Raw genomic sequence first — 143,613 nt, 5'->3', positions numbered from 1 at the left:
GGGGGGTGTCTTCATTTTATAAGGGCAAAGAAAATGGCAGTGACATTATTGCTATTTCAGTTCATGAAACATCTACCTGGAGAAACCCTATCTCAAAAACAAACAACAAATCAAAAAGCACAGGCGCTTTGGAAAGATACATTTAGATAGCACTGATTTGGAAAGATACATTTAGATAGCACTGATTTGGAAAGATACATTTAGATAGCACTGATACTAGCTGCCAAGATAAAATGAAAGACAAGGTGTAAGGGATGGTTTGTTATATTTCCTTCTGTTTCTTTCAGAATTAGATCGATTTGATCACACTACCTGCACCCAAATAAACAAGACTTTAAAATAAAAGTATTATATGGGACTTGGTGGACTGTGGGGAAGGCCCAATGAGAGTCACAGGCATTGATTGGAGAGCATCCCTCTGTGCTGGGAGTCAGAGTAAACTAGCCCAGTCCCTCTGTAGGTCTGGGCAGAGAACAAATACATAGAAAATGTGCCTTTGACCAAGTCAGTCAGGCCCACATGTTTGAGTTGGCAAAGCAAACTACTGCAGTCTTTCCACTGGTTTTCAGACTAGATGATTTCAGCCTAATTTTTCAAATGCACAATACATCCCTCCTCACAGGTCCCAATGGGGAAGCTCCTCTAGCCATATTAACTGTGCCAGGAGTCTGGGATCTCCAGTTGCAGACAGAGGCTTACCAGTAATGAGCTGCTCCAAACGAACTCGCTCATGGGCAGCGTGCTGATCCACCAAGACTAGCAGGTTTCCACCTATAAAACCATTCATGGTTACTGGCGTTTCCAATCTCAAGATTAAAGGAATCATAAAGTGTGGAGGGAGAAAAGGGTTTATTGGAGCCACCTAATGGCATAAACATAAGATACACTGAGTAGATACAATTGTACATTTTTATTTTTTGAGGCAGGGTCTTGCTGTATATATAGCCCTAACTGGCTTGGAACTTGCTGTGTAGACCAGGATGGCCTTGACTTCACAGAGATTCACCTGCCTCTGGCCTCCCAAGTGTTAGGACTAAAGGTGTGTGCCATCACACCCAACTCAATTACACTTTATATTTAAAAAAAAAAAAAACTTGAGATTATCAATAAATTAACAAATCCATCCCTGGTTTAAAAAACTCTTTAACTCATCAGTATTTCATTTAGAAAAGAATGTTACATTTTTAAATTTATTCAATACAGATTTAGCTTTATTAATTCAACTTTACTACAATGAGGAATTATTAGAAAATGCAATGTATACATTATAATCAGTAGATCTTGATTTGTAAGCCACTCTGAAACTCAAGAGCATACTTGTACACTTTAGATCAGAAGCCAGGGATTTTTTTTTTTTACAAAGAGGCAGAAAGAAAATATTTTATGCTTTTTAGGCCAGATGGATTCTGTCACAACTACTCAACTATTCATTTTGAGTCAAAGCAGCCACAATCTGTGCCACTATAGCTATGTTCCAATAAAACTTTATTTATGGACACTGAAGTAACTGCATATGATGTGGCTATGTCAAGAAGTCTTCTTTTGTTTTTTTCCTAACCATGTAAGGATGTAAAAGCCATTACTTCCCTGGCTGCAGAGAAACAGACCCTCACTGTGTCTACTCCCAGGCTGCAACTGTAGCTGCTTTAGGCTGGGGCTTCCCACACTATCCTGGGTGAGCCTGTCACCTGGGAACATACTCAGATGCAGAATCTAGTCAAGAGGTCAACAACGGGGCACACATGTCTGCAATTCTAACTCCCAGATGATCTTGCCTACAGGCCCAACTTTTTAAAAAAATTTTTGTTTTGTTTTAAAAAATTTTTTGTTTTGTTTTGTTTTTTGAGATAGGGTTTCTCTGTAACTTTGGAGTCTGTTCTGAAACTAAAAATTTTTTATGAGGGCCAAAGAGGTGGTTTATCAGTTAAGAACACTTGTTTCGGGGCTGGAGAGATGGCTCAGTGGTTAAGAGCATTGTCTGCTCTTCCAAAGGTCCTGAGTTCAATTCCCAGCAACCACATGGTGGTTCACAGACATCTGTAATGAGGTCTGGTGCCCTCTTCTGGGAGCTCACAACTGTCTATAACTCCAGTTCCAGATTTGAGGCCTTCTTCTTGATTTATGTTGTTGCATTTACCTTCTATTAAGCTGTGATGGGCTCAGGTAATGGAGACTTCTGATGCTAGTAGGACTGATGTATTGAGAAGAGGTACTTCTAGTGGGTTAAGAGATTCACATGTACTGCACACATACGATGCACATGTATACATGCATGGAAGACATGCAAATATATAAAAAGTTTCAAGTAAAATAAAATATAAATTTTAACTAAAGACATTTAAAATTATGTGTAGTTGTGTGTCTGTGTATGAGTGCGGGTGCTCACAGAGGCCACACGTGTCGCTTCCCTTGGCAGTGAGCCCCTGATGAGGGTGCTGGAGACAGAATTCTTTGTTGTTGTTGTTGTTTTATTTTATTAATGAAAGAAGAAATGCTTTTTACTGAAAATATACTTTTTTCATACAATATATTTGTATTATGGCTTCCCATCCCCCACACCTTTCATATCCTTCCCATTTACACCCACCCAAATCCACACCAACTCTTTCATTCTCTCATTACAATGAAAATAGGCATCTAAAACGAGGAGGAGGAGGAGGAAAATAAAGACAAACCAAACAGAATAAGCAAAAAAAAAAAAAAAAAAGAGTCAAAGAAAAATCACCAGAAACAAATATAGACGCTGAGACACATACATTCACACACATAGAAAACTCATAAAAACTAAAATCAGAAACCACAATATGTAGAATTCTTGAGGGGCTGTGTGGCTCAGTTAACCACTGAGCTGTCTCTCCACCCTCTACAGCCTCACTTTTAAGAGCAGGACTTTAGAATTTCAAGCACAAGCAAGGGAACAAAGAGTTTAGAAGTCAAACTTACAGGGAAACCACAGGGACAGGACAATTTTCTGTGACATTATTATACCTTTCAAAAGCTGCATTTGTATTATTTTGGACCAATAGATTGTAGCTTATTGTTATTAATCATATTGAAACAAAAGCTCTTCTCTTGAATTTGATCAAAATAGAAAATGTCTTTTTCTTATTTCTATTAAAAGATTAAACATTTTCCTATGATACTGTGACAGTCTTGATTGTCAGCTTGACACAATGTAAATCACAGAGAACTATCTAGAACAGGTTGACCTGTGGGCGTATGTAGAGGACGATTTTGATTAAGTTGCCTGGAAGTATAAGGCACCATGCCCTGGGTTTGTATCGCAAACTGAAAGAGCAGATAACGCAAGCCAAAAAGGTAGCAAGCCTGTGCAAATCTCTCTCCTCCTATGGGTGTGATGTGACTAGCTTCTTCAAATTCCTGTCTGGCTTCTTCTCAGTGATGGAATGTACTATGAAGTTGTGAGCTAAAATAAACTTTCTTCCCTACATTGCTTTATGTCAGGATATGTCGTCGTGGCTACAGAATGAAACTAGGGGAGATACTCTCAAATTCCCAGCAGGAAAGCCTAAGATTTCAAGTAAAAGGAAACAGACAATTTACATTTTATTTTTGAGACACGATTCATTGTATCCCAGGCTGGCTACTGACTACTATGTAGTTGAAGGTGACATTGAACCTCTGATCCTCCTGCCTGATATGTAAGCATTCTGCCAATTAAGCAACACCGCCATAAACACACCACAAACAGACCTTCTTTTTTCCCTGTTGTGTACAAGCTGAGGTCAATCTCAGGTGTTGTTCTACACCAATCATCTTTTCTGAGAGGCTCTCTCACTAGCTTGGAGACTATTGAGGACGAGCTCCGCTGGCCTGTGCAGCCCAGGGATCCACCTGGCTCTATGCCTCTCCAGTACTGGGATTATAAGTGCATGCCAGCAAACCCAGCTTTTGAAATTAATTTTTAAATTAATTAATTAATTATACTAATTATTTTTAGGTTAGAAAACAAAGGAAAGTATTTCATCATGGCATCTACACAAAAAGGTACTTGTTGCCAAGCCTGAAGACCTGAGTTCTATCTTCAGGATCCACCTGGTAGAAGGAGAGAGTCAACTCCTGGACCAAACCCTGAACAAAATCTGTTTTTTTCTAAATCTATAATCCACGATAAAGTTGAACTGATAAGTTACATACAGTAAGAAATTCACAATAATAAAAAAATAGAACAGGGCTGGGGGTGTGGCTCAGTGATAGAGTACTTATGTAGCACGCCCAGCACTGTAAAGATAAATAGATAATAGATAAATACACCTCTAACAGTGTGCCGGAATAAAACTGCTAACGTCATTTCTACTGTGGTTGGTACCATTATTAAATATAATAAGGTTTCTTTCAACATAAACAATGTAAACTGTACAGCTAATGAGGTATGTCTGCAGCTACAGAGTAATGTGCAGCTAGGACACACAGCACGGATACACGGGAGTCATTTGCAGCTTGGGTGGACCACAGTGAGACGATACGAGATGACGTCATGCTACTCACAGAACAACGTGAAACTTAAGACTTACCAGTTGCTTATTTCTGGAATTTTCCACATAATATTCTGACCTTGGTTGACTGTGGGTAACTGAGACTGAGCAACACGAGACCACAGACACAGGCAGACAACTCTAACTGTGCACAGAACTCAAATCAAAGACAGCCTCCTCACTCTCTGCTGGTCCCTCCCTCCCAGGTCTCAGATGTCTAGTCTTTCTTTACAGCCCTCATGAGCAGCAATGGCTTGTGCCCCAGCTCTCCCAGACGGCCCTTGGTGCCAATGTCTCCACTGTCACAAAACTGAACAGACCTCCCTTAGCAAACAACACAGCAGCAGACGGTATGAGGCCCTGGGCAAGACAACCTTCTGTTCTCTTCGTTTCTCTAGTTGTTCCTTCTCCTCTTCTGCTGGCTGCCTTTCGTCTCAGCTGTTACAGGTTTGACTTGTTCTAGATTCAGGGCTTCTCTCTACTCCACATTTCTAGGTGATAAAACTCAACCACCAATATCCGACCCTGCGCTGACAACTCAAATCTATATCACCAGGTCAGAACACTCCAGCCAAACACATTCCTGCGTCTCCTCGTGAACGTTTCAAAGGGAATTTAGATTAAACTGGTGATTTTCATCCTCCCAGCCTGCTCCACCTCTTGGTCTTGCAACATCATCCACTTGGCCATGGAGGTCAGAAAACTAGGAGTTATCTTTGATATATAACTCTCCCATAACCATCCATCACCAAGTCCTGCTGACTTTATCTCCTGCTTTCCTGACGCATCCACATTTTTCTGTTTTACTGGAGGTGAGGTCACACGTAGCCCAGGCTACACTATCTAGCCTGGCACCAGTCTCCCTGCCTTGTCTTCTGAGCACTGGGTCATACGCACAGGGCACCACATCGTCCTAATGTTTTTACTTCGCCTTAGTCTACCATGATCCTAGTAACCATTTTGGAGATGCTGCGATTATCTTCTCAGCTGTCTCTGTGGAGTTCCCGGAACTCCGCCCAAACTCAGTCCATTCTCCAAACTGTAACTAGAAGAGCCCTCCCAACACAGAACGGATGACAGGCAGCATTCCAGAGACAAAGACTAGGAAGCGTCCAACTGTTTCCAGCCAGTGCTGGGTGGGACAGAGCGAAGCCTGAAACACATTCGAGACCCGACTGCTGCCTCTTCCCAGCTCTATCGCCACACTTACTGTTCTGATGTCACCTAACAAGGAGGAAATTACAAGTTACTTGTTCACTGTCTTCCTTGACAGTTCATACTTCAGACTCATTTTACCAAGAACCGTCTGCTGACCTCCCTGACAAAATCAAATCTCTCAGTATCAGTTTTTACACCATCTTCCACTTCTCCATAAGAGCTACCTTAAAATTTTATGTGTTCGTATGATTATCTATTTTTCCTATCATTGTACCCGAGGGCCTGGTACAGTCCCTAGCAAACAAAAGGCATTCAAACAGTGTTTGTTGAATGATTTATGTAAGAACTATTGTTTGATTTAAGCAAATCACTACTTGATTCTGTATAATTTTTTTAAATTTTATGTATACGAGTGTTTGGCCTAACCATACATCTATGACCGCATGCATGCCTGGTGATTTAGGAGGCCAGGATCCCCTAACACTTGAGTTACAGACAGCTCTGTAAGCCACCATGTGATGCTGAGAGTCTAACCCAGGTCCTCTGGAAGAGAAGCAGTGCTCTTAACCTCTGAGCCAAACAGACCTTTGGCTTCCTGACTCTGTGTAACTCTTGACAAACCTAGCAGAACACACCATATAAACTTACATAAACTGATTACTTTTGATGAGAAGACTGTAAATGAGCGGTGTGTGTGTGTGTGTGTGTGTGTGTGTGTGTGTGGAATGGGTCAGCAGGTAAAGTACCCGCCTTACAGCACGAGGGCTTGAGTTAGATCCTTAGAATCCATGTAAAAAGGCCTGGTACAATGGTGCACACTTGCAATCTCAAAACTGGAGAGAAGACAAGAAGAGCCCTGGGGCTCAGTGGCCAGACAGTCTAGCCTAACTGCTGATCTCCAGATGAATTAGAAATCCTGTCTCAAAGGAGATGGACGGCATTCCTGAATGTGACGCCCAAGCTTACCCTTTAGCTTCCATGTGTATAGGTGAGCACCCGTGTGTGTACACACAGCCATTACAGAGGGAGGCTGGGGATAGGTGAGCACCCGTGTGTGTACACACAGCCATTACAGAGGGAGGCTGGGGATAGGTGAGCACCCGTGTGTGTACACAGCCATTACAGAGGGAGGCTGGGGATAGGTGAGCACCTCTGTGTACACACAGCCATTACAGAGGGAGGCTGGGGATAGGTGAGCACCTCTGTGTACACACAGCCATTACAGAGGGAGGCTGGGGATAGGTGAGCACCTGTGTGTGTACACACAGCCATTACAGAGGGAGGCTGGGGATAGGTGAGCACCCGTGTGTGTACACACAGCCATTACAGAGGGAGGCTGGGGATAGGTGAGCACCCGTGTACACACAGCCATTACAGAGGGAGGCTGGGGATAGGTGAGCACCCGTGTGTGTACACACAGCCATTACAGAGGGAGGCTGGGGATAGGTGAGCACCCTTGTGTGTACACACAGCCATTACAGAGGGAGGCTGGGGAGCTCAGCAGTAAAATAAATACTCGCTGTGCAAGTCTGAAGATGGAATTTGGATTCCGATCATCTGCTTAAAAGCCTGAGTGTGGCGAGCCACACCTGTAGCTAAAACAATGGGGAAGGCAGAGACAGGCAGATGAGGCAGGGGTGTTGCTGGACAGCCACTCCAGCAGAAACAGTAGGCCCCAGGTTTACAAGAAACCTTGTCTCAAAAGGTAGGGTGGGAGGTACTGGAGGAAGGCACCCGAAGTTACCCTTGGCCTCCACATACATGTCTGTCTGTCTGTCTGTCTCTCTCTCTCTCTCACACACACACACACATACGCAAGCACGCACACAAAAAAGTCACAACGTAAGACATTTCAAGGGAGTAGAAGATGAACTTCCCCTTTGCCCACCTCATGTTCATTCCCACAGTGACTACTATTAGCAGTTTAATGAACCGGTGTGCTGTGGTATAGACCTGCAATCTCAACACCAGGCTGAAGCATCAGGATACCATGAGTGTGAGGCAATCCTGGGCTACATCTCAAAAGACCAAAATCTTAATATGCCACTTATGTGTGTCAATAGACTTAAAGTTCATCTACTTTAAGACCTGTCTCTTACTTTAGGCCAGTTTCCCTTTATCTGTTTAAATCACTGAAATTACAACAATTGCAAGTTGTTGATCCCAAACAAGTTGTCATATCCCACAAGAGTACCCCTCAAGTACTGTAAAAGACAGTGACCAGAAAACCCCAGACAGCTTATTAACTGAAGCAAACCCCATGCTTACCTGCTTTGCCACTCTCCTCCATCTTCGTGCTCATTAGACAGGCAATAAACTTGTTATCCACCTGCTGGAGAACCTGCCATTCATTCAGATAAACAATGTGACAATAACAAACAATTAGCCAAGGCTTACCTGCATCAAGAGCTAAGCTAACACTTTACATGTTAACACCCACAGGGGAGCCCCAGGAGAGGAGCCGGCAGAAGGCCCCACAGGTGACCGTGCTCTTACCCGAATGAGAGAGCTGACTCCTGTGAGCTGCTCTCTGACACATATGTGAGCTCGCTCCCAAGAAACACAACAAAGACTTGTTCTGAAATACTGATTAAGGTGCTGATGATGGAGACAGTTCTGAGATGGGATGGAAGGATGGGTAAGGAGGCCAGGTTGGGACAGGAAGGAAACTAGCTGGCAAGGTCAGAATACTTCTGCAATGTTTCCAGCAGAGAGACTCTGAGGAACACATATGACCAGAGAATGCTAATGAACAGAACTAAATTTATTTCTCTTTTTAAAGACACTGTCTCAATGTGTACCCTGCCTGACTTGGAACTCTATGTAAGCCAGGCCGGCCTCCATCACAGAGATCCATCTGTCTCTGCCTCCCAAGTACTGGGATTAAAGGTGTGTGCCATCATGCATTGCATAAAATACAAATTTTCAAATGTGAAAAGCCAGGAAAGACATTTTGGGAGAGCTAGTCTAAGCGCAGTAGTAAAAGCCTGGTGTAGGAGGGTCTTCTTTCTATGTGTTGCTTTCATTGGTTGAATAAAGAAAACTGCCTTGGCCTTTTGATAGGGCAGCCCTTAGGTGGGTGGAGTAGACAGAACAGAATGCTGGGAAGATGAGAAATGTGGCAGATGCCATGACTCTCCAGCCTGAGATGGACGTAGGTTAGAATCTTGCCGGTAAGCCATAGTCATGTGGTGATACAAAGATTTAATAGAAATGGGTTAATCAAGATGTGAGAGTTAACCAAGAAGAGGTTAGATATAATGGGTCAGGCAGTGTTTAAATGAATACAGTTTCTGTGTAATTATTTCGGGGCTAAGCTAGCCAGGTGATGGGACACAGCCCACTGCTCCCCAGAGGTCTCATTCTGGGCAGAAAAGTAGAGGAGACAGTGGTGTCCCTTTTGTTAATGAACCTCCCACTCTACAGCTTCCTTAACCTTTGCAGCTTCACATAGAGAGGGTCATCCAAAAGTGAGGATTCTGCACAGTTAAGGACAATGTTGATTTATAAATAATTTGTTGGGATTTGTCATATAGTTATAAAATATAAGATCCAAATACAGAACTGCAGAACTGTTAAACGTCCTTGGCATAATTCATTCCCTGAAAACCTACTGGCATGCACTATTAAGGATATTCTTCTCTGCTATTGAAATGCTTTGCATTTTTTGTCCTGATGATAAAAATTCAAGGTTCTAGCAGTGCAGTGGCAGCACACGCCTTTAATCCCAGCACTCGGGAGGCAGAGGCAGGCAGATCTCTGTGAGTTTGAGGCCAGCCTGGTCTACAGAGCGAGTGCCAGGGCAACTAAGGCTACACAGAACCCCTGTCTCAAAAAAACTAAAACTAATAACTATTAATAATATTATTAACTATTATCATTATTATTACTTTAAGATTCCAGTCAGATTAAAAACAAACACACGAGTAATGGCTATTCTTGGTTTTCAACTTGACTACATCTAGAATTAACTAGAACCCAAGAGTCTGATATACCTCTGGGGGATTTTTTTTAATTAAATTATTTAAAGTGGGAGGACCCACTTTTAATTCAGACTTTTTGAGGTGAAAAGATACACCTTTAATCCAGATCTTTCGAGGTAGGAAGCTCCTCCTTTAGTCTGGGCCACACCTCCTGCTGGCAGCCTAATAAAGGTTACGACAGAAGGAAGCTGGCTCTCTGCTGCCCTCACTCTCAATGGTAAACCCACTCCTTCACTGGCAACAGAGCCTACTTCTTTGGGATTCCTGTGTAAACTGAAGATCAGCTGAGACATCCAGCCTTGTGGACTGAACAACTACTGGTTTCTTGGACCTTCAGATGGTAGGCAGACACTACTGGACTAGCTGGACCACAGCCTGTGAGCCACTCCAACCAAGCTGGACCACAGCCTGTGAGCCACTCCAATCAATCTATCAGTCTATCAGTTCCGTTCCTCTAGAGAAGCCCAATACAGCACGCCTTGACTAATACAGTCTCACTCATTAAAAACAAATTGAATTTCACAAAAGTTATTCTAGCTTAAACATTGCACGGATTTTGGTGCTGATTTACCTGCATTGAATGGATCATGTCTTTGGTGAAGCGATAGGGATACAGCACGTTGTGGATTTTAACCGCTAAGCTCTCAGCCTGGCCACTGCTGACATCAACAGCAACCTAGGAAGAGCCAGTAAAAACAGAATTTAATTTTTAATGTCTGTGGAACTGTTTTACCAATGATTTCAAAGTCCTTGAAAATACACATTTTTTCGGGGCTTGGAATATACAGGTCAGTGACAGAGTACTGCTTAGCATATGAAAGGCTCTAGTTTCAATTCCCAGCACTGCAAAAATTAAAACCAAAACCAAACAAGGATTTTCATATATCCTACTAAAAATAGGATGAACGTAGGAAACCTATAGATAAGTTTACAGATAAGAATAAGTTGTCTAATGAATTTTTATAAACACTGACAAAACCCATAATTATTTCAGAACAATTTGTCTATGTTCCATGATTAAATCCTTAAAAGCAGCTTAAGTGAAGAATCAGTAGTCCAGTGCTTGTCTACTAACCACACTCATTAGCACACTTAGTATAGGCTGTGACAACGCATCAAAGAGAGAACAGGGCCACGCCATACGGACCTGTCCCCGCAGAAGAAATGGCCCTGTAACACAGGGTACATAACTCACTCTTCACACTGAATATACATGCTTAATCCAAAATTCTTGACCTTCCAAAATGCTGGTTTGTTCTTTCTACATTAAGCACTAATTTATGAGTACATCATCTAGAAATCTGCCTACTTTCCATTCATAATTACAAATTCATATACTCATGCATGCCCATATCCAGCTTAAATGAAGTTCAAATTTATAAACAGGCAAAGAAAAAGTACAGACCCACCTCTGGGTGCCGGGCAAACACTGGGTTGTTCCAGTCTGAAAACAAGGACTGAAGTGATTCACGGACAACAGCAGCATCCACAGCATCTAGGGAAAAGGGGACAGCTGCCATCAAGAACTCAGAAGAGTGTCCTCTTCTGTTCAGCTACGGCCTCCAGACCAAGAGTAGACGCATTATCCCCACACTCCACAAACAGTCAGAGCCTCTACTGTGACACTATATTCGTTTTGATGTTACTTCACCATGTATCCCTGGCTGGCCTAGAACTCACTATGCAGACCAGGCTAGCCTCAAATTTACAAAGACTCACTTGCCTCTGCCTCCTGAGTGCTGAGATTAAAGGCATGCACCACCCTGGTACTACTTTTTTTTTAGATGTATTTATTTATTTTGAATATAGTATTTTGCCTGCATATATGCATGCAGGCCAGAGAGGGCGCCAGATCTCATTTCAGATGGTTGTTGAGCCACCATGTGGTTGCTGGGAATTGAACTCAGGACCTCTGGAACAGCAGCCAGTGCTCTTAACCTCTGAGCCATCTTTTCTGCCCCTGATATTACTTTTTAAACTAGTATTATGACTGCACCTTCTAAGGCAGATTTTCTGCAAGTTGTCTAGAAGAATGGTTCTCAACCTTCATAATGCTGTGACCCTTTAATACAGTTCCTCGTGGATCTCTTACTGTCCTCTCTTGGGGCATGCACATCTCTCTGCTTCCACCCTTCTCTGTCTCGTTCTCCTCCTCTCTCTCTCTGTTTCTCGCTCTGTCTTTCTCTCTGCCCCCCCTTTTCCTTTACCCTCCATAACCCCCTGAATAAATATTCAACCTCACTCTAAAAAAAAAAAAAAAAAAAAAACCAGTTCCTCGTGTGGTGGTGATCCCCAACCATAAAATTATTCCATTGCTACTTTATAACTATAATTTTGCTACTGTTATATATGTAATTTAAATACCTGATATGCAACCCAAGGGGTTGCAACCTATAGGCCAAAAACTGCTGGTCTATAACAATGTTCCAGGGACCTGGAAAGATGGCTCAGAGATGAAAAGGGCCTGCAGCTCTAGCAGAAGACCCAGGTTTGGTTCCTGGCACCCACACAGTGGCTCATAACCATCTGTAACTCTAGTTCAGAGAATCTGATGCCCTCCTCTTGCCAAGGGCATTGGATACACATGGTGCACAGATATGCATGCCAGCAAAACATCCATACACAAAATAAAACTAAGTAAGTCTTAAAACAAAAGAAGCATATTTCCAAGTGTGTGTACAGAAAAAACTGTAATTCCAATTTTCTTGTTGCCGTTTGATAAAAATATACTTAATCAATTTTAAGAAACAACAAAAACAAAGATAATAGGTTTCTTTAGGTTTTTTTTCCAAAGAATTGTACAGAGATCAAAGTACTGTAATATGGAGAAATTCAATCTTTAAAAATAAGAAACGTTTCCCCAGTCTCAGACACCACAGCCTACGCATAATCACCCAGCACTAACAGCCAGTCTGTTTCTGATCTACATGCATGCACCGAATCACTTAGCTCTGCTGTTCAACAGAGCCGTGGGGAATTCTGGCTCCCGAGGCACAGCTGGTGCCGACCATGCTCCAGTCTTCCACACTGAGTGGGACAGGGTGTGCCAGGTGTCTCCACACACAACCTCTGGCATTGCTCTCACCTCTCGCCTTTTGTCTCAGCATAATCCTCTCCTCCTGAGCTCTTGGAAGGAAAGGAAGAATAAGATCGCTTCTAAAAGGATGGCACCTGTACTGAAACCCTAAACGAAAAAAGAAAAACCTACAAATTTGAACTCAACATACAAACTATAAAAATTATGTAAAATCTTTCTCTACAAACTAAATGAAGACATAAGGCAGACTACTAAATACTACATGGAAAATCAGAATTTACATTATTCTTATTTACATTAACATATCATCTCTTTATCACAGATATGACTCTCAAGAGTGCAATGTGCAGGCTGCAGGGACACACTAGGCACTGTCTTCAGACATTTTCCACTGTCATATCCTGGGTAAATGATGCAGCTACTGGACTCCACAGATAAAGGTTGGGGCGCCGCTAAAGACCATATAAGGTCTAGTTATTCAGAGGTCTTGTCAGACACCGTTGTACTTCATGATCACCCACAACCTGCTGCCACCTTTAGAAATGCCCAACTTTTAAGTGTCTTACCCACCATCTGTGGCCCTACCATGACCACGACTGCACTGCATTACCTAGCTATGCCTAACAGACTGAAATGCTGAGAAGTCAGATGAGCGTCAGTGTGAGGGCACCTACCACGGTGTGACAGACAGCAAGCGCTGGGTGAACCTGTGCAGACAGAAACACCTGCAGCTGGCGACAGCTCAGCGGTTAAGAGCACTGCCTGCTCTTCCAAAGGTCCTGAGTTCAATTCCCAGCACCCACACGGTCGCTCACAACCACCTGTAATGAGATCTGATGCCCTTTTCTGGCCTGCAGGCATACACGCAGACAGAACACTCATAATATAAATAAATACATCTTTTAAAACAGATAAATGAGTGGATAAAAGGTACCTTATTCAAATACCTGTCTAAATGCTAACCATCTGGAGGAAGAGCAGATTTGAGTCTTAGACACAACTCTGAAGAGACAATTTTGAAAAGCCTGGAAAACTGGCTCAGTGGTTAAGAGTACCAGGGGCACTTCCAGAGGACCTGAGTTCAAGTCCCAGCACCCACACAGTGGCTCACGGCCATCTGTAACTCAAGTTCCATGGGGTTTTGATGCCCTCTCCTGCCTCCATGGGCACGAGGCATGAACAGGGTACACAGACTCTATAAAGGCAAAAACATTCAATACATAAAATAAAAATAAAATAAAAAGGAGGGGAGAAACACATAACCGAGCTATTAAAAATGACAAGCCTGTTGGACAAAAAATAAAAAAATAAGCAAGAGATTAGGTGAAGTAAAGTTGTATAATTCATAATAAAAGAGGCTAAGGGAGGCCTGGGCAGTGGTGGCACACGGGCCAGCCTGGTCTGCAAACCAAGTTCCAGGACAGCCAGGGCTACACAGAGAAATCCTGTCTCAAAAAACAAAATATCAAAACTAAAAAACAAGAGAGAGAGAAACTGGCTGCCTTCGGTTCTTATCTTACGGCCTCCACCTCCCAAGTGCTAAAATTAGCGGAGCTTTAACGTTTCTCGTAGTAATTCGTTACACGTCTACATTTTCATGTGTGCCAGTCATGCCCTAATGCCCCACTGTAAAGAGCCAATTCCACGTGAATGGAGGGTGTGAGGCGCCATTTTTTTCAATGAACCTGTCTTGATAGCAAAATTAATTTTCATTTGGAACTTGACTTAACGCGGCTCTCAAAAGTTCACAAGATACGGTAATCCAGATGGTGCGGTGCCCTGAAGTAGTTTCACATCTAAATCTGCTTAACAGGAGCAGATGTTTATGTTGAGTGTGGCAGCTAAGATCCCCCTCCTTTCTTTTGGCAACAACCACCCCACACTTGAACGTAATCCAGTTATTTTTTTGGCGCTGTATCAGAAGCAGTTCCATTTCAGGAAGATGAGGTGCCGGCACCTTAGATGTTCCTCTCTGATAAGCGTTCAGCACATACAAACCAGTACATATGACCTAGACTGGAAAGCACATAAAGATGCCTTATGAGCAACTGGATAGTCTCAAGAGCAATACTGAAAATAAAGAGTTTTCTCCTCCTATGAAATTCTCTAGATGTTACAACAGTGATTTTTTTTTCCCATAAGGAAAAAAATTGAAAAGCATTTAAAACTAAAGGATTTATTTAACATCAGAGCCTCCAACAAGAAATATTTATCCTAAGGAGACATTGTAATTTGCAATTATATTCATACAATTTACATTCTTTTACAGCATGCGAGACTTTTTCACAAGGATGCATATTTAATGTTTATCCTACTAGTGAAAGCCGAGATTACAGCCAGATGGAAATCAGCTTCACCGGCTCCCAACATCTGGCTCTCAACACACTGCCAAAACAATGTCACTTTTAATGTTGCCTGAAACCTGAGAACCCAGAGTCCTAGACCAGGCTCTGGTGTTGCTTTGTGGTGTGACCCGAAAACCATATTATTATCAACTTCTTGTATCAGAGATTAATCAAGTGGATTGGTAGATATATTATAATAAAGTACATTTGAAAAATATAGTTATGAAGGCACCTATCTAGCCTACATTTTGAAAAATGTTTGACTAACTCCTACTTTCCAGGGGAAGCTCACAAAAATCCCACTGCATTGACCTATATATTTTACTGGAAACTTACAATAAGATTTTCCCAACCTTAGGCTGGCAGCCACAGACAGAAGCAGTCATGTCTCTAAAGACAAATTTCTAGAAGTGTATTTGGGAAGAAAGGGAAAACAGGGTAGATAAGTACTGTCGGTCTTTTTAGCCACTAGCAGCACAATTTGATTAAAATGAAGTCCATCCGTCCCCTTGCACACACATATGTCTTAGACACATGTAGGTACCTTTACATTCTTTTATCAGTCATCACAAAATTCTCACATTTAAATATTGTTAAACCTCAAGAATCTCCATATGCCTTAAACACAGTATTGGTTTTAAAACTGGCCTTCAGAAGTCAGGTGTTGTGGTACATACTTTAAATTCTAGCATTTAGAAGCAGGACTGAGCATGAGTTCAAGACCAACCTGGCTACAAACAGAGTTTAAGGCCAGCCTGAGCTACATAGTAAGACCCTGTCTTAATATTCCCACCCCCCAAACAACAGAACAATACAACGTGGCTTTCCAAGGCTGTCTGCTGGCCACTTCTGTGAACAACTATATTGCTCTTTGGCCATTATCCTTCTTTGTGCTTACCATTCTCGAGTAGGACATCCACAGCCACAGTTGTCAGGTCTCTGGTGCAAGCAGTCTGAACGTCTTCCGTGGGAGCAACGAACGTGCTTAGTCCCGTTGTTCTGTTGATGTAAACCATTCTTCCCAGCGTTACATCAAAATGCTGCTGCCAACCCATAGGATATGAATTAGATTCTTCATTTTCGGAACAAGATCTTGCTTTTGACTCATCATTCTGGGAAGAAATTACATCTTGGCTGGCAGTGGTAACTTCTACCTGACTCGTGATCATTCTACTGGGAGAATCAGGAGTTGCTATATGTTGCTCTGAAGATTTGACGAGAACATCTGAATCTTTACTGGTTTTAGAATCGCTGCAGGGTAACGGCAAAGGAGTTTCTGGTTTCTCTGTGTCGTCCATTACGTTGTGAGAATGCATTGCACTGTTGTGGATGGAATTATCCTGGGTGGCAGAATCTGGTATTAGAGGCAAGCCACTCTTTATTTTTTCATGTTTATTTTTAAATAATTCACAAAAAGGTAAGTCTAACCTAGTGCCCTGGCCACTGTCTGTCCAGCTGGACTCCGAATCTGGAAGTTCATGAATATGGCCTGTCATCTCCATCGTTCGCAGCTCCTTTTCAGAACCTTTCCGTCTGGATAATTTTGAAGCAAGTGATTCGGTGGACTTCTCAACATCGGAAGGTTTTCTGTTAAAGGGAGAGAATTCTGCCAGAGTAATAGGACTTTCTCTCGAATGAGGCATCTGTTCTAAGCAAGCTTCTTTGGAAAATGGAGATTTTTCTGAGTGCAGGATGTGACTTACTGGTTGACAAGTGTCACAGTGCTCCACGGTAGTGATCTTACCACCATCAGACATATCTAAGTGGCTCTTGTCGTTTAGCAGAATACCATGGGTCCTGACTTCGGTGTTATTTTCCTCTTCTGTATCTAGAGAACTGTTAACCTTCCCATACTGCCTCTTAAATCTCTCTAAAGACCCTACTTGTGAACGCAAGCTTAGCTTCCTACGGCCTGTAGGTCTGGAGGGCTGCATTGTCTTCTCTGTTTTCTTAGTACCCTTTGAAGCATATCTGCACCCTGGGAAGGAGGGTGCGTCAGGCAAAAAGCAACCTGTGTGTGGTCCTGTACCACCTTCCTGAAAAAGAGCCAAGCTCTCATCCGCTGCTACTGGGTTGTTCTCTGGCCCATAACCTGTGTTTGTCCTGCACAATTTTTTGTGGAGCAGTTGAGCAGATTCTGTACTTAAAGTGCTTGTTAAATCGGTGTCTGGAGTCTCGAGTGCGTGGTGTGCTTTGTTTCCAAATGTCTGTTGGGCACTTACAGGACCGGGTCGGACATAATTTTTAAATGAATGCTCTGTTTCAGTTGATTTAGTGTGCACATTCTGTACCACATGAGTTATAAAGCCAGTGGAGCATAACTTAACCTCTCCATATCTAAAAACATTTACTCTTCCATGACTACTAGGCTCTTTTTCTCTTTTCTCCTTCTTTCTCTGTGTACCCTGGACTCTAAATGCTGTTGTCTCAAAAGGCAGAGGTTGGTACCTCACTTCAGTAGCATCTTTATGTTTCTCCAGTAGGCCCTGGATCCTACTATTTGGGGGAACGTTGGCAGCCATGACATTAACAACAGGGCTTATTTTCTGTATTTCTACATCTGCCTCACTCTCCTCAAAGAGATGATGTGCCCAAACAGGGCTTGAAACCATTTTGGGGCTAGTTCCATGTGGACTTTCTGAAGTCCTTTGTTCCAAGAAAGATTTCTGATGTTTCTCGTTTTCTCCCTCTTCTCCCAACACCCTTGATGCTAAGTGAGCGCTGTCTTTGCTGTGTGATGATGACTCTATCATTTCACTATGGCCCGGGCCATCTGTTTCACAACTGTGCAATGAGTCAGTTGTCTGTTTTCTGATGGCTTCGGAATCCCCAGAATTTCTACTTTCTACAGTAGCCGTTCTTTTCACAGCTTTCGACTGCAAATTCAACATTTCATAGGAATCTAGAATATTAGTGCACGCTTCCTGGAAACTGCTCTGGTCACAGTTCTCACGAGTGGATGCATGTGTCTCAAGAGTAACACCAAAGAAACTAAAATCGTTGTCTTCATTGAATCCCTTAATAGCGTCACCTGATAACTCTACAAACAGGTTTTCTCGCTTTAAAAACCTTTTCACTCCTTCTTGAATACAAACCAACAGGGTATCCCAGTTCTGAAACTCGATCAGAGTTTTGGCAGGCTCCATGCACACGTCATATTCACAGCCCGGGCACTGCACATTGATGACATATATCCCATGGAGTTCGGGGGCAGAACGGTGCCGAGGACTTGAATTCATTTGCCTATTGGCAGAGCCGTTCTTTGGCCTACATATAGTACTTTCTTTTCTTAATAAAAAGTCAATGAGTTTATGCAACTTTGTCCTTAAAACTAGTCTTCTGTTCACAAACAAAAACTGCATATTCTTATTGTAGTGCGCTTCAGAGCTAATGTAGCCACCAAACTCAAACTCCTCGTATTTAAAATGTATTTCTCTTAACTTTTGAGACTTGCCCAGTCCATAAATTTGACAAAACCGAGAACATATGTCTTTGGTTTTGGGGAGCTGGAGAACCATGGCACCAGAAACATCATTCCTCAAAGAGAAAGAGACAGAAGGGTGCACGAGGGAGATGGCTTCTACCCGTTGCCGAACCTTCTCAAACTCTAGTCTAGGATCCATGCTCTTCCTCCTCACGGGAAACTGGGAGAACAGGTTATACACAGTTACTGTGGTCCCCACGCTGGGTCTAGTCAGATCAGCTTCACAAGCATGTAGGGCTTTCCCGTTCTGAAACATCTTCACAAAGGTTTTCATGGCCATGCTTTTCTTGGATGAAATTTCCACAGCACTAGCCATGTCGGCTATACTTGCCAAGGCCTCTCCTCGGAAACCATGGAACTTTGGGTTCTCCAAGTCCTGTATCGAGCGGCATTTGCTAGTAAAATACCGGTTTCCCACCTTCTCTATATCATCACCCGCCATCCCAAATCCATTGTCTATCACTTGAACTTGGAAGGTTCCCATATTCACCCTGACGGCCACACATTTTGCTTCCGCGTCAATACTGTTGAGGATGAGTTCCTCGACACACTGGCCCAAGGAGATTATGGCCAAACCGGAACGCAATTTGGCTTGTACTTCATCTGACAAGCACTTGATCATGGCAGGGAGTCATGTGGAGAGAATGCCAGACACGGGCTTCCTTCTCTGACTGGAAATAACCACCTATGGAAATAAACAAAAACAAAGAACACACATGCCCTATCAAACCTCGGTTATATAGCATTACTGACTTCTCTCAAATATTATGAAGAACTACAGTTGGAGAAAAATAAAATATTAAACCAAAATATGGAACAGAAGTATACTTCTAATTTCTAGACAGCACATAAAACTCATGCCTGGTATAATGGACCTCGATTCCAAAGAAGCATTCATAATTTCATAATTTTCCCTGTTCCTAAAGTGAATGCCCTAAAGAGAAACCATAATTATACTTGATGTTGACCCGTAAAGACACTATTCAAAATTCTAAGCACTTCACTAAAAACAGATGCCTAAATTAAATTCAGCTAAGAAACGTTAGCTAGAAATTATTCATGAAAAAGATCCAAGTTTGTTTCATAACGTTATACATTACACAATATCCATGGCTTTTAGAAAGACTTTAGTGTGCTAAGACACTGTAAGAAAGTGAGACAACAGGACAGAATTAAAGTCAAACATATCAAGGAGAAGACAGGTAGTAAGCGATTACGATTGTCAAAATTACTTTCTAAGGAGAGGCGGGGAGAGGGTGGGGGTGGGAGTGGGAGTGGGGGAATAAAGCAGGGAAATTCCTTTGCCTGTAAGTTTTCTACCATTTGCTGTTTAAATCCTGCTGTTGCTTGATAGTTCGCTGAAAAGTCCTGATTACTAATATTCTTTTGTACTGATACGCTCGGTCCCTATATATCCCCAGAACACAACATGGCAATAATAATGATGGTATGGGGTTGTCTGAACTGATTTCAAGTTTTCTTGCAAGTACAAACAACCCCTAAGAGTCTAGGTCATTAAATGTCTCACTTCCTTCTTCATAAACGATAACAGTACAGCTGGTGGCAGGACTAGCTTTTTAAAGCCTGGGCAAACTGGGGCTACGACTGCTTTCTAAGACAATGAACTTAGCGGCCGTTGGCAAACGGGGTGAATGTTTAATAAGCATTCTGATTGCTACAGTCCCAGGGTCTAGACAGTCCGGCTTCCCGTGCAGGAAGCTCGCGCCTGCGCAGTCCACCCGCCCCGCCGCTCCCGAGGCCCCTCCTTCTGGGGGCCCCGTGCTCCTCCAGGCAAGCCCGCGGCCGTCACTAGAGCTCTTCTGGTGTTAGACGAACTCCCGGAACAATATTTCAACACGTGCTTTCCCCCTTCACCTCGAATCTCCTCCATCAACTCTCGGGGACCAACCGCTTCCGATGCCGGACGCGCGCTCTAGAGCATGCGCTTCTGAGACGCCGCGAGCCTGGGTCTGCACGACGTCTCGTGCGCAGGCGCCAAGGTGGCCCGGCTGAGAACTTGGCTCAGGTGAAGACCTGCTAGTTCTAATTAGTGCTCGCGCCTTATTCTCTTTTGGTATTGGGTGATAGGCTGTTTCCAGTAAGTTTTGGTTTGTTCCCTTTCTCGCTCTCTTCTTCTTTGCAGGTACTAATATTTCTTTCCACATGTATTTTACTTGTTTCCTTAGTCTTTGTTCGCTAGATTGTAAACTACGTGAAGGTGGCCTTTGGTTTTGTACACTGCCGCGACCTGGTGGCAAGTAGACATCAGAGAATGCACAATGTTCTTAGAATTAATGCTGAGAAGTCAGACCTCCTCTTCTCCCTCACCCTCTCCTTTGTTTCTCAAGGCAGGATTTCTCTGTGTAGCCCTGGCTGTCCTGAAACTATGTAGACCAAGCTGGCCTCGAATTCAGAGATCCACCTGCCTCTGCCTCCCACTACTTTCTTAATTTGCAAATTAGAATGCCAGGATTCCCTTCATTGTTTTTTCTTTTTTTTAATCTTCCCAATACCACCACTGCTTTTTCCTAACTGAAGGAGAACAGAGCTCTTAAAAGCACAGCGAGAATGTTTTGGGAATTATTAACCTATCCTCAGTTTTTTGCCTTCTGTCTCATATTCATTGAAACCTCTCCCCTGGGTCCTGCAACTTTTTTTTTTTTTAAAGAATTTTGTATGAGCACTGACTGCTCTTCCAGAGGACCTGGGTTCAATTCCCAGCACCCACATGGCAGCTCACAACTGTCTGAAAATCCAGTTCCAGGGGACCTGACACCTTCACACCACTGCACATAAAATAAAAAATAAATAAATCATAAAAAAATTTAAAAAAGAATGTATTTTACATATATGGATTTTGGTCTGCATGTACATCTACACACCAGAAGAGGGCATCCAATCCCATGGGACTACAGCTGCAGACAGTTGTGCACTGGGAATTGAACTCAGGACCTCTGGAAGAGCTAACAGTGTTCTTAACTGATAAATCACCTCTCCAGGCCACCCCTCCTCCCTTTAATGGAAGTTACGACAAACTTTAAAGTATGTATTTGTTTAGTTACTAATCAAACCAAATCAGACTTCTGAGGCCAGTGAAACAAGATTCTGATTATTGCTCAGTTTGCCAGGGCTCCATGACAAAAGGCCACAGGCTGGGTGCCTTAAGTAGCAGTTTCTTCCCCTGCCAGTTCTGGGAAGAGTCTGAGAGTAAGGTGTCAGCCAGGGTTTCCTCTGAAGCCTCTTCTTGGGTTGCAGCTGGCTGTCTTCACATCCTTTGTGCATACACACCAGTCAAGCAGGATTGGTACTTGGGTTAGGGTCTGAACATATAAATGAGGGGAGGGGGCACAATCCAGCCCATAACTACTTCATGTGATTTTCTAACCCATGGAAAAGCAATGACAGCAGATGTTCCAAGAACCTGAAAGCCAAAAGTAATTAGTCCAGCACATCATCTGAACACTTCCAGCCTGACCTGGTGGCTTTGTTCTTTCCACACATCTAATCTGAAGAAACTGAGTAACAATTCATAGAAATGACTCAGTCACTTCTTCCCCTTCAGGCCTCTTGAAACTATGACAAAGTCTTCCTCTCACAACACTGATTAAATACATCATGTTGCCCAAAAGTTCAATAAAGATTTAAGTACATTAAGCATAAGGTTCTAGTGTGTTTTTATTAATTAGGATTGCACACAATTGTACTCCATCATACATGTAATACACGGTAACTTTCAAATACGCAGCTAAAATAACTTACAAAATCTAATACTGAGCACAGAATAGTGCTTTATCAATAAAAAAAGGAGGGAGATAATTTTGAAAACATTAAAATTCAGGTCATTATTTTACAATTTGGAAATCTGAATAATCCAGCTTTGAGATGGCTTTCTCATTGTTGAAGTTCGCGCTGTCGATGTGGGATTTGGGACTTCCTCTCTTCTCCAGCCATTCCTGCATGCTCCGCACCTTGGAGATGGGGCCTTGCAGCTGTCCTTGCACGGTGCCCCGATCGGTGTTCTGGACCCAGCCTACCAAACCTAGCTTTTTGCCCTCAGCCTAAGCGGGGAGAGAAGAGAAAGAGCGATCCAGTGAGGTTGCACAAAACAGAGCAAGACTACACTCTGTGGCCAGAACCTTGGCCTGGAGTCAAACCACTGAGACTAATTTGACATTGTCCAGAAAAATCAAAGCAGACACCAAGGAGAATCCTGTGGCTGACTTTAACATCAAGAGTAGCTACTCGATTCCACTTCCCTTTTCATTCTACAAAACTTGGCGCTGAATTCTTGACAATTTCCATTATGCAGTAATGAGCACGGTTAGGACTAAAGAGTAAGGCCCCGAAAGATGCCCTTAAAATGCTTTCCTAAGGCTGACTCTTCAAGGCTCCTGGGCTTGCAGCTCATCCATTTCTTTTCTTTTCTTGAGACAGTTTCACTATGTAACACTGGCTGACCTAGATGGAACTCATCAGGTAGTCCTGCCTAGCCTATCTTCCAGCCATCCTCCTGCCTCTGCCCTCTGAGTGCTTAGATTAGAAGTGTGTACTATCCCGCCCAGCCAACTAAATCGAAGTGGGAAAGACCCTGAGTTTTAGTGAGGTTTTTTTGCCGTACAGGGGATTCACCTAGGACCTTATACATGCTACCTAGGCAAGTATAGCAGTTCTAAGATATAGCCCAACCCTCATTGTCTCGTCTCTTAATCAGCAATCTACTGGGTGCATTAAACAGAAAAAGCTTGAAGTTATTTGATCCTTCCCTTTGCCGTTAGCCAGGACCACACGTAAATGAATCCAGATGAAGTGATCCTTTGTATCTTTAAAGATCATTACACAGTATTTCACAATTCCCTGGGCAACACAACCGTTGTTTTTACTGCAGAGGTCTCTCTAACCCAACATGTTTACATTGCACCCGAAGCCCACTTTCTGTCATCTTCGGTAGAGAAGGAGAGCAGCTGAGATTGGGCTCTGACACTAAGGGGTTCACGAGGCCCCACGGCTGTCAGGCTTCCATCTGACTGGTTAGGTCATGGGCCTGGCCACTGACGACACTGGCTGCTCTAAGAGACCAAACAAGCAGCCTGGAGAAACCAGGCCATGTCCCTGCTGCAGCTCTCTCTGGACCCAGAATTTAAAAAGCTATGCTGTGTTATAGCCTCAGAGCTCACAGCCTCTAATATATGGTCCTATCCAGTATCTGCTTCCTCCATGTTCTTACTCCTGTAGACTGTCCTATACTAAATCCTAGAAATAACTAACTGACAAATTCTAATACTGAAAAGACATAAGAGTTAGATGTTTTCTTTTGTTTGGGGGATTTCATTAAGGTTCCATCTGTGATGGCTATCTCTATGTTTTTTTTAAAAATATTTTTAATTAGGCATATACAGAGAGGGTGCAGTATGTGAGTGTGTTGAGTGCTGGTCCCCATGGAGTCCAGAAGAGGGTGGTGCCAGGCTCCCTGGAGCTAGAATTAGAGGTGGTTATGAACCACCCTATGTGTGCTCTGGCAACTGAACCTGAGTCCTTTGGAAGAACAGTGCAGGTTGCTGAGCCATCTCCCAGGCTCCTAGGTTACCTTTCTTAACAATACTCCTCTCCATTACAAAAACGTACTTTTTAATTACATTTACTTATTTATTAGAGTGAGGCATGCATACCGTAGCACAAGTGTGGAGGTCAGAGGACTGCCTTCAGAGGCCTGCCCCTCCTTCCACCTCGTGGGTCCTGGGGACTGTTGAACTTGGTCCACCAGTCTTGGTGGCACGTGCTTTTACCCACTGGGTCACCTTACCAGAAAGCCTGTAAGCCCTGGCATGTTGCCTGATCCTGATCTGATGTACTGTCTGTCTCTCATACTGCTCTCCAATCTCAAGGCAAGGCCACAGACCCCCAGTCACAAGGCTCTCCCAGTAAAGCTCATGTCTAAAGGGAATCTCATGCCAATTCCCTTTCCAATCCTGCTGCTCCTTATCCTAATGGGTTTTTTTTTCTGTCCAATAAGTAATCACAAAGTCTTTAAAGCTGAACATGAGGGAGCTGGAGAGGTGGCTCAATGGCTAAGAGCACTGGCTGCTCTTCCAGAGGACCTGGGTGCAATTCCCAGCACCCACATGACAGCTCACAACCGTCCGTAACTCAAGTTGCAGGGGATCTGACATTCTCACACAGACATTTATGCAGGTAAAACACCAATACACAAAAAATTTAAAAATTATTTAATTAAAAAAATAAAGTTTCTGGGTAATGGGGGTGCACACCTTTAATCCCAGCACTCAGGAGGCAAAGGCAGATGGATCTCTGTGAGTTCAAGGCTGCCTGGTCTACAAAGTGAGTTCCAGGACAGCTATGGTTATTATGCAGGAAAACCCTATCTTAAAAAACCACAACCAATAATAATAATTAAGAAAGGTGGCTGGAGAGATGGCTCAGTGGTTAAGAGCATTGCCTGCTCTTCTAAAGGTCCTGAGTTCAATTCCCAGCAACCATATCTTGGCTCACAATCATCTGAAATGAGATCTGGTGCCCTCTCTGGCCCGCAGGCACACATGTAGGCAGATATTGTATGCATAATAAATGAATAAATATTTAAAAATAATAATAATAATAATTAAGAAAGAAAAAAGAAAACAAATGCTTACAAATCTACAGATAGAAAAAATCCTAAAAGCGAGGCAGTGGTGGAACACGACTTTAATCCCAGTATTCTGAAGACAGAAGCAGGAGGATCTCTTGAATTCGAGGCCAATTCCAGAACAGCCGCTAGAGCTACACAGAGAAACTCTGTCTTGGAAGAAAGGAAAGGAAAGGAAAGGAAAAAGGAAAGGAAAAAGGAAAGGAGAGTTCCCAAACAGCATTTTCATCATCAGTATTTGCTTTTCTGTATTCTAAACCGTCTCCAAATTTGGGGTGGAGGAGGGGCAGGTAGAGAAAGATGCCCTGTAATATGTGTTCCCTTTTCCTCAACAATGTAGATTCCTCTATGAGCATGTCACCACCATTTACGAAATCATAGGAACCTGCCCTGCATAACCAGTGGTAAAGCTAACTCAAACCTTGCTCAGACTTTCAGCATTTGACAGGTGCTTCACAAATGAACACAAAACAGAAAAGACGGGTTTGTAAATTAGTAGAGAGGTACTGACCACTGACTCCCTCTTCAAAGATTCAGGTCTGAGTTTTCAGCATCACAGTCCCAGCAGTGTGACACTTGGAGGAAAGTGCTGCGGACCAATATATATATTGAGACAGGGTTTCTCCGTAACTTTGGGGCTTGTCCTGGAACTAGCTCTGTAGACCAGGCTGGCCTCAAACTCACAGAGATCCGCCTGCCTCGGCCTCCCGAGTGCTGGGATTAAAGGTGCATGCCACCACCACCCGGCCAGACCTACATCTTACTCGGTAGGGTTGCACATGCTTTGGGTAGTCAACAGCCTGATCGTCCTCTGCTGAAGGCAGAAGGAAAATTTAAGATTGCCCTTGTGCATTGGTGAGATTAGTGATAGGGAAACAGAGGTAGAGGCTGTCAAGTTTGTTCATTGCCTCAAATACTCCCCATTACTATAAGGGGAATACCAGACTCACCTTTGATGTTAACACCTATGTTGGAATGGATAGAGTTTTGTGTTTATTTTTTGAGAGAAGGGTTCTCTATGTAGTCCTTAATGTAGTGAACTGAACTTGTTATGTAGACCAGGCTAGCCTCAAACTCACAGAGATCTACCTGCCTCTACCTTCTGAGTGCTGGGATTAAAGGCGTGTACCACCGCACCTAGCCTGATAAGGTATTTTAATCAGGAAAACTGACCTTAGAAAGGGTGAATGCCCTTGTTTTTGTTCAACGACCAGAAGAACAGAAAGGAATGAAGTGAGGGGCTGGGTAAGTAGCTTAGCTGGTAGCACTTGCTTAGCCTGCTCAGGTCCCTAGATTTGAGTCCAAGGGTGGAAAAAAAAGAAATTGAGGTCTTTAGAGGAAGCAGGAGGAATAAAATTGTGGTGGGTATGATGGTGATTACATAACTCCATCTTGACGGTAGCTTTCCTATAAAAGTGACTTGGCTTGGTGACAGTACATCGGGGTGCTTAGGGGTATTCTCCTTGAGAAGTGTCTATTTGCTCCCTTACCACTGCTTGAAAGAAACCAGTCGGGAGCCGCTTTCATTTGCTTCGTGTTTTACAGAGTGCAAAACAGTCTCAATCTCCAGCCGCAACTGTCTCCTTGAAGCCTCTCCGAATTCGCAGTTGTCAGAACAAGGCCTCGGGTCCATCACCTAGTACCGCGCCCCGACACCTCTTCAAGTCTATAGGTCACATACCTGAGTGTACTTGCGGAAAAATACTCCTTGAACCTTTCCAAAAATTTCATAGTCCACTGAGACCAAGGTGTCCCCTTCTGCCATGCTCAGACCTGTCAGAACCAGGAAAGCAGCAAGGTGAGGCACTATGCCAGGACGCCATCCTAAGAAGAGGCTGCATCCATACTCCATCACCCCTGGGGACCTCTCCGGAATCTCAGGGTCCCAGAACTGCAGGAGTAAGTGGGTGGGTGGGTGTTAACGCAAGGCCCAAGGGGTCGAGGGCCTTCACCTGCTCACCCCGCTACCCACGCAGCCCCGTGGTCGCCATCCATCCTCTCCCCACGCGGCCCGCAATCCCCTCCACTGACACTTGGATGATCCGAGCGGCGGACACTCAGGTTTCCCGGGCTTCCCCACCAGGCGCCCGAAACGCTCCAGAGACCTCCAGATCAACCGCCCGCGCTAAGATAACCGCCGCTCCCGGAAGTTTAGAGTGCGGCTCCTCCAATGCGGCCTGCACGCCCATCACCAAGGTCCAACCAATCATAGGTAGGTGGTCGGCCAAGAGCCCGCCCGAGGGCGGGGCTTCAGGACCGGTAAGCCTGGCTGTGGGGTGAGATTTGGATTGATTTTGCCAGCAGTCAGGCTTTCCGCTCACTGACCCAGCCTGCACCCATTTATGTCTCTAAACGTACCTCTCTTCTCATTTCTATGTGGGTATGGAAAAGCATAGACGAAACACTTAGAATATATCCACTCGGGGCTGGAGAGATGGCTCAGAGGTTAAGAGAACTGACTGCTGTTCCGGAGGTCCTGAGTTCAATTCCCAGCAACCACATGATGGCTCACACCCATCTATAATGAGATCTGGTACCCAGAACACTATATACATAATAAATAAATAAAAAGAATATGTCCACTCATAAACTAAACAGTAACATGACTGCCTACTACGTGCCAAGGGCTGTTGGCATATATCCGTTGACTGTAATAGCAGAATCCTGTGCTGGAGAAGCTTATCCATTCTTGAGATAGGAGACAGACAAAAAACATTAAGCATCATAAGTAAATCAATAGAATAGGATTCATACCCATTTTCTGGCCTGCTTTTTTTCTTCCTTCCAATTCTCTTCCAATTTTGGGTCATGCACAATTTGGACTTGGTAGGAAGGGACAGTAAATGCACAAGATATCATGATGAAGTTATTCTGTCTGGGTTTTTGGAAGCTGCCACCCTGACTAAGATTATGCATAAATAAAGTAATAAACAAATAATAAAGCACATGCAAGTAACTCATGGCTCCAGAATCTCAACTGAATCAAAAAATCCAGCAAAATAACCAAATTGCATGCATTTACTTTTAGAAAAAGAGAATTACAAAGGGGTTTTTAGGTGGGGACTGCTAAAATGAGAATTGTCGCATATACACTGGAATTCAGCTACCCTTAGGATTAAAAATGTGTATGAAACAAATTGTGTGTTGTGTTTATTGCTCCTTTTTGGTTGCTTGTATATATTAGATCATTTCCCAACACTGGGCCCCATTTGTTAATATATCAGGTTGGCCGACTGGGCAAGATGAGAGTTTGCTGGGGTAGCTATGGAAATCCACCATTGCAGTAGCTCCCCATTACAGAGTCATGAAGCCCTTCTTGCTGGGAGGTGAAGGGGCTGGACTGAACGGTGTCCTTGGCAATATTTGAAAACAACACTAAACAGTGTATTTGATTGATGTAATTTCTCTAAAACTCATTTAAAATAAGTTTCCCTATAGATTCCAAACCCATTAAGCATTCTATGGACAGAACACCATATGGTGTATGAAGATGAATGATATATCATCTTTGCCCCAAAGAGTTCTTTATCATAGACAAATGTGACACACAGAATGACAAGATAATGTGCAATGTGGTAATGCATTTCATAAACATTCTTGAGAGTTCACCACGAACCAGCCCTGCATTATAACAAGACAGAAAGCGTTATGAAGAAGCAGAGATTAATTCTGACTGGAAAGACTGAGAAAGGGCTTGTGGAGAAGACAGTATTTTTCCATAGTTACAGAGTCACAACCCAGAAAGTGATGTAGCCAGGACTTCGTTTCAGGCGGCCAGTCCAAAGTCCACTCCCAAAATACGGCCTTCTACCACTCCCCAGCTTGTGGGTAAGGTAGTGCCCATCGACAAGAAGGTAAAAGTGGTTGTGATGAAGCCGGGAGCACTCAACGCCATGTGCACATCAGGACCTCTGGGGAACCTTCTGAATATATATATATGCCCACATTTTATTCTCATTGCTTCTCACTGCACAACCATGGATATTCTACATCTAATGGGGGAGACAGAAAATGGCTTACATCATGCATCTCAGCTTTTCAAGAAGTCATTATGGAGCTGGGCGGTGGTGGCACACGCCTTTAATTCCAGCTCTCAGGAGGCAGAGGCAGGTAGATCTCTGTGAGTTCAAGGCCAGCCTACTCTACAAAGTGAGTTCCAGGACAGCCAAAGCTACACTGGGAAACCCTGTCTCAAAAAACCAAAAAAAAAAAATCACTATGGAAGAGAAACTATAGGATCAGAAGGCAGAATGATTTATTAGTTAGTTAAATTTAATCATTTTACAATGTACACTTGTATCAAAACATCACATTTTTATATATGTATATATAAGTATGTATATACGATTTGTGAATCTTCCTGTTGTTTATGTGTGTATGTGGACACACATGGGGAGGCCAGAGGACAGCCTGAAGTGTCGTTCTCCAGGTACTACCCATTTTTTTTTTTTTTACAGCAGCGTCTCTCACTGTCCTAGAACCTGCTGAGTAGGCTAGACTAACTGGCAGGGAGCCCAGGGAGTCACCTGTCTTTGCATTCTCAGAAGCAGGAATACAAATCTGTGCCACCAAGTCTGACTTTTTAAAATGTGGGTCCTGGCAATCGAGTCAGGTCTTGACTAAGCTATCTCCACAACTGCAATATGTACAAGTTTTAAAAGACATACTTTGTAAGTTTGTGCTGCTTCTTTTCTTTCCTTTTTGAGCCAGAGTTTCTGTGTAAACAGTCCTGGCTGTCCTAGAATTCGCTTTGTAGACCAGGCTGGCCTCAGACTCACAGAGATCCGCCTGCCTCTGCCTCCCGAGTGCTGGGATTAAAGGTGAGCACCACCACGGCTCAGTTTGGGTTTCATTCTTGAGCCAGAGCTGTGCTAATCTCAGTATCAATTTTCAGTGTACATGATTCCGAAGTACTATATATACTTTTTAATTTATAATCTCTCTCTCCCTCTATCCTTCCTTTCCTTCTCTCTCTCTCTCTCTCTCTCTCTCTCTCTCTCTCTCTCTCTGTGTGTGTGTGTGTGTGTGTGTGTGTGTTTGTGCTTTTGTTGCTTGGGAATGGAATCTAGGTTCTGTGCATTCTAAGTATACCGTCTACCACTGATTGTAAGCCCAGGCCTTGTTAATATCTCAAGAAAGCTAGGAAAGAAGGTTTTAGAATCCTCATTTGGAAAACAACAAGGACAGATTTGGGACGCAGGTACTGATGGTGAAGAGGGTAAAGCCATCCATCCCCACAAGAAACACGGGCAGAGCATGAGAGGATACAGCTTATTATGAGAAAAAAACTGCAGATGTAAACTCAGTAGAATTTGTCGGTCAGTTGGAAGAGATGGCTAGAGAGAGCTAGGAAGACGATGTATGCTTTGAGGGTGAGAGGACATGAGAGAATGTGGAGATCACCAGTGGTCTGTCCCATGGATTGGGGCTCCTGGGGGGCTGTCATGAGGAGGTGACAGGTGGGTAGTTAGAAATTTATAACTGAGAAGACTATCACTAAACAGGGGGTATTTTAAAAAACATTTATTTTTATTTCATTTGCATTGGTGGTTTTTCTGCATTTATGACTGTATGAGGGTGCTGGATGCCCAGGAACTGGAGTCACAGACAGTTGTGAACTACCATGTAGGGCTGGGAATTGAACTTAGGTCCTTTGGAAGAGCCACCAGGGCTCTTAACCACTGAGTCATCTTTCCAGCCCCCCAAGGACTATTTTAAACATAGACAAAATTCCAGATTTCAGCATCTGGTAGAAGTCATAAGGAAGAGAATGCCTCTAAGAGCATATACATGAAAGATAAGAGTGTTTGGGAGAACAGATAAACTTAGGAGGCCAATAGGGGGAAAGTATAAATGCCAGAAACCGTAAGTGGAAATAGACGGAGCAAGGCTGAGAAAGAAGAACGCAAGAGGACACAGGAGTAGTGAGTATAGCACGAACAAACAGAGACAGAGAGTGGGGTTCACCCTGAAAATCAGAAAAGCAAAGCAGCCAACCCGCTAGAGAGTTTTTAACCTCTAAGAAATACTCAGCCAGTCAGAGAGACGGCTCAGGGGGTAGAGCGCCGGACCACTCCGCCCGAGGACCAGAGTTCGATTCCAGGTCCAGCACCGCAAGTAGTTCCGTTACCGTCTGTCAGCGCCCCCCGCCGGCCTGCAGAACGAGCCACAATCTTCCACCGTCTACTGTAGATCCGCTACTCAGACTAAAAAGAAAGAGTTCTTGTCTCATCCTGGTTTATATTCCTCTCTAGTGCTGGGGTTAAAGGTGTGAGCCACTATCTGAACCTGTTTCTGTATTGGTCTTGTGTAGCCCAGGTTGGCCTTGAACTCATGGGGATCTATCTGCTTCTGTCTCCCAAATCCTGGGATTAAAGGTGTGGGCCACCACAGCCTGTTCTCTAATGGTTTAGTTTTGCCTTCTGGTCTTCAGGCAAGCTTTATTTAGAAGACATAAATGAAATCTCACTATAGGGAATTTAGTTTTAAGGCAATGAATTATCAACATCGTCCAGCAAATAGGCTGCAGAAACTGAAGCTTGCCTTCTTGCCTTTACTCGTGGGAAGAACATGAATAGCTGCGCAGTTAACTGGAGAGCAGAAGTCAGGCTGCAGGGGCCCGGACAAGGAGGAGGGATAAGGAAAAGCGTGTGTGTGTGTGTGCGCGCGCGCGCGTCCGCGCGCCTATATCCCAGCCTAGGGGACTCTGAGGCAAGCTGATTACATAGGCAGGAGGGCCAGGGGGCTGGACAGGAAGCCTGTCTCAAACCAAACACAAACAAAACAAAACAGAAGGAGAAACAAGTAGGAGGCAGGTCCAGCGAAGTGAAACTTTTTCCCACGAAGAAGTCACGCATATTTTACAACCAGAGATCAACACGGAGGGTACTGTAAAGTAGTTAAAAGGGATGAATGCATAGGGAAAAGCCAAAGAAGACTTCAGCAGGGGGAAGCTGAAATTTCCCCAGGCCCAAGTCAGTGGGAAAAGTCTGCAAAGTGGAGAGGCAAAAGGGACAACTGGGAATGAAAACAACGACTTATAATCTGCCCTAGAGAACCCACCAAGAAATTTCTTTATAGCACAGAAAAGCTGACATCTGATATGTTGAAGGATTAACGGGACTGCTGTCCACTTTATTTCCCACGTGCACGAATCTTCTGCTTAGTTACAGGAAAAACTGAGCTCTCTGTTCCAAAAAGCTTATCCAAATGAACTGAAGCACGAAGAAGACAAATAAACCCTCTTCTGATGTCGAAAAGTTACAGGGGATCATTTACTGTTGAAATCAAGCTATGCTCATTATTGTCGATGTGGTACTTAACTTTATTATCATTACATTTGGCTGAGTCATTCCCGGGCCCAAAGTAGAAACGGTCAGATTTACCTCGTAAGAGTAAAACATTATAATAGTAATATAATTAGATTGGCCTTAGAAACTACCCTGGGACGATAACAACACGTAACGAAATAAAAGTAAATCTAATCGCAAGCGCCAAAGCATTGCAAGGGGAGATCAGCCCGGGCGCATATAGTCTGGAGCTTTGCAGCCCTACCTGGGGCCTGGGAGCAGCAGCCAAGTGCGCTGAGAAGGGCAATCAGCATTCCCACTCCCGCTAGCCGGGCGGATCCCCGAATCTTGTGACAGGGTGACTCCGCAGCCCATCTAGGGCCTCCACCCTTCTCCCTAAGGTCTGGGAGCATCGTTCTCAGGGAAATGCAAGTTCTTCTTTGATGTAGCCCCAGAAAAGCTTCTCCTCCCCTAGCCCCAAGGGCAGCGCTGATCTGAGCTGCAGAGTTGGCTGCACCCTGCTTCAAGTGACCCGCCGGCACCCTTACCCCACTTTCCTCCACCCCTAACCCATCTGCGCTGCAGCTCCGGACCGCTTGTGGACTGAGCCTGCGCAGGTCTGGGGTTGGAAGGTCGCAACCGGAGGCGGCCCTCTGGTTTCTAGGCAACGGGAATAACAGAGGTGGACAAGAGAGCGCCTGCGCGGACGGCAGTTGGGTTTAGTCAGGTGTGGAAAAAGTGGGTCTTGGGGATTTTTCCCTCAGCAGGAGTGGCCCCCAAGCGCCTCAGGTATGCGAAAAGGAGGGGAGTCACGGAATCGATACCACCACCTCCCAAGGGACCAGAGAGTGAGAGTTTGTCTCTAGAGGCCGAATCCCCGTGAGGGTTACCGTTTGACCCTCTGGGACAGAGCATAACTTTCGGGTTCCGGATCTAAAGCGAACTGGGGCGGTGAGGAGTCACGCCCCGCGCCCCAACACACTGGTACCTCTTGCGGTTTGGGCCATAGAGTATCTTAGGATGAGGGTTTGACAGCCAAGCACCTGCTTCAAGCCGGGGCACACGGTGCTCTTTGTAGTTCCTAGCAGGGGGAAAGCCCAGGGAGAGCTCGGTGCCAGGCCCCGTCGCCAGGCCAACTGTTCTCACCCTGTAAAAATGTGGGGCCGGACTCGGAACAGACTTTGCAGTTTACAAGAACCGGGGCTAGTAAGAGCAGGTTGCCTGGTTTTGTTTTTGTTTTTCTGTTTTTTGTTTTGGTCACAGGTGACCTTCGTTCTAGGGCTCTTTCCACCCATTCCATAATAGTGTATGGCAGATCGGATACGGGTGTGGAGGAAAGCCAGTGGCAGAACACCTGTGTCCCGTTCACGATTTGGTCCTCGGGGCTTAACAATGTCTGGCACATAACCGGCACTTACTAAATAAATGCTAACTGAAGGAAGGTCCTGGCAGATTCCGCACTACGTTTAAAGGGAATGTGGGCAGGGCAAATGTACGAACAGTTTACTCTAGCAGCCTAGCAGCGGGGAGTGAAGCTCAGACTAATCCTTCCCACGTATCTGTTTTAAATCTTCCCCTAGGCTTCGGTCCAGGCCCTGAATGGCTGGTCTCCAGTTGGCTCCACATCTGCCTGTGGGCGTTATGTTCCCACATAATAAAACAGAAGCGCCAGGGCTCCACTCAGCTAAGCAGGACCCTTATGAACAAGGTGACTCTTCCCAGCGGTCCTCGATGGGACACTTGAGGAACAATTTCCAGCAGAAGCTTTGGAGCAGCACAGAGCTGGAGCAGGAGGAGGGTGCCTCCACTCACCCCAAAGGGAACATCTGCACAAAAACCCGGAGGCACTCCTGTCCCCAGAGTGCCAGGATCAGCCGGCAGAGCTCAGCAAGCCATCCCCAGAGCCAAGGAAAGGGCATGTTTTCCCTGTCAAGCCCTCAACCCCGGTATCCCAAAGCAAATGACCAGGACTTCATTCCCTTTAGGAAGAAACGAGTTGGAGTAGATCGGGCATACCCACTGAAACCCATGGCCCACCGGAAGTCTCATAGTACAGGTGAGGTAGGCACTGATGGGGACCAGAATGCCTATCCAAGACTCCCTGACTCAAGCGAGTTTTCAGACAGCAACTTTGGTTTGAAGAGCTGGTTGCATTCGTCTCTTTTTGCCTCTGTGCAGGCAGAGAAGGTCATGGCGGACCTTCATAGGACCGAGTGGACACAGATCCGAAGACTAGAAGCTGCAGGTGAGACTCTAGAGATGGAAATCCGCAGGAAAGAGAGCCTTCTGAGGGAGAAGCTGAAGAAGACAGAGGAGGGTCTCCGAAGGATTCAGAAGGAAAAGAAACGGGCCCAGGAGCATGAAGACAGAGAGCTACTAAGACCGACCCTACCTGCAGGGAGAGTTAGGGACAGTAACAGCAATGCCACACGGACCCCCAGCTTATCTCCCGAGTTCAGTTCCGAGGTATTCAGTAGAGACAGGGGAGAGGGTCAGCCTTGTGAATGGGCTCAGAAAACCTCTAGCCCACTCCAGTTCTCTGATTATGAAATCCAGAGGCTCAAAAGGGAGAGGCTGATGGCAAGCAACAACAAAGTCCGAGACTCAGGGCCTTCCGCAGACGAATTCCTGAAACCTTCCGAAGAGCTGGGCAGTGCATTGCAGCCATCAAGCCTGTCGGCATCACCAAGCTCCTTGGGGTCCGCTTCCTCCACAGAAGAGCCGGAGCTGGGCAAGTGCAGCCACTGTGGACGCACGTTTCTTTCTCTCCGGCTGCAGAGACACTCCACCGTCTGTGGGAGGATGCAAGGGTCCAAGAGAAAAGTGTTCGACTCCTCCAGGGCCCGGGCTAAGGGCACAGAACTGGAGCAGTACTTGAACTGGAAGGGGCCAGTCACCTCCAAGGTAATAAGAGCCTCCTAGGTTTAACTCTGTATGGGGGTGCGTGTAATGGCTTGCTGTGTCCTCGCTAGTTCCCGTTGGGATCCGGGACAATGTAGAATGGAGGGGAATCACAACTTCCCTTTGCTAGTCTCTGTGATCAGAGCTTTTTCTACAAGCCTCACAATTCTGTAAGAATCTTATTGTCTATCATTGTATCCATTCAAAATTCAAGGCTCAGACATCTAAACACACACACGTGTGCGCGCACACACACACACAAGGCTCAGACATCTAAACACATACACATCAGACCTACTCCCTCAACACACACACAAAGCTTGGACAGTTTAAGTAGATTTTTATCTTTTAGTGTTATCCTCAGGGCCCTGTACATACTAGATAAACGGTCTATTGCTGATCAATAGCCCCTGCTCTTGATCTTATTAGATTTAAATCTTACTAGAATTGACTCCAAAATCTAGATTTTTAAAATATAATGTCCTTTTGATTATTGTAAAAACGAATTCATGTTTGTTGCAGGGAAAAAAAATAACTCATAGAAACGAAATTTTAAAAACTTGCAATTTGTGTTAAAACAAACATAAGACATTTTTCTTTTTTTTTAAAGCTTTATTTATTTATTTATCGTGTATACAGTGTCTGCATGTATGCCACCAGACCAAAGAGGGCACCAGATCCCATTACAGATGGTTGTGAGCCACCATGTGGTTGCTGGGAATTGAACTCAGGACCTCTGGAAGAGCAGGCAGCGCTCCTAACCTCTGAGCCATCTCTCCAGCCCCTGAAGACATTTTTCTGACTTATGAGAATTCCTTGCTTTCTCTCATCTGTCACCATGCTCAGCTGTACCTACTCTTTAAAAGGGAGCTCAGTTTTGATGTATTCTTCGTAAATTCCAGAAACACGTGTACGTTTGGATCCCCCTCTCCAGTTAGAGTGTTAACACCACAGGGATAAAGTACGTATTTGAGGGCTCTTTTTCGTTTTCTTTTCTAAGTAGCTCTCCAAAACATCCCTCACTTTAGAAAAACCCAAATGGGAACCGTTAGGGATCCACGACACCTAACTGATATGGCTCAGGACTTTATGGGCTGATTTAGACCCACCTGGAGACCATTGCCCCATAACCAGCCTTCGAGAGTAAGCCACTTGGTTTGTAAAATAAGCTTCTGCACAGTGTTTATTTTAGAAAATCATATTCAGTCTGTGTTTTCTGTGGGGTCATGAGTTTAAAGAAAAGTACTAAAGAGTAAGATGAACAGGGTTGGGAAAACCCCATGTTAGAACTGGGTGGTGGTGGTGCATGCCTTTAATCCCATCACTCAGGAGGCAGAGGCAGGTGGATCTCTGTGAGTTCGAGGCTAGTCTGGGCCACAGGAGCTAGTTCCAGGACAGGCTCCAAAGCAACAGAGACATCTTGTCTCAAAAAAACAAAAACAAAACAAACAAACAAACAAAAACCCACACCAGATGATCTCAAAGGCCCCCATGTAACAGTATGGGGAAAAATAGAACATATTTTGGTTTCATTTCTTCCCAAAGCATGTGTGCCCTCATGGACTCTCTCTCCTCCTCTCCCCTTCCTGTCCCTCCCTCCCCCTCCTTGCAGGCTGGCCTAGAACTCACTATGTAGACCAGGCTGGTGGCCTCAGACTCACCTGTCTGCTTTCCAAGCGCTGGGATTAGAGATGTGGGTCACGGCACCCAGTTCCCAGTTCTCTCTTTTCAGGACTTTACAGTTTAAATGTCCTCTTGCTGGAGCCTTTAAAAACACCCACTGATGTGATGGATGTTCAAAGATAACTTAATAATTATAGTGTGTTTGCTCAGTACAATTTGAGAGATCACCACAAGAATGTCTCCCTCATGTTTAGAGATAATGTCCCTAACATCCAGCTTCCAACAAGAAGTCAGCATTTTGCAGACAGATAATGACAGGATGGCCAATTACTATTCTTTCCTCTTTGATCAGCCTGGTAATTCACTGGGGATTCCCTATGGCTACCATAACTTAGTTGGGGCCATCATCGAAAGGAATCTTGTGCTTCTTAAGTTCCTAAATATCGTAGCACTAAAGCTACACGGCCCAGTTCTGAGAAGACTGGGTTAAGGTCAGAGCAGCACAGGGACACAAGGCAGAAAGGATTTCTGCAGAGCTGCACTCTACCTAGGAGTGCCTCAAGTCCCACTCCAGAGCTCTGTGCCATCTTTGAGCTAAGTGGCTGCAACTCCTTGCCGCTTTTCCCATAGACTCTGAAATTCAGCTTTTTCTAAGTCACTTACTATTCACACGACATCCAAGAGACATACACCATGTCTACTAGACTGCCAGCACGTGAGGCAGGAACCCACACACGACTTTGTGCTTCTTGTGGTAAGGAACATCTCAGTACGACACAGAATGAAAACACAGCTACTGTACCCCCTAGATCCTTCTGGCTGAATTCTTTTAAGGTTCCTGGGGGCCATATTTTAACACCAGTTCCTTTGTCTTTTGTCTCAGTAAGATATACCTGATAGAGCATGCTTTGTCCTTTGATAGCATTCTTGTTATTACCTACTACTAAGAGATTTTGTCCTTTTTACTCTCTTAAAGATTAATATCTATAGCCGGGCTGTGGTGGCGCACGCCTTTAATCCCAGCACTTAGGAGGCAGAGGCAGGTGGATCTCTGTGAGTTTGAGGCCAGTCTGGTCTACAAGACCTAGTTCCAGGACAGCTAGGACTGTTACACAGACAGAGAAACCTTGTCTCAAAAGGCCAAAACAAAAATTTAGTATTTATTTATTTCGTGTATGTGAGTGTGCAAGCATGCCTGTTGAGATCAGAGGACTGTGGGAATTGGTTCTCTTCTTCTCCCACGTGGGGCCTGGCGATTAAACTCAGGTCATTGGGCTTGATGACAGGCACCCTCAGCCACTACGCCATCTTGCTGGGCCCACCTTTATTTTAAATAGTTAATTATACACATCTTAGACACCGTGTGGTGTCTATAGATCATGAACTGATCTATAATGCACTCTTACTTCATCCTTTTCAGGTTCCTTCTTGAGTCTCAGTTGTGTAATATGTCTTCTGGCATGCATTTCCAGGATTCTAAATAATACACTTATTTTCTTGATTTGCCTCTGCTGGCTGCTTATCCTCACAGGCAAAGCTCTGTCTCAATCCCTCTCCCCCTTGCCTTCTCCACTATTTCCCCTTTCCACTCTAGTTGGCCGTGGTTCTGATTTAAAACAGTGGGATTTTACATGACCATTATACCATCTCCGTCACTGATATCAGAGCAGATTCACTCCTGCCCACGTGGACTTGGGGTTAATCACTGACTAACTTTCCATCTCCTTCAATCACCCTGTACTTACAATTATAATTAGTCTGTACTTAAAACCTTCCCTAACTAACCTTCTGGATGCTAGGAATCTGTTACTGTCTTTTTCCAAGTGTCCAGATACCTTTTACGACAAATCAGTTTGAGGTGTGTTGGGGGTTTCTGTTCTGCCCGACCCCCCAGCTGTTTAGTTCCAGAGAAAAATCACACACAGATCTCTATAAGTTATAATGCTGATTGGGTCCATTAGGTCAGGCTACTTATTAGCTAGCTCTGACATCTTGATTAACCCATTTTTCTGATCTATGTTAGCTATGAGGCTCAGTACCTTTTTCAGTGAGGCAGCTCACATCCTGCTGCTTCGGTGATCTGGGCAGGAGTGGGAGGAATCAGCTTCCTCCTCCCCAGAATTCTCCTGCTCTCCTTGCATCATTTCCACTTCCTATCTGGTTTTCCCACCTATACCTCCTGCCTGGCCAATCAGCGTTTATTTAAAACATGACTGACAGAATACAGAGAATTTTCCCACACCACTTCCCCCTCTTTTTTTTAAAAAAAAACAAAGGAAAATATCCATAGTCCATTTTTTTGGGGGGAATGTGGGCTTAGTATTCCAGGCTACTTCCAGCTGGTTGGGGGCGCTGATAATCTTATGGGGACCTAAAGAAAATTTAGAGTTATGATCAAGTCCTGACTGAAGCATCCTGTGAGTCTTGATCATCTCTGTCAGCAGTCTTGAACCTGTTCTGGATAAAGAACTCAGACATCTGGGCCACTTGTTCCTACCAGAGATTTCTCAGGTGGTCTCCCTTGGTCAAAGATGATTTTTCTTAACTCTGAATAAATCCAGAGCCTCTCATTTTCTGTGGAAACAAAAGCAAAATCTCTTCTCCAAAGTAACATACCTTTTAACTTCAACTTTGAAGCCAAGGTATTTTCAAAATACCTTTCTTGGATTGATTCTGCAGCATTTATAAGCAAGTATCTTTTAGCAGCTGTTGCTCCTCCCTCAGCATTTAAACAATTTAAAGAGAGCATAATAGCAACTAGTATCAAGACTCTCTGTATATTTTCCATCTTTATGCAGCTTTATTTTAACCTCTATTTCTTTTATTTTTATTTTTAACTTTTGGCTTTTTGAGATAGGTTTTCTGCATATCTTTGTCCTGGAACTCCTTCTGTAGACCAGGCTATCTTTGAACTCCCAGAGATCCGTCTGTCTCTGCCTCCCCAGTGCTGGGATTAAAGGTGTGTTCCACCACACCCAACTACTCTCTTCCTTTCTTTTTTATTTTAAAGCTTTAAACACTTTTTTCAAGCCTGCATATATTTTTAACACACTGTAAACCATTTAGAGGTTTTTTTTACTCCTTGAATCTCTCTTTACTGTATATCTCTCTTTTTCTGACCACATGGGTCTTTAATTTGCTAAGGAATATGGAGAAGACAACATTCAAAAGCTCCTATGGCATTTCAAGGTCCTTGCCAGGAAGCAAGCTGCAACATTGTTTCCATAGTCCGGACTGCCTGCTTGAAAGAGTCAAGAATTTTCCCTGGCAGGACGGCCCAGAAAGCGGGCATTTTAAAACAGCGCAGCTTTTTTCCTGCTACAGCTGAAAACCAAAATGCTTTACTCTAGTCTTTCCCAAGCTTTCTCAGGCTTTCTGTGGATGCAGTTATCCAGGTGGGCGCCATTCTGTAACATGAAGGGGCCTGTATGTTGGGGGTTTCTGTTCTGCCCGACCCCCCAGCTGTTTAGTCCCAGAGAAAAATCACACACAGATCTCTATAAGTTATAATGCTGATTGGGTCCATTAGGTCAGGCTACTTATTAGCTAACTCTCACATCTTGATTAACCCATTTTTCTGATCTATGTTAGCCATGTGGCTCAGTACCTTTTTCAGTGGGGCAGCTAACATCCTGCTGCTTCGGTGATCTGGGCAGGAGTGGGAGGAATCAGCTTCCTCCTCCCCAGAATTCTCCTGCTCTCCTTGCATCATTTCCACTTCCTATCTGGTTTTCCCACCTACACCTCCTGCCTGGCCAATCAGCGTTTATTTAAAACATGATTGACAGAATACAGAGACTTCTCCTGCACCAGAGGTGCCCCTGTCCCATTCTGGAAACTTCCTGTTCTCCTCCTGCTCTATCTATCCTGGCCATTCTGTGGCTTTGGAACTTCCCTCAGCTTCTCTTTTGTGCCAGTCCTGTCTTTTTCTTGTTTTCCTGTTCATTGTTTTGCTGAAATTTACCAAGAGATATGCATAGATGGTATATTCTTATTCGTGGACTTAAAGAAAATATCCACATAAATGCTTCCTATTTGATGATTTGGCTGGGTATAGAAATCTAGGCAGGAAATGATTTTATCAGAACTTCGTTTTCGAGACATTGCCTCACTCTGTAACCCTGGCCGTCCTGAAACTCAGAGATCAGCCTGCCTCTGCCTCCATGCCTGGCCCTTTAGTAGAACTCTTTTTTTTTTTGTCAGAGAACAAATTTAATAAAAGTTGTAAAAAGAGAAAAGAGACATTTCATGATCCCTCACTTTATTACAGAACTTTTAAAACAGTATTTCTTTGTTGCTTTGACTACCCAGTGTTTATTGTTGAGAACTCTAATGTTTTGATTCCTGTTTCATTTTCTGAAACCTATTTTGTTTCATTTCCCAAGCCAACAGGGTTTTCTTTACTCTAAAATTCTAAGATTTTACAGTGTTCGCTTCGGAGCTTTGATGAGTCATTTCAGTTTCAAGACTTGTGATCTTTGAGTCTACAAGTACTAATTATATTATTTAATAACCTCCTTTCCTACTTTCTGTCCTTATTGGAACAAGTTTGCTCACATGTCGAATTTTCTGAACTGATTTTCCGATCGTATTTACTGTCCATCTGCTCTCTCTTTTTCCATTCTGAATGTTTTCCTTTATTATTTTCTAATGCTCCTATTTGAGTTTTGACTATCAGGCTTTTAATTTATAGTTATTGTTATTTTATTTCTCTGGTTGTTCATCTTTCATAATACACTCCTTTTATGGACAAAATCTTTCTTTTAAAAATATTTATTTTAAAAATATTTACATATATATATATATATATATATATATATATATATATATGGGTGTTTTGATTGTGCATATGGCTGCACCATGTGTATGCATTGCCAAAGGAGACCAAAGAAGGCATGGGATTCATGTGGGACTTGGGAATCAAACCTGAGTCCTCTGCAAGAACAGTCAGTGCTGTTAACTGCTGAGCTATCTCTATACTCTGGACACAATATCTTTTAATACTTCATTGATATTATATTTTTCTGTGAAGATGTTTCTGTGTGCACGTTTCAGTTTCCAGAGTTTTTGTTCTTGTGCTTTGGGGACCTTTTCTCTTTAGTTAAACGCTCATCTAGGATCTGACAATCCTTGCCTGTTCGTTTGGTGATTTTGTTTTTGATTTTGATTTGAGACAGTGTCTCATCATTTAGTACTGGTGGCTTTGAGTTCGCAGAGACTCCTGTCTCTGCCTTCTGAGTGCTGGGATTAAAAGCATGCATCACCACATCCTGCTGTTCATTTAAGCTTAGTAGATTCATTCACTAAAGGACTTCATAGTTATCAGTGAGCCCTGTAATGGTGACCCCCAAAGCCAGTGTTGGAAGGTTCATTTCTGGCTACTGGTTGAATCCATAGAACTATTGTCCTCCCAAGACAATGCTAGCTACTGGTGCTCTGGGAGCTGATCTTAAAGCAGTTTGACAGTTCCGTGGTTGCTGGGTGCTCTTGCTCAGGCTTCCCTACCAGCGCTGAAAGGAACCCTGTTCCTTATCCTGGCTGGATTTTCTGAACTGAAACCTATCTAGGAGTTGGAGAGCTGTCTCAGCAGTTAATGGTGCTTACTGTTTTTCCAGAGGATCTGAGATCAATTTCCAACACCCACGTCTGGTGGCTCACAACCACCTGTAACTCCAAGAGATCTGACACCCTCCCCAGGCCTTCCTTCCTGGCCTTTGTACACACATGGCACACACACAGACACAAACTGAAGTTTAAAAAAAATCTTTAAGTAGCTGGAAAGATGGCTTAGTGGTTAAGAACATCAATTGCTCTTCCAAAGGACCCAGGTTCAATTCCCAGTACCCACCTGACAGTTCACAACTGTCTGTTAACTCCAGTCCACAGGATCTAATGCTCTCATGCAGGCAAAACACCAATGCAAATAAAATAAAAGCAAACAAATAAATCTTTAAAACCTATCTAATTCAATTTTTCCAGAGAACAAATCTCTCTTCTCATGGGAGGATAGCGGGGGTGCTGGGCACGTGGGTACACAGGGCAGGAGAGGAGTTCTAAGTTCAGCTTGTTTTCTTCCCCACACCTTCCTACTTTCTACCTGAGCCAGCTCCCTCGGGACCTGGCAGGAAGATGCCTGGCCTGCAGGTAGGACCAATTCTTGGAGGCTCTTGGGGTGGGCCCCAGTGCTGGCAGGTCAGTTGTCACCCTTCCTCCTTTGTGGTTCTTTGATGTTGAGGACCTTTTCACACCCTATTTGCTGTCAGTGAGCCCTAAAAGGGAGAGATCCATGGCAGCTGGAGGCTCAATGTCCCTTTCCCGTTACAGACTGAACCTCCCCGGAAGAGCACCTGGAGACAGAAGCATGAGTCTTTTATCCGCACCCTCCGGCATGCTCGACAGGTCCAACAGGTCATCGCCAGAGGTGGGAATCCCTCAGACTTGCCTCCCATCCTGCCTGTGAAGAACCCAGACTATGTCCAGTGTCCTCACTGCAGCCGCCACTTTGCTCCCAAGGTGGCTGAACGACACATACCTAAGTGTAAGACCATCAAGAACCGCCCCCCACCCCCGAGGAGGCATGACAGCTGAGCAGACAGTGGCAGAACCCGCCTTGCTTAGTTCAGGAGGCTGTACTTCCCTGCAGCAGTAAACCAGAGCATGGGTGGCAGAAAGCAGGGAGAAACAGAACCTTTGCAGAACTCAGGCTCTACCTGCTGAGCAAACCCATCCAGGAGAGCCCGCTACCTGGCAGGAGGCAGGTGGAAACCCAGCTTCTCACTGGATCATAACCCCGGCTGTGTGTTTATGTTCTTGCCTGAAGGACTGGGGTGGGTGTGTGTGTGTGAGAGAGGACACTGGGTAGTGAAACTGCATTAAAGCGCTCTTCTCCTGAGCCCGACCATAGTTTGTGCTGACAAAGTGCCTGTATTCAATTGTGTTTTCCGACCATGGCATGTGTCCAGGGTTTCTGTTAGCCCTTCTTGCTTTTCAAAGTAGGGATATAAAGAGGAGTGAGCTGAGGTCAGAGGGTCATTGTCATACAGATGGTAACTCTTATAAAAGATAGAAGTTTGTGCCGTCAGGCATTATTGATGGAAATCTATCCTTGGCCTCCATGGCCCATGGTTCTGGCTGATAGCCAACGAAAGTATGTAACATTAGGGGACCAGTGTATCCTTAACCTTCCCCATGGTGTGCTGTATAATGAAACATCTTTTTGCACTTTACAGGGTAGGGATGGATAGAAAACAATTTTACTTCTCTATACTTGTTCTTTTTTAAACGCATCTCATATGTTGAAGAAGCCGCTAGGAGCCTTTCAAACTGTCTGGGTACCTTGAGGCAGCAGAGCCAGTCTAAGCAAGCATAGACAATGCTCATTTTCACGGCCCTGTGATGGGAGTGTAGTCAGACTTCTATTTTAAATTCTGAAAGGGATCAGCTCTTCTTAACGGTGAGAACACTGCTCACTTCAAGTTAGACCCTCAACTAGGGGGCTTGGGGAGCTTAGGAAGATGGATGCTTAAGCTTTTACAAATGCTGGATATTTAGCCTGACATGCTCCTAACTCCGGCAAGTTTATTAAGGAGTACACAGTTCCTTACATTAGGTTAAAAGGAACAGATAATAAGCCATGGCTAAAGAAGTCACAATGTTGTATCCCCATGGATGTTCAAAATTTTTAAAGATTATTTTATGAGTATTTTGACTGCACACCTGGTACCTGCAGAAGTCAGAAGAATGTTGGATCCCCTGGAACTGGAGTTACAGATGGTCGTAAGCCACCATGTATGTGCTAGGAACCCAGATTCTTTGTTTCTTTGTTTTGATACAGGGTTTCTTGTGTAGCTTGGTGGTCCTGAAACTCACCCTATAGACCAGACTGGCCTTGAACTGACAGAGATCCAATACCTCTGCCTCCTGAGTGCTGGGACTAAAGGTTCTTAACCTCAGAACCATCTCTCCAGCCCCCACGCCACCCCAGATGCTTTATTGTCCATTTGGTTTTTGGCTTTTTGAGACAAGGTTTCTCTGTGTAACAGCCCTGGCTGTCCTGGAACTAGCTCTGGAGACCAGGCTGGCCTCGAACTCATGGAGATCCATTTGCCTCTGCCTCCTGAGTGCTGGGATTAAAGGCGTGCATCACCTTGCCCGGTCCCAGATACTTTGTCATGAAGCATTCAAAAATATAACTTTTAAAACTTGGTATAGGAGCATGTCTTGACACACTGGAGGCTGTAGAAACATGGGGCCGTAACCTACACAGGACACACTGGAAGTGGTTCACAACCTGCCACTCCTTCAGTTGGGAATGATAGCGAGTAAAGCCAGATTCTCTTCCTTCATCTGCTGGGCCTCTTAGACATATGGATTTGGGATCCCACAATGTTATTAGGGTCACAGTTTAGAGCCCTCAAGGGGAAGCAACTGTGTACAGGTCTTACTATAGACACAAGCAGTTATTCATTCTTAAGTTGCCAGAGAAAGAAAACAAGAACCCTTGTCTTTGTGTTCCCTTTGACCTCAGCTTTTGCCAGTCTTCTGAATTTAGCTAGCTCCGGGGAGGTAAGAGCTGTTTTACAACCTCGAGTCTCTTCCTGAATGGAGATCACATAGATGCTGCTTGTAAATGTCCATATTTTGTTACTCTAAGCACATGTCATAAACATCATACATTTTAAAATTCAAAAAGCTATGGAAAATTCCCGTGGTGAAACTCACAAGGTAGCTCTTTTTATTTCGAAGTGTGTACAGACACGCTGAGCCAAGATTTCCTAGTTCACAAAGCTTGTCAACATTTGCTTCAGTCATCGGATCACCCTTCACAACTGCACAGATTTTCCTCCCCAAGGCCCATGACCTGTGAGGTTTAATGATCAGCACATTTATGTCGGCAGTTAATCACTGCGGCAATAAATGACTTCTGGCCTTGCAGGGAATCTCAGTCTTGACTACAGCTCACCACACCTCCTGCTATCATGACTGATACTTCCTTTGAGGCCTGGGGACCTCATGTGAAGGACTTTCTGTAAAATACATATTTTCCTCTGGGCTGCTCTTCCTATCATGAATGTTTCTGAACAGATAACAAACCAAATGAAATTTGAGCGTTAGGAGCCTTTTGCTTTAAACTGCAGTGCAGCGCTGAGCCAAGAAAAGGAGCAGATGTTATGCCAAGGATACCAAATACAACTCAGCTGTCTTGAGGAAGTCTTAGCAACAAACTGGAAGGATCACTTGGAATGGTCTCCCATCAGGACCAAGGAGGTGTGTAAAAGAGACCTGACGCCTCTTCTCACTGTGCACGCATGGTGTGCACGACTGCAGGCACACACGCCAGTGTGTGAGGTCAGAGGCAGTTCTGTGATTTGACAGGTTGAACTCAGGTCACCAGGCCTGCCCAGCATGCCACTTTAACCTGCTGAGCTACCCTGCTAGCCCAGGATCCTTCTTTTAATGTCTCTTTTTCCCCCTTCTGGGTTTTCTGAATTTTCACAAACATTTTTGGGGAAAAAAAAGCTGTTGCAGTACAAATGATTTTTTTCTGGCAAGAATGAGATTGGAAAACAGCAGAGACTGTTTCTGTGTAATGTCTCGCATTGTTTCTGTTAAAAGACCATTTTTTTTCATTATTACTATTTATTTATAGTAGACTCACAGAATCAGAAATTTCCCATGGCCTAGAACCTTGGGTGTTTTGTCTCCAGTGACTGAGGTGGTACACAGGGTTACTGAAGCACAGCGTCAGCTGAGAGTTTAAATGTTTATTTAAACAGAAATGCCACACCACTCCACCCTCACCCTTTCCAGCATCTGGCTAACAATAAGCTGGCTTTTCAGCAAAGTGTTGGCACAGAGGATTAACACAGGCTATACTGTAACTCAAAGCAACGCTACTGGAAAGCTCCAAACACCTAGTACTGCATAGAGGATAAGCAGGGCAATTCACCAAGATTTAGCTATAGGAAACCATTTGAATACTTTTCTGCTGTCTTGTATTTTGTTCAACTCAGTGCATGGTTGCCACGTTTCAACTGTTCTGTTTGCATAGCTGTTTGGTGGAGGAAACAATCTCACGGTTGTCCTAGGCACAATTCTGAAAAGTGCAAATTATCTCTAAGGCACAGAACTGAGCTTCTCAGCTGGATTAATGGCAAACCTAGACTTCCCATGGGAACGCACTAGAGAAAACACTGCCATGCTCTGCTAGAGAATGCCTCTCCAGGACTCCTGCCCACCTCAACACTCACTCTCACCCCACAGTCAGCGACATGCCCACGACCCTCAGTTCCCAAACAAAAGCAATGCTCAGAATGAAGACTTAACCCTGCCTCTCAGACCTGCTGAGATGGTAAGCATAAGGATACAGGACCTCGAAAGGCCAGCCAGTCCTGAAGAAAACCAAAGTTGCATTGGCATGATGAACCAAAACTCTCTGACAGGGTTTACAGCCAATGGCCAGACCCCTAGAACTTGTGACCTTATGTCAGGATTGGGCCTTCCCTTATTCTGGGAAAAGGCTTCAGTGATTACATCAGTACTATTGTACTAGGCTTCTCAGAATTGAGAAAACAATGGGACATCAATGATCCCATCGGACAGAGTTGCCCATCCCCCAGAGACGGGGCTTCCTCCCAGCACCAGCCTTTATACTGCTGATTTAGGGAAATGGCAAAATTTTCTCCTGCACATGTAGGTCCTCCTGCAATATTAAAATAGATAGCAAACTTTTCTTTCTTTCTTTTTTTTTTTTTTTTGCTTTGGTTAAAGGAAACAATATTAGTTTAGCTGTATGTAGCATGGAGGATGTGGTACTTATCAAAGCAGCTGCTGTGGCCCCAAACACAAGCAATTCATTAGACTTGGTGGAAGCACAAGGCTCACATTTAAGGGAAACCATCAGATGCTTGCCTAGAAGGTTGGCTCTTCTAGGACACAATCCTGTTTTTGGGAAAGGTAGCTTGCTCCTCTCAATAAGAACACAGCAGAAGTGAGCTTCCAGCCAGTTTCCTTTCACTCGGCAGGTTCTACCTGTCAAGTTTTGGGACCCCAAGGATTTGGTGCTGGCTTTGGCCACTCAAGTATGAAAGATGACACCGACTTACTGGGTATGCTATGTCTTCAGAACACACCACAGAGGAAAAATACTGACTAGACATAGAAAGAGGGTGCCTGGGGCTACTCATCCCAGTCAGACCCCTAAGGGTCACAACACTAGAAGTACAAAGAAGCCTTCACAGGAGCAGAAGACTTTAGTGCCACTGAGGCAAGGCACTGAGGGAAGTGTTACCTTCCCTCCTGCTGATCTCCACAGCTCCATCCATTACCCACTGGTGTTATTCTCTTAGACATCTCTCTGGGAGGAATCCTTCAGAGCTGGGAGATCCCACCTTGTACTAACCATAGTCTGAAAGTTTGGCTATGTGACGAGGGACCTGCCCTTTCTCTGCTTCTCACTGATGTTTCAAGGAGCCTCCACAGGGAACACAATCTAAGCTTTGCCATGAAGCAGTCGGCTGCATGAAGCAACAGCTTCCTGAACACAAGCTCTAGACTGACTCTGCCAAGAAGTTTTCCTGGACTCCAGGCTTCTGAGAAGATAGGGATACTTTACCACTCTCAGGAGGGCCCTGGGCAGGCCAGGCCTGGCCACAGTCCACTCCAATTTTACATTCTTCCTTCCTTCACCCAGAGGTGCGATGTCTGATGTTAAAATCCAAAGGCAACTTCCAATTATTGATGAAAATGATAAATGGGATATGAGGTGCTACCAGCGCAAACAAGGTGAGTACTGTGTCTCTTCTTCAAAGGTGGGGTCAAAGGATGAGGTGCAGAGCTGTTGTTGCCATGGCAGCCACTGATGACAAAGCCAGGGCCACAGGACCCTTCCACTCTCCGAAACAATAATACCACTCCTAGATCCTATCTAAAAGGCAATGCCACTCTCCAAATGCACAAGGAAAGTGCTTTAGAGCCTCCCTCTGCCCTGCGCTCCGTGTCTGCAAGTGAACAAAGCCAGGAAAGCCGCTCTCTGCACTCGGTAAGTGTGCGGTGAAGTTCTTTGGGTCCCAGTTTCCTGAGGGCTATGTGGGTTCAGGAGACTAGAGGCTGGGTCGACAAGAGTCTGTTCCAAGGAGGCACCAGGAATCTGAATCTAAGTCAGGCTTCGGATCTACTTCCATTTCTTCCTTTGCTGTCTGAGTTCCTTTGGAATGCAACCCCACCTGTCCAGACAAAGCAGTTTCACATTAGCAATGAATGAATTTGCACTGGCCAAGGTACTTCGGGAGTTGCTGTCACAGTCTTGAGGAAGGCTCTGATGGCAGTGCCTTGGAAACAGTCTCCATCTTTACATTTATGCAGGTAGAGTAACTACTTCTGGTTTGCCCAAGCCCATGGGATTTGGGGTATTAGTATGAAAATAAAATGGCTGGGAGTGGCAGTGCACACCTCTAATCCCAGCACTCAGGAGGCAGAAACAGGAAGATCTGTCTCCATGAGTTTGAAGTCACCCTGGTCTACAGAGTTTCAGACCAGCCAGGACTATATAGTGAGATCCTGTCTCAAAAAACAAAAACAAGGGCTGGAGAGATGGCTCAGTGGTTAAGAGCATTGCCTGTTCTTCCAAAGGTCCTGAGTTCAATTCTCAGCATCCATATGGTGACTCACAAGCATCTGAAATGAGATCTGGTGCCCTCTTCTGGTCTGCATGCAGACACACAGACAGAATATTGTATGCATAATAAACAAATAAAAAAACCAAACAAAAACAAAAACCAACCCCCCCCCCCATTACCACCATCAATCCTGGATGAAAAAACCTTTGTGCCTGCTACCACGCCAATCTTATCTCAGGAATGGACATTACCTTCTGAAGTGCTTCATAGACACTGTTTCCCTCGATCTTCTAAACAACTTACATAGAGCAGGTTGTTGACAAAGTTATGAGTCCAGACTCACATAAGACAAAGCCAAGGAAGGACTCTTCCTCACTCATACCAAGAAGCAACATATGCAAAACGTTTTCCCCAACTATTTAACCTGAACTCAATAAGCCATAATTGTAACTTTAGTTTTCAGAAAAGAGCGTGAGTGTGCCCATGCCACTCTCTGCAGGTAGAAGGGGAACCCTTGCTCGGGAGATTGTCAGGTCTATGTGAAAAGTTCTTTACTTAGTTGAGCCATTTCCCCAGTCTTACATCATTTTTAGAATCTACTTTAATCAGCAAGGGCTAGGGACGTAGCTCAGTGGTAGATCATTTGCCTATCATGTGCAAGACACTGGGTTCATCTCCACTATTGCACAAAATAATACACACACAAAATGGTTAAAGTAATTATGTATACACATAAGCAACAAATAGAATGACATTTTAATAACTACTGAACCTATATAGTAGGCATAGGGTATTCATTATAATATTTAGATATTTTCATAATAAAAGTAAAAGAAAAAACAAACAACTAGTATTAGAAAACTAAGTTAGGTGTTAAAAATGATAAAACCCAGATACCCGAACTAAGTAGGTCCAAGGCTCCTGGAATCAAGCCCAAGAATCACATTATTAAGAGACAGGGAACCACAAAGGGCAAAGTTGACTCAGTACCTTACAGTCTGTGAACTTTCAAAGCAGATTTAGAAATTCAGTTACTCTTCAAGAATGCTCTCACCTGCTGGCCTCCTTCCAATCTCTTGTTCAGCTTTTGTAGTTGGGTAAAAATCTGGAGGTTTTCTTGTTGTAGCTTCTGTTGTTCATCCAGACACTTTAACACCAGAGCCCGCAACCTCTCAACCTCCGCCTGCAGAGTGCTGCACACACAGGTGGGTGAGGTCAATGCTTTCCCAGCACACGGTACTGCAGGATTCAGTCGGGGTGGCTACGAACAAGGAGAGAATGCAGGAGGATCTGCCATGGGTCCCGGTGCAAACAGCTTTCACTTTAACCAAGACAGTAAGACAAATGTACACAAGAACAGGTGCCAGTGAAACAGAAACGCCGGGATTTCAACTGCACTTGGTGCTAATAGGACAAGGGAACTCTCAGTGCTTAGGCCTCATTAGGCTACAGTAAGAATCATCTATTTGGGAGGATTTTGAAAAAAAAATCTTTATTTTTTTATATGCTCTTTTTAAAAATGCTGAGGTGAGAAAAAAAGCATGAATTTATTTGGAACTAGTTCTGATCACAGTGAGGACATGGTTCCTAAAATGTGGCTGGTGACAGCGTAGACGCGATCTGGAGAGGTCGCTGGAAAAAACGGAGAGCACAGCCAGGGGAAAGTCCACCTTCAAGTTTTAAAGGTTTGTTACCTCTCTCCTGGGAAGGCTTTCAATTACTATTCTAGCCTGATTTTTATTCCTTATATACTTTTTAGTAGGTCAGAGTCAAAATCCCAGCACTTGGAGGCAGGTGGATCTCTGAGTTTGAGGCCAGCCTGGTCTACAGAGCGAGTTTTAGGACAGCCAGGGCTGCAGAGAAACCCTGCCTTAAAAAAAACAAAAACAAAAACAAAAACATAAATTAAGAAAAAAAATCAAGCCGGGCAGTGGTGCAGTGCTGGTGCACACCTTTAACCCCAGCACTAGGTAGGCAGGCAAATTTCTGTGAGTTTGAGGCCAGCCTGATCTACACAGTGAGTTCCAGGACAGTCAGGGCTACACAGAGAAACCCCCATCTCAAAAAAAAAAAACAAAAACAAACAAACAAAACAAACAAACAAACAAAAAACAAAACAAAACAACAACAACAAAAAATGTATTACAGGTTGAGTATCACAGTAATGTTCCTAAATCCAAACCTGTGTGGAAAATGCCACACTTAGGCTCCTGAGACGGACTGCAGTTCAGAATAGGTACATTATTAAAATAAGGCCTTAAATGACCTCCAAGTTAAGTTTACAAGGGCTCTATGAAACATAAAGGAATTTATGTTTAGCCCTGGGTCCTAGATAGCCTAAGATATCTCATTATATATATGCAAAAATTCCAAAATCCAGCAAAATATGAGATTTAGAAACCTTCTGGGTCCCAAGCACTTGGATAAAAGATACTCACCCTGCACCTGTGATTACATTTGTGCTATAATGTTGGAGTTGGGTACTACATACACACACACACACACACACACACACACACACAGCCCAATCACACTATTCAATTCACAAAGTCAAGCGATAACTATGCAGCTTCTTAAGCCTGATACCCCCTGCTCTAGAGCTGCTGAGTTACTACAACCCACTCTACACAGGGGACATATATGTGCTGCTCCTTCTACACACTACAGACATTATTTCTTTTTTCCACTTTTTTTTTTTTTAAAAAAAAAGACAGGGTTTCTCTATAAAACCTATGGCTGTCCTAAAACTCACTCTGTAGACCAGGCTGGCCTCAAACTCACCTGCTCTACCTGCCTCTGCCTCCCGAATGCTGAGATTAAAGGTGTGTGCCACCATGCCAGACCCTGGCATTACTTCTTATATTTAGCTCAACTCGCTCTCATGGTGCCATGAGAACTGAGTCTGGGGACTAGGATTGTGGCTGTTTGTGGAGGACTTGCTTAGCATGCACAAAGCCCTGGTAGCATACTCGGTACCCCCTAATTGGGTGTGTGGCACATGCCTGTAATATCATCTAGGAGGTGGTGGCAGGAGTAGCGAAGTTCAAGGTCATCCTCCATCTTTGGCTGGGCTACAGAATTTGTTTCACAAAGAAACAAAAAAAACACATCACAACAAAAGACTAATTTGGAAATGTACAATTCAGTTTTGGTACTTCTGAGGAAGAGGGGAAAAACCCTCTGGTGCTAACAGGTTGAGCGTGGCTCTTAGAACTACCAAAGAGACAGTGTGGTGTGGCCCAATGAACTAGAAGACATGGTGAAGACAGAAGAACCTAAGAACTCACAATCACCATCTACCTAGTTGAGGTTAAAGACAGAAAACTCAGTTACCCAGGCTCCTATTGGGGGCTGGTGTTCTGGAGGAACTTCAGAGGCGACTTTGAGTCCTTGTAGCTCTTCATAGGGCAGGGTGTCCTTCTCAGACTCTGAAAACGCTCTACTGAGGGGAGTTGGGCTGTCAGGCATGGGGATGAACTCTGCGTTTTCCAGCTCCTAGGTCCGCAACAAAGAATCTCATCAGTGTGTTTGCAGCAGTCTACAGTCTCCCAAGTTCTCTGTAGCTTTTTCTTTCATTCTGTGTGACATCAGCACCCTCTAGTGGGACAGAATAGTGGTGGCTAACGACATATATTGTCTAACCTGGAAACAAACTGCTATCCTTTCTTCAGTGATAAAAATTCAGACTCAAGTTCAAGAGCAGTTGTAGCTGACTCATTTCCCCATCACAATTCTCCACACACCGTTTAGCTGGTCAGGAGGCTGAGGCTGGAGGCGTGCTGCTTCCTCTGCTCTCTACCCTCAGCTGACCAGCTAAGCTATACTGGAAGATCAACACACCACCCTTTCGTAAAAACTAAAAATTCCACCATGTGTGGTAGTGCATGCCTTTAATCTCAGCAGTGACTGTGAGTTTGGAGCCAGACTGGTCTACATAGAGAGTTCCAGGCCAGTTAGGAAAAAAAAAACCCATAAACTGTAGATGTTTGCTGGCCATGCTGCACATACTAGTGATTGAGGCAAGGAGATTAAAGCAAGAGGTGGGTTAAGGACACCAAAAAAATCAACACTTTCAATTTCGTCACTGAGAAATAACCACCAGTACAGTGGTCACTAGACACTTTTGTGCAATCTATTTTCTGTAAGAATAAGGTCTTACTGATAGAAATTCCATCTTTTAATATAAAATAGTTTTCTTTTCTTTTCTGAGACAGGGTTTCTCTGTAGCTTTGGAGCCTGTCCTGGAACTTGCTCTGTAGACCTGACTGGCCTTGAACTCACAGAGATCTACCTGCCTCGGCCTCCTGAGTGCTGGGATTAAAGGCATGCACCACCACTGCCTGACAATAGTTTACATGTTTACTGTCTGTATTTTATCTTTAATAAACTATATTTCTATTGTAAGGCACTTCAACTGCCCAATAGTTCACTTCTACAAACAGTATATAATCCATGAGCTTAATTTTTGTACAGGTACACTCCAATACCATTTAAACTCGTTTTATCTATGTGTGAAGCACATACAACAGTAAGTTACCTAATGACTTTTGTTAATCCTCCCTGTATAGAGTTACCCTATAATGGAGCAATGATGCCCCTACTAGATACCACAGGCTAACAAACAAATGATCCAGTGCTAGAAATGGGTTACCTCTTTTGGAGTTGTTGGCAAGTGAGGGTCCATACAGCCCTAAACATTATAGGCTATGGCCAGTGTTCCTGGTTACCCTCTAGAACTTAAGAGTAAGACCGTATTGCTCACTTGGGAGGCAGAGGCAGGTGGTTCTGTGACTCAAAGCCAGCCTCATCAGCATAGTGAGTTCTAGGACAGCTGGGGGGATACAAGTGAGTCCTTGTATTTAAAAAAGACTTTACTGCTGAAGACATCACATAGACATCACATAGTTGAGTCCTAGAACATAGAGAAGCCAAGCTGGCACTCCCCTGAAAGTCTTATCCCTACCAGTGAGCTTTCCAAATTGCTGAAAGTTACTATGTACACCAGCAGAGGAAAGGGAACCACCTAATGTGAATAACAACTGGCCTGGCAAGACATGTTCACTGGTGCACAGCAGCATGAATATCGCTGGAGTAACCAACAACTTTCTGACTGAATATAAAGCCTGTACCACAAGTTGAATGCCATACCTGGCACTGTTATTGGGACCAAAAATGTGGCATAGATAGCTCATAGGCCCTAGGGGGGATCCTACTAACTACTACTACTTTGTTAAATGGACATACTATTAAACTGACTCCTAATGACTGACTGTTCTATTCACTGATCAGCATATCTCTCAACCTGGGAAGAGCCACAGGCTGTGATGACTCTAAGGAAACAGTGCTCCCTGGACACAGCAGGGCAGCTGCACACACAAGCGCACAGCAGCTGTGACAGCTGTGATAGCTCAAGCCGGCCCCAGCCCCGGCCCCGGCCCCAGCCCCGGCATGAAGAGCGGCGGGAATGAAGTCCTGTTTCTAGTGAAAGACCACTCCAGTGGAATGACACACATACAAGAGCATATGGGCAGCACACACTATACATGATGAGCTTAGAAAAAAAAACAAAAAAACGAGGGGACAAAGTTGGGTTCATAGTAAGGGGGACTGGATCTGGGAAGAGTTGGGGGAGAAGACTGAATTAAATATAACCAAAATAGAATGTACAAAATTTTCAAAGAATAAAAATAAAAAATATCTTTGACATGGGTTACAAAGATAAAAAATGTAAGTTACATGAATTTATTACATTCACTTTAATAATACAGGCATAAAGGAGCTGGGTCCACCGGTGGCGCACGCCTTTAATCCCAGAACTTGGGAAGCAGAGACAGGTGGACCTCCGTGAGTTCCAGGCCAGCCTGGGCCACAAACTGAGACTCTTTCTTAAAAAGAAGAAGAAGAATAAAAAAAAAAAAAACCCTGTGAAAACCATATCATTCTTCTTGGAAATGAAAACAGAATTAGTTTTGTGGTGCCTTCTTCCAGGTGGGATCCTGAAGCTTGGTCTCCTGTCTAAATTAGCTAGCACAAGAAACAGACACCCACGCAACCCTTACTGACTCCTGCTACAGACTCATCCTCTGAAGAATTTGTTCCAAGGAATTACCTTCCGAAGCCAGCCAGGACAGGAGTTGCTAGCGCCACAACTGTTGCCCACGGCCTCCGGGGGACTGATGAACCCTTCCATCCCACGGTCTGCTTCCATTGTTCCTCGGAAGCCTCCACTTGGATCTGGAGTTTCCGACTCCCGCCGGCTGTCCTCCTCTTCGCCACCGCCGCCTGGGCTGGAGCTCTGAACCGCTGGTAGATGTACAAAAGGAGAGACTGACCATCTGCCAAACCCACTCATCCTCTAAGTTCCTAGAGCTGCACGAAGTAGAGTGTTCAGACAAATACCTGACACTAAACTGTTAAAAATTGTTTTAAAAAAACGTTTTTAAAAAATTAAAAAAAAATAAAACAAACAAACAAAAATTTAAAAGCTGGGCAGTGGTGGGCAGTGGTGGAGGTAGAGGCAGGCAGATCCCTGTGAGTTCGAGGCCAGCCTGGTTGACAAGAGCTATTTCCAGGACAGGTTTGATAGCTACAGCAAAACCCTGTCTTGGAAAAAACAAACAAACAAACAAACAAAAACAAAAAAGATTTATTTTATGTGTATGAGAGTTTTTGCCTGCATGCATGTCTGTGTATCATGTGCACATGTCTGTGTACCATGTGCATACACTGCCCTCAGGCTGTCAAAATGGCAGCAAGAGACTTTGCTCCATGAGTCATCCTGTAGGTCCAAATTTTTATTCTTTTGTTTTCTTTTGTTTTTGGAGACAGGGTTTCCCTGTGTAGCCTTGGCTATCCTGGAACTTGCTTTGTAGACCAGGCTGGCCTCAAATTCACAGAGATCTGCCTGCCTCTGCCTCCTGAGTGCTAGGATTAAAGGCGTGTGCCACTACTGCCCAGTTTATAAATTTTTATTCTTGAGACAGAGTCTTTAGACATAAAGACTGGCCTTAAACTTGGCAAGTAGCTGAGGATGGCCTTGAACTTCTGATCTTACTGCTACATCTTCCCAGTGCTAGGATTATAAGCATGTGCCACCATGGCAGGCTTATTTTTATGTTATGATCACCATAATTCATGCCTGTTTTCCAAATCCTAGCGCGTGTCTGGCAGGCAATTCACTAGCAGTATCTTCCACTAGCATTTGCCTTATGTAAAAAGTTTTTCAACACTGAGCCAAACACCTCTTAAGTTTCCACAAAATAACAAGATAAATTCTGAAACATCAACACACACATGACTTCTCACAGGTGGAAATCGGGACAGTTTCAGTTTCCTGGCACAGGCTCAGGTACTAGAGAACCATGAAGAGAGCTATAGATGGGAAACTAATAGAGGACTTGGGCTGACTTTCCTAAGTTGAAGGTTTAAATGACTTTACTTTCTGAGGGCCTATTGGGAACATAAATTTTGTATGGTTTTTGGAGACAGGGTCTCACTATGTAGCTCTGGCTGTCCTGGAACTTGCTATATATATACCACTCTGACCTCGAACTCATGGAAATTCACCTGCCTCTGCCTTCAAAGGGCTGTAAATTTTTAAAGACTAGACTACCTGGAATGGCATGGAAGTAAAAGTCTCAAGGATGATAAGGAATACAGATTTCACATCACAATGAAGAGCAAGCCTCTCACTCACTTCCACAGCTGATGCAGGCATGGAAGATACAATCACCCTGATAACTATGTCAGAGCAGCAACACTCACCATAGTACAACCTTCCCTCCTAATCACAGCTTCCCAACCCACTTACCGGTTCCGATAGACAGGCCGCTGCTGTTAGAACGGATGGTCTTAGAATTCAATACTTTCTCTGGGGAAAAATATGCAACAGGTAAGCACTGTACACAGACACTGGCAGGAAGAGTGAAGGGAGACAGAGCAGGGAGGAAGTGGTCACTGGCATCTCTGACTCCCAGTAATCTAGTACTTACTATTTACAAGTCAGTCTCAGAAGTGAAACATTTACCGAGCTACTATACCCATAGTACTGTGGTGGGAGTTTTCTACCTTTGCTGGAAGTGTCGCGGAAGCTTTACAAAGTAATAATTCCTAAATCCTACACAAAATCCTGATGAAATTGGTCAAGGATGGAGCAGCACTAAGATTTATAAAAGCCAAGGCTTTATCATGGAGTTCAAAGTAATGTTTCGGCAAAAAAGCATGGAAATTTTCTTTTAAAAGAATTAATGAGCCAGGTGGTGGTGGCACATGCTTTTAATCTCAGCACTCAGAAGGCAGAGGCAGGTGAATCTCTGTGGGTTCAAGGCCAGCCTGGTCTACAGAGCGAGTTCCAGAGTTTCAGGACAGGCTTTAAGGCTACATAGAAAAATGCTGTCTCTAAAATAAAATAAAATAAAATAAAATAAAATAAAATAAAATAAAATCTGCCTGCACTCAGGAGGCAGAAGGATCAGGAACTCAAGGTAATTTTTGGCTACTAAGTACTGAGTTTGAAGCTACACTGAGCTACATGACCCTGACACAAAAGAGTCCAATAGAGAAGAACTATCAGATGACTAATTTGGGAAACAAAACTGTTCTGTTCCTACCATCCAGCACATGTCTTGAAGAAGCAGCCTCTGCAGCCTCTGCTTCAGGATACTTCTGTTTCCAACAATGTCAGTCCTGCCCAAGTCACCCCAACTCCATATATATGAAACCCTTACCAACAATAAGAATGGTGTGCCAGCCACGGCAAGAAAGGTCTGGGACATGATGCAGTGATCCAAAAATAGGCCGAGGCCATGAGGTACAGATATCAGAGCCATGTGGTCTCTCTGTGGGAGTCATTGCCAGGCGGCCGTTGCCACCATTTCCCCAGGCAAAAATGTGATTATCTGGGAAAAAATTAAATAGCAGATTAATAGGACACTAACTGCCTAGTTCTAGAACTAGAAAGATGTCCAACTAAGTACCAAATTAAAGAAAATCTGAATATTTCTCTATATAGAGCCTAAAACTCTTCCTGATCCCACCCTGGTAAAAATGACTACTACTTCTATGCCTGCCATTCATTCATTCACTCACCCATTTGCTTGTTCATTCGAACAAGTAAGAGAATCTACTTGATAGCAAGTGCTGCTTAAGGTGTCTGAGGCAGGACATAAGGCCAAGTCCTTGCTCCAGTGGCTTCAGTGGGGAGAATAACAACACCGAGACAAACAGCTCTCCCCTATTTCCGACTATGGCAAGTGCTGTGAAGGACGGGGTGCTGGTGAAACATGAAGGATGTGAGTAGCGGTGGGATGGCAAGTCACCACTTGAGAGAAAGTGCTCAGAGGCGCACTCTTTGAACTGAGCGAGTTTCCAGGCAGACTTAAGAGCAAGAGCAAGGCTGCACAGGCACAGAAGGAGGCGGTTCTCAGGAGCAAAGTAAGACAGAGGGACTATGGTAGGAGAGGTCCTGGTCATAGGGGCCGTGCAAGCCTGACTTGAACCAAGCCGTAAGAGCAGGAGGTATTTAAGAGAACCTCTGCGGTTATGATGAAAACCAACTGCAAAAGAGCAAAGGTGGAAGCAAAGACCAGTTGACGTATGGATAATAGCAAGAAACTGTTGGGTATATTTGGAACACAGTCAACAGGACTTGCTGATGAGCCTGGAGAGCTCAGGGTGGCGCTGACTGAGTAAGAGTCTGCAGAGGAACAGAGGGGAGTGTAAAGGAATGGGCTCATGGAGGAGAAGAGGTGGCCGTCTTTAGCACAGCACCTATGTGTGCTTCTTCCCACATACCCAGCCAATGCTGATTGGGACCAACACGGTACTGTACAAGACAGAAGTACTCAACAGTTCTGGAGATACTTTACCAAAAATGTCAAAATTAAAAAAAAAAAAACAAAACAGGTGAACTTAGGATATCAACCTGCCATTATCTAAAAATCTGGCCTATAAAAAATTTGCTACATTGGACATATACCAGTTAGACAGAATTAACCCAGCCAGCTATCTGGAAAGCAGGAACAAAGCATAGACAGACTCACCGTCAGTGGCGGCAATGGTGAACTCATCGCCACAGGAGACCCTGATCACTTGCTTCCCACCAAGGGGTCCCCCCAACAAGTTGATTCCCAGGCGCTTCTTATAATTCCCAACACCCAACTGCCCACACTTATTACAGCCAAAAGTCAGCAACCGGCCTCGTTCTGAAGGAGAAGCAAAAATAAACAGCCAATCACAAATGAATCATGAAACAGAGAAGATACAGCAATGCAGGCTCCATGCACTAGAAGACAGAAATATGGAGCTACCCAGATGATCTTGAGGTAGAGTATCTAAGCAGTGTGATCAATCAGAACCTCTGACCATAGCATTTTTCCAATATTTCAAACAATATTAAAACCAAAACAGGAAAAAATCCCCCCAAAACAAAGCAATTTATTTATTGTGCATGCATAGGAGGATGAACGCGCCATAACTGCGGTCAGAGACAACTTTCAGGGAACAAAACTGTTTTACCATGTAAGTTCCTGGGACCAAACTAACATTGCATTTTAAATTCAGAGAAAGGTACTACCCTTAATTTAGAATACTTACAGTAGGTACCAATCATAAATATGGTTTTTATTCTTTTAAGAGTATTTATAGCTGGGCATGGTGGTGCATGCCTTTAATCCCAGCACTCAGGAGACAGAGGCAAGAGGATCTCCAAGTTTGAGGCCAGCCTGGTCTACAGATCGATTTCCAAGTCAGCCCCGGCCACACTGAGAAACCCTGCCTCAGAAAACAAACAATTATTTATTTATTGACTATATATATACACACACACATATATATGTATGTATGTATGTATGTATGTATGTATGTATGTATGTATTTGTCTCTCTGTGTGTATGTCATATGTATATGTGTCCTCAGAGGTAAGAAGAGGGTATCAGATCCCTTGAAGCTGAAGTTATAGTCACTTTTGAGCAATCCAAATTGGGTGCTGGACATGGAACTTGGGTCTTCTGAAGACCAGCAAGTAAGCACTATTAACCACTCCACTGAGCCATCTCTCCAGCTCGAAGTGTGGTGTTCTTATTAAAGTGCACATTCATTTTGTATTTATAGAAATCATTTTCAAAAAAATCTGTGCTTATATGCCTAATTTGTTAATAACATAATACTGAGTACTAGGGAGAAGTCAGAGGATGCATTAAGAGGATTATTAAGAAAGCTAATATTTCACAGCACAAAAGAACCTGAGCTTTGAAGGCATATGACACAGCTGAACAACTTACCATCAATAGCAGCTGTATGAGTCTTGCCTGGGGCAATGGTACGGATTTTGTAAAAGGACAACTGTTTGGCCAAGGTAAAGGAGGTCGTGTAGGGCACTTCATGGTATGCCTGAGACAAGTAAAACACAGAGCAACAGACTCATAAAGCAAACAATGGTGATGGTGGTGGTGGGGCAGGCTGAGGATGGAAAAGGCCTTTCAAACAAAAACTGCTAAGAGAGGGTGCCACATAGCTTCCCATCTTCAACAGGACATAAGAAATAAGCTCAATACAGAATCAGAATTTGATATAAGAAGCAGGGATTTCTGAGTATAAAGCCTACATTCTGAATTAAAGCATGCAACACAAGAACTCTTCATCTCGGGAGATTATGATCTAAGGACAGAATAATTGAATCTGTGTTGCTTGCACGCTCTGCCTCTTTAACAAGGAAGAGCAGGGTAAATTTGCTCTTCAACTTACAAAGAAATCAGATATTGTGATCTAATTTTACCTACAAGGTAGTGTTTCACAAAATTTCATAACACATATTCCTCTGATATTAAAAAGCAAAAAACAAAACAAACCAAAAAACCATGTAGCAGGGCAGTGATAGTGAATGCCTTCAATACTAGCACTCAGGAGGAAGAGGCAGGGGTATCTGAGTTCGAGGATAGCCTGGTCTACAGAGAGAGTTCCAGGACAGTCAAGACTACACAGAGAAAAACCAAAACCAACAACAAAAAATCCATGTAAATGAAGTTCACAACAAATCTGCATTTTAACAAACCACAAAATTAAGCTGCAAATTTGAAGATGCCTTTCAAACTATCACTCTCCAGCCTTTACCCTGAGTTTGTGCTCTCCTGAAACTGGAATTCAGACACCACATACAAATTAACTCTTTCATCAAGTTAGGGAACTGTAAATTTACTTGATTTTTCTTTTTCTTTTTTCTTTTTGCATTTGAAGGGGAAGGGCAGGGAACAGACTTGATCTTTAGAAATGACAAAAACTCATGATACTAACACAACCTGGCCGGGCAGTAGTGGCACACGCCTTTAAACCCAGCACTCGGGAGGCAGATGCAGGTGGATCTCTGTGAGTTTGAAGCCAACTTGGTCTACAAGAGCTAGTTCCAGGACAGGCTCCAAAGCCACAAGAAACCCTGTCTTGAAAAACCAAAAAACCAAAAAACAAAAACAAAAAACAAAACAAAAAAACACAACCTGAAAATGTGGAACGGTATTTACCCTTGGTAAGTTTATGTGAGATCAGTAAGTCAGGAATCTACAGAGACATAAAAATACTACTTTTCATTGGCACAATATTCTTGTCCCTGACAGGCAGAGGTGACACACACCTTAAATTCCAGCACTCGGGAGGCAGAGGCAGATGGATCTCTGAGTTTGAGACCAGCCTAGTCTACAGAGTGAGTTCCAGTACAGCCAGAGCTGTTCAGTACAGAAACCCTGTCTTGAAAAACAAAAAGATGAAATCTGAACTCTCTCTTTACCCTTTGCAGCCAACTTTGCTGAGGTGTAACTGTAAAACCTACTGCACATAAGCATTTGTGGGATTTTCGTCTTTGGTTTTTAAAGGGGTCTTGTTACATACTCCAGGTTGGTCTCAAACTAAAGATCCTCCTGCCTCAGCTTCCTGAGTGCTAAAATTAAAGGCATGCACTATCATTTAGCTTATGTACCAACACATTTGTAAAACCACCACCCTGATCAAGACAGAGGCCACTTAGGTAATTCTCCTACTTTTGATTCAGACCCCTGTCCCCGAACAAAGCAAAGAAATACAATAAGATAAAAAACCAAAACAAAATTCCACGAAGACCTACACTTCTCTGAAGTAGCTCTGACTACTGCCACCATGCTCACTTAGCCTGTCCCTGAATGTCACACAATATAATCATATGCTCTTTTGTGGCTGGCTTCTTTTGTTGAACATAACGTCTGTGAGATCACTTTATTCTTAAGTCAAAAAATCCCAACCCAGAATTCTGCTGATGTGGTTAAAGTCTCCAGGGCCACTCACTTCATGGTTGATGATTCCAGACATGCACTGATTCAGCCCCAGTTTGTTGAACTCATTGAGTCCACAGGCCAGCACTTTGCCTGACTGGGTGAGCAGAAAGGTCCCATCACAGCCACATTGAACTGCAACAATGATTAAAGCCTTTGGAACATCTACCTGCAAGAAAAAAGGTTGGGAAAAAAAATCCCAAATAGATAATTCATATTAGAAAAGAGCCCTCAAGTTCCATCGTCATGCTGCCCAGCAGCTTGGAGGTCACTCTTGCTAACACGCACTCCAGTTGTACAGCATGGAGGGAAAGGCTGGGTTAGAATGAACAGATGTTCCCTGTCAGTCTATAGAGGGGAGACTGTAGATAAGCTTGGGAGAAGGGGAGCTTTAATCTCTATTTGGCTTTGTCTTCAGACATAGAGGTTCCTGAATAGTTATGGTAGAAACACGGCACCCTGGACATTTCAGTCTTTTAGACAGTGTACAGAGGTTAGCAGCTAGGACTTCTGTATCCTACAGTTTATAAGTCAGGGTTAGAGAATGAAGGGTATTAGATGGGACCATGGACACGTGTAAAACCTTGACCCTCAGATTCTTTTCACAAGAGGAATGGCTGTCTCTATATGCATTATTTAATCCTTAGGATACGCATAAAAACTGGCACCTGTAGATGTATTGTACTGCAGATAGCGGTAGTTAACCTTCCAGTGTCAGGTAAGCCTGGCCTGAGGCATGTAAGAGAGGTGTGCCTTTAGCTGACTCAGGTCCTGGCAGCCTCTTACAGTGCCAGCTCTGGCAGTTCAGACAGTAATCAGACACGATGTCTCCTACTGCACAGCCTCTAAGCAAAGACCGTTCACCTGGTGTTCAACCATAGAAATGGAAAGCTGGGGTAACAGATAACATGTCACTTCCTTAAGGAGACTGAGCTGTCTGTGACACTTTCTGTTTTATGTGCTGATTTTAATTTCACATCTGAGTAAGACGTGACTCCAGTGTCCATAATAGCTCTATCCACTTTCTCAATTTTCTGTGATTCAGTCGGATGACAAGACCACATAGTGCTAAATCAGGAACCCTAGATCATCAGTCTCCTAGACAGGAAAGACTTCAGGAAAACTGTTATGAGAGTCGGGAGAGAGGATGTCCTTTTGCTTGGAGTCTGTGTTTTAGACAGGCTATAGGAGAAGCTGTTTCTCAGTTTACCCTCTGTGGTGTATAGTAATCCTCTTCTGAATCCAAACCCAGTCGTCCTGAAACACACAAAAGAATGACAGTCATTGTTATCAAGGGCGTTCTTCCCCAGGAAGATGCTCTAAAACTCTTTCTGAATTAGCCTGTCTTGAAGAAAGGCTATTTGATATCTAGGTGCTCAAAGACTGAAATTATGAGGAGCACCTGAAAGAAGTGGAAGGAAGCAGGCTTCACCTACCATATTCACCACAGCCCCAAGAGTAGACTTCTTTGTTTCGGGTCAGAACCACCACATGATTGTCCCCACAGGAGACCTGCTCCACTGGATTGCTGAGGAAAAAGTCTAGCTGCTTGGGTTCTAGCACTTCCGGGCCAGAAACCTTGTCCACCCCCATGCAGCCATAGTAGTCTGATCCAAAGGCATAGAGCTGACCCTCATCTGCAAAAGGAAAGAAAACCCATCAGAAAGGACTTAGTGTCCCGTCAGAAAGCTGGGCAGAGCTGGAACGAGGACTACCTTAGCCAATGGTGTCACACAAGACATGATCATATCAGAAGTCAGAAAGCCAGCCCACACAAACAAGCAGAGCTGTTGTAGATAGGGAACCATGTATAGTATTACTATTGTAATGGAGATTCTAAGATTATCATGTTAAATGATCTTCAAATTTTCCTGGAGCCTTCCCTGTTTTGTAGACAGAAAGAAATACCAAGGATGGGACTAGTTTGCTCAGCAGTTAATATGTACTATTCTTCCAAAGGACCCAAGTTTGATATCTAGCAACCATGCCAGGGCAGCTCACAATTATAAGCCCAGTTTCAGGGGGATCTGAGGCCCTCCTTCAACCCTCACACTAAGTATTACATTCATGTGCACAAACCCACATTCAGATATACACATATACATAAAATTAAAAAGTAGCCAGGAGGTGGTGGTGCCCACCTTTAATCCCAGTAATTGGGAGGTAGAGGTAGGCAGATCTCTGTGAGTTCGAGGACAGCCTGGTCTACAGCATGAGTTCCAGGACAGCCAGGGCTGTGACACAGAGAAACCCTGTCTTGAAAAACCAAAAACAAAGTCAGGAGGTGGTGGCACAAGCCTTAATCCCAGCACTGGTGATGCAGAGGCAGGCAGATCTCTGTGAGTTTGAGACCAACCTGGTCTGCAAAGTAAGTTACAGGACAGCCAAGCTGTTACACAGAGAAACCCTGTCTTGAAAAAGAAAAGAAAAGAAAAGAAAAAAATACCGAGGACTATAAAGTATGAGAACTCAAAACTAAATGTAACTTTTCTCCTGATTTTGTGTTGTCAAAGCCTAAACAGAACACACAGTAGCTTTCTCCTTTCTCCCTATTACCCACCTTTCTCTCCCTGCTTATCACTACACACCATAGCAACCTGGGAAGTTCCTTTTGTTCGTCTTAGTGTTGGGAATGGAATTTATGGCCTTGCCTCTGCTATACAAGTGCTCTGAGATATTCTCCCCAGACTTGGGACTGTTGTTATTAATAAATATATTTGCTTAACGTTTTTTTTTGTTTTTTTTTCATATCCGAGAACTTTTATTGGACACAGCTGGGAGCCAGCCCTGGTGCGCTGTACATGCTACCCTTCCACCCTGGTTGTCCAAGGTTGGGGGGAGGGTGGCTCCATCCAAGGAGTCTCAGCAACAGGAACCCCACAGGCAACATTTTACTAATGATTACTATATAGTTGGGAGACAGGGCTGCTCCACAGATGCATGAATAGGTCAAATCTTTTATAAATAAACATCCAGTGAAGAGAAAAATGACAACTCTATTTCATCCTTATACACAGAGCACTCTAGGGCGATGGGTGGGGTAGCCAGAGGCTGATATCCTCACTGGTCAGGGGCCTGGATGGGAGATGAATGGGCCCGATGTCCACAGCACGGGGCGGCAGGGACCAGGCGGGGGCAACAGACAATGGGCACTAGGACACTGCATATTTACAAGAACAACTACTGAGGGGGCAGCTGCCTGTGATTGTGTGTGTCAGGCTGTTCGTTCTGGAATGAGGAGGGGTGGTCTTTACATCCTATCCTGTGACTGGTGGTGGAAAAGGGCTACTTTGTGGAGAGGATTAGGGCCACGATGAGACCATAGAGGCCAAGCACCTCCGCGAAGATGAGGATCAGGATCATGCCCACGAACAGTCGTGGCTGCTGGGCAGTGCCCCGAACACCAGCATCCCCCACGATGCAAAATGGCAAAGCCAGCAGCCAGACCACTCAGCCCCACGCTCAGGCCAGCACCCAGCTGAAGAAAACTCCTGTAGCGGGTAATGCTATGGGTCAGGGAGTTAGCGATAAGTACTGCCACCACCAGGCCATAGATGGCGATGATCCCAGCCATAACCACTGGGATGATGGACTTCATGATCATCTCCGGCCTCATGACCGACATAGCTGCGATGCCAGTGCCACTCTTGGCTGTGTCATAGGCGGCTCCCATGGCACTGAAGACCATGGCGGACAAAGCGCCTACGACAGCAAAAAACGCAACATATTCAGGGCTGTTCTTGATGTCAGCCATGTCTGCAAGCGGGGAGAGGACAAGCTTAGCCGGCGGCTGGGGTAGGATGGCGGGAGAGCGAGTGGGCAAGCGGCGAAGGTTCTCAAGGTAGCTGAAGTGAAGGCGACCCCGCCAGTCAGCTACTGTGCTCTAAACACCCTTTTTGTTTTTGTTTTTGTTTTTTTGTTTTTGGTAATCTTTTGCTATAAAATCTCAACTAAAATGGCACAGCATTAGTACAATGTCCCATACTAAATGTACTCAAGATGTTTTTCGTAAGTGGCTTACCTGTCACACAAACAGTGAAATCATCACCACATGACACTTGGTGGATAGCTTTCCCTTGCAACTTTTCCACATGCTTTGGCTGTCGATAGGAAGCTTTGTCTCCATGTCCTAGCTGACCGTGTAATTTAGTGCCCCCTTGCATGTTCTGTTAAAAAAGAGATCTTGTGAAGTTTTAACTTTTTACAATAAAAGTTAATCTTTAACATCACTTCTGAAGAAAAACAAGTGGGGGAAGAGGAATAAGTTTTCACTACATAGCACTGGCTGTCCTCAAACTCTCTGTAGGCCAGGCTGGGCAAGTTGCCTATTTCTGCCTCTTGTTCACCGCTATGCCTTAGTAAGATAAAGCATTTCAAAGGTTAATATAAACCCTACCTACAGGTAAAGAAGACTTTAAACACATCCAGATTCATATCCATCAGGCATCAGGACAAATTTCAAATCTTGTCACTATTTTAGTGTAACATGAACTACATGTTTAACTATGGGTGATGCTGAAAAGTTCATTATAGAGTATAATTTGATTGCTTTTTGTTCTAATTTGCTGCTGTGATAAATACCATGACTTAAAGCAACTTGGAGAGGAAAGGGCTTACAGCTTATAGTCTATCATCAAGGAAAGCCAGGGCAGGAGCTCAAGTCAGGAAGTAAAAGCAGAAGAAAATGCCCCACAATATTCCAATCTGATGGAGGCAATTCATCAACTGTGGTTGCCTTTTTCCAGGTGACTAGTTTGTGTCGACAAAAACTAACCAGAATACTTTTTAAATGAGTAAAACCTCTTGAAAACCACCTGGACTAGAAGTTTTATAAACTTTGGTCGGATTCCTTAAAACAGAACAGTTAAAAAGACTATAGCTATATCAAAAGAAATAAAAGAAAACAAAAATAAGAAAAAAGAGAGAATTTGGTTCTATCCAGGACACAGTGATGAGAACAGTTCTCATGGCTCTGCAACAGTTTCAGAGACAGCCATCTCTCCACGCACCGACTCAGGCACAAACCCTTTAATAAACAGTTGTAAGGTATTACTTTCATTCCACTTCAGGCAGTTGCCTCCAGCTAATTCTTTAAGGGACAAGGTCATCCTTTGTTACTAAGGCCAAATCACTTATTCTTTTAATTTTACAATTACTCATAGTCTACTCTCATACCACACACCTATGAAGAAAGTTGAAGCCACTGAAAAATAGAAGAGCTCCCTCAGAGAGGAAGCAGGATCAGGGCAGGGATGGGAGTAGCAAGTAGCCTGAAATGTACCTACAGAAGGCACAGCAATGAACTAGAAAGCCAGTCAAGTCAAAACAGAACCTCAAAGAGGGAGCAGTCAATTGCGCTAGGTGTTACAGAGAAGTCAACCTAGGTCAGACAAAGGATGTTTATTTTCGCAGTTTATAGATCGTTTGGTAACTGTGTGGCAAGGATGGAAGCTGTACTGTAGGTGAGGAGAGTTAGAGATCTGGAAAAGGCAGAAAACACATTGGTGGTACACATCTATAACCCTAGCACTTGAGAGGCTGCAAATTCTAGATCAGCCTTGGCTACAGAGTTAAGATTCTATCTCAAAAAATAAAAATGCAACAATAAACAACAGCAAAAGTTGAAAGACAGAGCCCAAATTCAGAGGACAACAAAGGGAAACTCTTGGCTATTTTCATTCATGATGAGGGACTGGGAGGTTTTCTGACATAGCAAGTCCTTCCTTTGTTACAAAACATTTCACAGGTACTAACTGCTCTAACACTTGTGATCACAGAACACAAGTACCTGACATAGCTGAAATCATCTAGTTGTCCATGACAGACAGCTCAGTCTTCTGAACCCAAACCCAAGGTTCTCTCAATTTTCTTTCCCTCTCTCATCCATTTATCCAGAAACCATTACTAGGTGGCCCTACGCCCTAGGAGTGCAGCTCCATGAGTAAACTGCACAGCCACAGCTGCTCTACAGGGTTCATGTCCGACCGCTCGTCTCATTCCTACAGCACAAGACAGCTAACAGATGCCTGCAATCCAGACGCAATGGGCTTGTAGCCTACTCTACTTACCACCCAAGTGTATAGTTCCTTCTCCACAGTGACCACAGCAAAGTGGGTGTTCCCTGCGCACACCTGTCGGGCACTACAGCCACTCTTGATGACATCCAATTTCTGGGGTGTAGATTTTCCACCACCCCAAACATAGACTTCACTGGTTCTTGACGTTACCACAGCAATGGGTGCTTCAGTCACAGTGCTTGACCTGCCAGCAAGTCCCAACAAAGGCATATTTAACATAAAAATTGTTTCTAATCAGACTGGGGATGTAGCTCAGTGCTTGCATAGCAAGCATGAAACCTTGGTTTGATCTTTAGAGCAGTGTGGGATGTATGTTTCTTTTACAAAAGAAAAAAAAAAAGACTATTCCCTTGGGAAAACTGCCAATTTTGGCATGAGAAAGTATGTTCTTTCAACCTTTTTTCATAACAGGCCTCAACACAGCTCAGCCAGACCAGATTCCAGCTCCATTTTTAAAACATTCATCATGGTACTAACATCCACTTTATTTTGAGGGGAAATTATGGCTTTCCTTTTCTCTTCAGAAAAGACTCTCTGGGGGCTAGAGAGGGCGTAGTGACTAAGAGAACTAGTTGCTCTTCCAGAGGACCCAGGTTTGAGTCTCAGCACTCAGTGACAGCTCAAACTCCAGTTCCAAGGGATCTGAGACCTTGTGGCCTCTGTAGAGACCAGACACACATGTACACAGACATACAAGTAGGCAAAACAGTCACACACATTAAAAAAGCATACAAAACAACAAAAACACTCCGTAGGGGCTGGAGAGATGGTTCAGCAGTATGTAGAGCTCTTTCAGAGAACAGTTTCCAGCAACCATATCAGTGGCTCATAACTGTCTGAAAATCTAGCTCCAGGGGATTCAATGCACTCTTCTGGTCTTTGAAGGCACCTGCATGCACACAATACAGACACAGACACAGACAATAGGTGCGCGCGCTCTCTCTCTCTCTCTGTCTCTCATAGAACAAATAAATCTTAAAAAATAAAAAATAAGAAATGACTATCAGACATTTAAGCCTATGGTGGCTCCTAAATTGACACACAGGTTGTGGGGATCAAATAATGCGCAGGCTCAAGTAAGCCTCCCATATCAGGAACTGAGGATATATAATAGTCCCAGAGTCTCTTGAGCATTACCTTGGTCTCTTTGTAGGTGCATTAAGCAAAGTGACTTTTTCTTCCATCTCTCTACCAAAAGAAAAATAAAGTTATGTAAGTAAAATACTAGGTACATTACAACCATGTTCCTTTAATACATTTCATGGACTAAATCTTATAACCATATGCATGCATTGCACAACTGAGTTACACAGACCTGACAGTGTATGACTTGTTAAGTACAAGGTGGCAGCATTTGAGGTCTTTGCTTTATATGTATGAGAAATGGTCCAGAATGGAATAGGGAGCCCTGAGAGCCTCTCCATCTGATCTGCCCACTAATTCACAAACACAACATCTCCAATCCTGGGCTTGTTATCTTTCTGCCAAGTCAGATTTTCTTTCTGAGTTCACCATTTTTATAACTGACAATCCTTCCTTCTCTTCTAATCAACTCTTGTCAACTCTGACCCTCCTCTCCCTTTCTTCACCATGCCATTTCTGTAGTCTTCTTACACAGCACCTTTTAAAATTTCCTCTCTCCCTCCCTCTCTCCTCTCCTAACATAGGGTCTTCCTATATAGTACAGACTGGTCTAGAACTTAACTTGTGATCTCCCAATGGCTGTGGCCTTCCATTGCTATACGTCATTATACTAAACTATTGTACCCTTTCTGCTACTCTTCCTGCCCAATCTTTCTACCTTGGTTCTAGGCAGCTTGGCTTCCCTTCTGACTCAAAAACACAGCAGCGCCTCCTGGCCAGCCTTGCTTGGGAGAATCCCAATCAGTCCTTATGTCTTAAACTAACCTAACAAGGGATACAAGTTCTATTGTCCAACTTCTTTAGGCACCCCTCTCATCACATCAAACACCTAATTCTTCTGTACTCTCTTTCTTTTTAAGATTTATTCTATTTTTATTTGTGTGTTGGGGGGACATATATGCACATGAATGCAGATGCTACCAGAGGCCAGAGGAGTCAGATTACCTGGAACTGGAGTTACAAGTAGCTGTGAGCTGCACTGAACTCAGATCCTCTGCAAAAGCAGCAAATGCTTAAACCCTAAACCATCTTTCCAGCCTGTGAACTCTCTTGTGAACTAAGTTTGACCTTCTAGAGTCTCCACCCTTTTTCTCTTTACTCACAACCTGTATTCCAGCAGGCTCACCATTCTACATAAATTTATGTGCAGAATTCTCAGGCATCAATAACTTTTGAAAGCTCTTCAGAGAACTTGGCCAGGTCTAGAATCACTAATCTAGCCAAATAAAACTGTGTCTCCAGAGTATTTTACACAACTTACTGTATTTATGCTTTTCATTCTATTTTTTCTCTGCATCTTACATTTTACAAAGCACAAAGTGCAAAATAAAATATTTAATTAAAAATTAATTGAAAAATTTCAGTTAAGAAATTAAAGTCATAATTTTATTGTTGAAAAATAAGCTATATATAAATTTAAACATGCTTAATGAATTGCAAATGATAATAGTGCCTGAATATGCACAGAACATAAATAGAAACATAGGCTGTATAACACATAATTCTAGATATTGAAATACTGGTTATAAAACAACAAGGCTCAGGAAACACTGGGGAAGAGGGAGCTGGGAGAGTTTAAGAGCTAGATGATGAGAAGAAAGCTATGAAAGGCTGTCTTTTGACATGGCGTGGCTGATGTTCTCGTGAGCTCACTGAAGTTAGAGTTACCTGTGAAGATCTGATCAACAGGACCAACTAATGTCCCCTAAGCAACAGTATCTAAGATTCAATAGGCAATAGGTTGTCTTTTTTTTTTTTAAGTGAGAAGGTATGAAGGTGGGAGGGGCAAATTCTGGAAGCCTCTGGGGATGTGAAAGGGAGGAATTGGTGGTAAATATGATCAAGATATATCGCATACATGTATTAAACTGCACAAGAATAAATAAAAGGGCTGGAGAGATGGCTCAGTGGTTTAGAGCACTGCCTGCTCTTCCAAAGGTTCTGAGTTCAATTCCCAGCAACCACATGGTGGTTCACAACCACCTGAAATGAGATCTGGTGTCCTCTTCTGGCCTGCAGGCATACATGCAGACAGACCACTGTATACTTAATAGATAAATAAATCTTAAAAAAAAAAAAGAATAGGGGGCTGGAGAGATGGCTCAGAGGTTAAGAGCACTAACTGCCCTTCTAGAGGTCCTGAGTTCAATTCCCAGCAACCACATGGTGGCTCACAGCCATCTATAATGAGATGTGGTACCCTCTTCTGGCCAGCAAGCATACATGGAAGGAATGTTGTGTATATAATAAATGAATAAATCTTAAAAAAAATAAATAAAAGATATCCTAAAAAATGAATAAAACAAAGGGAATGGAGAGACGGCTCAGTGGTGAAGAGCACTGGTTGCCCTGACAGGAACCAGGGCTTTGATCCTGTATCCCTACAGCAGCTCACAAGGACTGCAGCTCCAGTCCAAGGCCATCTGTGGCCCTCTTTGGTTCTCTTTGGCACCAGGTATGTATGTGGTGCAAACATACATGCAATTAGACACACAAAAAATAAAAATAAATCTTAAAAAACAAAACAACTAAAAACCAGGAAAAAAATAGTTATGGAACAAAAATTTTACTCTAAACTATAGAAAAATTAGCAGGATGGGCCGTGGTGGCGCACACCTTTAATCCCAGCACTCGAGGGGCAGAAGCAGGTGGATCTCTGTGAGTTAGAGGCTAGCTTGGTCTACAATAGCTAGTTCCAGGACAGGCACCAAAGAGACAGAGAAACCTTGTCTCGAAAAACAAAAAACAAAAAACAACAAAAAAAAGAAGGATTAAAAGAAAATACAGGAAAAAGAGGTTCAGAACATAGATAAGACAAAGCAGAGGCAATAAGAGCAAAACTGAAACATGGGATACATCAAATTAAAAAGCTTCTATACAGCAAAGGAAACAACATAGTGAAGAAACAGCCTATAGGGTAGGAGAAAATACTGACAAGCTTCATCTGATAAGGGGCTAATTTCTTGAACACATGAAGAACTTGAATATTCAATTAAGAAAATAACCCTAACCTCATTTTTTTGTTTGTTTGTAAACAGGGTTTCTCTGGCTGTCCTGGAACTCGCTCTGTAGACCAGGCTGGCTCGAACTCACAGAGATACGCCTGCTCTGCCTCCTGAGTGCTGGGATAACTTCATTTTTAAAATAGTAATTTGAATAGACACCCTTAAACATAAAAAAAAGAAACAAAATGACATGTATATAAGAAAAATTCAATATCACCATCACCAAGACAGCAAATCAAAACCTGGGGAGATTTTCTTGTCCCAATTAGAAGACCGTCCTCAAAAGAGCTAAAAAGTAACATAACTGGCAAGAATGAGGAAAGACAGGACTTATACACTGTTGGTGATAATACAAATTAATATGCTATAGTATGGAGGTTCTTCCAAAAACTAAAAATCGACTGATGGATGCCTATAATCTCAGTGCTTGGGAAGCTGAGGCAGGAGGATGGCATGTTTGATGTCAGCCTGGGTTACAGAGCAAGGTCTTGTCTCCAAACAAAAAAACCCCTACCCTAAGCACCTAAATGCAAATCTTAGGCTACTAATGCCTCAACTGTAGGCATAAAAGATATGAAGGGACAGACAGCTCTTGGGTTATATCAGGACAATTCCAGAGTAAATAGTTAAAGAGGTAAAAGTGAGGAGGTACCCTTAAGCAATGAGAGCAGGGTGTTGGGGAAGGAAAGAGCACCCTTCCTCGTGTACTGTCAACCATCTTTGTAGATTACCTCCTGCGTTTCCTGAGAAGGGGGAGATCCAGAAGTTCATCTGCAGTGGGTCTCTGCTCAGGATCCTAAACAGTAAAAAAGGTTTTCTTTTACAGTGAATGGACAATATGGAATCTAATGAAGAATTTTACTTTTGTAGATAAGTTAGCTAAAGAACAATATGCACATACTTTCATCTTTAAAATTATAATTTCCAAGAATGAGAGGCCCAAAATGCCTGTTAATATATCCTGTTTCCTAGACACAATAAGGAAAATGCACCCATGAATTCTCAATAATATGGTTGCTGAATAAGACCAGCATAATGACTCCAGCAGTTAATATGTCAACAAGGACGGGAACGTCCACATGATCTCAGCTCTACATGAAGAGCTACCAGTAGTCAATGCTGCTGAACAAGGAACAATGAGTTCTCCACAAATTGAGTTCCTACATAGGTTGTCCAAGAGTGTTGGATCCTCTGGAATAGGAGTAACATATAGTTGTGAGCAACCATGTGGGTGCTTGCCTTGCAAATTGGACCTGCGTCCTTTGGAAGAGTACCCAGTGCTCGGACCTGCTGAGCCATCCCCCAAGCCCCAATAATGTTAACTTTACATAACCAGGACCAATGCAAATTATCCTTCTCTCCCTAGAATCTGGACTCCATAGGTTATAGACACGTGCACATATATAATCATGTGTCAATAATAACTAAAGAAGAAATCAAAAATTTGGGAGGAGGGACATGAGAGGAATTAGAGGGGGAGAGTGGGGATAGGGGTGATGTAGCATCCATATATGAAGTTCTCAAAAAAAGGGCTTAGAGAGATGGCTCAGCAGTTAAGAGCACTGACTGCTCTTCCAGAGGCTCTGAGTTCAATTCCCAGCAACTACATAGTGGCTTACAACTATCTGTAATGGGATCTGATTCCCAATTCTGGTGTGCATGAAGACAGAACACTCATATACATAAAATATATGAATAAATAATTTTTTAAAACAACAAAAAGACTATAATAAAAAAATTATAGTTTCTTGCCAGGTGTAGGGGAAGCACACTTTTAATTCCAGCATTCAGGATGTGGAGACAGGTAAATCTTTGTGATTCAGCCTGGTCTACAATGCAAGTTCCTGGCCAGTCATAATCAGACTTTGTTTCACAAAAATGACTTTATTCTTACGTCTCTTTCTCATGTTTAATGTTTATCAATCATCTCCTATGACAAACCCTGCTATGAATGAGGATTTGTATAATGTGCCCTCCTCATCTACTCAGTTAAGATAGCAACTTTCAAAGCCTAACACATAAGCACTGAGTCACCTTGGGCACTCGTAAAGAGAGATTTCTGGGCTTTATTCAGAGGCTCTGCGGTCTGAGGTAAGGCCTAGGATTCTTCTTTTTCCATACAAAACTCTCCAATTGGGTGATTCTGATGCTGGTGGCTTTCTGGCCATACCATCAGTACCACTAGGACTCAATACACAGTAAAGGAACTTTAATATGGCTATATATATTCTTTATGTTCAGAATTTAAAATAGTATCTGACTGTAGGTTGTTTTTTGTTTGTTTGTTTATCCTGAGACAGGTTTCCTGGCTGTCCTGGAATTTTCTCAGTAGACCAGGCTGGCCTTGAACTCACAGAGATCCCCCCCTGCTTCTGCCTCCTGAGTGATGAGATTAAAGGTGTACACCACCACAGCCCAGCATGACTGTAGTTTTATAAAATCAAACTAATCTTCCTACAAGGTGTGATGGTGTATAGAGTTTCAGCACTTGGGAGGCTGAGACTGGAGGATCACAGCAAGCTCCAGGCTAGCCTGAACTATGTAATGACACCTTGTTTAAAACAAAAACCAAAACTGGACCATAAAAAATGGAACACAATCTAGATGTTAAAATCATCTTACAAGTACATATTTCCAAAATAGAAAAAAGTAAAGACTGAAGAGACTTCTTATCTGTTAAGAGCATTGGCTGCTCTTCCAGAGAACCTGGGTTCAATTCCCAGCAATCACATGGCAGCTCACAACTGTAATTTCAGATCTGTAACTTCAGATCCAGGGGATCAGATGCTGCCACACAAACCTATGTGCAAGCAAAACACCAATACACATAAAATAAAAATAAATAAATATTTTAAAAAGTAGAATGAAGTAAAAGCACACAGATACCATGAATTACCAATGCTTATCCTGAGACAAGTCTGAGGAGGGAGATGTGGTTTTGTGTGTTTCATATCTACATCATACCGCAAACATGGCAGCTACATGAAATAAATGAATAACTACATCAAGCCTACCTGGTCAAGGCAAGCGTGGACCAACTGGATCAGTTCCAAAGAATACTGACTAGAGTCAACTTCCATGGCCCGGATCCCCTGCACAATCTTCACACACAGGTTGAGTGGGTTCTAGAAGAAAAGGATGACTGCATTGCTCCTAGTTATATAAAGATAGCATTATTGAGGTCTGAAGAATGGCTCAGCAGTTAAGAGGACTGGGTGCTCTTCCAAAGAACTCAGGTTCAATCCCCAGAACCCACATGATGGCTCACAACTATGTGCTACTCCTATTCCAGAGGATCCAACACTCTCTTCTACCTTTCTGCAGACACCGGGAACTCAAGTGGTGTACAGACATACATGCAGGCAAAATACTCATATGAATAAAATAACTAAGAATTTTAAAAAGGAAAGCAAAAAGCATTCTACCAAGCAGGTGCCTGGAGATATTTGTGACTATCCAGGGAAGTGGCAACAGTTCTGTATGAGCTGATTCCATCTTTGAGCTGATTCCATCTTAGAACTATTAGGAAGAAGGGGAGATGTGTTGCTGCTATCGGATGGAATGAATCAAATTCTAGCACAGATATCAAAACCAGGACTGTGTAGTGAACAGTATGCTTCCTCAGATTACAATCTCACCCTTCAGCTGAATCTCAAGATAAAGGGAAACAACCAGGTGAAGGAGCACAGGGAGGCAGAGACAAGAGTTCAAGGTCATCCCTGGATAGACAGTGAGGCCTGCGTGCTTTACAGGAGACCTTGTGCCCCACACATAGAAAAAGAAGCATGATTAAGCATGCTTCTTCCTGTAATTCCCTTGCTAACTAAGCTGCCTCCAGTAAAACATTCACAAAGTATCTTAAGATACAGTAGTTAACACAGTGTAACAGAGCTATAATCGCCTGACTGAGGAACTACTACAAACCAGACAGAGGAGCTCAGAAATATAAAATAACTTGTCCAAAATCACAGATAGTAAAAAGCAGGGCACCATGCCATCCAAAGTCTGTGCATTCCATAAGTTGTTTCTCTTCCACTCTACTATTGGGAGAATTAGAGGGCATACCAATTGGGATAAGAAACGGGTCTTGAAATAGACCAGTGAGTCTGCATTACCTTACATTTGCTTTTCTCCATATTTGATATCAGAAAATCTCCATGGGGAGATACACATCATTTCCATGTTATAGTGATGAAACAGGACCACAGAAATGAATTGTCTACATTCTCACACCTGGTTGTAGCAAAGTGGGTAATTAGAATCCTCTTCAGCTACTACAAAGTGAGGTCCATAAAGTAGAGCCAAAAGTGGCATCTGGGAGCTGGTGACAAGCACAGACTTTTGCCCATCCCACCCCTACCTGGTCAAACAGAATCTACATTGTAATAAGATGTCCAGATGATTCCAAATGTGTATTAAAGTTTGAGAAACAGGTTTTTTGTTTGATTTGACATTAGGGTTTAAAGAAGAGAAAAGAAAAAAAGATTTAAAGAGATTTGCTGTCCACAGAAACAAAGGTGATCTTTACTTAGAGAGTGTGCGATGTTTCAAAATACTTTGGTAAATGTTAAACATTATATGTTTTATCTTGAAAATAAGACACAACTGATGTAGCTAAAGTATAAGAAATGGAACAGTTTTCCAAACTGTAGGGTAACACAGGTGACTCTAAGAAACTATTTTAAAATTATAGTCAACAAATTCAAGTTCAGTGTTCCAACTGCTTGCTTATGGTCATCTCAACAGATGAAATCAAGTTGGAGATAAACCTGGGCTATTGCATTTTAATTACAGACTATAACCCAGAATGTAACTACATGTTTTTTTGTTTGTTTGTTTTACTACAGGTGATTTCTGTTCAGGAAATCAGAAACTCAAGGATAAATAAAGTTGATTCACTTCAACATGTATCACACTGCAAAGACATAGGGCAATATCCAACTTACTGTGGCATCAAATGTTCTTTTTAGAGTAAGTAGTTCAAAAATGACACAGCCAACTGCCCAGATATCAGACTTGAAATTGTACTTTACTCCTTGGCAGAGCTCTGGAGACATGTAATATGGAGTACCCACAAGCTAAACAACAAAAACAAGAAATACAGAATTATCTTCTCTTCTCGGGTAACCATATAAACACTTCAATAGCTAAATTGCAGGAATTAGCAATAACAATCACAAAACGTCCATTAGTCAGTTGCAAAAAAGGTTTTCATGATATGATGCCAACTCAAGGAGAAATGGTGATACTGGAAATTCAGCTCCGTGAGTCAGTGGGTAGAGGACCAGTCCAGCAGAGCAGGAGAAACAGTATTCATAGCAACTCCTGAGTCACTTACCAAAGGGCAATTTTTGGTAACCCACTATGGATAGCTTGGAAGACTAAAGCTCAGTGGTTCAAAGCTCACACAGGAGGCTAGCCTTGAACTCACAAAGGTCCGCCTACCTCTGAGCGTGTGCCACCACCGCCCGGCCCTAATGATCTTTATTAATTAGGTAGGATGACTCAGCTGCTAATGGGACTTGGTGCCAAACCTGATGTCTGAGTTTGATCCTCAGGATCCACATGGTAGAAGGAGTGAAGTGACTCCCATGGGTTTTCCTATAAGCTCCAAATGCACCTATGCATGCATGCACATATGCATGTATACTCACACAAAATAAACAAAATGTAACAAAGAACATATTAAGGGGGCTATAGAGATGGCTCTGTGGTTAAGAGTACTTATAACTCTTGAACAAGAGAATCCAGGTATAGTTCCCAGCATCCACATTAGGTGGCTCACAACTTCCTGTAATTCCAATACCCTCTTCTGGTCTTTGTGGGCACCTACACTCATGTGGTATATATAAACTCATGCAGGCACAGACACAGGCACATGCGCACGCGCGCACACACACACACACACACACACATACACACACACACTTACTTTAAAAAACTTCAAAAAAAGTTCAAGATAAAGGCAATACTCACTGTCTCAGCCATGGAATACTCAGAATTAAGTTTCTTTGCTAGGCCATAGTCTCCAAGCTTTATCAGGTTTGCCTTGGTCAGAAAAATATTTAATGTCTTTATATCTCTGAAAAAGAAGGTGTTATGTATTAAATCCCTGTGACAATGATCTAACCTCCCCTCTTCCCTTTCCTGGGATCCGTACAGAAAAAAAGCGAGTGCTACGACCACTTGGGTTTCTGTTTTAACACCTCACACAGCAGTCAGCACCAGTTTACTACTGAAGAAGGGGCTTAAGAAGTAAAGGCAGAGAGCATGATTTCACAGCAACGGAGTGTCTCACAGGTCAGTGAGGCCATCGAAAGAAGAGTCAGATGACCTACCAGTGCTCCAGACAACCATACTCCTATGATGTACACTGCCTTCTCAGCTACTAGCTAGGCTTGAATTAAATACCTTAACAGACAGATGGTACCAAAATTTCAAATAATCTGTTAAGGCACAAGAGACTGCATGCCTCAGAAACAATATCCTAGGCTGTTTCAGTCATCTAAATAAGCTACTGGCCACTTTTCTAAAAATGAACTGATAATATAACACAATCTCTATATGGCTCACACTCTGACTTCTTTTATTGCAAAATGTGAATAAATTGGAACAATATAGTTAAAAAGTGATAACCAAGCAATGTAGGCACTCTGTATCTTCAAAGAAATACAGTCTAACTAAATGGACTAACTACTAAAAGAAACTCTGGTATGTTATAATCAATTGTGAACAAGAATATAATGATGTGGAAATGTTCTTATAAGGGCTTTCTTCTATTCCAAGAATCGAATGGTAACCTTTTCTCCCCAAAGTTTCATCAAGTAAAGACTTGGCCAAATCATATGAAATGAACAGGCTTTTATTTAAATCAAAATAAAATTACAGTAGAAGCAACAGTTACCAACTAATCTATCTCAGAGGAAACATTCACAGTGAATTCCCTTTCCAGCACTTTCTGGCTTCAGAGACAGATCAGTGAACTCAACTCTAGGGTACAACGAAAAGAATGACTAAGAGCTCAGGGACTTAGCAGCTGAGATTCTTCTCAGATCTCAAACCTGTCTACCCTCAGAGAGTGAGGACAACTCCTTTCCCTAATTTACAATGGAGAAACCTTGACAAGAGTATGACAATGGGAGGTCCTTCTGGTAGAGAATGGAAGGTAGTAGAGATTCCAATCCACAAGTTTCTTTCCAGTCTTTACCTATGGAGGATCCCAGCTTTATGGATACAGCTCACTGCTGATACAATCTGAAAAAGGTACCACACCACCATCTGCAGATTCAAAGTCACATTTGGATTAGAATAAAAAAAAAACTCTATTTAAATAAAGACACACACACACACACACACACACACACCAAAATAAGTGCAACCAGAGGTTACAACTCAACATGACTTGACAGCCCTTGCTGGTAGGTTGAGTAGGCAAAGAAAAGTAGTAAAGGTGAAAAGAAAACGCAGGTCATCTAAAATAGTTCCAAGGTCATGACATACAGGATGGTAAAGCAGACTTGTGGAAAGAACCCCAGGAAGAATACAAAGGTACAGAAAACTGGGCATACCAGTATGCAGTAATAGAACCAGGAAAGAAAGCCCATAGTGAATCATGGTGTGGAGGTAAAGCGTTAGGAAGCAGCTATAGACAGCTTCCTTGTTAGAGGTTTCCTTTCTCATGAATATCACTCAGAGCCTGGAAGGAGTCTGAACAAAAGGAGAAAAACACTCTTCATTGTTGAAAGAGTAAATGCAGAACCAGAATGCAAGAATTAGACATAATTCTAGCTTCCTTTCACACAGATGAATTACCTCTTCCTCGAACAACTTGTCCTTCTGACGAAGGATTTTGTCATACAGGTTCCCTCCTGCAATTAACAAGAAACAGGTTGAGGAGCTCAGCGGTGATAAAAGCGTGGATCCTGTGTTAATAGGAGTTTTAACAAGTGACATCAGAAAATGAAGGGTTCTGCTTCCTTTCCAAAGAAAATTATTTCTCCCCTCTTGGTTTTTCATATAGGTACAAAATTCTTCCAATCTCCGAGTCAGAAATATTTGTCTAAAGTCTCCTCTCCAACACAAGAGGCTCAATACGAGAATGGAAACTATCAGCTTTAGAAAACCTTAAGACTACTCATGTGCCTCTAGGGGACAGCTTCAAAGTCAGAGCATTTTCTCCGCTACTCCCCTAGAAGCAATCTGCACTGTCGTCAGCATGACTACTAGGACCTGTGAGTTACACCTCTGAAGCACAGATTTAAAAATACAGTGTTTATCAACAATCCCTGCTTTGCACGGAGAGGGTTCCTAACATGTAGGGTCTACCCCAGATCATTTTAAGTTATTTATTATTTCTTTTAAGTTTTTACTTTTTCCTGTGGATGGAGTGTAAACTTCATCTTATTTCCTACCCACAGCTCCAGTTTATGATTAAAGTTTTATAGTTCTCCTCCCCTGCAATTCAGTAATGGAGAGAAAAAAAAAAAGAAAGAAAGAAAATCATTTTTTCTAGTTCCCCTTAATCACAAAGGAAGTGAATTATGTAAGGTTTGTGCTCTTTCAAAAACTACTTGCACATTTAGGGCTGTTTAGAGCCAGAAACAGTGCAGGTGAATATGCTGGTGCTTCCTCACTGTGCAGCTCAGAAAAGGGCTCTGGGGACTCTGTATAGTAAGATCTATATCAAACACTTGCTACGTACAAGAACTCAATAAATCCCTAGAATCGACAAACTCATTTAAGATGAGGAAACAATGTCGTTATTTTGCTTAAGGTTAAAGAGCAACAGAACTTGGGAAATGAGGTCAGTAGGTATTTTTTTTTAAAAGATCTATCTATTTATTTATTTATTATAGTGGTCTGCCTGCATGTATCCCTACACACCAGATCTCAATACAGTGGTTGTGAGTCACTATGTGGTTGCTGGGAATTGAACACAGGACCTCTGGATGAGGTCCATCTCTCCAGCCCCAGTATTTTGTTTCTAAACAACTAGACAGAGTTGCTATCTATAAGAAAATTCATCAAAGAAATCAGAAACCAGAAAAATAAGGCTACATCATGCTATTGTTCTCATGCATTTATGATCTTTAGACCAATTATCAGTAGGACAGCATTAACTGAAGCTAATGTAAACAAATATCCCATAAGATTTCATTAAACACTACATTGTTTGATACTAGTTTATACTATGTCTAAAATGATGAGCTAATGCCATTCCATGAGGAAAAATCTTGAAAATTTTATACAAAATACAACTGAAAATAATTTAAAGAGTCAGGAGTGGTGGCTCAAAATCTCAGCGCTGGAGAGGCAGAAGCAGGAGCAGACTGCCACCAGTTCTATGCCAGTCTGGGTTAGATATTGAGTTCTCCACCAGCCTGAGATAAAGCAAGACTTACAAAACCAAACAAAAACAACCAAAAACCCAGCAAGAACCTATCTTCCTCCAACAAAACTCAGTAAGAATATTTGAAGATGGCCAGAAATAGACCCACAAGAAAGTGACGATTTAAGGGAACTCCCTCCATACTCCGACATCACCTCAAACCCCCCAGACCTCAACTCTTTCTACTCCAGAATCCACTCACAGCTTATCACTGTCCACCCTTCCTTACCCTCCCCTCCCTCACTGCAGTCGGGTCGCGGGTGGTGTGGCTGTCTCCACCAAACTCAGCCTTACCATTACAATACTCCAGCTCAATCAGCAGGGTGGTATTGTCCATGAAGTGGTTGTAGTAGGCAATGATGTTGTCATGCTGCAGCAGCGCCAGAATGACAATCTCATTCAAGGCATCGCGACGTTCCTTTTCAGAAAGTCGAGTCAGATCAACTTCCTTCCACACCACCAGTGAGTCATCCTACAACACAGTAGCAGGAGCATTGTGTTTTCTTCTTGCCTGGCAGTGCACGGATCCATACCCAACCTGTGAGCCTAGAAAGAAACCTCCTAGAGGGGCAAAGAATGACTCTTTACTTTTTCCTTCTAATAGACTTTAAAGGTTCTGCACAAAATTATTATAATTTGCTGAAGAACTAGGGGAAGTAAAGCAATAATGTATAATTTTCCGGCCTAGAGAGATGGCTCAGTGTTTAAGTGGGTGTATTGCTTTTGCAGAGGACCAGAGTTTGATTACCGGTGTCTACCTTGGGCAGCTCACAAGTGCCTATAACTTTAGCTCTTAGGAGGACTGAGGTGGGGTCCAATGCCCCTGACCTCTGAGAGGACCTGTACTCACTTGCATATATCCATGTATAGACAGCGAACTAAAAATAAAACTAAATCTTTAAAAAAAAAAAAGTTATTCCGAGGGCTAGCAAGATGGCTCAGTGAGTAAGGTGCTTACTGCCAAACCTAATGACGTGAAGTCAAGTCCCAGAGCCTGCATGGTGGAGGAACTGACACCCACGAGTTGTCCTCTGACCCCTCCACACACATAACAATAAATGCACAAAATAAATAAATGTAGAAAAAAATGAAGCCATTACTTCTGTTGCTACCCTTAATCTGCACAGTATCAGTTCCAGATAGAAGTCTTAGACGAGAGCAGAGCTAAGGACTGACTCTACTGAGGGATGTTGCTGGTCCCTAGTCATAAAGGGCTTGTGGTAGTGCTAGAATGCGCGAGAGAGAGAGAGAGAGAGAGAGAGAGAGAGAGAGAGAGAGAGAGAGAGAGAGAACACAGCAGCCTCTATAGCTGACAGCGGGGCTTTGTATAATCAAAATATTAAGCCTGCCTGATTCCATACATTTAAACTTCATAATTTTTATTTATTCTTCCAGGATCAGAACGTCCTATTCTTGTTATTTTTTTTAATCCCCATAGTCTGCAGTTATTTCCATGTAAAATGTCCTAATCTGATTTTGGGATACTTCTAATTCTTTAGATATGGTTCCTATCCTACCAGCATCCTCACCGACATTAGCATTTCTGTAGAGGGGAAGGGCTGCTTCTAATAAGCTTTGGAAATCCAGATCTAAGAAACAGTGGGTGACACAGATAATGCCACACAGTTCTGAGAAGCGTGATAAAAAGGAACTCAAAGTTAGTATGCGAGTCCAACACGCTAACAAAGGAAAGAAACGTGAGACTGGATCTATTGTCTAAGACTTATTCTAAACCTTGAATGAGTAAGCCACTTAAATACACTGGCTTCAATGCTAGAAAACAGCGCGGACACTCATTTTGAGCACGAATAAGAATAGAGACTATTCCTGATAGATGACATTATTCTACCATAGAGTAGCATACGCTGGGGGCTGGAGGTGTGGCTCGGTGGTAGAATGCCTTCCTTAGCATTGGCAGAGCCTGTTTCATCCTCAGCACAAAAAAATGCTGGCTGGGAGCTGATGCTAGAATTGCAGGTGGATGAATCACCTTCTGCAACCTCAGCAAGTTCTCATTAAATGTTTACCCTAAAGCTAGAGCTTTAAGGCTGTAGTGATTAAGCCCAATGCATGGTGAATTTTGGGGAGCAGAACCATCACTACAGGGTTTTAAATCAGTGAATATTCTTAATTAGAGAGTCAGTGATCCCTGGGTCTCTCTAAAGGATGTGAACTTTGCAAGGTGGGAAAGATGGCTTGGCTTTCCCGGGTTCTCAAAGAAAGGGGTCCTTATTCCTCCAATAATTAAGGACTATCTACACCAATAAAGTATTTCCCTTACACAAGCACTGAAGGGTTAGCAAGGAGAAAAAAAAATAAAAAACAAGACATGATGATCTTCCCGGTGATCTAGAAAAATCCTCCAACTGGATGATCATTTATGAACTTAAAAATAAGGACACTACGAGCAGAGTTGATGTCAGTGGGCGTATTCAGGAGTGTACACCAACTCCCCATCCCGACCTTGAACAGCTGTATGAGGGAAAGCAAGCTTGGGCAATAGACTGTTCACAATGTGCAAAGCACCTTCGTTTGGATCTCAAAATAACCTCTAAAAAAGTAAAGATAACTTTCTTTAGGGTAGTTATTGCTAAGTCCAATTACAAACGGGAAAACGAAAATTCAAAGAACTGCTCGGTGACTCGCTCCGTTCGCCCGGTGAAATAAAAGTGACAGTGACAGAGGTGATCAAAGCAACTTCCTAGTGCGGGTGAACCGAAAGCGCGGTGGAGCCCCCTGAGGTAGAAACCCAGCGGATGCCTGAACACAGAGGGCAAGCGAGGCCGGGAAGGGGCGGCCCGGCGGTGGCCGGAGGCGAGGGCCGCTACCTCGGTGCGGCGGTACAGCGTGGCCTCCCCGAAGGCGCCGCGGCCCAGGACGCGGATGGGGATGTAGTGCAGCTCCTCCTGCTCCGCCGCGCCGCCGGCTCGCGGCCCCGGGCCGGCGCTGGGCCCCGGGCCCGAGTCCCCGCCACCCCCGGACTCGCTTCCAAAGTCCGAGTTGATGGAATCGCAGTGTCGCTCGTACTCGCCCAGCACCGACATGGCGGAGGCCCGCGTATCCAAGGCGAGCAGCGCCGACCGCGCACCGCCCCACTCGCCTTAGAAGCCCGCCAGCGGCTTAGGCGGCCCCGCGGCCCAGGGAGCTTCCATGGTGGCTCCTGCCCCCTGACCCGGAAGCGGTTCTCGGAGTTTCCGGCTCGCTGAGCTTTTCCTCCGCCTTCGCGTGCCCACTTGTTGCCCAGGAGTCCCGAGTTCCTTGAGCGACGCCGGGCTTGGCCTCTGTGGGAGTCGAAGGGCTACCCCACGGTGTCTCCGGGCCTACAGACCCCCTTCCCTGCACCCTCCCCGCCCCGGCTCCCCGAGCTGCGTCAGACTTCCGCGGTGGTCCCCTCTCCTCTCAAGAGCTGTGATTGGGGTGGCAGTCACTTGAATTTTTTGAAGAGATACTGTAAAGATACTGTGGCAAACTGAAATACTTCTGAGTTCGCAGTCAGCAGGTCCAGCTCATTCCCCTACGACCACGCTAGGTCCTCTCTTAACAATTCCTCAAATACCTTTTCGAGACAGGGTTTCTCTGTGTAACCCGGGCTGTCCTGGTACTAACTCTGTAGACCAGGCTGGGCTCGAACTCAGAGATCCGTCTGCCTTTGCCTCCCGAGTGCTGGGCTTAAAGGTGTGCGGTACCACCGCCCGGCGTAACTTAAACCTCTTAACTCTGCTTACTGTGTTCTGTTTGCAGATCTTCGACAGTCTGATCTCATGAAAGATTCCTGAAGCACTAGGGCCAGACATCCCCCGTATTGGAGAACAAAGATGGGATGCTCCCTACCCACAAGTCGTCAGGGAACTGCAATGCAGTCAATACAATTTCATTATTATGTTTCCTTAAGCAACTTCATAACTACTATGAGCTTTAATTTTTTTTAAGCCTATAAAGTTGCAGGACTATTACCTACACTACAGAGTTGCCTGAGAAGACACTATGCTAAAAGGTTTTTTTGTTTGTTTGTTTGTTTTTGCCCTTAACCTCGCAGTACCATGAAACAAGGTGTATGTGTTTGTTGGGGACTGGGGGTACCTTGTTTATCACGATACAGATAGTTAAGAGGAGCTTGAGTCAAACCCAGCAATCTGGCCCCAAAACTAGGAAAGGGACAGGATGTGACAAGCTGAGAGGTTACGGAGCTGGAGCCCACTGTGCACGTTGACTAGAAGCAGGAAGTACAGCTTACATAGTTTGGTGTTTCCTGTACAGCGGAAAATTAGAGACTTTAAAACAAAGGACTGTATGTTTAAGACTCTGTGTCCCAAGTGGTGGTTTTTTCTTTTTTGTTTTTTAAATTTATTTCTTGTTTTCGTTTTTCAAGATAGGTTTCTCTGCGTAGCCCTGGCTGTCCTGAACTAGCTCTGTAGACCAGGCTGGCCTCGACCTCACAGAGATCCTGCTGCCTCTGCCTCCCGAGTGCTGGGATTAAAGGTGTGTGCCACCACTACCCAGCCCCCAACTGCTGTTTTTTGTTTGTTTGTTTAAATAACATTGCGTATAGATTCATGTTAGAGGTGGCACTTCCATGGCACATACATGGCGGTCAGAGGACAACTTTGTGGAATCTTTCTTTCACATCTCCATGGTTTTGGCAATTGAAGTTGCCAGAATGGCAGGGTAGGCTCCTTTACCAACAGAGCCGTCTAAAGGCTGTCAATGCCCCAGTCCTGAGGAGACTCATTGATGCTTTCTTCCTGTAGCACGGTGACTGAACATTCTTTTGCTTAAGTGTTCAGCTCAGTATTACTCTGAGCCCCTTAGGGTAGAAGGAAGAACTCTGAAAGCAGGATGGACAACAAAGACTGGCGGGAAGGTGACAGTCAGTTAGGAGGCAATTTTTAGTCTAAGGTGCTAAGGCAGCAAGGATCACTGAGTGAGGAGGTCCAGATTCGGGAAAGCCATCTGAGCGACATTGAGGACTTGGTGATCAGCTGGGATATGCTACTAGATGTAGGCGTTCGGGAAGTGCAGTCTAGGGCTGTAAGCAGACAGAGATGGCACACAGGAGGAAGGTAGAATTGGTAGCTGCATGGGGGTTGAGTTCACATTCCTCTTCATTGGTGTCCCATTTAATGTATGGTATCTTTTCACACTACATCTGGATAGCAGACTACAAGGGACTTCTGTTGTCTGAGTGTACATTACCGCACCAGTCTCTATAATGATAGTCTGCGCATATGATGCTCACACTGAACTAAATCTAAGTCCTTTTCACATCCAGTCCAAACTAATACAGGCCTCCCAAGCCATTAACGCTGTTGTTTTAAGGCTGCTGACATCTCACATTCTGACGTTTACTGACTTACTGCTATCTCCTTTTGTTAGAATGCAAGCTCCAAGAGCTTGGGCCTTGCTTTTCTCTCTGCTATTTATCATCAGTCCCCAGAAACATAGAGGTTGAATGACTAGGGTTGTTATCCTATGGCTAAGCTCTCTCAGTCATCAAAGACCAAGTACCTTCATGTGCCAGGCACTGGAGTATAACAGAATAAATATGGCTCCTACCCTCATGGAGTTCAGTCTTCCATGTAACCTGAGAAAAAGAGGCTGTAACAGTTTTGAGTAAGTGCTTTTAAAAGCCCAAGGTTCCAGAAAGTTATTTAGGAGACGTGAGTCCAAGCTGAGCTTGTTGGGTGTGTGAAGGTTCCTCAGAGGCATATCCAAAGGAAAGTGTTAATAGTAGTTAGAAGGCACTTTGAGAATAGTGCCTCTTATTTATCTGGGTACTGCAGATTTTTAGCTAAACTAATTATGTTTAACAGAACAGAATGTTGGTATATATTTGAGCTAAAATAATGGGGGGATTAGATTACTTAAAATCAGAAGTGTTAACTTTCATTCCAAAAAATTAAGTCTTGCTGAAGCCTAACAATTCATTTTCCTGGTTTCTTTGCAGTGAAAAACTATGTAGCTTTAACTTGACTGCCCAAAACTGTGAATGGCTTTAGTTATAATGCCTACATAGCTTGAGTTTAATGAACAGAATGCCCTTTTGCATCTTGAGAGTGTCTAGAAAGTTCATGCTGAATTTATTATATTTGATTGAACTGAAACTAATTTTAATTTTTTGAGACAATGCTTTCATGTTGTAGCCCAAGCTGGCCTGGAACTATGTAGCACAGGCTAACCTCAAATTCACTGTGTGCTTCCTGCTTCAACCTCCTAAGCTCCAGGACTACAGGTGTCAGTCACATGCCCAGCCTAAAACCAATTATCTGTGAATATTCATAAATGCTCATCAGTTAAAGACCGTCGGTCAAAACAGACCATTTGCATTTTTTGTTTTGTTTTGTTTTTCGAGACATGGTTTCTCTGTCGCTTTGGAGCCTGTCCTGGAACTAGCTCTTGTAGACCAGGCTGGCCTCAAACTCACAGAGATCCGCCTGCCTCTACCTCCCGAGTGTTGGGACTTTTTTTTTTAACAGACCATTTCTTTATTTTCACTAAGACTTTCCCAGAGGACATAACTAAGCTTGCCCTCCCCACCCCCCACAAGGGTTTAGTGCACTCGCTGCTGTAAAGATGATACCAACAGTTTCAAGGACTGGAACCAAACTTAAATGGCAAAGAACACTTTCTCTCTGAATTATCATAAAAATGTTTAAGTAAAAAAAAAAAAGAAAGAAAGAAAAAGAGTAAAGGGGCAATAATGGTGGTTTCCCGAATGAAAAGATCATCCATGTTCCATGTTATACATTCAATCTTGGCTCTAGCGTAACAAAATGGAAACAGGATTACTATCATACAAAATGTTCACTACAGCACGCTGTATGCCCCTGTTCCAAGCCCACTTCCAGCCCTTAATACTTCCAACTCAATTACTTCCCAGCTTGTTGGGCCTGTCGACGAAGGAGCACATAGATCTTCTCTTTGATTCAGTCTTTGTTATAAGACCGTGTATCAGCTCGGTAAAACAAGACAGCTGAGATCTGCCAGATGGTCAATAAAATCAAACAACTGACTCATATCGTTTGTGATGGAGGGGCTGTTGGGTTTCATTCTTTTTAGATGTTCTTCATACATCTTACAAACACCTTCCATGCACTCATTCACAGACTCATAGTTTGCATAAGTCCTGCCTTCTGGCCTCTTGGTAGGCTGTACTAGCAAAATGGTGTGAGACATCTTGCCAAACACTTGGTTGCAGCGACCACTAACACCGCCTGCCACATGAGCTCAGCCGCAACACTGTTGGGATTAAAGTGTTGGGATTAAAGGTGTGCACCACCACCGCCCGGCCTTTTGCTTTTCAAAACAGGTTCCTCTGTGTAATAGTCCTGGCTGTCCTGGAACTCTCTTTGTAGACCGGGCTGGCCTCAAACCCACCTACGCACCACCACCCATCTATAAAAATTTAAATTATGTATGTGGCTCATATACGGGACATCATCAGAGTAATTTATAAAGTATATATTAAATATAATAAATGAGTGATTTTCTTGAAATAAGTTCATTTCTAAGTTTCTGAAAAGACTTTATTTCATGCGTTTGGGTGTTCTGCCTCCATGTGTGTACATGCATACGCAGTGTGTGTGTATCTGGTGTCCATGAAGGTGAGAAGAGGGCATTTCTGGAACTAGAATTACTATGTGGGTGCTAGGAACCAAACCAGGGTCTTCTGCAAGAGTAGAAGTGCTCTTTAGCACTAAGCCATCTCTCATTTATAAGTTTTGCTGGACTCAGTATGTTCTCTAAACATCAGTGTAAAAACACTTTGGTGTGAATGTGTGGGTATATGTACAGAGAGGCCAGAGGTCAACCATATGTGCCATTCCTCAGGACCATCCATTTTGTTTTTGACATATGGCCTCTCATCAGGACCTAAAGCTCAATGACTAGACTACGATGACAGGCCAATGAGCCACCAGGATCCACCTGTCTCCTCCACTACCCAGTACTGGGATCATAATCACAGGCCACCTCTTACAACAGTGCTAGGAATCAAATTCAGGCCATGCCCTTTGCTGAGCTATCTCTTCAGCTTCCACATACTTTGATGGTAAAATATACTTGGTCAGGCGTGGTGGTTCATTATTGCAATCGCAGTACCTAGAAGACTGAGGCAAGGGGACTGCTATGAGTTTTTGGCCAGTCACCTACACAGAGATTCTGTTTAAAAAAAAAAAAAAATCCTCAAATATTGGGAAGCACCATTTAAAATGGACTTACAGTAGACTATGGATTTACTAATTAATTGTATGTATGTGTGGCCAGATCACTTCATGTTGGCTTTTAGAAAAAAGACTCAGGGAGAGATGGAGAGATGGCTCAGTAGTTAAGAGTACTGACTGCTTTGCTAGGGGACTCAGGTTTGATTCCCATGGCAGCTCACACCTGTCTGTAACTCCAGTCCCAGGGGATCTAACCTCCTCCGCTGGCTTTTAGCTTCCCCGGGTACGCACAGACATATATGCAGGCAAAACACCCATACACATAAAGATAAATAAAAATTTAAAAAGGAATATTCATGAAAATGTTAAAAAGTGAAAGGGGAGAAAAATTGCTTTGTTGTCTGAGGTGCAATTTACCCAGATAGGCCAAAAATAAAAAACAAAGCACTGCAGAGTCTAAACTGAGAGGAGTGCTTCCGGAACAGAGGCAAGGGGGACTGGAGAAACAAATTCCAGTTTGTAGGCCTGCCTGTCCCCTCTGACAACACACAAGGAATGATTAGTGACCTAAGAAAAGCATGTATGTAAGGCTTACTAGTTCACCTATAAACTTCATCCACCTGGAGTAAATTAAGGACTATATTTCTTTAATCCATCATGTTCCATTTACTGGACTGTAAAAAGCAGCAATAGAGAGGGATCATTGCTAACCCAGACAAAAAGGCACTAAAAAGTAACAGTAAAGTACACCTCAAATGGTTTCTGCTAGCCTTTATTTGTGAAAGTTTACACAAAAATCTCCAACAGGTGAGTCTGTATAAATCCCACATGCCTCTTTCCATTAACAAACAAAAGAATGGCTCTAATGGGGGTTCATGTCAATGGTATATAACAAGGCTTGTTGATTATTTTGAATATGCTGAAGATGTAGGGAAGCAGATAACATACCTGTTTATAAAGCTGATATGCTTTTGTGCTAGCCTGTTGTCAAAGGCAACTCTTCAATTAACTTTGTAACTGAAAACACAATGTCGTCCAAGTTGGTTGTTTTTGGCATGAATCAAAACAAAGGACTTGAAAGAATTTCAGTTCTACAAAGCTTAAAGTTAGAGCCCTACTTGGAAACAAAAAATATGGACAAAACACTTATTCTATTTTCTCCTACTTTCTTTGACATCTTTAGAACAGAAAACCATAACAGAGTAGCTTTCATCGCTCCTTAAAAGGGGGAAAGGCACAAGTCAGAAATAGGAGTCTCTTGTTAGGCTAATGGCACAGGCTACGGTTTTGCACTTAAAAGTTTACAGATGGATTCTGACCCAAAACTTTGTTTATTCTTTTCCTACTTGAATTGTTCCTCTATCATCTGATACATGAATGTTACAGATTCCTGAACATCTGTTGTTGTTATGGTGAGGACTCAACTCCTAAATTCTTAGGAGCAAGACTTGTCATTTTACAACAGCAGATGGCAGTATTGTACCAGAGACTGCTTCATGCCACGCGAGACACGCCACAAAGAAGGCTTTGGAGTTTACAGTAACTGGAACCTTAACAGAACAGCCTGGGACTTTAACAGTATAAATCATTCCCTTTCACCCTCATACTGCATCCAGGTCAACCTAACAGTGTTCTCTGATAATTTCCATAGTCCACTTTCTTACTGCAAGCAACATGAACCAAGTCCTGTAATTCTCAGCAGGGCAATTAAGACAAGCAGGGTAGAGTGGTTACAGAGAGAACTCCTCCCTGCTGTCCTGGGAGAAGTGGAAACGGTCTCAGATGACAGATGAGTGTTGTCCTGTTCACAAACATCTGGAGCTGCTTTCCCTTAGTGTGTCAGGCAGCCACCTGACCACCGAGGCACACTCCCAGCCCCTCTCTAAGTACAGAGTACATTAGACTTGGCCCTGAGGTGCTTAATACTACCAATAGTGAACCTGGCTTTGCTTTTACAAGTATTTTCAAGTATTTACCTCTCTGTGACTCTCCTGAAATGTCTATTTAAACCCTGTATGTCCAATTCTCTGGAGATTAGGAAGAAATTAAGGACATATAAGGACAGGAATTAGGAGTCAGTGACTGGCCATGCATGAAGGGCTGGTAAAATGTAGTTATTTTCCCTGGTGGAAGTTATGTAAAAAATTCAAGCAACCACACATCTGACAGAAGACCTACACAGAACTCACCAGTGATGTGAACAAATGATCCAGGTAGAAAACGGACAAAAGCCATGAACAGACATTCCACTGACAAGGACACAGAGATGGCAAATGACTAGCACATGAAAGGAAAATGCAAATTAAAACCATAATGAGATATTACAGTTACCTATTCAAGGAGCTAAGTTAAAACACCAATGATAAGAAATACTAATGAGGATGAGGAAAGTAACATGCTATAGCCACTCGAGACCAGAGCAAGGAAGTTTCTTTTAAGAACTACTTCCCACACAGCACAGCAAATGCCCGCTTAGGCATTCATCCCAGAGTGATGAAAACTTGCATTCACATAAGAGCCTTACTAGTTAAGGGCCAAATCCCCAAACCCACCCATAAGGACCTTGAAGCACAAAGCCTACCATCCAAGACCTGGAGGAGGAACAGCAACTAAAAGGGATCAACTAGCAATACATGCGACAACCTGGAGGGCATTTCACAGGGATGTGACTGAGAGGGACGTCAGCCTCCGAAGGTTACACTCTCGATGATCCATTAGCATAACAAAGTAACAAAGTTACAGAAATGGCAAGCCGACTAGGGAGCCAGAGCTGAGAAGGGAAGGGCAGTACCTTGAAATGATCACTGGGATCTACACTTGACAAATCGAGACAGAACTAAACACACACACATGGAGTTCAAGCAGTTGAACACGAACATTTTAATTGTCTAAAATTGAGATTTTCTTTGAAGAGATTACCTACAGTTCAAAGCTTATGTTTTTATGTGACCCATCCACGACCCTTTTAGGAGACATAGAATTATGAAGGATCTCACCAGAAGCTATGTAAACATTTCACCTAAGGGCCAAAAGAAGTTCATGGTGTTTACACAAGGATACCGAAGAGGACAACTGGCATGAGACAAGCTGACCATGGTCCTAGAAATACTGGGGGAAGAACTAGAGTGAAATATTCAAGGCGATGAGCAAGTGGGAAATAAAAAGCAAACAGCTCAAACGGATCACGTGAGGAAACCCAGGACGAATGCTGGCTTTGGCATTATCTAGGTAACCCCTATTTTTGTTTTGTTTTTCCATAGGTGACTTTAATAATCTTGTTGAAAAACCAGTCCAAATCCTACCACATTAAAAAGAAGTCCTCATTGACTTGCTGGGTGTAGGTGGTGTCCCATATTCTCCCACACCAAAAGAAATCAGTTCTGGCAAGAAAGCTCCACTGTGCCTGGGTGGTACTGTTAGTAGGATGGCCTTGAGCTGGGTAGGCCAGGCACGGCCCAGCGGTGTTCTGCTGGCTGAGATTCCAGGGGGCAGAAGACTGAGCCTCATTACTCTATCAACTTCTTGGCCTTGAAGAAGCGACGCAGGTAGAAGACCTGCCAGGTGGCCAGTCCAATGAGGCAGAACATGGAAAAGATGCTGAAGTACAGGACTCGGGTGTTCGTGGACTCTGAGAGAGAGAGAGAGAGAGAGAGAGAGAGAGAGAGAGAGAGAGAGAGAGAGAGAGAGCATTGTAAATGGAATAAAGTAAGTTGCTTCAGTTGCCTAAACAATGGCTGGGGGGAGGGAGACAATTAATTAATCCCATTCTGTCCCTAAGTCTCAGAAACAATTAAAAAAAGACAGGTATGTAATGCACCCGCGATCTCAGCACTTGTGATGTTAATGTGAGGTTAAGACTGGATCTTGAGCTCCAGGTCGGCCTGGGCTATAACAAGACCCTGTTGAAAAGCACTGGCTGGGTGGTGGGGTGCACACAGCTTTCTTAGCATGCACAAGGCTCTAAGTTCTAGTTCCAGTGCTGTTTTGCTTCTAATCACATTTAAATGGTTAAAATTTGCAAATGGGGGCTGGAGAGATGGCTCAGTGGTTAAGAGCACTGACTACTCTTCCAGAGGTCCTGAATTCAATTCCCAGCAACCACATGGTGGCTCACAGTCATCAGTAATGAGATCTGGTGCCCCCTTCTGGCGTGCAGGCATACATGAAAGGAATGCTGTATACATAATAAATAAATAAATCTTTAAAAAAAATTTACAAATTGGTATCCTTTGCTACAAGCGAACTGAGAATATGGTCATTATATATCACAGAAGAAAGTTTTATTCTTCTGAAAACCTAGCCAGCTGATTCATTTTTTAGTAGCAACAGCCCCAAAGAAGAAATTTTCTTCTCTAGGTTATATTCCACTTTTCCCAGACTGAGAAAAGTGTCTTCTAGCAGAGGGTTACAGGATCTGTCTCCTTTACAGATCTCCCATTGAGAAATGAACGCTATCCTCCCTCACCATTAGTGTCCCGCATCTCCTCTTCCCGCTTCTTCATGTAGGCAAAATCATTCACGATTGATTCTGAAAGGTCCTCTAGGCGTCGGAGCTCCACCTCCAGTGGTTTGAGTTTCTCAACCTTTGCAATCTGGAAAAGATCGAAATTAGGACCGCATTCTCTGAAAAGCTGCTCAAGCAAAGAACAAGTACAAAAACAAAACAAGACATCAAAGTGGGAGGGTTTGTAGGACAAGGGTTGGCCAGTGCTGGAAGGAAGCCAAGAGAAGGGAGGGAGTGTGATTAGAACACATTATACACATGGATGAACTGTCGGTCTTTTTAGAAGTTTACCACATTCAAATTTTCTTCTGTCAATCATCCTAATATATTTTAAAATTTGGCTTCCTACCTTTCTCTACAAACTATTTTTTTCCACCTTAGATGTTTAATTTTGATTAAGATTTCTTTAAGATAGGTATAGTAGTAGTACATGTAAACCTGCCATTCCGGAGGCAGAATCAGGAAGGTGTCCAGGACAAGGTCAGCCTAGAACACAATGAAAGAGGCAGAGGCAGGTGGATCTCTGTGAGTTCGAGGCCAGTCTGGTCTACAAGAGCTAGTTCTAGGACAGGCTCCAAAGCTACAGAGAAGCCCTGTCTCAAAAAAAACCTAAATAAATAAATAGAAAGAAAAAAACAAGGCTAGGGAGCTATAAATGGCTCAGTGAGGAAAATCACTTGCTATGAAAGCAAGAGTACCTGAACCCACATTTTTAAAAAGCTGGGCATGCTGATGCTTTCTTGAAACTCCACCTTTGCATTGCAGGTTGGAGACATGCAGACAGAGGTGCTCAATGGCTTACCAGCCTAGCTGAAAGGGTGAGTAAGGCTCAGTGAGACCTTGACTCAAAAAACAAAACAAGGGACTGGAGAGACGGCTCAGCGGTTAAGAGCATTGCCTGCTCTTCCAAAGGTCCTGAGTTCAATTCCCAGCAACTACATCGTGGCTCACAGCCAACTGTAATGAAGTCTGGTGAACTCTTTTGGCCTGCAGGCATATACACAGACAGAATACTGTATACATAATAAATAATTAAATCGTAAAAAAATAAACAAGACAAAACAACAACAAAAACAGAAGCCCAAAAACAACAAGAGGATCCTGTTTTACATATATAAGCCATACACCACTGGGCTTGATAACAATTCTGCAAGTCTACATTTGCTCAGAAAATCCACTCCGAGTTTTTTCTTCTTCCTTCCTAAAATGATACATACAGCCAATTATCAAAAGAAATCTCTAAGGTCTTCCTGTAGGCTGAGGAGTGAAGGATGGAAAATTAATGAATAGAAACACATATCACACAAGCAAAAATGTAGTTACTTTATGTTTGTTTCTTATCAGTTATTATTTCCTTTATTTTTTTATTAATGGGCAGGGTGGGAGAAGGCCAGGCATAGTAGCACACTCTAGTAATCTGTGTACTCCAGAAGTGGAGGCAGGAGACTTAGGTTGTCTTAGGCTGGCTACACAGTGAGTTTGAAGTCAGCCTTGGCTGTATGTATGTATGTGTGTGTGTGTGTGTGTGTGTGTGTGTGTATGTGTGTATGTATGTATGTATGTATGTGTGTGTGTATGTATGTATGTGTGTGTGTGTGTGTGTGTATGTATGTATGTATATATTTGTAACAACCAACCCAAACAAACCAACAACTTTCCTAAAAAGAAGGTCTTACTATGGCCATTTTGCACAGCTGATTCCAAATTTCTGAACTCCTTCCATCGCAAGTCTCTCAATGGTTGAGAATACAGGCACCCACATGTCTGGCTCACATTTTACTTTCAAAAGGATAAAACTGCCAGGCCTGTAATCTCAGCTCTCAGGAGGCTGAGGCAGAAAGCTTATGAGTTCAAGGCTAGCCTGGGCTATGTAAGAAGACTTAAAAATGAATAAATAAAGGAATAAAATTCTGAGCTTTCCAAGATCTTACACATGAAGGTTGCTCTCACTTTCCCAAACAAAAGAATTTCTCAATAACTCCTTTCTACATTCGCCATTTACTTCTTATTTATTCATTTATTTGACAGAGTCTCACTCTTTAGCACAGGCTGACCGCAAACTTAAAGCAATCCTCCTGCCCCAGCTTCTGGAGTGCTGTCTATGAAACGCTACAAACATGGAAAGAATGGAAGGGTTTAGGGGTGATTTCTATGGTCTCTTTTCTAAACTATGTATATTTTCTTCCTGACACAAGGTAAGAGGCCTACACTAGCTTAACTTATTATCCTATCTCAGCCTCTAAAGTGCTGGGACTACACGTGTGCAACAATCCACCAGTTTACTTAACTATTCTTTGTTGAATAAGTATAGAACAAGAAAAACATTATTAAATATAATCAAAATTTTTTGGGGGGGATGAGACAGGGTTTCTCTGTATAACAGCCCTGACTGTCCTGAAACTAGCTCTTGTAGACCAAGCTGCCCTCAAACTCACGAAGATCTGCCTGTCAGTGCTTCCTGAGTGCTGGGATTAAAGGCGTATACCACCACTGCCTGGCATAATCATTTAAAAATTTAAAAGGAACCATGTGTTAAAGCAGGGAAAGAAAAGCTAAGCTTATGCGTAAAGTACATCTAAAATGTGCTGCTGAGTTGACAATGAGACACCTAAGTCTTCACTGGATGACTATCTCTTCACATTGGAAAATGCTGGCCGCTTCAAAGAGTGTCTAGCAGCTGTGTAAGATTTAGCCAGTGGTTAAATGTTCTCTGCTAAAAAAATTAATTACTAAAAAGAGAGAATAAAAATCCAAAGTCAACCCTGAAGCTCTTCAGCTCCCTTGAGACCCCACATCCCCTTCCAGAGGCAGCTGCAGTTATAAGCTTAGTGCTCGGGTTTCCAGACCACGATACAAGAGATGCGGTGTTTACACTTTCCTAGCTGAGGGCCCAGCATTGTCATTAACCTATAGTATTTATTTGCGGTTTTATTTCACACAAATTACAGAGCACAAAATTCCCCAAGGAAAGTCAGGTATAGTGGCACAGATCTTTAATCTCAGCTCCAGGCGGATTGGATCTCTGAATTCAAGGCCAGCCTGGTTTAAATAGTGAGTTCCAGGACAGCCAGGGCTACAAGGTGAAACCCTGACTCAAAACAACTACAACAAAACAACCAAAAACTAAACAAACAAAATCCCCGGGAGAAAGGTACCAATGAGATGTATTATAAACCAAACTCAGTCCATTTAACATCTTTCCTGCTCTATGCTTCCTCATCTGGAGCTTCCTGAATGTGACAGAAAGGCAACAGCAAGAAACTTCTTAGACATCAATTATTTAAGGGTCCCCAAATAGAAACTTGCAAAAAGGAACTGGAAGTGAAACTGTGGTTGTGCTTCTGCCAGCTAGAATTTATATATAGATATGATAGATATTGATATGATAGACAGACACTGATATGACAGATGACAATAGCCAAAGGCCTAAAACTAAAAAGAAAAAAAAGCATCAATATCAAGGATGGCCTCTGAAAACTACATCTATTCCCCACCTTTGCAGTATTTATTTCTCACCCATATAAGCAATATATAAATGCTCTCAGCTAAAAATTTAATTACTAAAAACAGAGAATAAAAATCCAGAGTCCACCCTGACAGTTCTTCAGCTCTCTTGAGACCCCACATCCCCTTCCGGAGGCAGCTGCAGTTATAAGCTTAGTGCTCGGGTTTCCAGACCACGTTAGAAGAGATGTGGTGTTTACACTTTTATGTATATGCAAGTGTATCCCAAAACAGAAAATAAAACATATTTGTTAACGGTCCACTGTGCAGGGTTCTACGGCTCACTGTTTCCACCTAAAAGGTCTTTTCAAAAGCATCAGAGCTTTGGATTCATTTCATTCTTCTTCCTCTCTCCGAAGAAGAGAGCGTTTCTCTGTGTAACTAATCAGCTGTCCTGGAACTCACTCCTTGAACTCAGAGTCCGCCTGTCTCTGCTTCCGGAGTGCTGGGATTAAAGGTGCACCACCACTGCCCAGCCATTTCATTCTTAATGACTACATGGTATTCCACAGAGCTTACTCGATCATTCAACCTGCAGTCTCTTTTCTAGTACTGGGCTACTTAGAACTCTTTACAACTATCCAGAACTAAGCAGTTCAATTATGATTTTCCAATCTGATTTTATTTCCTCAGTGAAATTCACACTGAACCACCATCCCTTCTTTCAGAAAATTATTTTTCAGGCTATTATTAGTGGGATAAAGATTTCATTAAAATTAGAAAGAAAAAAAAAGAGGGCTGGAAAGATGGCTCAGTGGTCAAGAACATTGCCTGCTCTTCCAAAGGTCCTGAGTTCAATTCCTGACAACCACAATGTGGCTCACAACCATCTGTAATGAGGTCTGGTGACCTCTTCTGTCCTGCAAACATACACACAGACAGACTATTGTATACATAATAAATAAATACATTTTTTTAAAAAAATAAAGTCTCATTTTTGCTGAATAACAACTTTGATTTTAATATTAATTTAAAATTGAGAGAACACGCTGGTCAGTGGTGGTGCATGTCTTTAATCCCAACACGTGGGAGGCAGAGACAGCTGGGAGTTCAAGGCCAGTCTGGTTTACAGAGTGAGTTCCAGGACAGACTCCGAAGCTACACAGAGAAATTCTGTCTCAAAAAAACCAACACAAAAGAGAGAGAGAGAACACATTTAAGTATATATGTGCATGAACAAGTATATGAACAAAACTTGCTGATTCAGTTAAAAAACAAACAAATAAATAAAATTAAAATAAAACTCAGAAAATATAACCTCCCATGAGAAACCATCTGTTGGGACAGTCTGTTCAGGAGCGACAGGAAGAGATAGGGAGAGAGTATGAGCAAAGTACAATGGTAAATATGTATACAACTGCCATAAATTTATTACCTTGTATACAACTTAAAAACAAACGATGGCAAGGTGCGGGTTATGTACAGGAGGCACACTCTACACAAAGGAAATCAGCTACACTAGAAGCTGAACTACGAGGTGTATTTTACACACACCGACACACGCATGCTTGGAGGTGAGGATAAGAAAGCAGCAAATAAAAGGCTCACAAGTAAGACCGAGAGCCAGGCCTGGATGGAGCTACTTGGGAAACTGATGCAGGAGACATTCCTTGACTACTGAGTGAGCACAAAGCCAGCCTGGGCAATTTAGTGAGTTCCTATTTCAAAATACCGAAGTGAAATGAGGGCTAAGGATATTATAGCTCAGCGGTAGAGCACTTGTCTAACACGCACTAGGCCCAGGTCCAGTCCTTAGTACCAGAGAAAAAGGAAGGGAAGGACAGGAAGAAGAAAGTGGTAAGAGGGAGGGGGAGGAGGGAGGGAAGGAAGGAAAGGGAGAAAGGCCTAAGCTAAGCTGGGGGTGAAAAAAGCAACATGACTAATTAGCCCTATTAACACATGTTCAGAATGGGGTATTTTATATTTTACTATATCTTTTAATCATGGAAAGTATTAGTATCCTTACATTTTTAGCAAAGAAACTAAGACTCAGAGACACTGAATAACTTCTCAAGGTCTCACAGCTCGGTGGAACTGAGATGAGACCCGTCTATCAGAGTATATTATTCATTCTGTAAGTTCTAGAAATTTGATGAAGAAAATCAGTTGACTACAGTAGGATGCTCCTGAATCAAAAGTGAAGTAAGAGCAGGGTGTATAACGTATAACCCTAGTACCCAGGGTGCCAAGACTGGAGAACTGTTGTGAATCTGAGGCCAGGCCGAGTTACAGAATGAGACGTTGTCCCCAAACATGCATGCATGCATGCAGGCACACTCATCTAGATGTGGGGATACACACTAGTGATTCCAGTACCTGGGAGGTAAAGCAGGAGGCTCAGAGGCTCTTTGCCTACTACACAATAAGTTTGAGGTGAGCCTAGGCTGCAAAAGACCCTACCTAAGATAGACAGACAGACAGACAGACAGACAGACAGACAGATACGTAAGAGTGCCCTTCCCTAAAAGGTGAACAATTATACTAGGTCAGAGGGGTCTGGTTAAGTTTTCCAGACTAATAAAGTTTGAGAACCTTTCCAGTTTTCCCATCGCTACTATTCTCATGTTTGTAGATTTAAGAGTAAAACTTTAAAAGAAATTCTGAGGGCATTCTCCAGGAGACCGCCTTCACTTGCCTGGGATTAAGTACATCAAGACTTTATACACGAGTAAGTTCAAATCTAAAGAAAGACATCTCAAGGCTGGGCTATAGCTTGACTGGCGGAGTGCTTGACTAACATTCATGAGGCCTTGGGTTCGATCCCTAGCCCTGCAAACAAGTAAAATGAATGCCTAAAATGTTTAAAAGAAAATAAAAATCTACCACCACCCTCAACTGTTGTTCTGCTTGTCTAAATGTCTGACTTAATGTTCCAGGTTTTTTGAAGAATATCAGGTTATATGTTCCACGAAGACAGACTAATGTTCTAACTACTTTTTCTTCTAAGGCTGGAAATAAGGCATTTTACCCAGAGCTTGATAAAGGTAGGCCATGGCAATGTGTAGCACAAATATTCCACTAGGGGGTGCCACTCTCCTGAGATGTTGCATGAAGCCATTAAATAATCAGAGTATTAGAGGAACACGGTACACATTTTATGAGCCCCTCATTTTACAGAGGAGAAAACTTAACATTCCATAGTCAGCCCTTTTGGTGGTAGATTAAGACTAGCAGCACCATGGTCTCTTGAATCTCTAACTAGGCTCGGGCATTTATTTAGCATCAAAACTGCCATAAAACTCAAGAATATTACTTCTGTAGTTCAGAAGCATACAATCTCATTCTACCCAGTCCTACTTATCTGCACTGGGTAATCATGAGGACAACTTCAGTCACTGCTGTCCATGTCTTTTTCCTAAGCCTAAAGCTACGGCTGACACAATGAACACACATATACTGACATATTGACACATTATTGTCTTGACTTGTATCTCAAGCTTGAATACAAGGAAATCACCTAATACACAGCACTGGCCTCAAAGGAGCCAGCTCTCTCAAGCAAGCACTCTGTGTGTCACGACCACTCTGCATCTTTTTTCATAAAGCCCAGAATAAATCCGCCATCCCATAATAACTACCATTTTAACATGACTAGTCCACATTGCTTAAAAAAAAAAAACTAAAAGCCACGTGGCTTTTCCCTTCAGAGCATTAATAAATTAAACTCTTCCTAAATTGCATCCAGGTCTGCAACTCTGATCATGACATGACTCCAAAGAGTTCACAGATTTATCTATACTGGCACTGAGAAAAAAACTTAACACTCAAAAAAATAAGCAGAACAAATACATGCAACTTCAAGACCCATAAGCCAAATTCAGTCAAGTTAATTTGTTACCTCTATGTTCCACCTAAAAAACACAAATCAGCTCCCAAAGCTCCAAAGGCAAAGCAATAAATCTAGGCTAACAAAAGGTAAAGACAAAGAACAAGATCCAAGGACTAATCTGGCACCAGGGGAGGCACATGGATCATAAGCCATGGTCACAGACGCTCACAAGGTCAGAGACTGTCAACATCAAGTTCAGATAAGTTCAATCACGGGCAGGAAATCTGAAAGTTCTTATTTATTTCTGTTGTGATCATTTGGTAGTCTCCAGGATGGGCAGGGGAAAGAAACTAAAACTCACACGCTGATCAACCACGTTTCAGGGGCCTTACTCACGTCCTGTCCTTTAACTTAGGAGAGCCTGTGGAAGTGGTGTTCAGAAGCAGAATTCCTCTTCCCTGCCGGCATTCAGAGAACCAGAACACATAGGAAGTCTTTGGCTGCGGCCCTGACTGTGTTCTGGAGTATGTACTGATAGAATGACAGACTCCTAGAACCTAGCTAACACAGGACTTCCTCATGTTGAAAATGCAGCCATCCACAGCAAGAAAGGTCATACATAGCTCAGGAGTTAGGGGCGTTCTCACGCAAAGGTCCTTCTTTATGAAGAACTGCCTTTGGCACCAGATGAATGCAAAAAAGAAATAAAAAAGAAGGCAAGGACATGACTGTTCCTAGGTATGATGGATGAGAAAGTTTATTATGGATATGTGGAAGGGCATAGCCAGAGTCCAGAGTGGACATGACCAGACCAGGCTGAGCTGGGCCATGTGAGGAAGGGGGAGGGTAAGGAAGAGGGAAGAGATGGGGGGGGTGCAGTAGCCAGAAGACACAAAGAGTAGACAAATGGACAAGGTAACCAAAATGTCTGGATTCTATAGGGAAGAGCAGCTGGGGGAAGGGCAGCCCAGCCCCTAGGTTGGAGTCAAGAGGACCCTGTAAAAGGTAGGGACTGAGAGATTAGGGAGACCGTGGAGGCCAGGCCTGCTTTGATATCTTAAATAGGCACCTCAGCCATTTGTCCCCTGTTTGAAATCTGACAGTGTCCCCAGATATACAACCAGGGAGTCTATTCCTGCAAACAGCTACTACAGTTCACAGAGCAGAGCTGATTTAAAAAATCAGAAAACAAAAAGGTAGATTCACATACTGAATCTAAGAGATATCATCTCAGGCAAGGCAGTAGCTGAAGTTCTTAAAATACAAGGGACCAAACGTCTAAATCTGAGTACAGAGCACTCTTTCTCTTATGAATTCAAAATGCAAGACTTGAGACTTCTTTACATTACAGCAAGTATTCTGCCTTTCAAATACCACATTTGTTGTAGGACTATATAGCAACTTCACTAAGTCCCTCATATCATTTCAAATAGGATAATGTGCTACTCTGTCCCACTATTAAGACACTGATTAAACTGGCTCTGGTGATACAATCTGGTAGTCCCAGTATCAAATATGAGACTAAAGGGATTGATAGTTTGAACTCAGCCTGTGGCTACATAGTGAGTTCCAGGCCAACTAGGCTACATGGTGAGGCTGTCTGAATTTTACAGGACAATACAGGGTCTCAGGACTCATTCAGAGTCCATATTGGGACGCTGGATGTGAAGAAAAAGAAATATGCTGCCTTCCTGATGCCAAATGATTCAACTCCTTTAGGGATAAGTCTTCAAGTCTTCAAGGCTTAAAATTAAATATCTCAAAAATTCTGGGCTGGAGAGATGGCTCAGGGGTTAAGAGCACTGGCTGCTCTTCCAGAGGTCCTGAGTTCAATTCCCAGCAACCACATGGTGGCTCACAGCCATCTATAATGAAATCTGGTGCCTTTTTCTGGCCTGCAGGCACACATGCAGACAGAACACTGTATACATAATAAACAAACAAACAAACAAATAAATCTAAAAAACTTTAAATAAGCTCAGTGCTCTCCATCAATTACCTAGAGAACAAAATGCTTCTCTTTCTTTCACCACAGGCATTATTAGCCCAGGATAAGTCATGGCTATTGCTACACAAGGTCCAAGAAGTCTAGTAGCCTAGCTATAGACTCAAAAAAAGACTGATTTTGGCCTGTCATAGCTACTCTGCTTTTGCCTCAATTTGTTCTGCTGTTGAGAGCTGGGAGAGGGGAAGTCATTAAAGGCAGTGATAGGGAAGAGTTTGTGGTTAGGAAGCAGAAGCTTAGAGCTGTGTGGTAATCATGTGCGTAAAAAGCTTAGGACATGCCAGACATCCAAAGCAGGAAGCAGGCAAGGGAAGCGATGTAGTTCCTTTCCGCTAGGGATTCCCCTTTTATATTAAGCAGGGGGTCAAAAAGATAAAACTCCTTTTCCAATGTAATACATAAAAGATACTGGAAATGTCAGGAATTACAGGAATAATTCCTGCAGTATGTGGTATGGTAGTAGTACCCATACCATTCTTTTTATAAAGGCACAGTAATGCCAGGTGTTTTGGGGGAGAATATGATATGTCTTGATAGGGCTTCAGGTACCCTGCTACTTAATACACATGTGCCTTAATGATAGGACAAAGTTACAACAGGTTATACGGTAGGAAGCATCGGATGCTTCAGTGAACGATCTATGTGTGGAATAGCAGCAGTAACGATGCACCGAAAACACTGCACCTGCTCTTGTAATTCAGAGCTGTCCTGTCAACCCCTCCATGGCTCAGAAACATCGTGGAAGAGGGGCAGAAAGAATGCAAGCTCTAGAACACAGGGAGGAGTGCTGGGGAAGGCTGTCTTCTACATATGACATGGTCTTGCTCACACAAAGAACTCAGAGCAGCAGTGCAAGAAGCTGAACAAGGCCAAGCCAAGGGCTCAGGAGTCCCCAACCTAGCTGGGGAGCTGCTAGGAGAGAGAGGAAGAGTCATTGTTCTTTGGGAATGGGGCCACTGTTAGGTTGCTCATGCCCCACACCCATATGTATATGGACAGCACTAACTAGGCTCAGTGGGCTAAAAAGAAGACATAAGCCAGGTATGGTGACACACACCTTTAATCCCAGCACCTGGGAGGCAGAGATGATATAGATATGAATAATTTCATTGGTATGGATTTTAAGGTCAATTTTGTTATATGTATATATATATTTCTGATCTTGATTGAGGTATTGTGATTGTGTAGTTCATTTAAAAATGTAATGTATAATTAAAAATATAGGTTATTAATGGATAATCATTGATAATAGTCAAGCTTGTAGTAATGTTAGTTTGATTTTCTAGATGTGCATAGATATATTTCAGATATGCATTCTTCATATCTTTCAAAGACTACAAAACATGGCATTTAATGTTTTAATAACTTAGGACTTTTCATGACAATGAGAAACGTCTGCTCCTGGCAGCACCAATCTACTTCAAGAGGAAGATGGACATCAAAGAGGCTCCTTATGGAGTTTGATAGCCATTTTGGGCAAGAAACTGCTCTTGCCTGGACTGTTGTATAAACTGGACACAGAACCTGCAGAGAGAGGACTGCTGAACTTGCCTAAAGGTGAGATGATCTTTGGGGTTCCTGATTCATGAAAGAGTCTGCGAGACATTCTACAGGACACAGCAGATAGTGACTAAACTGCCTTTGAAATTTCCTGTTTCATGGAAATGTCTCTGGATATTATGGGCCTGAAGGCCAAAGATGGGTGCCCCAACGATACAGAGGAACTTTGGGTGACTGTCCAGGAAGCGAGATGTCGCTGTCATTTCTAGAGTTTTGGAAGTTGCTTACTTCTTGTTTAGTTAGGTAGTATTATATCCTTCTGGAGTCTTTGATGGAGTTGAAGAATGGTTAGTTATAGTTATAGTTTTCCATTATTATGATAAAGATAAAATAGATATAAATATTGTAACTGTAATTCTTACTTAATAACTGTTTTGTTATATGTAATTTTACTATGTTAAAATGAAAGCCTTTCTTTTTGTTTAAACAGAAAAAGGGGAAATGATGGAGGAAGGTCATCTGTCTATTGTGTTACTTTCATTGGTTAATAAAGAGACTGCCTTGGCCCTCTGATAGGACAGAAAATTAGGTAGGCGGAGTAAACAGAACAGAATGCTGGGAAGAAGGGAAGTGAGGCAGATGCCATGGAACCAGCCGCCAGGTCAGACATGCTGAATCTCTCCCGGTAAGCTACCTCATGGTGCTACACAGATGATTAGAAATGGGTTAATCAAGATGTGAGAGTTAGCCAGTAACTAACTCTCTAGAGATAATGGGCCAGGCAGTGTTTAAATGAATACAATTTGTGTGTTGTTATTTCTGGGGCTAACCTAGCTGTGCAGGAGCCAGGCGGGATGAAAAGCAGGCCTGCCCGCAGCCCCTCACTACACAGAGACAGGTGGATCTCTGAGTTGGAGGCAAGACTGGTCTACAGAGGGAGTATTAGGATAGCCAAAGCAGAGAAACCTTGTCTTGAAAAACCAAAACCACAAAGACATGAATTAAAAAGACACGTTTGGGCCAGACAGTAGTGATGCTCGCCTTTAATACCAGCACTCAGGGGCAGAGGCAGATGGATCTCTGTGAGTTCAAGGCTAGACTAGTCTACAGAGTTAGTTCCAGAGCAGGTTCCAAAGCTACACAGAAAAATCCTGTCTCGAAAAAACAAAAAACAAAATAAACAAACAAAAAACATATTTGGGAAGGTCTGGGGGGAACAGTAAGGAAAGCAGGGGTGGATGTGGTCAAAATACATTATGTACATATATGAATTTCTCAAAGAATAAAAATAGCCACATTTTGGTGGTGGTGCACACCTTTAGTACCAGTACTCAGAAAGCAGAAGCAGGCAGATCTTTGAGTTTGAGGCCAGCCCGCTGTACAGAGTGAGTTCCAGGATGGGCAGAGTTACACAGAGAAACCCTGTCTCAAAAAAACAAAACAAAATGCCATAATTTTCTTAGTGTTTAATATCTCATAATAGTTTAAATGTTACTTTATTTCAATATAATTATGATTCCTCAGAATCTTGAAGACTAAAGATCACTTTAGACATACCAAACACAGGCTTTCCTCTTTTCTTTCTTTTAATTAAACGAGCCTGGAGAGACAAGCAGTTCCGTCTCTGCAGGAACTATCCTCTACCCATCACTGCAGCTGGCTCGCTCTGTCTACTCCTTCTAGGTAGCTCTGGTTTCACTCAATTGAACAGAAGAGGAAAGCTCCATGGACTTATAATCGACATGCTACCACTTCCTGATGTGCAAACAGCCAGTCATTTCCTTCCAAAGTTTCGCCAGAGCAATGTCTGTTCACCATTCCTAAAAATTCTTTAAGCAACTTTTCTTTAGGATACCCAAAAACATCCATTTCTATTATTCTATAGTATTTCCTGTCTTTCTTTCTTTTTTTTGAGACAGAGTCTTGTTATATAACCCAGATTGACCTAGAACTTGCCAGGTAGCCAAGGCTGGCCTTAAACTGTGGTGATCTTCATACCTCCGCCTCCCAAGTGCAGGATCACAGGTGTGCACAAGGGCCTCCTTCAAATCTCTACTCATGATAGCTGCTCCTCTCTTGTAGCTTTTTGTACCACCCTGCCTCTTCCGTAAGTCTGGAATTACTTAAACTAGAAGGTTTTTTGTTTTTGTTTTTGTTTTTTGCTACTACTGTTTCTCAAAACCAGTACAGTTATTCAAGATTAAATGGCACTGAATCTATGCCCTAAGATCTATACCTACCTATGGTATTGGGAGCAGGGGAATTAAAAATTTTTTTTAAACTTTTGACTAAATTCTAGTTTTAAAAAATTGTTTGTGCATTTCCTGCCCCTAGAATGCTAATAGCATGACTGAACTCTTACCATACCAACACAGCAGCTGTACAGACAGACAGTTGAGTCCATTGGCTATAATCACAGCAAGAATTACTGCTCAAGTCTGTTACTGCAACCTTTTGTATCACTAGACCCGTAGCTGGTTGTCACATGACTGCTGAGAAAACCACAACTTCTGGGCAAAGTGTAGCCCACTGGCTTGATTAGGTCCCAGAAACCTCACAGTCACGCTCTCTTCTGTCTGCTGGAGCAGTACATACCTCTTCATAATTTTTCGCCTCTACTCCATGCTTCATGTCTAGAATCACGAGTTGGTCAGGTATCCGCCCTGTTCCTAAGAAAGAAATCAAAAGACTCATTGTGCAGAATACTTAAAATTCCGGGAAATCACCCATCCACCCTCCCTCTCCCTAACCCCATCTTCTCAATAGAAGGAAACAGTCACAACTCTCTGCCACCCCGCAGCAGCAAAGTCCTGGCCTGGACTAAAATCCCCAACACTGCAGACAAAGCTTCCATCTGTGCAGGGCGCCAGGGACCAAGCAGGACATGCTGCTGGCAAACACCCCCGAGCAGGACACAAGAGACTGCAACTGCGACAGAGGGCAGGCGAGTCACAGAAAACACAGCCTTCCTGGACTAAAATGCTCAAGTCACAACAGCATGAAACTGAGTGGCACGCAGGTCAGCAAGGAGTGGGCACCATTTATACGCTCTGCTGAATTCTGAGAGACACTCAAGGTCTCCTAGGATTACAGGGTATACTAAATTTAGTTTACTTAAAACAAACTTCAGCATTGGAAATATAGGTCCTATCTAATATTCCTCTTTGATTCAAACATTTTGACAAAATTAGGGCCTAGACCTATTTTAACAGGCTAATAGAAAGTTTTAGGGATATCCCCATTAAGTCTCTAAGAGTTAGAAAAGCTCAAAAAGGGGGGGGGGAGTCAAATTTATAGTCTAAGTATAACCGTCAGGATGTTTTTTGGAAGGGAATGTCCATCTGGGATAACAGACCCAAGCAATGTAGCATTCACAGTAGAAAGTTAATCTGATTTAGCTGATCTTTAGACACTAAGCAGGAGAAGGAAAAGACTCAAAACCCAAGAAAACCGTTCACAATTTCCTAGATTTCACCTAGTTATAGAATTAAAAAATGCCCGCAGGAAGCCAGGCAGTGGTGGCACACACTTTTAATCCCTGTACTTGGGAGGCAGAAGCTGGTGGCCAGCCTGGTATACAGAGCAAGTTCTAGGATAGCCTACACAAAGAAACCCTGTGTGTGTGTGGGGGGGGGGGGGAGACGGGACGGATGACAACAACAACAACAATAAAACAACAAAGCAAAACAATAACAACAACAAAAGAAAAACTATTTGCATGAAATTAGAAACCTTAGATAATCTAGTGCCATTTAGAGCAATGGGTTTCTTGATGTCATTAGCCATAGAGAATGTTACTATATCCTTTGCTGCCTGGGAGACAGACATTTTCTGAAACTGGCTAAAGTCAACCCAAATAGTACTGATGGAGTGCTTACTGGCAAGTTTCAGTCTGCAGTCATCACCGAGACAGAGAGGAAGTCAGACACAGAGCAAGCAAGATGTGACTGTCTCACCAAAAAAGGTACCAAGCCACATGGCTAACACAGACAACAATTATGGGCTAATATAAGTTATAAGAGTTAACAAGAAGCCTGAGGTACTAGGCCAATCAGTTTATGATTAATGCAGACCTATGTGTGTTTATTTGGGACTAAATGGCTGTGGGACCTGGTGGGACAGAAACCTCAGTCAATATTATATAAAGACTATACAAAGGTATAATCTCTTCCTTCAAATAATCTGATAACATAAGGACAGACAGACACACAAATTAAATTTTTTTCTTTAAAAATAAAGATACACACACACACACATACACACACACACACACATACACACACAAAGTTATGCTCCAGCCTCACCCTCGGATGCCTGCTAGCTGCTTAACAATGTCAGCCTAGAGTTTACCTCTCCTCTCCTATTACCTTTGTTCCTCAGCTAGGATTATTTGAGCTAAAGATCTGGATTTAAACTTTTAAAATGTTTTGCATTTTAACCACAGGTGGGGGGTGTGTGTGTGTGTGATGTGCAGATATATCTGTATAAGCCAGAAGAGGGTGTCAGATCCTCTGGAGCTGGAGTTGGGTGCTAGGAACTGAACTCAGTTCCTCTTGGAGAGGGACAAACATTTTCAACCAATAAGCCATTTCCCTAGTACCCTCCCCACTTTAACACAGGGTCTCATGTAGCCCAGGCTAGTCTAGAACTCAGAGCATAGTTACTAAGTCTGACTGTGACCTTGTGATTCTCCTGTGTTCACTTCCCAAGTGCTGGGATTATAGACATAAGCCGAACATGCATGGCTGAGTATATTTAAAAGACAATAAAAAACAACCTTTGGACAGACTAGGAAGATGAGCCAAAGAAGACCACACAGGTGGGATGAAGGGCAGAGCGAAAGATGCTGTGCAAACACGAGGACCTGAGTTCAGTCCCCAGAACCACGTAAGATCCAGGCATGGCAGTGCATGTCTAATTCCAGTGCTCCTCTAGCATGAGACTGAAGACAAGAGAGCCCTTAGAACCTCAAGTCACTACTCGCCTGCTCTACTAAGGCGAGGACCAAGATCTGCAAAAGGCTGTCCTCTGACCACATATGTGCTCTGGTATGCAAGTGCCTGCACTCACACATACAAACACTCAGAGACGTGCATGTACACACACAGCACACACACACACACACACACACACACACACCATACACACATACCAAAATTGTTTTTTAAGACATTATTAAAAAAAAAAGGGCTGGAGAGATGGCTTAGTGGTTAAGAGCATTGTCTGCTCTTCCAAAGGTCCTGAGTTCAATTCCCAGCAACCACATGGTGGCTCACAACCATCTATAATAAGGTCTGGTGCCCTCTTCTGGCCTGCAGGCATATATGTAGACAGAATATTGTATACATAATAAATGAATAAATATTTTTTAAAAAAAGACATAAAAAAAACCCCCAAACTCAAAACAAACTAAGACAACAATGGGTGTTTTCTGAATATTAAACCTACAAGTTTACAGTCAAGGCAGCCTCTCTGCCCAAATCTCATCTGTACTCCTGAGAACGACAATGTCCACAAACGGGGTATAGATTTGCTTTTCATCCTCCTTTAGAAGGATAAGAGGCAGGCAGAAATGATGGGTCAGTAGTTAAATGCTGCTCTTGCATAGGACCTAGGTTTGGTTCCCAGAACCCACCTGGTATTTTATAATCATCCTTAACTCAAAATTCCAGACCTCTTCTGACCTTCTCACGCAACAGGTCTGCATGTGGTACACATACACAAAAAACAAAATCTATAAACAAACAAACAAACCCAAGAGGGTGAAGTCCCGGTTAGTGTTCTGTCAGCTTGACACAGTCACAATTCGTTTGGGAAGAGAAACCTCAGCTGAGAAAATGCCTTCATCAGATTGTCTGTGGGGCATTTTCTTGATTAAAGACTGATGTGGGAGGGCTCACTGTGGGTGGTACCACCCCTGGGCTAGGTGTTTAATAAAGCAGGCTGCACAAGCCACGGAGAGCAAGCCAGTGAGCAGTGTTCCTTCACGACCTCTGCATTAGCTCCTGCCCTGACTTCCCTTCATGATGTACCATAAGCTGTGAGTGAAATAAACTCTTTCCTTCTCAGGTGATTTTGGTTAGCACTTTATCAGAGCAGGAGAAAGCCAACTAAGTTAGGAGATTATAGCTCAGTGGTAGAGAGCTTGCCTTTGACACCCAAGGCCCCGAGTTCCACTGCTAACATTGGGGGAGGGGCGGGGATGGTGGCACACACTCGTCATGCCAGCAGTCAGGAACCTAAGGCAGAAGACCACTGGGAGTTCAAGACCAGCCTGAGCCACACGGTGAAGTAAATTTAAATAGGTCTCAGTTTGCTTGTCTAAGTGATCAGATCCCCTCCTTCTTGGTCTAGGAACATGTTTCTGTGACACGGCAAATGCAGACTCCACTATGGCAAAAAACAAACATAATCCCACCTTTTCTCCCCTGTCTCTTTTGAAATAATATATATATTTGAGACAGGCAGGTTTCTTTGTAGCTTTGGAGCCTGTCCTGGCACTCACTCTGTAGACCAGGCTGGCCTCGAACTCACAGATATCCACCTATCTCTGCCTTCCAAGTGCTGGGATTAAAGGCGTGCGCCACTACAACCCAGTGATTTTTTTTTTTTATATTTTTTAAATTGCTCTTACACTGTAGCCCAGGATAGCCTCAAACTCACAGCAATCCTTTGGCCTCAGTTTCCTGAGTGCTGGGATTGTAGGTGCAAGTTACTATACCTGGTTTTTGAGTATTCTCTGTCTACCAAAGTCTTACATTTCTGTGTGTCATAGCATACAGCATTAGCATTTTTCAAATCTAGTTAAAACCACAAAACCATGGGTCTTTGGCTGATCTGAGTATAAACTATACAATTTCTTGTTAGAATAATTATTCTGTTTCCTCTGAAAGATAGATTTCTCTCGCTCTCTCTGCATTTGCCTGGCAAACTGATAATCTATTTTTTTTTCCTTTTCCAGATTTTGGTACAGAAGATTTAGGCTCAAAGCAAAACTAAGTGGAAAATAATTGAGTCCTCTCCAGCTCCAGAGAACCTCACCACTACACAGGCCAGCCTCCCCCATTACCAGCATCTGCTATGGAGCAATCTGTAGACGATGAACCTACACTGAGGCTACAAGGCTCTGCGTCAGAATAAACAAGAGCCAAACTGGAAATCAAGTGCTCACTACAGCAGGTAGCTCTGCAGAGTGGGAGAGGAGGCTTAAAGTAGGGAAGATATTGTGATCACTTACCTTTGCTCTCAAAACACACTTCAAACATGTCATAATCTTCCGTGGTAAAGGCAAACTTCCCCTTAGTTGCATCCTCTTTGGCATACAGAATATGGCCAGCAGAATCTGTGATCTAAAGAAGAAAGAAAAAACAGTTACTTGGTAAAGAACTCTGAGGAAGGGTAATTACAGAAACTGGAGAGACAGAGATAATATGAAAAGAGCCAGGAATTGGGAATGTTGCTCAGCTGAAGAGGGCATGAACAAAGGCCCCAGCACCATATAAAAACTAAGTGTGGCAGTGCCCACAGGCAATCCTAATACTGTCCAAGTATTGGTAGGAGAGTCAGAAGTTCAAGGTCACCCTCAACTACACAGAGAATGCAAGACCAGCTAAGTCTATATGAGACCTTGTCTCAAAAACTAAACAAATTAAAAAGACAATGTGGAGCTGGAGAGAAGGCACACACTGCTCCTCTGCACCCATGTCTGGGGGCTAATAACCACCCGGAACTTCAGTGCCAGGGGATCTGCTGCCTCCAGCCTTCTAGGGTCCCCACACTCATGTGTACAGATCCACACACGGGCACACACAGACACATAACTGAAATCAATAAAGCTTATTAAAGAGGCAAAGACTGGACTAAAAGATAAAATATCCCCAATAACAGTAAAAGTCTGTTCATTCAAATAGTTAGACACCCTCTCTCTCTTTCAGGTTATTTTATGTATATGAAAGTTTTGCCTGCATATAAGTATATACACCACGTGTGTGTCTGATGCCAGGTGTTAGGTCCAAGGCCTTCCATGTATAGAAATGAGCTCAAGCTGGACTACAACTCAAAGCTGGTGGTTAGATAAAAGCCAGCATTACTCTCAGGAACCGTGAGACAGATTTTCCAGGCTTTTTATCCCCCTCACAGAGGCAACCCTTATAACCCATATGCTCTGTCCCCGCCATGCTCTCTCACAGGTAGTCCTGGCTGTATCCAGTCTGTTTTTCTTTTTCTCTGCTCTGGACTCTTGCAGACTCCTCTGGATATATTCTCTCTAACCCATAATAAGTCTTCCCCCTAAGAGAGTGGTCATGTTGCAGTTTCTTTACTGTGTCCCCTTGGGATATACCAGGAGGTCAGAAGAGAGCAATGGATTCCTGGAACTGAAGTCATCATGTAGGTGCTGGGAACGTCCAGGTCCTCTGTACGGGCAGCCTATGCTCCTAACTGTTGAGTTCTCTTTCGAGCTCCTGAAATCTGTTTAAATTTTTTTTTTTAGCTGGGCAGTGGTGGCGCACGCCTTTAATCCCAGCACTCAGGAGACAGGTGGATCTTTGTAAATTCGAGGCCAGCCTGGTCTACAAGAGCTAGTTCCAGGACAGGCTCCAAAGCTACAGAGAAACCCTGTCTCAAAAAACAAAAAAAAACCCCAAAATTTAATATTCATTTGTTTTATTCTGTACGTGTCTGTGTTTATTTATGGGCACACGTGGAGGTCAGAAGACAATTTATGAGGTTTAGCTTTCTCCTTTCCTATGTAAGTCCCAGTTATCTAACTTGGATTGTCAGGCTCAGCCATCTCACAGGCCCTAACATCTGTTGACAATATAGGACCAATCCAGCCAGCGTCCCAAGTTATATAGCGCTGAGGGCAAAACCTCATATTATAGAATGTAGACTTGTTTATTCCCTAAAAAAGGCCGTCACACTGGCTTCTGGTAGACTGCAGCGACCGTACAGATGTGCTCTGACTAAGAAGATACAGACTTTTAAGCATCTACTGAATGACAGCTGTGAGCTAAAGATACACAAATAATCACGTTCCATATGCCCAAGCAATGCATTTTTTTTGGTATATCAAGACTTTGTTTAGAATCTCAAAAATTACTTCAGATCTGCAATAATAAAATAAAATTGATTCAGTAGGAAATAAATATCAAGTTTTAGTTTAAAAAAAGAGGGACATCTCTCTCACACACAGTTTCTCTCTCTCTCTCTCTCTCACACACACACACACACACACAATAGATAAATAAAAAATGAATCTTAGACATAGAGGATAAACCTAACTTTCTCTTCAAAAAGCCATCTTTATCATTTACAAATGACTTGTTTACTAAAGGGTCACAGCAGTCCTCCCCATTTGTAACTGCTCCATGACCGAAGGGTCACTACGAGAACAGATGAAGGGCATACCTTGGTAAGTGGCCACATGTAAAGCAAGGGGATGATTTAAGGGATGAGAACCCAGGCTAAAGCAAATAATCACACGTCACTTAAAAGAGGAAGCTATTTTGCAATGCGAAAGTGGCTTCCTTACATTAAACTTAATATGCTAATGACATTTGTTAAAAAGGAATTCTTTGATAGATGAAAAAAAATTATCTTAAGATAAAGTCTTCCCACATAGCTCTGGAACTCACTATATAAATGAGGCAGGTCTTGAACTCACAAAGATCTGCCAATCTCAGCGTGCTGAAATTAATTAAAGTCATGTACCATCATGCCCGGTCTAGAAGTGAAATTTTAAAAGTAAAATCAAGTAGCACACATTCAGACCTTTCTGTTGTTGGTTTTTGGGTTTTTTTGTTTGGTTGGTTTTTTTGTTTTGTTTTGTTTTTTTGGTTTTTCAAGAAAGTGTTTCTCTGTAGCTTTGGAGCCTGTCCTGGAACTAGCTCTTGTAGACCAGGCTGGCCTCAAACTCACAGCAGTCCACCTGCCTCTGCCTCCTGAGTGCGCCACCATGGCCCAGCCCTCTTTGTTGTTTAAGACAGGGTTCATGAAGCCTGGGCTGTCCCTGAATTTGTTATGTAGCAGATAATGACTTGCAATTCTTCATTCTTCTGCCTCTTCACCCCAGGGAGCATTGAGATTATAGGCATTTAGCTATTAATATACAGCCTATTTATGCATGTGCACATATAAGCACTCATGCCACTTAGTTACTAATGTTGTAAAAGTTCAATATAAAACCCTGGCTATACAGATCAGGGAGGTCTTGAACTCACAAAGATCCACCTGCTTCTGTCTCCAGAGTACTGGGATTAAAGGTGTGTGCTACCATACCTGGCCTAACACATTTCTTATATTTGTAAAATGGAGAAATTAAAACACTTTAATTATTTAGCCGGGTGTAGTGGCGCACACCTTCAATCCCAGCACTGGAAGAGGCAGGCAGATCTTTCTATGTTCAAGATTAGACTGGATAGAATAGTGAGTTTTAGGTCAGCCAGGACTGTAGAGAGAGCCTGTCTCAAAAACAAGACAATGGGTGTTTTGCCTACATATGTGCCCGTGTACCATGTGCATGCCTGGTGCCTACAGGAGCCAGAAGACAGTGTCAGATCCCCTGGAACTGGAGTTACAGACATACGTGAACTGCCAACTTGGTGCTGGGAATTAACCTAGAACTTATGGAAGAGCAACAAGTGTTCTTAATGGCTGAGATGACTCTTCAGCCCCAACCACCTTATTTCTTAAACAGTTGATATTTTATCATAAGGAAAAGCATAGCAAATCCACACCTGAAGTACACAACCAACCTATCCAGCAACCACCACTATTCTCTACTGAAGAACGCCAGGTCTAGCCGGGCGGTGGTGGCGCACGCCTTTAATCCCAGCACTCGGGAGGCAGAGGCAGGCGAATCTTTGTGAGTTCGAGGCCAGCCTGGTCTACAAGAGCTAGTTCCAGGACAGGCACCAAAAACAACAGAGAAACCCTGTCTCGAAAAATAAAAAAAAAAAAATAAGAACGCCAGGTCTTCTCAGGGCCTTTCCCATAGCAGCCCTGACAGTCCCTTCTAGGGGCTCCAGAGACTGCAAACTTCCAGATAACTCTGCTCCTATAGGGTGCTGCTGAAGCTCCAAAATGGCTCTGAGACAACAAGGAACGTATGCAATGATTGAAAATGCCTACAGAAGTATTTACATATCAAATACACAAGACATAGTGATATTTTATTTGCTTTTACAATACATGGTGGTAGAAGCACTTTTCATTTTGTTTTATTGTTATTTTGAGACAGTATCTCCCCATTATGTAGTCTTGGCCACCCTGGAACTCACCATGTAGACCAGGCTGGGGTCAAACTCACAGGCATGTACTACCAGGCTAAGTAGAAGTACATTTTAAAAGTAGTTAATTCTGAATGGTAGGACTTCCTCTTCACACACACACACACACACACACACACACACACACACACACACAGAGTCAGCCTCTCTCTGTGTTTTGTTACATCTACTTACTTATTTTGATAAGGGCAGGGGCCATACTACACATGTGGAAGTAAGAGGGCAAGGTAAGAAAGTTGCTGTCTCCTTTTACCACGGGGGTTCTGAGAATTGAACTCCAATCAGCCTTTTTTCCTGACTCTTCTATTTTCTTAATTTTCTACAAAGGCATATGTTACTTAGCATAAAAAAATAAAGTTATTGCATTTTGGAAAAAATAGTAACTAAAGAAAGTTAACTTGTTAGACAAATTTGAAAGGATGTATTAATAAAGTTTCCAAATTCTCTAATAACACTGGTAAATACTAGTTCAGGGTTTAGGTCATTCACATCATCCATTAACTTGGGAAATATTTAAGATACTGAGATCTGTGGTCCCTGGGTAAGTGAGGGAAAGGTTATTAACTATTTACTTTTTGCTGTTTTGGCTTTGTTTTACATTTCCTTTATGATTAATAATGACAGACAGCTGGGCGGTGGTGGTACACACCTTTAATCCAGCGTTTAGGAGGCACAGGCAGGTGGATCTCTGTGAGTTCAAAGCCAGCCTGGTCTACAGAGCTAGTTCCAGGACAGGTGCCAAAGCTACAGAGACACCTGTCTCAAAAGATCAAAAATAAAAAATTAAAAAAAAAAAAAGACACCTTTCTGTGTATCTGTTGGCTTTTGGTATGAGGCGATAAAATAATCTAATTAACTTGGTTTATCAAAGCATTAACATTGTAAATACTTCTATTTACCAATTATACCAAAAATGAAGCTGAAAACAAGACACAAAAGAGGACAGATGGAATGCAATGCAAAGAACCACTGCTACATGCACACTGGAATATGGAGAGCCGTGTGGACTTGGGAGAATAAACTGAAACTTACAAGATGAACATCAACCAAGGGAAGCAGAGAGGTAAAGGGCTTCCGGCAGCTGACAGCCCTCCCAAACGGCGCACAGCACTGCTCCTCTGCATTTATTTGCACCCGAGGGATGAGCAGGCAGCCACAGGGGTCATGAGCTCAGCTAAGGAGCACTGGGCCCTGAAGAGTCATTAAAGCCTCAGTTCATGGGATACTTTTCCTGGATAATCCTGACTATACATATATTATAAGGCAAAAAGTTCTGGAAACTGATCAAATCCCAAACTAATGTAGCGAGTGTGCTGCCCCACTTCCTCTCTCCAGAACCAGACACTTTCCTACTGCCAGCCTCCCCAAAGCACACTGACAAAGTTCAAAAACGCAGATTAAGAGATGGTGCAGGGGTTTAGAGCACTTGCTGCTTTTGCAGAGGACTTGGGCTTGATTCCCAGCATTCAAATGTGAGCTCACAACCATCTATAACTCCAGTTCCAGAGGCTATGACACACTTTTCTGACCTCTTCAGTTACAGGGCACACATGTGATACAGGCAAAATATTCATACATATAAAATTAAATCTGAAAAAATTAAAAAGGCAGACTATAGGAACAAAGCTATGTGAAAAACCCTACTTTGGTTAATCTCCTATGAATGGCCTTAGACAACACAGAACTTTTCTAGAGTGAATCTGGGCAAAGAGATTCCATTATGGCTTTTGCTACTAGTCTAATTCTGAACGGATGTGTTAAGTTGTAAGGGAACCAGTAGAGGACAACGGGAGAAAGGAGCAAGCTTACATCAGCGAACAATCAGAGATTTCATCTCCACACTCAGGCAAGGAAGGGACCAGGTCACCGGCCTAGACAAACAACTCAATTTAACAGCATTTATAAGTTCTGCACACATTTGCCCAATCACCTTATTTCCTAGAAGAGAGCTCATGATCACTTTTTCTTCTAAAATATTAAAAGTGTTCTTCAATAATTTTTTTAATTTAATGAAAGGAGCCTTTCCAGATTATAAAAGTACTTAAATGCAGGTCATAAAACTCTTAGCAAAGCATTGGTAACAATGCTGCATGGAGCAACCTGCAACACAAATCCAGAACTCAGCTGTGTTCCTCTAAGGACTCCATACGTCCAACTGGTACTTATAAATGTCCCCCTCTACACTGTGCTGAGAAATTACAGTCATGGAAGAACTACTTGCTGTATGCTCCATGACATCTGAAAAACCATTAGAGGTTAAATGCATTTGAGGGCAGATTCAACTGCATTACTAGAGGGCTAAATGAAGGACCCAATTATTTTTAATTTTTTAAGATTTAATTTTATGTATGTATTTTGCCTGCATGTTTATATGTGTAACACACATGTATCTAGAGGTCAAAAGATAAAGAGGCATTACATACTCTGAAACTGGAGTTACAGATGGTTGTGAGGTACCATGAGGCTGCTGGGAATGAACCCAGGTCCTCTACAAGACTGCTGAGCGAGCCATCTCTGCAGCCCCAACCTGTAGTGGTCTCAGCTTACAGAAAGCACTAGAAACCAGAATTGTTAAACACACAGCCTTTTTCCCACAAAGGGAGCAAATGGCACCTGTTCATCTGGAAGGAGGGAGTGGATTTTGTCTAATAACCTGATGATCTTTTGCTATTCTATAACGCCAGCCTTCAACTGAATCCCCCCAAATCCTGAGCCATCCTCAGTCAATAGAACACATCTTTATGCTTATTACAAACCCTTCCCCTACGCCCTTGCCTGAACACTGTTTATCAATCAATAAAGTTCATGCCTCTGGTTAAGGTCATAGGTGCTTGGCTGAAGAGATGTAGCCTGAAGTTTTGCTGTGATAACGGCCATGCGGAAGCCTTTCCCAAAGTTTTACTGTGTTTAAATGTGTAAGAAAAATAAACCCTGAGGTCAGACTCTGGAAGCTTTTAACCCAGCAACAGCTAAGCTGTGCTGACCAGAGTTTCACTTTTACCTCCCAAGGATCGATTTCCCTAGCAGCTGTGAGAGGTGCAGGGGCCCCCACACCAACCCCAACCTACTGCCTTTCATCAGCATGAAATTTGCCTTCCAGAAACAATCTGTAATAATGCTTAGTACTCCCTTGGACATCACAGCTCTGTCCTTACCACTTAAGTTAAGCCAACCATGTTAGTTATCTGAATACTTGGAATCCAAGCCACTGAGCTTTCAGATTGGACTAACTCATGCAAACTGCTGGGCATTCTCATCCATCTTAATATTTTCCTAAAAACCAGTGAACTCTCTATTAAGTGCAAATAACTGCAGTCATTTAACAGCAAAGCTATCGGTCTTGCAAAGAAAAAAAAAATCACATCCCTTAACCCCAACACCATCATGGAAACTAGCAGGTGCTAAAATGAAAGAATAGGAAACTGGGCCAAAAACTCAGTGATTAATCAGAGCCCACAGTCTATGGGCTGAAATGATGAATTAATTTATTTATTGGTTTTCCAGGTAGGGCTTTGCCTTGTAGCACTAGAAAGCCTGGAATTTGTGGTAACCCTCCTGCCTCAGTTCCCTGAGTGCTAGGGATGCAGTTGCCTTTTGTTTTGTTTGTTGTTGTTTTGGTTTTCAGCCCTGGCTGTCCTAGAACTCCCTCCATAGACCAGATTGGCCTTGAATTTAGAAATCTGCCTACCTCTGCCTCCCTAATACCAGGATTAAAGTTGTGCACCACTAACCCAGGCACAAATGATGTTTTTAACTTTTCTTTAATTACAAAATTTTTATTCCAGCTAGCCTGGAACTCAGCTGTGGGAGTTCCAGGAACCTGCCTCCCCAGTGATGGGATTATAGCCACAAGTCCCCATGCACTACCATGCCAGGCTAAACAACAACAAAATACTCATAATAATTACTGTAGACTTCTCTGATTAAACAAAGGTAATATTAAGTTCTAAAATTTGTCCATAAATGACATCATGGAATAGAAAGTAATAAAATTTTGTTTCTAGGTAACAGTTTCTAATGAAAAGCAAACCAAAATTCACAACTTGAAAAGGGGGAAAAGGTGTTAATTGTATAAGCAGAGAGTTGATGTCAAGACTATGTGAACACTCACACCGAAACTAAGTGAGAAAATGGGTCACTGGGGAAATAAACTCATCCAGAATCCTCTCTTCTTGGATTAGTCTAAGCAGTGGCTAGGAGCAGGTTCTTGAGCTGGTCCTGGGGCCTGCCTGCTGACCAGTTCCATCACTGAACATTCACCATAACAAACACCCTGCCTGAATGTAGAGGAGCTGTAAGTAGCTCGGGTCACATAGGAACAAAACAGAAGAGTGCGCACCTGGAGGAAGGAACAAGCAAGCGTCTCAAGAGCCTGGTGTCTGCATGGTACATCTGACCTCAAGTCAGCTTGAAATCGAGAGTAAAAGACTGGAAGCAAAGCAAGCTGAGTTGTATATGATTTGTTCAGTGATGAAAGCCCACCAACTTAGCTCAGGGATGACTTTCCTGAAACTGAAGATAAACAATGTATCAGGAAGGTCCCTGCCATTTTCAACCACAGCCTGCTAAAGACACAAACAGTGTGAGTTCAGTTCTTTGTGACTGACCCTCTCTCTGTATAGATGGCCTGATCTCATATAAGACCCAGAGGAACCTGAATGTTCCCAAGCACTTGGCCCCCTTCCCATCCCAGCCCACTCCTGCTGCTCACAGAACACCAGTTTTGCTCCAAAATTGTAATTGTAGCCACCTGTTGCTACAATTGTTGAAGGAGGGCATCAGAAAAAAACAAAAACTTATTAACAATGCTATCCATTTTAACAACAGACGATCCAATAAACAAAATGCTATCCATTTTAACAACAGACCATCCAATAAACAAAAACAGGCTCCCTGGAGAAATGGGGACCCAGGATTCTAGGACTGATTAGAAAATATATGCAATCATAATATCTTATAGTGTCAGAAAGCGAGAAAGCCCTCAAAAACAAACCCCAAGGATGGGAGTACATGGAAAAGACAAACCGCTCTGAACAGCCAAGCTGGAAACAACTGGATCACCAAATATAGTGGAAATGGACTGTAATTTGAAGTATACAATAGCCACGAATCCACACAGTAATACACAATTAAACAAACAACCGAGGGAGAAGAAACAAGTCTCTTTCAGAAGACTGACACCACACCCTTAAGGAAGTCGGTCTAACTCCCATCTCCTAAAGTGTGGGTTGGCTGCACTATATGACTTCATCCCAAAGAGCACAGCATAAAGAATAGCTACTGTGCAGAAGCCTGACAAACACTAACTTGGCCAGATGATCTGTGACAAGTCATGTTGATATGTAATAAGAATGACAATTTGACCTCTGTAGTTCCCACCCCCCCACCCACACTTATACCCAGTTATATCATGAGAAAGTCATCAGACAGAAGAGCCATCCTAGGGGCTGGAAAGGTGGCCCAGCCAGTGCTGCTCTTCCAGAGGACCCAAGTCTGATTCTCGGCACCCACATAGTGGCTAACAACCATCTCTAACTCCAGTTCCAGGGATCCAACACCCTCTTCTGGTCTCGGTAGGCAACAGGCTCGCACACGGTGCACTGACATACATACAAGCAACGCTTATATACATAAAATAATACTTTTTTTATTGTTCCCTTCCTTTTGGGTTTTGTTTATTCCAGCAGGGTTTCTCTGTGTAACAATTCTAACTGTCCTGGAACTAACTTTGTGCACCAGGCTGGCCTTGAACTCATAGAGAGTCACCTGCCTCTGCCTCCCAAGTGCTTTTAAATTTTTTAAAAATAAATTTAGTAGAAACGTAAGCTGTAACTCCCTTCAAGTTGGCCCCTATCTACACTCTTGTCCCCTTAGGTTACGGTCAGTCTGAAAGAACACTGAGTAAATGATTTTAAGGACAACTACCAACCCTGTAGGTCCTGCCTAGAAGCCCCAGTACAGAATAAAAATACTCTCAACAAAGACACCTCCTTTCTTCCTCTGAGAGACAATACAGGGTGTTAGTTAAGATGAAAGGTTCTGGGCTGGAGAGATGGCTCATCCGTTAGAGCACCTGTTGCTCCTGCAGAGCAACCAGTTCAGTCCCAACACCCATATGATGGCGGACAAGCACCAATGACTCCAGTTTCAGGGGAGCCAAGGTCTTCTTCTGGCATCCTTTGAACCAGACATGAATGTGGCACACAGACATACATGCAAGCAAAACACCCACATATGTAAAATAAAATAATTTAAAAAAGGAAAAAGCACCGTGCGATGGTGGCGCACGCCTTTAATCCCAGCACTCAGTAGGCAGAGACAGGCGGATCTCTAAATTCGAGGCCAGCCCAGTCTACAAGAACTAGTTCCAGGACAGGCTTCAAAGCTACAGAAAACCCTGTCTCGAAAAACAAAACAAAAACAAAAACCACCCCCCAGAAAAAGAAAGGAAGGAAGAAAGAAGGAAAGAAAAAGAAAACAAATTGAGCAAGCCTCAAGGAGTATGCCAGTAAGCCCCACTCCACCATGGCCTGTTTCAGTTTCTGCCTCCAGGTTCCTGCCCTGACTTCCTGGACAACACGCTATAGATCAAGCTGCTTTCGGTCATGGTGTTTTATCACAGCAATAGAAACCCAACCAACACAGTGAGGAAACCAGGGTTAACTCTGGCACTTCCGGAATGTGGTTTATAATCTGATAAGGAGTAAACTACAAGAATAACTCAACAGGAAGCCAGGTCTGCTGCTGCTCATGCCTGTAATCCCAGCACTTGTGAGGCAGAGACGGGGGTTCAACTTTGAGACCAAACTCCTTGTGAGTACCAGGGCTGCCAGGTAAGAGCCTATCCCAAAAAACCCACGAGGAGTTCTAGTCAGGGAAAAGAATGACACACATTTCAAAAGGCCGCGGCTGGCAAGATGGTTCAGTCAATAAGGGTGCTTGATCCCAGCCTGGTGATCTGAAGCCAGTGCCGGGAACCCACACCAACCAATTTCTGCAGGTTGCCCTGACTTCCACATGCTCACATGGGATTCTCACACGTGTATACACACACACACACACACACACACACACACAAAGTGCAGAGCCAGGGATAGTATTTCATACCTATAATTCCAACATATGGGAAACAGAGAGATGAAGAACAGAAGAGTTATCCTCAGCTACATAGCAAGTTTGAGCCTAGCCTAGGCTATACGAGACCATGTCTTAAGATGGGGGGTGGGGGAGACAGACTACCGCAGAGCAGGGGTTAGGTAAAGTGAGTATTCTAGAAACTCTAAGTTCAACTTCCTGCACAAAGAAATATGCAAACCGCAAGTGTATCTCGAAAATGAAGACCATGAACAGAATTTACTGATTTTTCTTTCTTTTTTGGGGGTAAGATTTGTTTTTAATTACATCTGACTATGTAGAAGCGCAGGTGGCCCTAGAGCTGGAGTCATAAGTGGTTGTAAACCATCCAGTGGGATGCTAGAAACCAAACTCATGTCCTCTGCAAGAACAGTTCCTTTAATTCATACCCACTTAGCCATCTCAAGCCCCTACCTACCCTGATTTCCCAGTCAAGAGCAAATACAGTCTATCACCTGTGTTTCTGGAAGTCAGAAGAACACACAGATTATACTGAGAACAAAGTCAAACCGAAACAGCAAGCAGCACTCAGCTCTGAATTCCTTCAGGTGTCCCACCCAACTCAGTGACGACACAGCAGCACACGCCCATGGTGTTTAGGCTAAAATATGGTCAGGGAAGGGGCTTTCTGTACAACTGAGAATCAGAAATGGAAAACTTCCAAGCCCTGGTGGGATAACAGGCAGATGCAGCTCTCTTCCTGCTTCTGTCAGCATTTGCTACATTAGCTTAACTCAGGCAACAGTCAAGCTTGCCTCCCGGGGGTGGACACAGAGAAGAGGAAAAAGAGGAAGGGAGGCACTGAGAACGAAAGGCCAGTAGCTGCCCCAACACCACCACTGCGGGGGTGAAGCCAGATCAAATGTTTTTTTTCATACTGTTCCAGAGTTATTTACGGTAAAAACCTCCAGCATGACCCTTTTAGGCACAAACAAAGCCTTGTTCTCTTTTAACAAGTAGTCTCTTGATTTCCCACACATTATGTTGAACAATGAAGTTGGGGCGCAGGATACAGCAGATGACATCAACCTCCCTCAAGTCTGAGGCTTGTTTGCGGGCCGAAATCCTGGTCTGTGGCCAGCCGGATGCTTTCACAGAGGGCCCTACTGTCTGTGCTGCCAGGCTGATATGAATATGGAGGCAGAGGCTTAGCATCAAACACCAGTCATCAACTGGCAAACCAAGGTCACTGTACCCCTCAAGGTCACCTTTATAATCTGTTCCTCTTCCTAAAAACTAGATTGTCTTCAGAACTTATCACTGACTTCAAAATCTAAGCAGTCCCCCTTTCTAGAGCAGTCTGGAAGAGGCAAAGCTGTAGACAACTGGTCACTGAGTAAGAAACACCATCCTTGAACTTTTATGAAGAAGGAAATGGGTCAGGGCTTAAGAGCTAGAAGATTTGTATATAATACAAGAAAAAACTCGACTGTAATGCAATCAAACGTTAATGTACAAACTGTCCTCTGTAGCAAACCATCTAGTTACTGGTCTGGTTTTAATCCACTGATAACAGTATCATTAAATATCAATTTAAGAGGGCCATATTTTCACTAAAAGAAAAAGGTGAGCCCAAGCAAGGATTCACATGGTAGTTACTGATAAAAGAAAAGCTTCTTTTGAGAAATAAGCAACAGGTTTTTGATTGTTTTCCTCTACAACACAGAAATGTTCTCAGTACAGACACCGGAAATATAACCATTCTCTTAAAAACCCAGGCAACTGTATTACATAGAATGTCTCTTCACACTGTCCAGCATGGGTGCTCATGTCTGAAGTCCCTTCACTTAGGACCATTGGCTCCTACAACTACAACAGACTTTATTAAGACCTCAAGTTAATAGAGTAACATCTATATTAACTATGGATGATGAGGGGGTACTTCCAACTTCAAATCTGGGTAACAAAATCTTTATAATCTATGACTAAGGATGGCTTAGCTTCATTTTGTGCAATGAGTGGGAAAGAGAGTGATAAGGTAGACAACTGGAAACCTACAACACAAAGTGTGTCTGAAACAGCTTGTTTTGCGTTGTTTGTTTGGTTGGTTTTGGTTTTTCGAGACAGAGTTTCTCTGTAGCTTTGAAGCCTGTCTTAGAACTTGCCCTGTAGACCGAGCTGGCCTCAAACTCACAAAGATCCACCTGTCTCTGCCTCCCAAGTCCTCATGGTGGGTGGAGACAATCAACCATCCCCACACTGCACCAGCTATCAAGTACCTACATCAAAAAGATAAAATGGAATCCGATTCCATATTTATACCTTACTCCTTTGTAAGAAATAATGGCGGAGCTGTCGGAGTGGGTGCTGGGAACCTAACTGAGGTCCTCTACAAGAATAGTACTTGTTCTTAACTGCTAAGCCACCTCTCTGGCCCCAACAAATTAATTTTAAATAGGTCTTTTTCAAACAAGTGGGGAAATTTTAAAATTGTTGTTGTAATTTATTGTGTGTGTGCACATTCTGCATATGTGCACAGGTGGAAGTTAAGAGTTAGAGGACAGCTTTTGGGAGTTGACTGTTCCCACCCACCACATGCATCCCACGGATTGAACTTAGGCGTAGTGACAAGAGCCTTTACCTATGGAAATCTTAGTATATGATGGGTATTACATGACATTAAGGAATCATTATGGGATTTTAATGTGTTTGGTTTTGAGAAAGGGGTTTGAATCTGTTAAACCGTACAGGTCTCGAACTCACAGGCTCAAGGGATCATCTCACTTCAGCCTGGTTCCAAATTCCTGGGGCTCAACTCATCCTCCTGCCCCAGTCCCCTGAGTAGCTAGGACTACAGACACATGCAACTGTACCTAGCTCAATGTTAATTTTGGAAGGGTGTCACATGGCCATAAAACATGGTAGTCATGTTCCTATCCTTTTTTAAAGATTCAAGCTGACGTCGACTGTACTGAAATATCTAGGGTTTCCTGGGCCTGGAACAATTTAACATAAAATACTAAAAGGAAAAGAGTGAAGATTAAGCCAGCGTGGATCCTGAACAGCCACAGAATCTGGATAGCAGAAGTAAACGGTTATATTCTCTCTAACAGTGAGGGCAAAACACTGCCAACAGCCACGCGGTTGGCAATAAAACTCAGGACTTTGGCATCAAAATTTGTATGTTTTTTAAAATTTCATTTTTAAAATCAGATAGGACAAGGGGCTCACATGTTTGCAAGGCAACTCATTAAGACCTGGTACTGCTGGGCATACGGCACACAGCTATAATTCCCGTACTTGCAAGGCTGAGGCAGGAGGAGAGAGGGTTCCAGGCCAACCTGGGCTTCCGTGAGGCCTAACATCAAAAAAAGAGGGGAGTACTGGTCACTCCAAATTCCCTTTCTCCACCACTGTCAGCTACACTCCTTTAATCATCGCTGCTTCTCAGTTTTCTTCTTTCTTGATACCTGGCTCAATTCGTTCCTGTGTATTATCTACTTGCCAGCTGGGTTTAGGGTTCCAGTAGTCCAATGAAGCTGGCTCGTAGCAAGGACATAGCAGACAGAGTGGGAGTAACTAAGTGTTGGTGAAATCCTCGTGAGTAGAGGCACAAACTCCTGCTGGTGAGGTCCCTTTAATAGCCTCTGGTCCACCCTCAGATGCTCCTTCCTCTAGGGTTACAGCACAGCTCCTTCTTCCACTCAGTGCTACCAGAAGCGAAGGGCCACACTGAACACTCCAGAAAACACAAACAGGAGAACAAGGCCTGCCCTTAGGAAACTACTGGCCTAAGAAGGAGACAGAGGGTAAACAGAAGTAGTGACAATGAGCTCTGGTCAGGAAGGCCCTAGTTAGAACATGGATGGGAAACTAACAACATAGGAAGAAGCTTCAAGAGTGTTCTCATGAGGAGCATGTTGGTAAATGCCAATTATCAGAGAGGCAACAGTGAGCCACTGAGTGCTTTCCAAACACAGGACTCCAGGGGCAACAGAAACGGGAGAGCAAGGCCTCTTTGGCTGTTCAAACTCTTTGATTCTGGGCACCACTTCTACAACGAAGAGCCCAAACATTGTAACTACATCTTGAAAATGTATGTGCTATCATCACCACTTAGACAATTCATACACACAGTTAAAAAGAAAGAAATAACCAGTGTTAAATGTGAATGAATACAATTACCCAGAACACAATCAACTCTTGACTATTAACATCTCAAAAATCTGGCCAGGCAAAACTTGAAAACCCAATGGCATTATGTAAAGCAGCTGTCACCACCCAATGGTCCAGCCGAACCTGGTGTAGCTAAGTGAAGACACTAGAGACTACGACCATCTTGTGACCAATAATGAACTCCAATAAATCCCAGAAATCAAAAATCAAGAGCAAAAGGAAGATAGTGGCACTTTTTCATCAATTCACTGAGTGGGCCAATTCCATCGGGAACACTTGTTCATTCTACCTGAGCCTCAGTTTCCTTATTTATGGAGTGTTTGAACTAACCGTACAACCCTTAAAAGGCACAGGAAGTGACACGGCAGATGCTTAAATATATAACAAATTTTATTAGTCACAGTCAATCTTATTGTCTCCCTTATCCTGTAGGTGTTGCGGTGTCTTATGATGTCAATCCCACTGATCTTCTAAGGATTACTCGGGGAAATCACGTTATTGCTCAAGATTCCTGAGCCCTCCCAGGGGCAGGACCTTGACGACAGCCGAAATAGTCCAAGCTCTCTAGGCTCACGGCCCGCCAACGCCTCCCCAGCCCTTCCACGGGCCCGGGATTTGGGCGCGCAGCCCCGCCCCGCGAACCCCAACGCGCGGGGTGAAGGGGCGGTCCGCACCGCACGTCCTGAGCGCTGGGGTGGGGGGTGGGGAGCAGGCCAACCCCCGGCCTCCGCCCGCCGGCCTCCCCACCACCTCGGCCTCCCCCGCACGACGCCTGCCGTCTGGCCGCCCGCCCCCGCGCCGCACCTTGAGATGGGTGCGCAGGCCCCCTGCGCCCCCCGACTGGTCGGTGATCTCGTAGGCGCCCGTCACTAGCAGGTCCTTGTGGATCTCCTCGCGGAGACACTTGCGAGAGTTCACGGGCAGATGGAAGGAGATGGCGAGCACCGAGCTGGGGCCAAGCAGGAACAGAAGGAGCAACGCACAGGGGCGAGGGCCAGGCCAGGAGAGTGGGCCAGACAAACCAGACATGGTGCCGGAGCCTCGTTCACCACCCGGGGCCTCTAGCGCGCCGGAACCGGGGGGAACCCACGTGACTCGCCTCTGACCCAGCGATGCCGTCGGCGCCATTTTGGAGATTGGCTAGTAGAGCCAGACTGTGTAACAAATAATTTTTAAAATCGGGAAAGATCCGGTAGTATGTCATAACCATGGGCGTAAGGAGCTACAGAAAAGTTCTCAGAGATTTTTTTTTCCCGTACAAAGTTTTTTTTGTTGACGCGAAAGACCGCTGGGTGAGCCATAGTAAGTACGGGCAGCCCTGGAAGTAATTCTAGCTTAACCTCCCGGAAGTGGTTCAGACGCGTTTTAAAGTCGGTGACACCATAGCAACCAGGCCCCAATAAGGAACAGCCACAAAGCCTTTCTCTGGGCCCGCCCACCGGCTGCTTAGGCTGGGGCTAACGTCCCAAAAGCCAACTCTGGTTGCAGTCGGGACAGTGGAGCACTGAGGAGGAAAAATACAAAGCGAAGTTTTTATTTGGCTTTTAGTGCCTGTGGGTCTCTAACTCGGAGAAGCCTGTGTAGAGATCAACAGGTGCTTGCGAATTGACAGGTATCCCGTTAACGCCTCTGAACCCAGTATTCGGCCCGGTGTAACTTCGGTGTTCACAATGTACTTCTATTTATTTAAGAAACATCAGTAGTCTTCTGTGCTAAGCTATACTCTCACCAAATATTTAAATGTATGTTTTGATCCTGTCAGAGATGAGCATAAAATATTATTTACCAGGTGAGCATTGTCGAGAGCAGAAATTGTATGTTTCCAAAGCATGTTCTGTAACTTCCAAGTGGCTCATCGTAAGCTGATTCACATAGAAATCGTTCATTCGTTATTTGCTGTGTGCTAGACACGACACTGCATGCATAATGTGTTTGTTGGTGTACGTCGATGAAACTCAGTAGATCTAGCATCCGTGCCAGTGATGAAACAACCAAAGTGTTCCTTAGCAAAATAATTACTATATACTCTTTGTCAATTTCAAAAATATGTAGTGCCTGGCAAAATGGCACACCTTTAATTCCAGCATTTGGGAGGCAGAGGCAGCCATATCTCCAGGAGTTTAAGGCCAGCCTGATCTACAATAGTAAGTTCCAGGACAGCCAAAGCTACATAGTGAACTCTGTCTCAGAAAAAAAAAGAAAGAAAGAAAGAAAGAAAGAAAAGGAAAAAAAGGTTTAGCATCTTTATGTTACAGCCAAGTATTTAGAGCTGAAAAATATACAAAGAGCCGCACTCAGTACAGCATGCTTATGATCTCAGAGTTTGGGAGGCTGAGGAAGGAGGATGGCCTAGAGATTAATGCCAGCTTGGGCTATACAGTGAGTTCCATGCCAGCCTTGAATACATGCCCCCAAAACAGATACTTCAACACCTAAGAATAAACAGCAGCCTATGTGTGTAACCTTTATCGACTTGAATTAATGTTTCTTGAACATTAGCAAAAATAGGCAGAAGATGAACTGTCTGCCCTTAGCGATTTCAGTGGGTTTTGTTTGTTTGTTTAGTTTAGTTTAGTTTTTTTTTAAATGACTTTTTGTCTACCTAGTCTTTTCCTGGAACAGAAGTCTGAAAACAAAACAAACACAAGCATAATAGAGTTGTTAAAAGTTTTAAGATCTAGCAAATGCCATATAATATTTTATGAGGTGGCCACTTAGGAACATTCGGTTTGATTGTTTTATCCCTGATCGCAGATAAGATTGGCAGTCTGCTGAGGGCATGCTGACAATTTGCATAGGCTTTTCCCTACAGTTATTCTAACTCACAGCTCATTCAGGTCCTAGGAGTCCTCTGGCCATTAGCGCAAGATTTTCAGCCTGTAAAATGCCTGTGCATGTTTTTTTTGATTTCCGTCTCAACGTTTACACGATAGACTATACATTTTTAAATATCTTCACTGTTTTTTCTTTTTCTTTTGAGACAGAATCTTTTGATCTAGGTTGGCCTGGAACTTGTGGTGATTTTATCTCTACACCCCCCCCCCCAATGTGAAGGCAGGCATTCGCCACCAGACACAACCTGTTTTCACATGTCATTAATGATCTCATCTGATAGTTTCAAAACCCCTGTCAAATAATTTAGGCAAACATTTTCATTTTTCAGATAAGGAAACTGAGGATATGCGATGATAAGAAACTTGGGTAGTTTTAAAAAAGATGTTGGTGGCGCTGAGCTTGGAGAACTGCAATGCTTTACTCAAGGAAAGTGTGGAGCCAGATGCACATCACAGTGCTCTAAAGGGATTGCACGGTCGGGGAGAGAACTCATCTCAGCTCCTAAGGAAATATTTGGAGTGGGGCATTTCAGGTCAAACTTACTTAGCATTGTTGCTATAAGTAAACAATGCCCAGGCATAAAATTTCAAAAGGACCTAGTTGAGAAATAGTTCAGAATAGCCTGAATTTAGACTCTGTCAATATTCAGAATCCCAGGGGCCAGTGAGAGAGCCAAGGGTAATGTGGCACTTGTTGCCAAGATTGAAAACCCAAGTAGGATTCCTGGGACCCAATTGGTAGGAAAAAGCAACCCTCGGAAGTTGTTCTTTGTCTTCTACCCTCCCACACAGATCGACAGATGGATGGATGGATGGATAAATGTAAAACAACACAATCCAACACCCTAAAAGTGACAAAGGACCAGGTGGGGAGGTGAGCACCTTTAATCCCAGCACTCCCAGAGACAGGCAGATCTCCGTGGGTTCAAGGGCAGCCTGGTCTGCACGTCGAATTCAAGGGCAACCAGATTGTCATGTGAAGACCCTGTGTCAGGAAAAAAAAAAGGTACAAAAATCAGAACCTTCCTCAGGAAAATACTACAGTATTTTGCAAATGGAGAAATTGAGACTGAAAGGTTGAATTGCTTCCTGTATTACACACAGCTCTTGAATCCTTCTTGTCCTGTAATCTCACTTACTTCCAGCCCCCCAACACTTTCTGTCATTTTTATTTCCCCTATTAGCTCTCACCGTTAATACAGCCCCCATTTTACCTTTTTATTGTACTTTCTTGTCTGCCTTTTTAGCACGGTGTCTTCTGTAAGGTGAGGATTTCTGTGTAGTTTGTTCATTGCTTTTCTCCTTAACCCCAAACAGTGCCTGCTACTTGGGCAGAGTAGATGCTGGCACAGGAAGGTAAGACAAGACTGGTTCACTGGGCAGTGGTAGCGCATGCCTTTAATCCCAGCACTTGGGAGGCAGAGGCAGGCAGATCTCTGTGAGCTCAATGCCAGCCTGGAACAAGAGCTATTTCCAGGACAGGCTCCAAAGCTACAGAGAAACCCTGCCTTGGGGAAAAAAAAAAAAAAAAAAAAAAGACAAGACAGGCTCTTGGCTAGGAGGCCTAACAGCAATGCTCTTTAGCCATTTCACACAGATTTACTGAGCATATGATGTATCTAAGCTGTAATCCTGACTTCAGTCTCACCACCGTTGTGCAGCCCCTTCTGCTTTTGCATCTTCGGGACAGCACTTCCATATATGCCCAGATGGTGTACTCTCAGTCCTCCTGCTTCCTCTTCCTGAGTGGCAGAATTGCAGGCACATTTCACCACCCTGGAGAGATGGCTCAGTGGTTAAGAGCACTGCCTGCTCTTCCAAAGGTCCTGAGTTCAATTCCCAGCAACCACCTGGTGGCTCACAGCCATCTGTAATGAGATCTGGTGCCCTCTTGAGAGACCTGGTCAGTTGTCCTCATCAATTTAGACCATGAAACCCAATATGGACAAGTTCAAAAGGACTAGCATATACAGGCTGCCATGCATGCTTCAGCATTGCCAGGACATAAATTTCATTTTTCATTTCTATCACATCTGACTTTTTTTCCTTATTAGAAAGCGAGTCCATAGAAGGTCAGAGAATAACAACAATAACAAAACCCTGCCTCTATGCTGTGGAACTGAGGGCAGGAGGCAGGGCTCTAGGGAACCAAAACTTAGAAACTCTGCACCTGTATTGAAGAAGGTACCATCTTTTTTTTTAAAAAACAAAAAAATGTTATTTATATTCTATGTATATGAGTGTTCTGCATGTAAACCTGCATGCCAGAAGAGGGCATCAGATCCTATTATAGATGGCTGTAAGTCACTGTGTGGTTGCTGGGAATTGAACTTAGGACCTCTGGAAGAGCAGCCAGTACTCTTAACCACTGAGCCATCTCTCCAGCCTGAAGGCACCATCTTCATCTACATGAGGCAGAGACCTCATGTGGAGCTGGTAATGGACTGGAACGTGTGCCACTTTCAGAGCAAGTGTTTCTTCCTGACTAGCAGTCCTGGCCCCCATGTCTGTCATCCTGAAACAGACCTAGCCAGATAACCTGAAGTTCCTTAGCCACACAAGCCAAGGGTTAAGAAACACCTAGTCTAGTCTATCCCTAAGCCATAGTTTTTTCTTTGTTGGTTTGATTTGGTTTTTTGAGACAAGGTTTCTCTGTAACAGCCCTAGCTGTCCTGGAATTCACTTTGTAGAGCAGACTGACTTTGAACTCACTGAGATCTGCCTGCCTCTAGCCTTCTTAGTGCTGGGGTTAAAGGTGCACTCCACCACCGCCCAGCTAGCCGTAGGCTTTTAAACTCTTCTATAATAAGGAGCATGCTTAAAACACACCTCACTCAGACAGTGAGGCAGAAGCCCTTATTAAAAATTGGCACTTGGTGGCACACGCCTTTACTCCTAACACTTGGGAGGCAGAGGCAGGTGGATTTCTGTGACTTTGAGGCCAGCTAAGTCTACTTGGTTAAGTTCCAGGCCAGAGAGAATTATATTATGGGATGGAGAGGAGGCATTTGTAACAAGTTTGCTGGGTGATTCTGTAGTTGGGAAGCACATTAGTCCTCTCAGGCTACCCACTTTAGCCAGCTAACATTTCAGTGTGGCTTGAGTTTTGTGGGCACCTATCTATAAGGATCCTTGGCTTCCACATCCCTTCCCATTCATGTGTAAAGTCCAACAATGTATTTACATAGCGATACAAGCGGAAGATACAAAAGACCCCTTTGGAAAGCAGTTTGGCAGTATTGCCTTGTGTCCTAGCCTCTGACACAGTGACGAATCCCAAGGATCCCAGTGATGGGTCTTCTGAGTGATGGAGCCTTCGATCTGCTGCTGCTCTCTAGGTGGTATCTTCCAATCCCTGGGCTTTCAATGCATCTGCAGACCTGTAACTTCCAGACATGGATCTCTAGCCCTGACCTCTGCCCTAAGCTGCAGAATCTACACCTAGTGCCTGTCTCAAGAACTCCACTTAGATTTCTTGATTTCCCCTCCTTTGCCTCTCAAATCTGCTTCCTCCTCGTCTTCCCCCCACCCCCGCCCCGTAAACAGTGCCACCGTTTACCCAGTGCCTGAAACTGTCTCTGCTTCCTTGTCCATTCTTTCTCCACACACAGGCAGTTCATCAGCAGATCTGATCAGTTCTGGCTTCTAAGTAGATAATAATCAGTTTCTTCTCTCTGAGCCAGAGGCTGCAAACTCCTGCTCAGATAAGCAGGTCAGGCATGGGACCTTCTGGTTTGTATTGCCTAAGAGTTAAGAATGTGGATTTTTTTTCTCCTTTTTACATTTTTAGGCAGTTGTTTAAGAAGGAGGAAGAACAGAATGTGTGGCAGAAACCTGAGCTAGTTAATTACTATCTGATCTTTATGAAAAGTCCTTTGCTCTTTTCCCCAGCTGCACCCTCCTTTCTGTTCCCTCCATCTGTTCTTGTCATTCTCTAATCATATTCATTACCCTACACAAAGTGATTTTTGAAGTTTTTTTCTTCTGTGTGTTTTGCCTGCCTCTATGTATGTCTGTGCACCACATGTGTGCCTGGTGCCCGTGGAGGACAGAAGAGGGCATCAGATCTCTTGAAACTGGAGTTACAGTTGTGAGCCACCTTGTGGGGTCTGGATTTCAAACCTGAGTCTTCTGGAAGAGCAGCCAGTGCTCTTAACTGCTGAGTCATCTCCAGCCCCCAAAGTGATTTAAAACAAAACAAAACAAAACAACAAATCAGGTCAACTAGAATAAACCTAAGTAGTTTATCACAGCTCACACGGCTACTGCGGCCTCTCTCCAACAGTGTTCTTCCCAGTGTTGAGTTCCTCCCCATCCCTCTTGGTCACCCTTTTACAGTCAGCCAGCCTTGCAAACAGCTTATGCTCCAACATGCAGGTCCCCCTGGAGCCTTCCTGCTCAGGTCTTGTAGACTCTGAACGCTGCAGTCTCCTTCCAGAGAGCGCACCCCCTACATGTAACCCCACCCTCAGCTTACTTCCCAGCCTGCTCTTGTTCCATGACTTGCTCTGTGGCTGTCATTACCCTGTGTGTTTCTCATCATGTGTGTTCACCCTCACTTTGCTGGAGTTTAACCCCTAGAAGAGCAAGGGCTCTGTTTGGGCCAGGCATAGTCTCCTATAGATAAGTGTTCAACAAATATTTGCCTTAGATTGAATGAAATACTACAGCATAATACAGAGTGCCCAGCACATGATGGGCAGAGAACAGTTGCTCAATAAATGCTAGTTCCTCTATCTAGCAGCGTTTTAATTACCATTTTTCATATAGAGAAGCTGAGGTCCAAAGCTGTTAGGTGACTTGTCTGAAACCATACAATGAGTCAGAGCTGAAAATAGAAGTGACAATTTTCAGATAGGATTGTCGCCACACTAGATAAAATTTCATATTTTGTACTTAGTTCCCACTCTGTTGAGAAGTTTTATACTCGTGAGTAGCCTTTCTGTGCCCAAACTAACATTCATAATACAACATTTATGGTTCTCATATAAATATAAGTCTTCCAGAACATCCTCTGTGGTGCTAATAGTTACTGTTTAAACTTACAGCATCTCCCCTCAATTCATTTTGCTTGAAAAAAAATAAAGATTTATATTCCTCTTCAGATGCCATGGTAATAAATTCCTTTCTCGTGGTGCTAGGGGTTAAAGTCAGTTCCTCACATTTGCAAAGTAAGCCCTCTGCTGAACAACATCCCTAGTTTAGGGTGCTAAACATAGATGGGAAACATGAATTTCCCTCACCAGCTTCCATGGTGATCAATGTCTTTCCTCAGTGTAGTCTGTAGACAGCAGGACCCCACATGTGTGCTACAACCTACACACATCTCTCATTGCCAAGTTCAAAGGGTCTTTTTGTTTTTGTTTTCCTCTCAAGGCAGGGTTTCTCTGCATAGCTCTGTAGACCACGCTGGCCTCAAACTGAGAGATCCACCATCTACCTCTGCTTCCACCTGCTGGAATTAAAAGTATGCGCCACCAGCACCCAACCGAGATCAAAGCTGTAGTGGTATCTGTGCACTGAGATTATAAAACATCTAGATTTAACTACAAAAGCAACCCAACCCAGTGACTGTGGTGAGTGTGCTTATTTAATCACTGCACATACATTGTACTGTGTATGAAAACATCACAGTGTCCTTCCTGATTTTGCCTGCAGTTTTTTAATTCAGAAGAATTTTAGGGCTGATGTAAGCAAAAGATGCAAAATAGGCCTCAAAACACAAGTTTCAAAAAACAATCCCATGAGTTGAAAGAATGAATCTAGAAGAATCCTCCCTCTCCTTTTCTTTTCCTCCCTCCCTCCCTCCCTCCCTCTCTCCCTCCCTTCTTTCTAAGCTCTGTTTGCTGTTTGCTTTTGGACACCATTCCTAGAGCCTGGTAGAGATTTGGAGTCCTGGAAACCAGGAGGAAAAGCCCTATGGTAGGCCTGAGGTAAAAAGAAGTTCACTGTGCCAACATGAATAGAATAACTAAAGGACAAAAAAGACAGAGTCATGGGGACAAGGAAGTAGGGTGAGATGAGAACTGCAGCCCCCCCCCCCATCTTGTGTGGACAGCCGTTCATGCCACAAAGAAGGAATAGTAACACCGAGAAAGACAAATAGGAAAATTGCCTTGGGCAGTAGCCCTGGAGTCCCCTAAGGCCTCCAAGGAGAAGTAAGACAGAGTCAAAGGGCATCTACTCCCAGCATCAGCAACACTCTCCACCTGGACACAGCCATGCCTGAAGTGTGCCCGTATGTAGATCCCCAGATGCCCTAAGATGATTACTGGAAGCCCTGGGACCACAAAGCTTGGTGGCCTGGAGTGGAAGACTGCACTGGTGATAACAGACCTTCATTCCTGCTCCGAGAAAGTCTGCATTTCCTCCAGTGCATCTGCCTTCCAGGCCAGTGGTAGTCAGCGTCTGTTGATGGATTTGTTATTTAGTTGACTTTAAAAGTTACATTTTCTTAACCAGGTGTTGTGGCCCATGTCTTTAACCCCAGCATTTGGGGGGAGGGGTGGCGGCGAGGCAGAGGCTTGGTCTATAGACTGAGTTCCAGTACAACCAGGGATACGTAGAGAAACCCCGTCTCGAAAAGAAAAACCCAAACAAACAAACAAGATAATATAGTGTGTGTGTGTGCGTGTGCACACATGCCATGGTGTGTGTGTGTGTAGGTCAGAGGACAAATGCTTTTACTCAGTGAACTACTCTGCTAGCCCAACTTTTTGTTTTTCAGAGCCAGTCTTGCTATGCAACCATGAATGGACTTGGATTTATGTCAGTCCTCCTGCTGCAGCCTCTTGATTACAAGGGCTGGGAGTCCAGGGGTATACTGCCTTACCAGGATTCAGATTATCTTAAAGCCTGCTAAAACACATTCTTCTTTAATGGGAGCTCATTACCATGAGAGACGGCGAACCACACAGGTTGAAAAGAAAAACAGCTTCAGGAACCTTGATGATGTCTGCTTCACTGTTGTCCCTCTATCTACTAGGCTGGTGTCTGCATCCCAGAACCACCCTGGCAGCTTTCAAACACTCCTGATGCCTAAAACCTAACTCAGAAGAACGAAAACAATATATGGGCATACCGCCTGGAATAATGTTTTCATCATGCCCTAACTGTGTTTGATCATCTGGAAACCTATTTAAAAAACCAACAACTTAATCCCAGCACAGGAGGGGCAGAAACAAGAAGATTGCAAATTTGAGATAGCCTGAACTACAAATTGAGACTTTGTCTCAAAAACCCAAACCAGAGCCAGTGAGATGGCTCAGAGGGTAAAAATGCCTACTTCCAAGGCTAACAACCTGAGTTCGATCCCTAGGATCCACCAACACGGTATAAGGAGAAAATCAGTTCCTTGTCTTCTGACTTACTCATACACACACACCCTATAATAATACTAGTACTTAGTAATTGAAAAAAAAAGAGTCACTCTATTGATATAGGCCTGAATTATAGCTACTCAGAGTCTGAAGCAGGAAGATCAAAATGGTAAAGGGGTCTGCCAGGCAGAGTGGTACATATCTGTAATCCCAGAATTTGGGGGCTATAGGGAGACTTCCATAAATTTGAAGCTAGCCTGAACTATATAACAAGACCCTGTCTCAAAGGAAATTATATACACCTTCATTCATTTAAGGCTTGCCTGGGCTACAGAGTTGTTTAACCTCATTTTGAGACTTTCTCAAAATAAAAAGTGAAAAAACGAGGTAGAGCTACATCTCGGCAATGGAGTGCTGGCGTAGCACGTGCCACAGGCTCTAGGTTCAGTCTCCAGCATACTGAGGCAGGCAGGTAGATGGACAGAGAAATGGAGGTTGACGCCTGACTTCCACTCCCAGGCTTTTGGTTGCGACTGGTGTAGGGTACAACCTGAGCATCATGGCTAAAAACGCCAAACTTTCCACGATCCAGTTTGATTCCGGGATTGAAAAGAAATCCAACTAGCTAACCCAGGCCCATTTCTGTTTTAGTCCTTAAAAATCTCCATGCCTTTCTCAATACAAATTTCCCTGTTTGGTTTACATCCTGTTTCTCCCGCTGAAGTCCTGCCACCCTTTCACCTAGAATGCAATGTAAAATTTGCCCTCTGGTAAGGAGAATGTCTGCAATACTAGCTGGAGGCCAAGGTTCATTTCCCGCTCCTGCAGGCCACTCACCCCCGGCTTAAGTGCTGGTGAGCCGGGAGGAATGGGAAGCAGGAGGGAAAGAGAGCCGAGGCCCCAAGGGAAGAAACCTTTTTCTCCCAGCTTGCAGAAAGCCGCGGTGGCACGTGGACAAAAAAGTATTAATAACCTTTGTGAAGACATACTTTACGAAGCTTCATGAACCACAGCCAGAGCTGTCTGTTCCACAGATGGCCAGCTTCTGCATTTTGAATGACAGCTTTTGAAGCTGGTACCGTTCTCATCCCTAAAGCAGAAACCCCCAACTAGAGGGAAGAAGTCATTCAAGTCTCTAGGCCAGAGGTCAAAAGCTGCCATTCATGTATTGGTCAGCGACAAAAAAAAAAAAAAAAAAAAAAAAAAAAAAAAAAAAAAATCATTGGGTGTTGCCTTCTTTTGCAGCGAAACACCAGTGTCATCTGAAACAGAACTTTAGTGGTACGGGTTGGCCATAGCTCTTCCACTCAGCCAGATATTTTTGTGATCTAGATGGTGTTAACTTCCTTCTTTGTAACTTGTGAAGCCAGAGGTAAAGCCACGCTTTTCTTTGGCTTCTAACAAATCTGTTTCTAAACCAGGAGGGCTGACTTAACACACCTATAGTCCTAGCATTCAGGAGGCTGAGGCAGGAGATCAAGGTCGGCCTGGGCTACAGAAAGAGCTCAAGGTCAACTTGAGCTACTACCTTGCCTCAAAAGATGAAAAAGAAAAGAAAAAGACTTTAATCAGTTATTTTTTTCTTTTTTAAAGATTTATTTTTATATACAGTGTTCTGCCTGCATATGTCCCTGCAGACCAGAAGAGGGCACCAGATCTTATTACAGGTAGTTGTGAGCCACCATGTGGTTGCTGGGGATTGAACTCAGGACCACTGGAAGAGCAATCAGTGCTCTTAACACTAAGCCATCTGTCCAGTCGACTATTTAATGCTCAATCAGTAAATCCATAAATGTTTGTTGTTTTGTTGCAATCATCTTAAAATATATGCGTATATACAATAAAAGGCAATATAAAAAATATCCAAAGCAAGTCCCTGTACCTCAAGAGAAGAGCAGTAACAGGCCTACACAGGTACCACCACACTGTTCTGTCTTCCTCCTTTGGAGTGCAGAGTCCTGTCCGCCTGCAAGCAGTGACTTTCAGGGCTCAGTCTAATCTTGGTGATCTCTGCAGAGACTCTTGTGTGCCTAGGGTGCAAACCTTTCTACTAGTTCCCTAGGACAGCCACAACGAATAGTTGCAAAGTGTATGGCTTAAAACATCAGAAATATGTTCTCTCGGGGTGAGGAGGGATGCTCCCTCCAGCCTCTTCCATCTGCTAATGGCTCCGGGCAGTTTTTAGCTCCTGGCTTCCTCGTTCTAATCTCTGCTTCCATCTGCACGTAGCCTTTCTCCTCTTTGTACCTGTTCTTCGTGTACTGGGGACGTGTGTCACTGGATTTAGGACCTACCAAATAATTCAGAATGGTCTCAAGATCCTGCCCTGTCGGAGGTCATGAGAGTTTCAACAGGTGACAACTGGTGTTCAGAAGTCAACCCACCAGAGGGATGACTCTCTGATGAGGCTAATCCTGTCCAGACAAGGCCTGCAGGACCTTTGACTCTGAAAACCCTTGCTCACTTTTGCTAAAGCAGCTTGGTGTCTCTCTAATACCTGCATTGTAGCGCGCAATCTCCTGTGGTATGTAGATATAATCTTATGACTGCATCTCAATCTTATGGACACATATATCTGTGGGTGGTGAGGAAGAAGATGACTTTTCATTTAGCTGTGTACTGCACTGTTCACATCTCCAAAGACCTTATTTCCAATAAGGTCACCTTCACAGACTCTAGAGATCAGGGCTTCTACATATGTTTCAGGGGATACAGTTAACCCCACACACCCTCCAAACAGTGAAGAGTGGAGGGATAAAAATCTACCTGTCCTTAAGTTTGGGTGCAGGAGGTGTTACCTCCTGTCGCAGCTCCCCACTCGGTCTTCTTGTCCTCTCCATGCTTTTCTCCTTCCTCATGTCTGGACTGCAGGCATCTGACTACCTAAGGAGGACCAGCAAGATGGGTTAGCTGGTGGAGGTTCTGCACTCAGGCTGGAGACCTAGATTTAATACCATGATTTCATAGGTGGCAGGGAAGAATTGATCCCCAGGAGATGTCCTCTGACCCCCATATACAAGTACTGTGTCATATACATGACTGCACTCATACAGGTACACACACACACACACACACACACACACACAGGAAGTCTATAACAGAATGATATTACTTATGGAGCTAGCTAAAAACAAAAAATACTAACTTCTGTCCATTCTGTGTCAGTCCCCAGTGAATCGGGCTTTCTGGAATCATACCTAGAAATGTGCACTTTAAATTGCATCCCCAGGAGAGTTTTTTTAAATATATACATTTTAGATTTCTATTTCATTTTATTGTGTTGAGTGTTTTTCTTGCTTGTACATATATGTGTGTGCCTAGGGCCCACAGGAGTCAGAAGAGGCCACTGGACACCTGGAACTGGAGTTACAAATGGTTAGGAGTCACCATGTGAGTGCTGGGAGCTGAACCTTAGTCCTCTGCGTGAGTAAGAAGTGCTCTTGACTGTTGAGCAATCTTTCTGGGAGGTTCTAGAGTATTTGAGGCGCCACCTGACCCTGTGCCTGTATTTTAACTTGCTAACATTTTAACTTGCATTACGCTGGTGGGAGGCAGGATTTAGGTATGAGGACCATAGAGTAAGAATATTGGAACTCTGTTACCCGCTAAATCTATCCTGTCACACACTTGCAATGTGACCTTAGCTTTCCTGAATTCGTTCTATGTGCTTCCTCACGTAAACAGAGATAGCTGGAATACCTACTTCCTAAGGCTGTGCTGAGAAATAAATGAAATAAAACATTTAAATGGCTTAGAAGAGAATCTGGCTCATAGTACGATCCCAAAAATTTTAAGCCGTCATGAAGCAGAAGAGGTTGAAAGTGGCTTATTTTCTCACTGTATTCGTAGGCCCTTCCCTCCCAGGAGGTTACTCTGATCTTTCTGTCCTCAGTGGTGATTAACATTGATACTATCTTATTTTTCCTTACACACACTGTGCTTAGTTCTGTATGCTGGCCCTCCATATCTGTGGACTCAACCCACCATGGATGGTAAGTAAATACGTAAATGTAAGAGCAATTGCATCTGTCCTGGACATAAACACCTGTCCTTTCCTCTTGTCCTTCTCAAAACGATACAGTATAACAAGTATTTGTGAAACATTTGTGTTCCATCATGCAGTATAACTAATCTAGAGGTCATCTAAATTATATAGGAAGATGCGTTTTGTTCTGTGCAAATACTGTACCATTTTAGATAATGGACTTGACCATCCTCAGTTTTGATAACTGGTAGGGTCTTAGTAATGATTCCTCTAGATTTCTCTTCCTGCTTACAGCAATGGTGTAAGGTGTGTGGTGTAATCTTTCACCTAACGGATAAGGAAATGAGGATTGGGTGGTGTGATGGCTAAGCCTGGCTGTCAGCTTGATACAGCGGAAAAGAGGAAGCCTCAACTGGAGAATCACCTTCATCAAGCTGGCCAAATCTGGGGTCATTTCTCTACCTTGCTAATTGATGGAGGAGGATCCACCCCACTGTGAGAAGTGCCACCCCTGGGCAGGAGGGTCTGGGAGGGACCTGGCCTTGAGCCTGAGAGTAGCCAATGAGCAGCAGTCCTCTGGACTTCCGCTTCAGGCTTCAGCCTTGATTGAGTTCCTGTCTTGGCTTCTCTCCATGATGGGCTGCAAACTCTAAGATGAAATTTTCTTCCTTTTCTTCCCCAAGTTTGCTTTTGATCATGGTGTTTATCGCAGGAACAGAAAGCAAACAGGAACTAAAACAGATGGGCTGAACACCCTGCTCAAAATCTACAGCCAGAGGATCTGGAAGTGAGAACAAGGATCTGTTTGGGTGCCACCTCTGCTAGTGCCCTGTTCTTCTCTGTCACCCCAAAGGCTTTCTCTGCCCCCTTTGGCCCAGCCAGCTCTGAATCCTAAACTTCACACCGCCACATAGTTTTCTTACAACAGCCCCCTCCTCTGATGCCCCGTGCTTTCCATCACCCCCCTTGGTCTGCTCCTTCCTAACACAGAGGTGTTAAACCTGACCATACTTCTCCA

At 43.4% G+C, this 143,613-nt stretch overlaps 5 protein-coding genes, 1 long non-coding RNA gene and 2 pseudogenes across 10 annotated transcripts in view; 2 read left to right on the top strand and 6 right to left on the bottom strand.

Moving 5' to 3' along the window:
- The window catches only part of Mlh3 (mutL homolog 3), a 34,686-nt gene extending 14,207 nt beyond the window's left edge, over positions 1–20,479 (bottom strand). Inside the window, exons 1-7 of one of the 3 annotated variants that reach the window (XM_087911630.1) lie at positions 20,379–20,479; positions 15,918–19,188; positions 12,723–12,821; positions 11,047–11,132; positions 10,209–10,313; positions 7,923–7,995; positions 700–771 (exon numbers count right to left, since the gene is read on the bottom strand). In XM_087911630.1, the coding sequence (XP_087767756.1) occupies positions 700–771; positions 7,923–7,995; positions 10,209–10,313; positions 11,047–11,132; positions 12,723–12,821; positions 15,918–19,125 (3,643 nt within the window). In that variant the 5' untranslated portion in view covers positions 19,126–19,188; positions 20,379–20,479. The remainder of the gene's footprint in view (positions 1–699; positions 772–7,922; positions 7,996–10,208; positions 10,314–11,046; positions 11,133–12,722; positions 12,822–15,917; positions 19,189–20,378) is intronic. The other 2 variants (XM_087911631.1, XM_087911632.1) reach the window with 2 other exon arrangements.
- Positions 20,480–22,160: 1,681 nt separating this feature from the next.
- Acyp1 (acylphosphatase 1) lies at positions 22,161–32,974 on the bottom strand. Of its 3 annotated transcripts, none has more exons than XM_048449212.3 (3): positions 32,698–32,974; positions 26,825–26,916; positions 22,161–22,561 (listed from the first exon to the last, which is right to left on the bottom strand). In XM_048449212.3, the coding sequence occupies exons 1-3, from the start codon at positions 32,843–32,845 to the stop codon at positions 22,346–22,348; spliced, it is 456 nt and encodes a 151-aa protein (XP_048305169.1). In that variant the 5' UTR covers positions 32,846–32,974; the 3' UTR covers positions 22,161–22,345. The 3 variants fall into 3 exon arrangements, with proteins under 3 accessions (XP_048305169.1, XP_048305170.1, XP_048305171.1); XM_048449213.3 differs by lacking the exon at positions 32,698–32,974 and adding an exon at positions 27,175–27,329; XM_048449214.3 differs by lacking the exon at positions 32,698–32,974 and adding an exon at positions 27,096–27,119.
- A 126-nt stretch (positions 32,975–33,100) lies between these two features.
- On the top strand, positions 33,101–43,854 carry Zc2hc1c (zinc finger C2HC-type containing 1C). The gene is made up of 3 exons (XM_048449215.3): positions 33,101–33,221; positions 34,013–35,336; positions 43,281–43,854. The coding sequence occupies exons 2-3, from the start codon at positions 34,032–34,034 to the stop codon at positions 43,542–43,544; spliced, it is 1,569 nt and encodes a 522-aa protein (XP_048305172.2). The 5' UTR covers positions 33,101–33,221; positions 34,013–34,031; the 3' UTR covers positions 43,545–43,854.
- Positions 43,855–46,705: 2,851 nt separating this feature from the next.
- On the bottom strand, positions 46,706–85,651 carry Nek9 (NIMA related kinase 9). The gene is made up of 22 exons (XM_085697375.2): positions 85,307–85,651; positions 82,773–82,950; positions 80,903–80,958; positions 80,298–80,368; positions 79,067–79,172; positions 78,037–78,168; positions 76,105–76,215; positions 73,822–73,886; positions 70,080–70,130; positions 68,934–69,126; positions 66,887–67,031; positions 64,302–64,502; positions 64,076–64,122; positions 62,879–63,034; positions 60,853–60,961; positions 59,614–59,775; positions 58,300–58,470; positions 57,384–57,443; positions 55,683–55,876; positions 52,907–53,068; positions 50,628–50,834; positions 46,706–49,180 (listed from the first exon to the last, which is right to left on the bottom strand). Exons 1-22 carry the CDS (start codon positions 85,520–85,522, stop codon positions 49,058–49,060), a joined length of 2,916 nt encoding a protein of 971 aa, XP_085553501.2. The 5' UTR covers positions 85,523–85,651; the 3' UTR covers positions 46,706–49,057.
- Positions 65,724–66,632, bottom strand: LOC148120478 (V-type proton ATPase 16 kDa proteolipid subunit c pseudogene; annotated as a pseudogene).
- A 3,390-nt stretch (positions 85,652–89,041) lies between the features above and the next one.
- On the bottom strand, positions 89,042–91,258 carry LOC146892337 (enhancer of rudimentary homolog pseudogene; annotated as a pseudogene).
- Positions 91,259–93,493: 2,235 nt separating this feature from the next.
- On the bottom strand, positions 93,494–129,540 carry Tmed10 (transmembrane p24 trafficking protein 10). The gene is made up of 5 exons (XM_048449218.3): positions 129,262–129,540; positions 113,157–113,268; positions 108,515–108,588; positions 95,103–95,229; positions 93,494–94,265 (listed from the first exon to the last, which is right to left on the bottom strand). The coding sequence occupies exons 1-5, from the start codon at positions 129,484–129,486 to the stop codon at positions 94,144–94,146; spliced, it is 660 nt and encodes a 219-aa protein (XP_048305175.1). The 5' UTR covers positions 129,487–129,540; the 3' UTR covers positions 93,494–94,143.
- A 93-nt stretch (positions 129,541–129,633) lies between these two features.
- On the top strand, positions 129,634–142,372 carry LOC125409998 (uncharacterized). Its single transcript, XR_007234946.3, has 3 exons — positions 129,634–130,246; positions 132,084–132,297; positions 138,019–142,372. It is a non-coding gene; the product is annotated as an uncharacterized LOC125409998 (long non-coding RNA).
- Positions 142,373–143,613: the final 1,241 nt, after the last annotated feature.

Source organism: Myodes glareolus, chromosome 11 (assembly GCF_982192425.1).
Source record: "Myodes glareolus chromosome 11, mMyoGla1.1, whole genome shotgun sequence".
Lineage (NCBI taxonomy): Eukaryota > Metazoa > Chordata > Mammalia > Rodentia > Cricetidae > Myodes > Myodes glareolus.
This window is presented reverse-complemented; position numbering and strand designations above follow the sequence as displayed.

Bases quoted from the DNA above. Each gene is read 5' to 3' on its own strand.
- Acyp1 (XM_048449212.3), bottom strand. From the start codon at position 32,845: ATGCTCCCAGACCTTAGGGAGAAGGGTGGAGGCCCTAGATGGGCTGCG. The intron at 26,917-32,697 runs GTAGGGCTGCAA...TGGTTCTGACAG, and splicing joins CTGCTGCTCCCAGGCCCCAG to GTCTGAGCATGGCAGAAGGG. The intron at 22,562-26,824 runs GTATGTGACCTA...CTCCCCGCTTAG, and splicing joins TTTTCCGCAAGTACACTCAG to GCTGAGGGCAAAAAGCTAGG.
- Zc2hc1c (XM_048449215.3), top strand. From the start codon at position 34,032: ATGGCTGGTCTCCAGTTGGCTCCACATCTGCCTGTGGGCGTTATGTTC. The intron at 35,337-43,280 runs GTAATAAGAGCC...TTCCCGTTACAG, and splicing joins AGGGGCCAGTCACCTCCAAG to ACTGAACCTCCCCGGAAGAG.
- Nek9 (XM_085697375.2), bottom strand. From the start codon at position 85,522: ATGTCGGTGCTGGGCGAGTACGAGCGACACTGCGATTCCATCAACTCG. The intron at 73,887-76,104 runs GTAGGCTTGATG...TTTACTGTTTAG, and splicing joins TCCACGCTTGCCTTGACCAG to GATCCTGAGCAGAGACCCAC. The intron at 53,069-55,682 runs GTAATTCCTTGG...TTGCGGACCTAG, and splicing joins GTCCTGGCTGGCTTCGGAAG to GAGCTGGAAAACGCAGAGTT.
- Tmed10 (XM_048449218.3), bottom strand. From the start codon at position 129,486: ATGTCTGGTTTGTCTGGCCCACTCTCCTGGCCTGGCCCTCGCCCCTGT. The intron at 108,589-113,156 runs GTAAGTGATCAC...TTTCTTTCTTAG, and splicing joins AGTGTGTTTTGAGAGCAAAG to GAACAGGGCGGATACCTGAC. The intron at 94,266-95,102 runs GTGAGGGAGGAT...TCTCTCTCTCAG, and splicing joins GGAGATGCGGGACACTAATG to AGTCCACGAACACCCGAGTC.